The sequence below is a fragment of the Canis lupus genome, chromosome 4 (genome assembly GCF_048164855.1).
Source record: "Canis lupus baileyi chromosome 4, mCanLup2.hap1, whole genome shotgun sequence".
NCBI classification, from domain to species: Eukaryota; Metazoa; Chordata; class Mammalia; order Carnivora; family Canidae; genus Canis; species Canis lupus.
Window position 1 is genome coordinate 66,571,467 of NC_132841.1, and position 123,668 is coordinate 66,695,134.

General features: G+C 36.2%; 1 protein-coding gene across 1 annotated transcript; it reads left to right on the plus strand.

Moving 5' to 3' along the window:
• Positions 1–18,372: 18,372 nt before the first annotated feature.
• Positions 18,373–98,248, plus strand: FGF10 (fibroblast growth factor 10). The gene is made up of 3 exons (XM_072824668.1): positions 18,373–19,458; positions 91,401–91,504; positions 95,302–98,248. Exons 1-3 carry the CDS (start codon positions 19,092–19,094, stop codon positions 95,497–95,499), a joined length of 669 nt encoding a protein of 222 aa, XP_072680769.1. The 5' UTR covers positions 18,373–19,091; the 3' UTR covers positions 95,500–98,248.
• The last annotated feature ends 25,420 nt before the right edge of the window (positions 98,249–123,668 follow it).

A 123,668-nucleotide genomic window follows, 5' to 3' on the forward strand; every position in this document is an offset into this window, starting at 1 on the left:
CTTTACCCACTTTTAACTGAGTTGTTATTTGCTTATTCAATTACAGGATTTCCTTCTATATCCTAGATACCACTTCTTTGTCAGATGTATGCTTTGTGTATATTTTCTCCCCATCTGTGGTTTGCCTATTCATTTCCTTAATTGTATATTTTGACAAACATAAGTTTTAACTTTTGATAAAGTGTAATTTATCAATTTGTATAGTTACTGCTTTCTGTAACCTTAGAAACTTTTGCTTATACACACACGATGAGAAAATTCTCCTATGCTTTGCTTCTTTTCCCTGAAAGTTTGAAGATTTAAGCTTTTGCATTTTGGTTAATAATTCATCTTGAATTAATTTTTGTGTGTAATGAGGTAATGAGGTAGGAGTTAAGCTACTTATTTTTATTAATTGGTACACTTTATTTTTAGAGCGATTTGACATTCACGACAAAACTGAGCATAAAGTATAGAGAGCTCCTGTCAGTCAGAATATTGTTCATTACCAGTTACCAATCTCAGGGGAAGACTACACATATTTCTGTCCACTGAATCTTAGTGTCAGAGTCACCAAGGAAAACACAACACAGTCAAGCACTGGGATGGAATAAACTTTACTTACATAGAGAAGAGACAGAATAAGATCAACTCCAATATTGGGTGTGGCACATGGCCAACAAGTCTCTCCCCACAGCCAACGCAGGACAATTTGCATATTTACATCCTTCTCTAGCTATGGTAAAATGACTCTCTTGAGGAGTTTGAAATACTTGTAGCTGGAGGAATGCCTGAGAGCCAGTGACTTCCATGCTGAAGCAGAACAAAGGAACCCTCACTGCTCCTGAAACAGGAGAAGATATTCCAGACAAGGTGGTAAATCCTGTACAGGCTGTGTGGTTCTTTATCTGTTGGTAAGTTAATGTTGCTAGCCCAAGGCTCATTGTTTTACAGAAGCGTAGGGATCAAAAGATTGAATGCGTGAGACTGCATTGCTCAATAGTTCCCATATACTGCCTGTCTCCACACATGCTTAAACTACCCCCACTATCAACATCCTGCACCAGAGAAGTATTTTGGTCATAATTGACTCATTATTATCAGCCATAGTTCATTGTTTACATTAGGATTCACTCTCAGGGCTGTACATTCTACAGGGTCTAACAAATGTATGACGACATGTTTCTGTTACAGTATTGCACAGTAGTTTCACTATCACAAAAATCCTCTGTGCTCTATTCAACACTCCCTCCCACTCAAGACTGGTGACCACTATTTATTTTTACTGCTGCCATAGGATTGCCTTTTCTAGCATGTCATATAGTTGGAATCCTACATTACATATGAATCCATTTTGAATTGGCATCATTCAATTGGTAAAATACATTTAAGTTTTCTCCATGTCTTTTATGGGTTGATATAGCTCATTTCTTTTTAATACTGAGTAATATTCCATTTTCTGGATGTACTACAGTTTATTCACCCTCTCACTAGTGAAGTGTGTCTTGGTTGCCCCACAGTATTGGCAGTTATGAATAAAGCTGCTATAAACGTCTGTGTGCAGGTTTTTGTGTGAACATAGTTTTTAAATTCATTTGAGTAAATACCAGAAATATGATTGCTGGATCATATGGTAAGCATGTGTTTAGTTTCATAAGAAACTGCCTGTCTTCTGAAGTGGCTATACTATTTTGCACTTCCACCAGCAATGAATGAGAGTTCCTGTTGTTCCACATCCTAGACAGTATTTGGTGCTATCAGTATCTTGGATTTTGGCCATTCTAATAGGTGTGTAGAGGAATCTTTTTCATGGTTTTAATTTGGATTTCTCTAGTAACGTGATGTTGACCAACTCTTCATATACTTACTTGCCCTCTGTATATCTTCTTTAGTGAGGTGTCAAAGTCACTTGCCCATTTTTAAATTCGATTATTCATTTTCCTATTGTTGAGTTTTAAAAATTCTTTGTATATTTCGGATAACAGTTCTTAATCAGACGTGACTTTTGAAAATATTTTCTCACAGTTTGTACTTCCCACCTTTTCTCTTAAGACTGTCTTTGCAGAGCTCAAGTATGTAACTTTCATGAAACTCAGCTTATCTTTCTTTCTTACATGGATCATGCCTTTGGTGTTGTTTCCAAAAAGTCATTACCATATACAAAGTCATCTAAGTATTCTCCAGTGTTGTCTTCTAGGAGTTTTACAGTTTCATGTGTTGTATTTAGGTCTATGATACATTTTTTTTTGTTTTTTTTTATTTTTTTTCTATGATTCATTTTGAGTAAATTTTTGTGACAGTGTACATTCTGTGTCAGGATTAATATTTTGCATGTAGATGTCCAGTTGCTCCAGGGCCATTTGTTGAAAAGACTATCTCCATGTATTTTCTTTGCTCCTTTGTCGAAGATCAGTTGACAGTGTTTATGTGGGTCTAGCTTTGGGCTCTCTACTCAGTTCCATTGATCTATTTGTGTATCTTTTATCAATACCACATGTCTTCATTACTGGTAGCTTTGTTTGTAAATCTTGAAATCAGGTAGTGTCAATACTCCAACTGTTCTTCTCTTTCATTACTGTATTGGCTATTCTGGGACTTTTGCCTCTTTATATAAACTTTAGAACAAGCTTAATATCCACAAAATAATTGAGATTTTAATTGGCATTGCAGGGAATCTACAGATCGGCTAATATCATAGCAATATTTAGCCTTCTTATCCATGAACATGGATTATTTCTCCATTTATTAAGTTCTTTGATTTTATTTATCAGAATTTTGTAGATTACCTCATACAGATCTTGTGCTTAGTTTATTAGTTTTATAGCTAAATATTTCATTTGGGGCATGCTAATGTAAATGTGGTTTTTTGTTGTTTATTCTTTTAAAGATTTTATTTATTTATTTATTTATTTATTTATTTATTTATGAAAGAGAGAGATAGAAAGTAGGACTGGGGTGCAGAGGCAGAGGGAGAGGGAGAAGCAGACTCCTTCCTTAGCATGGGCTTGATCCCAGGACACTGAGATCATGACCTGAGCCGAAGGCAGACACTTAACTGACTGAGCCACCCAGGTGCTTCTGTAAATGTGTTTTTAATTTCAAATTCCTCTTGTTTATTACTGGCATATTGAATAGTTAACTTGTGTATGTTAATTTTGTATCCTGCAATCTTATTTGAAATGCTTATGCTCTATGAGGTATTTTTTGTTGTTTTTAAATTTTTTTTCTACCTAGACCATCATGTTATCTGCTAAGAGGTTTAATTCTTTCTTCTTATTCTGTATACATTTTCTTTTCCTATATTATTGTATTACTTAGGACTGATAGTACGATGTTGAAAAGCAGTGGGTAAGAGACATCATTGCCTTGTTCCTGGTCCTAATGGGAACGTTTTGAGTTTCTCACAAGTATGATGTTAACTAAAGGTGTTTTTGTAGATGTTCTTTGTCAAGTTTTAGAAGTTTCCTTTCTGTTCCTAGTTTGCTAAGACTTTTTACCATGAAAGGATGTTGAAGTTAGTAAAATGCTTTTTCTACATCTATCTTTATGACCATATGATTTTTCTTTTATAGCCTGTTGATGTGATGGATTATATGAATTGATTTCTGAATGTTCAACTAGCCTCGCATATTGGAGATAAATTTCACTTGCTCGTGGTATATAATTGTTTTTATATATTGCTGGATTTGATTTGCTAATATTTTGTTAAATGCATTTGTACAAATGTTCATGGCAAATATTCTTTTCTTGTGATGTCTTTGTCTAGTTTGGTATTAAGGTATGCTGGCCTCATAATATGTCTTAAGGAATATCCCCTCTGCTTCTAGCCTCTGAAACAGATTGTAGAATATGTATAATTTATTGTTTTGATGTTTGGTAGAATTCACCAGTGAATCCATTTGGGCCTGTTGCCTTTTGTTTTGGGAGGTTATTAATTATTGACTCAACTTATTTAATAGATATAGGCCTATTCAAATTGTCTGTTTATTCCAGTGTGGGTTCTGGAAGATTATGTCTTTCAAGAAATTGATCCATTTCATCTAGGTTACCAAATTTAGGGGCAGAGAGTTATAAATAGTATTCTTTTATTATTTCTTTATCATACATCAGATCTGTAGTAATGACTCCTCTTTTTTTTTCCTCTTTTATTTCTGATAAAATAATTCAGTACTTCGTGTTTGCTCTCATTTTTTTGTTAGTGTGGCTAGTGGCTTATCACTTTCATGGATCTTATCAAAGAACTAGCTCTGGTTTTATTCATTTTCTCCATTGATTTCCCATTTTCAATTTCATTGATTTTTGCAGTATATTTATTATTTTCCTTCTTTAAATTTAGTCTGATTTTTTTTTGGCTTCCTAGAGTGGAAACTTAGATTAATTTAAAGTTTTTCTTCTTTTCTAATATATGCATTCATGCTATAAATTTCCCTCTAAGCACTGCTTCCACTATATCCCACGAATTTTGATAAGTTGTATTTTCAATCAATTCAAAATATTTTTAAATTTCTCTTGATATTTCTTTTTTGAACCATGTTTTATGTAGAAGTGTGTTGCTTAATCTCCAAGTATTTGGGGATTTTTACACATATTTTTTACAACTATCTTATTTGTTAATATTTTCTAGTTTAATTTCACTTTAGCCTAAAAGCAGACATTTCATGATTTCTACTCTTTTAAATTTGTTAAAATGTGTTTTATTACCCAGAATGTAATTTATTTTGGTGAATGTTCCATATGAGCTTGAGATGAGTATTTAGTCTGCAAGTGTTGCATGAAATAGCTATAAAAAAATAGATGTCGATTATATCTAGTCAAATGATAGTGCTGTTGAGTTCACCTATGTCCTTACTGATTTGTCTAATGGATCTGCCATTTCTGATAGAGTGTTTTTAAAATCTTCCAAATATAATAGTGGATTCATCTATTTCTCCTTATAGTTCTTTCAGTTTTTCCCTCAAGTAGTTTGATGTTCTATTATTAGGTGCATATACATTCAGGATTATTATACCTTCTTGGAGTACTGACCCTTTTATCATTATGTAATGCCTCTCTTTATCCCTGATAACTTTCCTTGCTCTGAAGTCTGCTCTGTCAAAAATTAATATAGCTATTCCAGCTTTCTTTTGGTTAGTGTTACCATGGTAGAATTTCCTCCATTAATTTACTTTTAGTCTATATGTATTTTTATGTTTAAAGTGGGTGTCTTGGGATCCCTGGGGGCTCAGCAGTTTAGTGCCTGCCTTTGGCCCAGGGCGTGATCCTGGAGACCCAGGATGGAGTTCCACGTCAGGCTCCCTGCATGGAGCCTGCTTCTCCCTCTGCCTGTGTCTCTGCCTCTCTCTCTCTCTCTCTCTCTCTGTGTGTGTGTGTGTCTCATGAATAAATAAATAAAATCTTTAAAAAAAATTAAAAACAAATAAAGTGGGTGTCTTCTAGACAACATATTGTTCGGGTGATAGTTCTTAGGCAGCCAATAGTGTCTGCTACATAAACCTCTGCATTGCAAAATACCAGAGACATTTTACACATAGACTAACACAGGAACGATAGGCCCCAGAATAGTGCAATGTGGTACTGTCAAAATTAATTACTGGTAATTTTGTGAAAATAGTATTGGGGAATTTATAAAGTAAAAATTGATTTATTTTCATCCAATTGCATAGCCACTTAAATGAGAGTGAGATTAGTGTTGGTAAAGAATTCAAGGAATGAGCACTCTAAGCACAGACACACAATGAAAAGGGAGAACATTCTAGCTGGGGAAGTATATGGAGTGATATCTAATTATATTGAGAAAATATATGGATAAAGTGACATCATTAGATTAAGATTTTCTAAAAAGTCTCTGGTAAGTTTTCACATGCACACAAAAGTAGAGAAAGCATACTAAAAATAAGAAATGCTTGATAATAATAAAAGCAATCTTCTCTGTTTAAAGAAGTACCCTAGAGGAGACATGACCAAAATAGTTAGAGATGAAGTCTAGTTAGTTCAAGAGTAAGGATCCCTGGGTGGCGCAGCGGTTTGGCGCCTGCCTTTGGCCCAGGGCGCGATCCTGGAGACCCGGGATCGAATCCCACATCGGGCTCCCGGTGCTTGGAGCCTGCTTCTCCCTCTGCCTGTGTCTCTCTGCCTCTCTCTCTCTCTCCGTGTGACTATCATAAATAAATTTAAAAAAAAAAATAAAAATAAAAAAAAAATAAAAATTAAGCCATCTTTCCACACAGATGAAAGGGAAGGCCAAGGATTATTTCCTTGGGATAAATTCCTAGAAATTACCTGATGAAAGATTATATCATTGTTTGCTCATTCATGCAGTTTTTGACAATTTCTTTTCAAAATTTCCAACTGAACCAGAACTTTCAACTGCTGATCATTCCAGTGTCTTTGGGGACTCTAAAATATTAAAAATATAAATAATCAAACACAGCAGTCTCATCATGGATGCCTATGGTTACTCTTGACTTTTTTTTTTTTTATTGATTTATTTGAGACAGAGAGCACAAGCAGGGGGATGGGGTGGAAGGGGCAGAAGGAGAAGCAGACTCCCCACTGAGCAGAGAGCCCAACATGGGGCTCGATCCCAGGACCCTGATGATCATGATCAGAGCCAAGGTCAGATGCCTAACCAACTGAACCACCCAGGCACCCCTATTCTTGATTTCTTATCTTTAATCAAGTAACAGGGACTTGACTTCTAACCCCTTCCCATCCGAAGGGGAAAGACTGGAATTTTGCTAGTATTTTTACATAATTTACGTAAAAGCACCTGGATTTTTGCCAGTCTTTTTACATAATTTACATAAAAATCTAAATAGATTTAAAAAAAAAAAAAACTAAAGTTCCCTTTAATCCATGTTTGTATTTACTCACTAGATCTCTCACTCTATTACTCTTTCTTAAAAAAATATTTTATATTGTTTTTGCTGCCAAAGATGGATACAATGAGTATAATGGGAAGTAGGGGTGCACAGCTTCTAAACGTTCTGTCACTAATTAGCTGGATAGTGTTGGGCAAGTAATTTTTCCTTCATGGACCATAGCTGCCTCATGTGCAACTATAGGACAAAATGAAAAGACAGCTTGGTATTAGATGGGCATTTCTGTTCCATTATTCCATGATTCTAGAAAATAACTTGAGTGACAAGATCCTACTTTCAATGTTAAGTATCATCCATTTTTCTACTGCCCTAGTGTAGTACTGGTAAAATAACAATTTTCATTATACTGGGTCTCATATGTTAGAGAATTTTAAAGCCAAAGTTATTCATCCCTTTGCCTAAATATTAGTTGTAGGCCTCACAATTCTTTGTATTAGATTCAGAAATATAATCTAGACATCCTAACTTCCAGGTCTCATGCACTTCCCTCTTTTTTCACCTGAAAATGTAATAATTACACACTATGTGAGCCTGACAATTATGCTGAATTGTCCTTTCCTCCCCATATGAACACTGTGGATGATATTATCAGTGGACATAATTAAAACATTTGTCATTCCACATCTTAATTGTATCTGGACAGACTCAGCATCCAACAGTATGGAAGTCTCAAAAGTAAAAGCTGAGAAATTGTATATTTTCCTATAAGAAATAGCTCCAGGAAATACACCTTTGTCAGAAAATTAACCCAGAATAACATTCAGCAACACATAGCATACACACCTGCTGAGGAAAACATTGATTTGAGGTTCTAAATATTGCTCAATTTAAAACATATTACCTTCCCTTTCTATAAACTTTAAGGCCTTTTTAAATGAAAAAATATTAAAAATCTACTGGTTAAAGATTACCTCCCTCTCAAATAAAAACATGTTACTTTTTATTAGCTTTAATAGTATTCACACAGTAGTGCTGAAAAAAAATCATAAGAAAATAGTGATGATTTATGTAAGGGGCCTTAAAATGGTGTCTCTTTTACAAAATGTGCAGCAGGGGGGGCAAACGCTCGCATAAGTCATGCTCCTATCTAATCTTCCAGCCCTTCCACAGGAACCTCACACTCTTAGAATTGAGGACAGTGCCTCAGCCACTTCACTGCACCAAAGTCAAAAGTTTCCAAGCCCTTGCTCTCAGTCATACAGCTGCTTTGATGAAAGACAGGGATCCAGATGAAGCTCCTCCATATCTGCATGCCACCCTCCCTTCACTGGGCCCCTCTAAGGAACAGACTCTATGACAAAATATCTCACCTTAACCCTTCTCAACTGTAATTTATGTTCAGTTTCTGCTCTTTCCTGGTGGGAGTTAAGGGATACATAGCTTTCTCTTTATCCTCTACATAAGGAGACATATAATGCCAACCACAAATTTCCAATTTTCCCTAATAGTCACTTAGTAGGATGTCTTTGAAGAATTTACTTGGTAATAAAGACAAGTGATGTAGGAAGAAAAAATAAAAGATTCCCTCCAAATGACAGAAGCAAATATTTTTAAGACAAAAAAAAATATGTAAATGCAACTGGCTCCCAAAACTTTACACAATTAATTTCTTCCTAAAACATTTGTCTGCTGTCATGTGGATACAGCCTTGTGTATTTTTCAGTAGGCCTAAAAGGGTAATGTTTATCAATAAAATGTTCCTAAGTACCAAAACTAATTATACTTTATATTGCTAAATCTGGAAGTTGCTTTATTTAAAAAAAAAATCTGAGGTTTCTATCTTTACCAAATATGTGGCTTCCTTGCTGTCTGTATTTCATTTCCCTTGCTTATTTACCAAGAGATAAACTAGTCACATTTTCCCCCTGGCTTTGCTTAGTTATAATTTTTTTAACCTCACGGACAATTTTATTTTGGACTTTGAGAATGGGCTATCCTGTTCTTAGGTTTACTCTGTTTGTTCTAATTTAAATTTTATTCAATTTAAAAATGCATTAGCAGAAATTCAATTCACAAATTCAAAATACAAAAACAGAGTTGAAAACAGCAGCAGAGTTTGTTACCCGAATTCTAACTCTTAAACCAATAGGGATTTTTTTTTTTTCCGTCACAATGCCCTTTGTTCTCTAAAAACTGATTTGGCATCATCCCCCAGGTCTTTAGTGCTCAGATTGGGATCTGCCATTAAGAATCCTCACCTAAGGAAGTTCCAAATGCTCACTGAGAATGTCCTCAAGTAGCTCAAAAGGGTTTGTTCTCCACTCATTATGTAGGACCTATGTGCAGCCATCCAGCCTTAGGTTTCTATGCAAAATAACCAAATCATGTTTTATCTTTGCACAAAGCTAGCTCAGGAGTCAAGTCTCTGGCCCAAGTGAAATAAGAGGAAGAGTAACTTGACACATAGAGCGCAGGCCCCAAGTTAGGGGAAACAGCTCTCTTTACTGTTACTGTGGTCGTATCAATAGGAAAAGGCAGTTGTGCAGAAAAAGTGTCTGCAGTTAGGAAAGGAATAAAGAAGCAGAGGACATGCTTTTGAGCATGTATTCAGAACCCAGAACTTTCTGGAAGAATAAAATCAGGGACCTGAAAGAGAAAAAAACAACAAAAACATCTACGTAAAGAACCATTGTCTTTATACCTTAGATCCTTCTAACACAGATATTCCCAAACTGTGACACTGACATTTCTGAAGTGCAAAGTACTCCACTGGGTACCCAGCACTTTTGTATTCACAGGATAGTGTCTGAAGATGAGTCCTGGCTCTGCCATTTGAGCAGGTTACTTCCCCTTCCTGAACTTCAACATATATGTCTAAGGTCAATACTCCTCTCTGCTTCCCTTGCTTATTTGTCACTGACAACTCACATGTCTACTATTACGGCACTGAAGTTTCTTTGACAAATCAAATATTAAAAGTTGCCTTTAATTACAATGGCCTACTTTCCCTATATTACTAAGCAATTATTTTTCTGGGGTTATTTCTGTCAATCTAGAAGCTGGCCTCTAAAACAGATAGAATCCAGCACCAATTCATATAAATAACGTTAATCTGTTATAAGTAAATTCTGAACTAGAGCAAACGCTGTTTATATATTTGGAGAAAGCTAGTCAAAAGGTACAAATTTCCTGTTATAAATAGGCACTAGGGATATAATGAACAACATGATGACTAAAGTTAATGCTGCTATATGATAATATAGGAAAGTTGTTATGAGAACAGATTCTAAGAGTTCTCTCACAAGGAGAAATTTATTTTTTCTTTTCTCTTTTTGTATCTATATGAGATGATGGATGTTAACTAAATTAATTGTGGTGAGCATTCCACTGTATATGTAAGTCAAACCATCATACTACATACTTTAAACTTACACAGTGATGCATGTTAATTATTTTTCAATAAAACTGGAAAAAAGAAAAGAATGAAAATGGGCCACTTTAGCTCTTGATCATCTTCCTAATTCATGCTTTGGAATTAAAAATATTTTTCAGTCAATCCCAAATAATCTGACAGGCCTTGTTTTTCCAAATTCAGGTGTCTAACAAGAGGTATTAGAAGATGTGTGTGTGTGTGTGTTTAATAAATGGGAAAGATCACTTTCACAGTTACATTTCTAACTGCAGAAAATACAAAATTAAACCACTTCTCATAAACACCTCCCTATATTTAACCACAGCAAATATAGGTAAAATCATAAAAACACTGGCTACATAAATAAATCCAGAAAACATTACTATCTAGTGCTATTAAGTAGAAAGAATATACCCTCATCCACCCAGAAATGAGCATGACTTTGGTTAAAGGCAAAATTGTATTTCTTTCTCACAAGTTAGCCAAAAAAAATTTTCCAAGTCCTATCTCCTTCTGTCCATAAAACATAAATATATCAAACCAAAATATCCAAACTCACACTGACAACTGAAAGAAGAATGTGAAAGCCAGAATGGTATAGACAAGGAGGAGCCATTATAGATGCTGGAGCAGAAAATGAATTTTAAAATCACATATTTTTAGGGCTATTATTCTGAGGGCAGTCTCTTCGTCCCTTAGCTAGGATTCAAGCAACTTATCCAAATGCTCCCCTAATTTAGGGATAGTCTCATATGTTCTCAACCACAAGGACATGCTCTTTTGAAGGCACAAGTTCGAATAAACTGAGAATTTTCCAAACAACATGTTAAGTGCCCTAGAGACTATGAAATGTTCTCCCTCCCTGTCCCACAGCTTCAGCAGGGGCCACTGTTGTTCTTGCAAGTGTATTACATCTTCTAAGTATGTGAAGCTTTCCTGCAATTTGCTAGTTTAGTGAAGGCACAGTAACTCATCACTACTAGCCCTGTTATCCTGGGCAGCTTGCTTCCTCTTCCCAGGCCACCGCCTCTGCTTCTCCTCCTGCTCCTCTTGTTCCTATTGCTCCTCTTGTCCTCCTGCTCCTCCTCCTGTTCCTCCTATTCCTCTGGCTCTTGTTCCTGCTCTTCATCCTCTTCTTTCCCCCCACTACCCCTAGCCTGTGAAGTAAGGGCAGCAGGACTAAGGAAGTTAAAGTCTTTTCCAAGCATAAAGGTTCACTATTTTATCACCGTTCAGGCTGATAAGGGGACAGGATAAAAGACAAAGGTTTGATCTGCACTCCATAAATTCTGGGTAATATTGATTTCTGTAAGGAGTTATTTGTCTGTGAAATTCATGGAATTGTCTGGACAGTGACCAATCCACAAATTATCTGCATATATAGTTTGTCCTGGGAATCTTTGTACTGTACCCAGATTTTATGCCTAACTAACAATTCATGGTTAGTTCATCTCCAGTTTTAGAGAATTATCTTTAGATCAAAGTTAAGCAGGCTAAAAAATAATACTATTTATCTCCCTCCTTCCTAACTAAAGAATAAGTAAAGCTCAATGTAACAAATTCATTCACAAAAAATTAATGATTTTAAAGATTAGGAAACATTTAAATTTTTCATAGTAATTTAAAAAGAAGGTAATTTTAATATAGAGTTTTTACTACAGCTTTCTACAAGTGCATGTTATTTATAAACAAATTTCTACTTTACTGAATTCATTTTCGAAAGCTATTTGTGTGAAAATATTTTATTGAACACTTAGCAATCAAAATGTCTTATTTATTCTTTGGTTAGGGACCTCAAAGTCATTCCCTATAATCAATCAATAATAATCAAAATAATCAATAATCAATCAAAACTTAATATTAAATTATATATTTCTTGAGGACAAATGCCATGTGTCATTGTCTTTTGTATAGTTCAAAGAATATAGCATATCAAGCAAGCACTAGATATTCTACAATGCACTTTGTATTAAATTACACTCCTCTGCTTCCTTGTACACATACAAAACATATTATTAAACACTGGTTACTCACTGCAGATATGTGTTCTAGTTACTGTCCTGACGATGACATAGAATTTGTCTCAATTGATTTAGATGAAGAAACCTGAACAAAGTTACCAGTTATAGGGGTATGGGTCTGGTAAATAAACAAACAAGAAATGATGATGATAAACCAGCAATAGAGAAGAACTGTTAGCACTCCTTGAGCTTAAAGGGCAAGGGGAGGAATTCATATTGCAGGGATTCCAGTGAAAGTTGGAACCCTGGAGGAAAGGTTATCCAGTAGGAAATGGAATCTGGAAGGACATGGCCACTGCCAGAAAAGTTACAGTCAATCAAATAGAAAAAGAGGAAGAAATACCCAGAGCTCTCTCTCCTGGGCTCTGAACTTCCGCAGATTCCATTCTCCCACCAACAAAACTGATGGCAAGTCATTGTCCAAGGGGCACTGGTGATATACAGGTATCAGCACAGAGCTGAGGACAGAACGGCAGGAAATGGATCTGGGGACCAATCCAAGAAAAATCCAGCAGCATGAATATTGCATTCTCCCAACACAATAATATTTCTAATAGTAATTACTGGATAATTTATCTTCTTTGTTGAAGTCTAACAGAGGCAAAATTTGTCAAATAGGGAGAATGGGTTTCAGGTCAAATTATATTTGATAATATGTATGTTTTAATAGGAGGCGCAAAGGACAGCATATAGATTAGGAGACTCTTACTGGGAAGTAATTTAAATAATAAGCTGGAAAGCATAAAACATACATCCAGAAAGCCTGAGAACAGAAGGTAAGGAAAGCAAGTCAGGTGGAGTTCGCAGAAAGGATGCAGCTCAAATGCCTAGCCGGCAGGAGAAACTGTAAGGGATTATGTCAGGGACATGTAACAGGAAAATATCGAACCCTGATCCTTGTGAAACTAGAAGATAGAAGTCACAGTTCCTTCAGCTCTTTTTGTAGACAGTAGGACAAACAGAAAAAAATTTCAGGGCCTCTTTTTTCTCCTCCTAAATCTCTCCATTTACTTTCTGAGTCCTAAGATTATTTTGTTCGTCATTAGTAATAAGGTACCTAAAATCATTCAGTCATTCATGCTTTTTACAAGGGATGTAGTTCTGTCTTATTCATTTATAAAATCCTGCACCATGCACAATGCTACACTGGCACTTAACAGGTATCAATAAATATTAGTTAAATAAAAACTAGTTAAGTGAATAGACGAAGGAAGAAATTTACTATAAATGTCTGTTGTTGTAAGACATTGCTACTTTAAAGAAAACACGATGACCTGCCAATTGAATCACAAAGATGACATCACAAAAACGACTGATATTGGAGTGTTTAAACTTCTGATCAAGGATACAAGACTAGGAAACCTAGAGGGCTTGAAGTGGAAGGAGGCACAGCTCTACAAAGGGACAGCTGGAAACATAGAAAACAAACAGAACTCTTCATACTTCACAGCTTTGTCAAGGGAAGGTTCTGTTTACCATCAGCTGGGAGGAGACAAATAGCAGCTTTGTGGAAATATGTTTGGTGTGTTTGGTGCCAATAGGCAGAGTTGAGTTTCCAAGAATTTTTGTGATTTATTGTATAATTTAAACATTCTAATATAGTTTTTTTTTTTTTTCCTTCAAAACATCCGTGTCACTACCTTGGCCAATTTTCATTCTCAACAGTAGATCGTTACGTCTGTTTGAAAGCTTGGGAACAGAAACTTTAATTCCGTTTCAAGCTTTGAAAAAAAATTATTGAAGCCAATACCTATGCTTTGAAATATCACACTGCTTTATGGAAATTTAATCTTGATATGGAGAAAGCAGAATCAAACTATAAATCTACTCTTCTAAAAGATGCCATGAATTTCCTGAAGAAGAACTTAAAATTTTCAATTATATAGAAAAAAATGCTTGATTATTCTGACAATACGTGGCATGCATGGCTTTCTAATTGTGTTCATTTCACAAGTTTTGATAACATAGCCCCCTTTGCCAAATATAGACATCAATATTTAGTTGGCTAATCAACTGGTACCCAATAATTCAACACCAAGCTATTCTATTACTTTTCTTTGGCTATTGCAGCAAAGATATATTGGTTTTGCATAAGGAAAGCCTCCTAACCGCTTATCATTTCCACCCTGGCACCTGAGACATTAGAGTGATGAGTGGTCAGTGATAAGGAGAAGAGGAGCTGGCTGGGGGAAAAGAGAAAACAGACAAGGCAGGTGTTACCAAAAATATTAGGACAGCGGCCTATGGTTGTTAAAATTAGGACTCAGCACCTGAGTTCTAAACTCTGTTCTCCCACTGAGTGACTTGGGCATCAGTTCATTCAGCTACAAAGTGAATGAGTTGAGTTCAACTATTGCTAAGTTGGCTGTCAAGAACTGCACTGCTCTCTGTGGCTTAAGACCTTTTCCTTTTGAAACCCCCTCTTAGAAAAATAAGATACCACTATTTAATTTGTCCCAAATGTCGCAGACCATAAGCATCATCTCTAGCTACATCCTGCAAAGACCAGAAGCCCCAACAATGCCTTAAAACTGGCATCTTCCATATCCGAAAGGGAACAAGGGCTGGAACACACAGTCATGAGGACTACCACTGCAGACTTCAAAAAATGAGGCCTGCACATGTCTACTTTGTAGAACAGCCTGGCTGACTTTTGACCTGACTTCTTATTATTTGAAGCAGCTTACTGACACTGCCAATTACATCACACATAATAGAACACACATCTTGTAATTGAACCACAGATAGTGCCAAGCAACATAAAGAATCCAGGAAATACATACTTAAAATGTAAACTGTTCAAACAGAACAGCTACTGAAGGATCTGGAAGTACATATGTAAACTGCTTCTCTGAGGTTAAAGAGCCACATTTTAGGATTCTTCAGTGGCTGCTGCCATGGACCTGCTTTTAAAAGCCTCAGTAACTTCTCAAGACATCACGTTAAACAAAAGGCCACATCTATTTCCTCCAGTAAAGACTCAGCCTAATAATACTGGATATGTTTAGGACAGAGAAATAAAGCATGCCTTCCAGAAGTTGAAAAAAAAAAAAAAAAAGAAAGAAAGAAAAACAGCCTTTTAGAATTAGTAGGTACCACTCTAATCTGAAGCTTGTACTGTCCTTTTCAATCGTTGCAGAGAAACAATTAATAAAGGAACCCATTAAGACCTGATTATTGCTGCTAAAAAAAGGAAGGTAGAATTTCAGTCCTTTGAAGTAACTGAGAATGATTCAGGCCTCATTACAGAGATATAATCTACATTCATACATTTATGTTAGTGATTCAAATCTATTGGGAGAGATTGAATTCCGTTAAATAGTGCATCTTTCCTGTGGAACTTTTCTCAGGCTTTCTCAGGCTAACCTAAGAGGTGACCTAACAATGCAAAGCAGTGGAGTATTTAGGGATTCAACTGTGCTATAAAAGAAAGGCTGTGCAGAAAAGAAAAAGAAGAATGAGATATAATCTAAAAAGCTATGTCAGCTTTTCCTTTGGGCTGTTTTGTAAATGCCCTTCCTGTCATCACGCTGTACAGAAGAACGGCAAAAGGACTCTAGAAGTTTTAAACACTGCACCTGCTGCAACCACATTTTAATATGGAAGTTTGACGATGTGTTTTCTCCCCCTCCCCCCATTTCAAACAGAATAAAAACACAAAACTTCTCACAAAGATCTGAATAGCTTTCTCTGCTGGAGCAGAAAGTCCGTAGATGTGGGGGTTAGGGTGGGAGTGGAGGGACTGCCTTCAGTGTAGGAGGGGGTGTCTTTTGTGAGTTTTTTAAAAAATTAAAAGGATCTCAAGTTGGCCTCAATAGTGTTGATGCCCAGTGTAGAGAAACCTCAAAATTATAACTTCTCATATTTTGTAACTTTTCACAGAAGAATCTTTACTGTATGGTTTCATCAAACATAAAAAAAAATGTAGTTTTAATTAGCTGTCAATTCAAACATTTGGATTCTACTGAACAATTTGACTGAAACTCAAGTCCCTTAGAAACACTACACTTTCTTTCAGGCACTTGTTAGCTCAGGTATAAAACTGTGAACTAGAAAAATTAGCACATGATTTCATTTCTAAACAACCATGCTTTAATGAAAGAACAAAACTTTGAGCAGACAAATGACGTAGCTCTTTAAGTTTCCAATTAATGGCTACAGAAATCAGAACTAACTATATTAAATTTAAAAACCTACTGTGCTGCTCACCACATTGTCAAAATCTTTTCAGTAAGCATTGCAACTGGATATAAACAATGCAATTAAAACCCTAATTCTAGCATTACGTGGCTCTATTTCAAAGGCTCTGAATGTGTAGGAAAATATAAGCACATTCATGTAAAGTCATTTTTTCAGGTCACTAAACAACATAATTGGGCAATCATTCCTAATGCCCATCTCTAAAGCTAGATTTTTTTTTTTAATTTCTCTGTATTTTCTCCTGTTCACAATGAAGACTGAGGTCAAACGCGTATTATAGGGATCCTGGCTTGTGGCATATACACAAGTTCTTCTGATTAGCTCCCCTCGAATTAGTTACAGAGGTCAAACTCCCAAGTTCACCTTGAAGTGACTCTCCATCTTAGAACAGCAGTCTCTAAATATTAAGCTGAACCATATGAAATTGCCACTTTGGAAGGTCAAAAAAATATGAGATAGTGGCAATTTCACATGCTTCAACATAACACTAACATCCAACTGCCTTACAGGAGACCATAAATATTTTACACCTTTACATCTTCAGTTACCCCCCCCCCCCCAGTCAAGCCCTCCCGAGTTGAGAGTAATCCTCGTAGTGATTCTCTAGGAACTATCTCCTCCTCGGATCGGAACCGATGACCACAGTTACTTGCCTCTCGTGCCTCTTGGTTCTTGGCAAGTCTTCCTGGAGGGGGATTTGGTTCTGTCTACACCCGGGCTGCCAGCATCGCTAGCAAACGAGGGTGTTGGGACGTGGTGCGTGTGAGAAAGAGGGAGACCTGGTAGTGCAATTGCATTTGTAAAAGAGAGCTCTCTTCACATTAAATGTAAAGGTAGGAAAAAGACGCCCCTTTTTATGGCAAAGCGCAGAGGAAATCGCGTAGAAGACAGCAGAACGTGCGGGGCAAATGGTGCGGGTATATCTTCCCAATCTCAGTATTAAGTGCGTTCGCTTTGAAGTGCACGCGTGATTCGGTGGACGACTCACGCCAGCAATTAGAAATCGCTCTTTTCGGTCCCCCACTTCTTCTGCGCCAAGAGAGAGGCGACTTTTAAGGGTGACGATAAATCTCCCTGAGCTTAAAAGGCAGAGAGGGCCAAAGTGTGAACTTTTTACTTCGGCAACGGAAGCGAGAAATCAGTGATTCATTAAAGCGGAGACCTCCTTGGAAGCTGGCAAAAGAGGAGGAAAAGCAGCTAATTACGTCTCCCCTTTTCTGGGCTCGCTGCGACCAGTTTATAATGTGCTGCTTTAGAGGGTTTTGTCCACAGCATCCTCTGCTGTCCTCCCCAGCCTCTCTCCTTCTTCTGGGAGCCAGAGAGGGTGGGTGGGGGCCGGGCTGGGGGTGCGGTGGGGGTGGGTGGGGGGACAACCGGTCAGCCGAGCACCGAGCTCCAGGTGGCTCTCAAGTACTTCACTGCCAAAAGCCCGGGGGTGGGGGTGGGGGTGGGGGGGAATCCTGCGCTGGAAAACAAGTGAGAAAGGGGCTCCCCAGAGGGGACTGGCTCCGGCTGGAAGACAGCAAACCTCGGGAAGCCCGAGGACCCAGCTCGCGCCGCTGGCCAGCGCCGCCGGCGCACGGGCGCTCCCAGGCAGCTCGCGGGGGCTGCAGGCGCGGGGCGGGGGCGGCGGCCGCGGGGCCCCGGGGAGCGGACCCGGCCGCCCCCAGCTCCGCGCGCGCAGGCACCGCGCTCTCTGCCCCCGGCTCCCCTGCTCCCCCCCCGCCCCTCCCCCTCCCCCTCCCCGGAGTTCCCAGCAGCCGAGGGTTTCAGATGTCCCACCGCCGGTTGACCCCCTCCCCCCCGCTTCTCCACCCCTGCAAAGGAGGTTTGACCAGCAGAGGCTGAGCCCACCTCTGGCTTAGAATCACTGACATTTCGACTCCGGGCTTCAACCTGTTTACAAGCGGGCTTCCCAAAGGAAGGGGGTGGCGGGGAGGGGGGCGGGAGGGAAATAGGGCCAAACCAAACACCAACCGCCATCTCCCCCAAACAAGAAGTGACTTTCTGGAGGCTTCGCATCCGCAGGCACCACCAAAAAGAGAAAGCAAGAGGGGGAAGGAAACAACGGCGACGGGCAGCTGCCTCCAGTCCTGACAACCCCAAAGGGACGCGCTTTGCGAGCGGGCTCGCAGGCTGGGGCTCCGCGGAGAGGGGCCGGAGGGCGCCCACCCCGGGGCGGCGCAGCGGGCTCCCGGCCTCCCGCCGCGGCCAACGCGGGGTTTGTTCACCGTGCTGTCATCTGTTTTTCAGACCTTTTTTTTGTTTTGTTTTTTTGTTTTTGTTTTTGTTTTTTGCATCTAACATGGTGAAGAAAGGAGTGAAGAAGCGAACAAAGTAACTCCCGAGGGGAGTGGAGCTCGCTGGTGACCCAGAGCCCCGCCGCCGCCGCCGCCAGCTCCCGCTCCCGCGGCCACCCACGTCCACGTTCACCCGGAGACTCGCGCGGCCGCGGATCCCAGGACGGAGCGAGGAGAGGCGGCCGGCCCTTCCGAGGAGTTATGGATGTTGGTGCACTCACTTCTGGCCAGATCCGCGCCCCGGGGGAGCTAACCAGCGGCCGCCACCTCCAGCTGTCTCCTTGCCTCGCACCAGGTCTTACCCTTCCAGTATGTTCCTTCTGATGAGACAATTTCCAGTGCCGAGAGTTTCAGTACAATGTGGAAATGGATACTGACACATTGTGCCTCAGCCTCTCCCCACCTGCCTGGCTGCTGCTGCTGCTTCTTGTTGCTGTTCTTGGTGTCTTCCATCCCTGTCACCTGCCAAGCCCTTGGTCAGGACATGGTGTCACCAGAGGCCACCAACTCCTCTTCCTCCTCCTCCTCCTCGTCCTCCTCCTCCTCCTCCTCCTCGTCCTCTTCCTCCTTCTCCCCTCCTTCCAGTGCGGGGAGGCATGTGCGGAGCTACAATCACCTCCAGGGAGATGTCCGCTGGAGAAAGCTCTTCTCTTTTACCAAGTACTTTCTCAAGATTGAGAAGAACGGGAAGGTCAGCGGTACCAAGAAGGAGAACTGCCCGTACAGTAAGTAACAAATGCGCGCTCCCCTCCTTCCAATTATCCACCCCCCACCCCACAAGGGGGGAAAATCTGTTCCAGATGTGGCCAGCTAAATATTTACGTCCCCAACCCCTGTAAAATGATTAAGTGGAATACTTTCACACTAAATCACTCCCCCCCATACATTGAGCTGCCGCCCCCTCCCCTTGGCGCGGCTCCCTCCCCCCCCCCCACCCCCCCCGCCACCCCGTCCGCCCCGTCCGCCCCGTCTCCCCGGCTTGTCATCCGCGGGACCACGCCGGGCGCCCGAGAGTCGTTGCGGTGCCCGATGCCCCCTCTCCGTCTCCGTCAACCCCGCCGCACCTCATCCCCAGGTCCCCCTTTCCCTCCCTTCTGGAAATGGCTCCGGGTAAACACATTTTGTTTCTTTTCGCTGGCAATCTTATTAAGAGGTTTGGGACGGTTTCCTCAAGCTGAAAATAATTATCCGCTGTCAATTACAGGGGCTTTATGGGAGCTTTATTTAAGGAAGAAAAGTCAATTCCTCGGGCTCCCCACCCCCCACCTCTTTACCCTACTACCTATCTGGACAGGAGTGCAAACATTTTTCTGGTTTTGATTTTTTTTTTTTTTTCTTGACCCCTCATGTTGGTTTGAGTGATCGCAGCCCATGAAGTTAGCTTTTCAGGCACCAGCGCTGCTATTTGTCTTCTGCCTGCCTTCTCTCTTGGTAACATGATGCTCATGTCTGCATTGTCAATGGCATATGCGCTGCTTTGTGGTGTCCCGTTGTACTCCTCTCTTCTGAAACCTCTCATATTGCAGAGCCACACTACTACAGCATTGTAAACATCTGGGACTGGATTCACACAGACCTCACACAAATTTCATTGTCATTCTTTTATTTTCAAAGTAAGAGTCATAAGTCTGTTTCCATGGCTATAAGTTTGTCCCCATTGGATGAAGTTTTCTGCTCAGGATAAATTATGCTGCCTCCCCCCCTCCACCTCACCCCCCCCCCCCCAAGCCCCATCCCTAGATTTCTTTCCATTTTCCTTTCTCTCTTTCCTTCTTTAGCTCTTTCTCTTCTTTCTTTCTTGCAGGGGTGTGGGCTGGGTAGGGGGAGGGAGAACTAGAAGAGGAGGGGTGGATATTGTGTCTCTTGAATCAGTCCAGCAAAGCCAGATTACTCTGTTGGTTTCCTTTCCTAGTTACTTTTCAAGTGGTGAGACTTATTCACCCTCTATTGATGGCTTTTTGAAAGGATCCCGAGGCTATGTAATGGCACACTGAAGACAGTAGACAATGACATTTAAACATCTTTAATGACCATTTAGCATTATCTCAATGGTCTTTCCTAAGTTACCTTTTAAAGGGACCTTTATGTGTCAGTTGTTTGGGAATTTCTTGCCAACTAACTTAAATACGTGGGTCGGACATTCCCAGATACCTTGGCCCAGAAGAGTATTTGGTACGAATGGGAAAGACAGCTAATCAGAATTTAGGATTTTCTTTTTTAAATAAAGATTTATAAGAATTAAGACTTAGATTCCTTATTTGGGGATCCACATGTATTCAACATTAACTTCTGTTCCTCTTCAGCTACTGCTTCCATTTACTAAAATTAGCGATATGTTTATAAGTAATAAAAATATTGTGAAAGTATTTAAAAATATTCCACCTTGCGTTTAATATAGAGATGTTAAAAAACCCATTACCTCTTTTTTTCCATTCTGATTCATAGAAAATGCCTGAAATAATGTCATTGATGTGGGGGTTTTTTTGTTTGAAAGTCATTCATTCCCTGAATTCATTAGATACTATGTAGAGATGTTATAGTTGTTGATTAAAACTTAATACCTTTGTTCACTTCTAAAACAAAATTAGTTGTGGTGTCATCCAGGAAGGTCGATGTAGACAGGGAAGAAGTAAGCCAAACACTTGCTAAAGAGTGAGCTGGGAGTTAACAAAACCAAACAAAACAAACCCCATTGACTGAAACTCTTCTTTGTATTTTTAGTTTATTTTCAAAGTGTTAACCTTGAGCAAATTGTTTGTTTGTTGTTTTTCGACACTAATTTGATTTTGCTATATTTTAAGTGTCTTTACAATGTGACACAAAGACCAATCTATACTAGTTTGTTTATGCAACTGAAATTACTATTTTCTAAAATAATAATCATATGTGCTTATTTAATAAAATGATTGCCAGGGGTATAAATTGAATTACATTTTTACAGTAAGAATTATCTGCAAAAGAGAAAGGTATACAATTTTTATTGATAAAAACTATTGTGGAAAATTTCTATCCCAACCATCCAAAATATAATATCTCTTCCATAGGAAAAGTATACCAGTAGTCCCTGTTAAAATATCCTATCTTATATAGTAATGCAATTGTAATCAATGGTTGAAAATCAAAGGGGTGGGGGCTTACTCTGGCAAATAATGTCAAGCTATAAACAATTTAGGCTTTCCAAGAACATCTGTATCAAGACATGGCAAGTGAAAAGTAGAGGTTGAAAAAGCCTTAATTTCACATGTGGCTGGGTAATCAGAACACTGCTACAATTTCCAGCTGGACTGATTCAGCTGAACTACATGGTATCATTAAGATATTGTCTAAATGTTGCATAATTACATGTGAACAAACTTTTGCCATGCCTACAGGGTAACCAGCCAGCCAGCCCACCAAATGGTAGCCTGTTAAATATTAGGGTTTCTGAAGAGTGTCAGTTCCTTGTCCAAAAACCACTTTTCAGTAACATTTTCCTAAACAAGTTATTAATTATTCTCAATACACAAAGCTGTTCTTTTGAGGTTTGCTTATTTGAAGCTTAATTTTCTTTGTTACTTTGACCTTAGTATTATTGCTGCTAAAATACAGTAACAGCTTATCTAAGAGGTTACATGTTTGGGATGTCCTGGGTAATTAAACAACTGCTTTCCTGGCTTTTTGCCAGCAAAATACTAACAAAGGGGAAGTAAGGAAATCACCCATAAGCATTGCAAAATCATTTTTAACTTCTACCTCCAAAGCTGGTTCCCAGAAATTGAATGGTTCTAAAAATATTACATGTGTTAAAGAAACTCTTCTCAATTTGGGTGATTATAATTTTTTTTTTTTTTTTTTTTTAGTGGAGGGGGTGGTTTTTGGTTTGCTTCTATGCCATTATATGAAAATAGAATAAAAGGAGCAGAGATGAATTATGTTTCTTCTTCTACAAGTCTAAGAAAGCTTGAATAATTTAGAATAGCTGCAGTGTATCTGTCACTAGATATGCTTAGACTCATTTAAGTTTGTTTTATCATTCTTTACATCTAGAGCTTTGCCCTTGAAACATTACCACTCAGCTCCAGTTCTGGCCTCCTGGAAAGGCTGGATACAGCTGTTAGGTACCCTTGCAACTGGAAATGGTAGACTTATTTCTGGATGTGAGTGCACTGTGGGCTTCTCCCATGGTTGTCATTTGTAGAAAAAGGGAGTCTAGTGAAAAAATAAAATGTATCCCTAAACTTGAGAGAGCCAAGAATGGCTATTCTCAAAATGGAAAGCCACAGTGCCTAGGAGTCTCTGTGGGAAAGGAATTTGGGAAACAATGGAGAAATCGGTATGTACTGTGTAGCATGTGCTCTATTTCTTCAAATATATATATCATTGAACACATAGTGGTCCTATAATTTAGCTATAACTATCCACATTTTTTCAAAGATGAAGCTGAAAAAAGTAAATTACCCAAGGTCATTCAACTGGCAATTGACAGAGTTAGGTCAAGACTAAATCTATTTGGTTATATTATTTCTTTTACCTCTGCTACTGGCAACATTGATGCCAATATATTTGAATTGGACATCCCAAAACTCTAAAAAACAATTTATCCAAAATCTTAATCGCTTCTTGATATGAACACCAATAGTTCTTCAGGTTCAAACTGAGACGGTAGTAAATTGAGAGAGGAACAGAAATGAAACATGTTCAAGGTATCATCACTGCAGGTGGCTACATGGTATCAGACAATGGTAATGCATTATCTAAGTGAAATATCCCTTTTGATATTTTGTTTGAGAATATATATGCTTTTGGAAACACAAACTACATGTACATAGATCTCAACTTTTTAACAGAGGGCATTAGAAATACATGACCGTTTAAGAAAAATACATGAATGTTATTGTATATAGTAATTGTTTACAGCTGAGGGCAAAATGTTTAATTGTTCCCACATGTAATAAAAATAATTTGATTGTAAATACCAGTGTGAAATTGGGCTATTGCAGAAACTTCTGATATATGACTCTAAAAAGGGCAAAATCTTAGAGACCTAAAGCTCTATATTTGTTAAGAAAGCTTTAAAATGACTCTGCATATCAAAAAGGTACTTCACCACATACAAATGACAAATTACTGTCTAGGATTAAAGGCTTGCATTATTACTTTTACATCAGGACTAGGGCATATTGTAAGTAGTTAAATAACATGAGAAAGTAACTGTTGAGGAAAATAGGGACTTGAATATCATCTCCTAATAAATATACAATGTGTTTTGGAAAGAAAACCTATATACAGCTTAAAGCTTCCTCTAGTGTCTTACTTAAACTGTAGTCATTTCTAGAGTTTGGTTGTATAATTTATAACTGGCAGCATTTAATCATGCACACTGAGGATTTATGAAGGTGGAAGACACTGTTTTTAATGTTTACATGACACTGTCCTGTTACCTTTACTGCATTTCTACCATATGGACTCTCCACTCCGATGGCTTTATCATAAATCTATTAAAAATGCACAATTACAGAGTTTCCTCTTTACAAACCTGATTTATAAGCTACAAGATGAAACCCAAGAAAACAGTTGGCAGAAATCACATGCCAATACTAAAGTATGAGAACTCAGAAACCCCAATCTCTAGGTAGGTCTTAGGTATTTTAGGGTTCTATTAGGCGAAGGTATGGACCACTCTTTAAAAACAGGTGTTTTCAAAATGATGTTTAAGCACAGACTTTAAAAGAAAAATTGTGCCTTATTGAATGACCCATCGCATGCATATTTTCTTCTGCATTTTTACTGTCTGGTTCAGAGCAAAAAGGCATATTCCAGTTCATTTTTTTCAGTGTTCAATGAACTTATAGCAGAATATGAAGGAGCACTTTAAATTTCTGCACTGTTACCTTAATGTGCAGAGGCGAACGCCATTTATTGTTCAAACGTCCAACTTTCCACAAGCCAAAATGCTGGAAAAAAGTTGACAGCTCATTTGAAATGGAGCTAATGTTCCTCACATTTATGAGCTGCCTGTGAATATCTACATCTTTCCTAAGCCTTAAATGTCTGTATGCTTATCCAAAATTGTGGTACAAATGTTATGTCTTTATTATGCTTCAGAAGGAAGAATAATACATGCGTATTAGTTCAAAGTGATTTTAATCTATCTTAACGTTAATTCTGTGAACTTTGCAATGAAGAGTAATTCAGATGACATTTTTAGTATTACTGTTCCAACATTTGTTAGCATTAATAGTTGATACTTACTTAATATAAGTAAAATATTAGCATTTCCCTCCCAGAAATTAGAGTTCTCTTTTAATTTTCCAGTATGATGGACATAAGATTTATGTTTGTCATCTTAATACAGCTTTGTCACAGTCTAGAAAATAACAAACCTCGTTTTGTCTCAAGTCCTTTATGCAGAAATATCTTTATTTTTCATGGCATATTGAAATGATTTAAGATCATTTACATTTACCATTTGACTAGTGGTGTCTGTTATTTGGTTTTGCCAATTAAAAATACTTACTTTTCATCATTGGCACTCTTATTTTTCAGTGCCTGTTACCTTTACCTGTGCCAGTCAGTCAATATAACAAGTGACAACCTAGGAAGAGGCCTTTAAAGTTAGTGAAAGAAATTGTACCTGATCTTGGGAAACCATCAGTGACATTCTGATCAAGAATTAATGAATATACAATGTCATGCTTTATAGGATCATTTAAAAACCAAATACTTAATAAGTACAGCATTTACACAAATAGAAAGTTTCAAGATATCTAAAAGGGAGCCAGGTCATCTACCAAATAATGGCCTTAAAGGCCCCCTTGCCTTTAAATCAGGTCAGTTGTGTTCTTTCTTTGAACACTGTGTTCTAATTGGAACAATAAATCAAAGAAGACACTCAGAGTAGATTCCCATGTAAGGTGGACAACTGGACAGTGACTTTTTACTGCTGCTAACACGTGCATCCAATTACCATCTGAAAGATTCATAGTGCTGGCAGTAAAGCATTGCCTCATTGTATAGTTCACCTAATAATTCTTCAGCCTAAATCTGTCCACCTTTACCTATATCTAATCTGTCAGTATGTGTGTTATCATTAATGAGGAATTTTCAAATGTTTGGCATGCTTCCTACAGTGAATGATGACATTGAGAGATTAATGAACCATTTAATTAACCATAACAGAAGAGGCAAAGTATTGATTAAGTTGATGTATCCCCAACTTGAAGTAAATGTCAACAAAACATAACCTAATAATTGTACCACAACTATAACTTAATTATGAGTAATGTGGATTAGTGCAACTTAATTCTAAGTAGCAGTGGTTAATTGCAAAATTGAGAACTTTTTAAAAGGCATTTTTCTATAATCCTATTTTCTTTCAAGAACCTGGTGTTAACATGTTTTTTTACTAAACAAACTAAACTAAAACATGATTTACTGATAAACATGCGTGTTAGTTCATCCTTAACCTTTTTTTGACACATTGTCCCTGTTTGAGGATAACCTGGCATATTCATAGAGTCTAATTCAAGGCTCATCAACTTCCAATAGTTCTGTCTTGAGGCATTTATTCACCTGAAATATTAGACATTTGTGATAGCCCCAACTCTGAGGCAATGTGAATCCATGATACTTTTTCAGTCCTTTAACCCCTTCATTACTTTTTCCTCTTTTCCTTGTTTTCTCCCACCACCCCACCTTCTCTGGTTTCCAAACCCTTTAAATACCATGTAAGCCAGGGAAAGGTGTCCATTATCACTGCTCAGCATGCCAGACTATATAGTTAGAGCCAGCAGCCTCAACGTTTTTGGATGTGCAACATCCAAGACAGATAGCTTATATTCTATGCATAAAAATCTTTAGCAATGTAAATTCCACATACTCCACAGGGGTCTTTTCTCATTTTGAATCTTAAGTGCATTTTCTCTTATCCCAGCACTCGGGTCAATTTCTTAGAGATCTGCCTTTAATGAAGTAGGCAAACCACAGATAAGTACCTTCTGTGAATGAATGTTGATTGTCTGGTTACTAAATCACCATCTTGCTGCATTTTTCCTCCGGATTAAATATTCTGTTTCCAATAACTCTCTGTGCAGGTTCACTTTACCTTTCTTTTAAATTGTTTTAATACATGTAATACTTAACAGCTACTTTATCAATTTCCATACTTCTTTTGTCATTAAAGTGAAGATGATTTAGGAAATCAGATAACTATTTCTCTTCCATTTTAGTCATCATTTATTTCAAAGAAGATGAATGCCAATCATAAAGATCTTTACTATTTCCAACTTCCATGATTTCTCTTAAATTACAAAGCTTCTCTATACATCCCTGCCAAATGTAGCATTTTTTTAAGATTTTATTTATTTATTTATTCTTGAGAAACACAGAGAGAGGCAGAGACACAGGCAGAGGGAGAAGCAGGCTCCATGCAGGGAGCCCGACGTGGGACTTGATCCCTGGTCTCCAGGATCACTCCCTGTGAAGTGAGTGGACTGAAGGTGACGCTAAACCGTTGAGCCACCGGGCTGCCCCAAATGTAGCATTTAAAAACAAAACCCAGGGACCCCTGGGTGGTTCAGCGGTTGAGTGTCTACCTTTGGCTCAGGGCGTGATCCCGCGTCCTGGGATCAACTCTCACATTGGCTTCCCTTCATGGAGACTGTTTATCTCTCTGTCTCTGTCTCTGCCTCTCTCTGTGTGTCTCTCATGAATAAATAAATAAAATCTTAAAAAAAAATAAATAAAAACAAAACCCATTTACTCATTCATAATAGTTGTCAAAGGGGAAAAATGTAAAATACACATGAATATATACTCCAGAATGACCAAATATAGAAATGCACATATCTTTGTTAGAAAGATAGTAAGACACTAATGGGAGTTAGAATTTGAATTAATAGCATACATGTATATTCACTTGTTTCTTCCCCTTTTTGTACTGATTGCTGAATTAAATTTATTTTTATTATATACAGAATGTGACTATATAAGTTAGATTGCTCTGTTACCATAATAATTAAAAGTCAAGCTTCTTTTTACAATTGGTTTCAAATTATATAGATATATAAATGTAGATATATTTCCAAAGCCTGAGTTGCTTTGATTTATTGATAGAATTATTAAAAGAAAAATTAATATTTTATAACATGGGGAAAATGGTGACACATGATATTAATATGCAAACTATTTCTCATCTAAAGTGAGACATATTTATGATGATATTAATAATGCTAATTACCAATGTAGTAAGCCGGATTTCTAGGGCATATTTTGGAACATCTCTGTAGAAGGGTGTGATTCTACAAGTATGAAAAAAAGAGTATATTGATCATATTATGGTACAAAAGCATGATAAATGAAACTACAGAAGTGCTTTAAAGCTGAAACAAGAAAAAAAATAAAGCTGAAGCAAGGGAGATAGTAAAGAACATATAATTAGAATGTTAGAAACCAGAGGAAAAGCAGAAGACAGAGTATTTAGATACAGATTATGGAAAGAGGAAGACATGCTTTGCTAGAATGATGGAGACTAGGGTTTGGAACTCCCAGGAAAGAGATCAAGCTAATGAGTAGCACTGCAAAAGGGCTGACATGACAAGAAAGGTGTGAGGGAAATATAACCCAAGCCCTGGCATTTGAGTTAAATTAACTGAAATGAGAACCTGTGATCTAAAAGGAATCCTACAGAAGTAATCGCAGCCGCAATATCAAAGTAAGAAAGGCTAAGTCCAGAGTTCCTGCTAAAGAGGCAGTAGGATAGAGGGATTAAAAGTGTGGGCTTTGATTAAAAGTGATTACAAGCATGGCCCTGGATTGAAAATGAGTTTTGAAGACACAGAAGTAGCGTAGTTGAGGCTCTGAGCTGCCAGACAATAGTGTATGGCTTCAGCAAGTTGTTATCAGTAAAACAACAATATTAACAATACCTTCCTCTTTCCTATATGGTAAAGATTAAGTGAGATTATTCATTCAACAGAAATCAAGTGCCTGCTTTGTGTCAGATACTGTACGACACTACATATAGTGCTGAAAAAAGATGCTGGCTTTGCTCTGACAGAGATTCACTCTAAAGACAGTGACCAAAAAAAGAAAAACAAACCAAATAAACAAAGAGCTGTGTGATGAAAAATTAGGGTAAATGCTATGGAAGAAGCAAGTAGTATACTCTAAAAGAACACAATTAGTAACTATTCTAAACCTCCTAGTTAATTAGAGGCATTTGAAGGTGGTAAGAAGAGCATGAGGAGTGTTTGGTGCCTCCTCCAAGAAGTACAGAATTGGCATACTGAGCCTGGGGCTTGGTGAGAAGTTTGGAGAAGTCAGACTTAATACATGGACTAGCTTAATGGTGTTTGGTGCCAAATTAAGGCCTCATTAAATGGGTATTATGTAAAGAAAATGTACATATGATGCTTCCCTTTGTTTTAAGGGAAAAGATTAGGAAAGCAACTAGCAGATGATTCGCTGAAGTGGGAAGTAAAAATATTGGAGCTAAAGAAAGAGACAGGAATGAGGAATACACCTGGTATTTTTAGAAAAGGGACATATTAAAACACCTGAAATTATTTAGGATTTGCAAATTGTAGTGTTTGTAATGTTCTAAAGTTTGGAGGGGGAAAGAGTAAAGGTCTGATTTATTAAAAGACTAGTAGCAGATATTTGAAAATTGAAGATAATTTGAGGAGACAGCAAAGAGTTGAAAATAAAGACGATAACAAATATTTTCAAGGACATATTGTAAAAGAACAAAGGAAGACAAACAGGGATGAAACAGGTAACTGTAGAGAATGGAGGAAAGCAGATTATTGCAGAAAAGGCAAAAAGACAAAAGTGACTCTAGGCTAAATACTTTGAGACAAACTATGCTTCAAGTTATGATATAGTTTTGAACCAGGATTATCACAGATGCTCAGCTCTTAGTAAATTCTGTAAAGTTCTTATTTCTCATTCCATGACTGTGACCTCTTTGGCCCGTAGCCTAAAGTGCTCACAATCTAAAGATAGACAGAAGACTTTCACAAGGAGTTGGAAGATAATGTAAGACATTTATACTAACCACCAAAGAAGCAGGACAGAAATTAAGTGAACAGCCACCATGAATGACATGGACAGAGTCACACTAAGGATAAGAACTTCAACTAGACACACAGAGAAAGGAGTAAGAATGTCCTAAAAGAGGGCACAGAACCTTACATGAAGTGTCCAGGCAATAATGGACAGGTGAAGGGGGTGGAGCAGAGTATCTAGGCTAGCACTACCTTAAGAAAAACAAAGGAAAATACACTAGAATATGTTGTCATGTGAGAGTGGGGTATGTAAATACCATGGTATTTGAGGACTTTTCTGCTAAAATATTACATTAACATAGTTTTCTTTTTTTTAAGATTTTATTTATTTATTCATAAGAGACACAGAGAGAGAGGTCGAGACATACGCAGAGGGAGAAGCAGGCTCCCTGAGGGGAGCTGAATGCAGGACTCGATCCCAGGACCCTGGGATCACAATCTGAGCCAAAGGCAGATGAGGCCACCAAGGTGTCCCATTAACACGTTTTCATTTAAAATTGGCCTTTCTTATTTTTTTATTTTTTGAAGTAAAGGAAAAACAAGCAGAAACCAGAGAAATACTTTAAAAGAGTATATAAATTATAGTAGAATAGACATAACTGAAACATCGAAATTCTAGCTTGGTCAGCAAAGCAGAAAAAACCCAAAACTAATTTTATACTAGGGACATGAAAAAGTAGTTAGGATCTCCACCAAATGACACCATCTTTAGCACTCATCATTACTTAAAAATTTAAAATAGTTCCTAGTGCTGAAGTTCTTAAAATATACATAACATTTGGAAGGGTTTTGTCATTTCTCAGCAGATTCCCAAAGCAACTACTGAGGACTCAATATTACTTGCTCCTGTTGCATATTTTTCCTTGTCTTTCCTGTTCTAAAGTATCTCAGATTTACCTGGTTTAGGTTTTTAGGAAAAGAAACAAAGTAAATACAGCTCCTTTTCTTGCAAAAAAAAAAAAAAAATTTACATATTTTTAAAACAAACTAGGCATGGGACACACCAAATGCAACTGCACCCACAACGAAGACCATGAGCTTTGGAGATGAACTTCTTGATATAGAATCAGGGCTCTAAAACTTTGGAGCTTTGTGGCCTTGGACAAATTACTGGGTCATGATCTTTGCAACTCTAAGTGAAGATAATAACATCACCCACCTCGTCACTGTTGGATGAGTTTGTAAACTTAGAACTGGGACTATAAATGTGAAATCCTCGATTATAGGACTTGGCACCTTTGAAGAGCTCAAAGTGTTAGCTCTCGTTACTATTTTATGCAATGACTACTGTGTTGTTTTTAATTATCTCCTTTTCTGAAAAGATCCCTAAGTTATGGGCTAACATAAGATTAGACAGAAAATTGATTATCATACTACTTTACTTCATTTATAATGCATTTTTAGGTTTTCATGGGTTAATTCTCAGAAAAATTTTATAAAATGGGTAATTGTTACTCTCATACTATATTTAGATGAGAAAACTGAATCTAGAAGTTTTGGGTGCCATGCTCAAGTTAGCATGAGTGAGTCAGGATTCAAACCTAGGCCAGTCTAGGGTGACTTCTGCCTTGGTGTGCTCAGACAGTCTCAGTATGCGCCTCTTGCTCTGGCATATTATTAATAGCACCCTATTTACTCTCGAAGGCAAAATCACCCTAAGCTAGTTTGGTCTATGTATGGCACAAATCTACACAAGCCAGTTCCCCATTAAATACTTTAATTTCTTCACAATGTCCTCAGAACAAGATCTATATTCCTTAACATGTAAGGCCCTCATGATTTGTTTCCTACTAAGCCCCTACCCCATTTCTTACTATACCCCCCATTGTAGACATACTGAGTTGATGTTAGTTCCAGGACATGCCTTGTCCCCTCATGTCCAGACCTTGCAAACACTACTAGGTCTGGCTGGAGTGATGTTTCTGTCCTTGTCCCTAGCACTCTTCTTTTCAACATCCTGTTAGATGTCATCTCTAGAAAGCCTTCCCGAACATTCCCCAAACACTTTGTCTCTAGTGTTTTAACACATTATCATGCTTGATTAGTTTGCCCATCTAGTTTCCTCAAACACAGAAAACCTGTTGGGGGTAAGGACGGTACATATCACATTGACCTTCACATGCAAACCCTCAATACGGAGTCTGGTATATAATGGGTCCTTCCTATTTATTTACTAGGTAAAGATGGTTGTTTTTAACTGCGTGTCCTTGGTCCAAGTCACTTAGACTCTTGGGTTCGGTCACTTGGTCTGAAAAGTATGATTAATACACCTAACCCCAAAAATGTGGTTGAAGTAAATTTATCTTTTAAAATTACATCAGGTCTAAATTCTACAGTTCTGAGAAATTAGAAAATGTTAGACCCATCATTATTTAATTGAATGTTAAGTCATTAAATTCATACAAACTTCTAAATTGAAATATTATGTAACCCTTGAAATGGATCCTTTTTCATATTTTTCCCATTTTCCTTAAGTTACTATTGCCTATGATCAATGGATATAAATGATGACTTTATTCTGTTTTAAAATTGGTGCTGGCTGTGAGATACTTTTTGTTTCAGAGTTCTACTTGGATACTGGAGTAATTTGGTAACAATTAAGAAATGAACAACTCTTGGTAATTCACTTAGAGAAGGAGAATGTACTGCAAAGAATAGGAGTAAAAGCATGTGGTTCATAGTCTTGGTTGTGTTAGAACATCTGCTGCGCAATCTTAGGCATGCCATTTACTTTAACTTGACTTTAGATACCTAATCTATGAAATGCGTGCATTGAGCTAAATTATTATTAAAATATTTCTATATCAATACGCTCATTCCCTAGATTAAGGACCAGATTCTGCAAGCATACTGATATTAAGAGATAACAACTATGATACGCTGAATAATAGCCACCCAAAGATGGTAAGTTCTAATCCCTGGAAGGATCACCAGGATCACCAGGAGGAGCCTTAGGCACAGAAGGCTGAACCATACATATAGAGGTAGAGACCCTAAACATAGGCCCAGAGGCAAGACCCTCAAGCTATGGAGAACTATTCTAAGGTGCTGAATTCTAGAGGAATTTGCCCTACTAGATTTCAAAATGGTTGAGACTGGTGACACTTTTCTTCCTTCCACTTTTCCTTTTTTGTAATGAAAATGTCTATAACAGCTGTACTATGCCTGTGCCACCACTGTATTTTGGGAAGAGATGCTTTATTTTCTAGTTTTACAGATTCATAGATAAAGAGGAATTTTGCTTCAGGATGGATCATACCCAGAGTCTTACCCACATCTGATTTAGATTACGTAGGTGATAAGACTTGGGATTTCTTAACTATGATATTTAAATGAGATTTTTTTTTAAAGATTTTATTTATTCATGAGGGACACAGAGAGAGAGAGAGAGAGAGAGAGAGAGAGACAGGCAGAGGGAGAAGTAGGCCCCATGCAAGGAGCCCAACATGGGACTCAATCCCAGGTCTCCAGGATCACACCCTAGGCTGAAGGCAGCGCTAAACCGCTGAGCCACCCAGGCTGCCCCATTAAATGATAATTTAGAGGGGAGTTTATGCTGTGTGTAAACCCTGAGGGATGTCCAGATAGAGTTTACTTATGCAATGGATGTGAATTTTGCAGGTCCAGAGGTGGTATAGTATTCTGAATAATGGTCATTAACGGTCATCCAAAGATACTGGGACCTAACCCCTGGAACCTCTGGATGTTATTATAGTGTTTTTGCAGCTGTGATTAAGAATTTTGAGATGAGGACATTACCCTGAATTATCCAAGTAGGCTCTAACTACCATCAGAAATGTCTATAAAATAAAGGCAGAGGGAGATTGGACATACACACAGAAGGCAGAGGGTAATTTGATGATAGAAGCAGAGAGAAGATTTGAAGATGCTATACTATTGGCTTTGAAGATGAAGGAAGGGCCATGAGCCAAGGAATGTGGCTCAAGAATCTGGAAGAGGCAATGAATAATTTCTCCCCTAGAGAGCCTTCAGAAGGAATATGACCCCGCCAACATTTTTTTCAAAAGATGTTATTTATTTATTGATGAGAGACACACACAGAGAGAGGGGCACAGACACAGGCAGAGGGAGAAGCAGGCTCCATGCAGGGAGCCTGACATGAGACTCGATCCCAGGTCTCCAGGATCATGCCCTGGGCTGAAGGCAGCGCTAAACCGCTGAGCTACCAGGGCTGCCTCCTGCCAACATTTTAATTTCAACCCAGTGAAACTGATATTGGACTTCTGGTCCCCAAAACTGTTAGGAAATAAATTTCTATTGCTTTAAGCACCAACATTGTGGTAATTTGTTACAGCAACCCTAAGAAACTAATACAGTCAACCATGACCATTTTATGTGGCCCAAATTAAGGATAATTTGGCAAAAGCAGTATCTTTTTTTTTTAAAGATTTATTTATTTATTATTTTAGAGATTGAAGAAGGACAGAGGGAGAGAGAAAATCTTAAGCAGGCTCCAGGCCCAGTGCAGAGCTTGATGTGGGGCTTGATCTTAAGACCCTGAGATCATGACCTGAGCTGAAATCAAGAGTCAGACCCTTAACCGATTGAGCCAACCAGGTGCCCCCCCAAAACAGTATCTTATCATGAAAAGTACTAAGCATTAATTTAGATGTAAGTGCAAACACTTTATCCACCTGTTGAGTGTCTGAGATAGGTGACTAGATTCTTCATCTGATCAATGAAGATTAAAAGAACTTCTGTAAAAATATCCAACCATTAAGCTTATAATAGAAGCTCAAATTTTAGTTGAATCTAAATTGATGATGAGTTTAAATGACTCTGTATCTGTAAAACATTGTTTAAAAAATATAGTTTAGTTCTTTGATTGCTGGGCCCTGCAAGAGCAGAAGAAGGGCTTTGATTGATGCAGAACTGTGGTCTGATTTTTCACTTGGTTATATATTCAATAAAGAGTATCTGTTCTCTTCCTCATTGGCCCAAGAGCCGCACTCCTGAAGGTACATACTAAATCCAGGGGAACTGTTCCAACTTAAAAAGGCCCTCTTAGAGCTAAAGGTGATAGAAGAGCTATTTAATAAATGGATAATTAATATAATTAAGTAAGTGGTACTCTGCAAAATATTTCAATGTCTCAATATGTTGAAGCCATATTTGCTCTCTTTGAAACTATACTCTGCATCCTCTTTCCTCTGTTGCTGTGGATAAAATTCACATAACATCTTAGTTTCAGCTTTTCACATCACAAGATGTTTCCATAATGGGGCAACTCTCCTAAAATGTATTATCATGACTGTTTATATCACTTAAAGTTTTAAAGCCTGGAAAAAAGCATGATTCTAAAGCTGGCATTTCCTCTTATAGAAAATTAGTCCTGCATCAGGCTCCCTGCAGGAAGCCTGCTTTTCCCTCTACCTATGTCTCTGCCCCTCTCTGTGTGTCTCTCATGCGTAAGTAAATAAAACCTCAAAAAAAAAAAAAAAGAAAATTAGTTTCTCTCCCAGCAATAGGGGTATGAAATTGCAGACAGTAGATAAATGTTTTTGTTATTATGTCTTAAAGCAATGGGGCTTTTTTTCCAAGCTGAGGCTGACAGTGACATCTCCTAAGTTGGAGTGTGATAAAGCTCACTCCTTTTTCTCCTTCACACTCACTGTTAACTGAGTGCTGGGGCTAAAGTAATTTGAGGAGAGGTTATGGTGGTGATATTGGGAAATGTGGTTGCAAATATGAATAGGGCTCTCATGCAAGGGAACTGGGTAAAGGATCCGATCCACAATTATCTTGAGCAGAATGAGTTTGCTAGCGGTGAGGATCAATCTTACCATCCCTGGAAGCATTCAGAAATGTTTACTTGTAGTCTCTGAGACCAGGCAAATAGCAGAGGTCCATACAAATCTACAGAAGGCTCCTGAAACATTCTTAGCAATAGAATGGCTGATTGTGAGTTCCGGTTTGAGAGGTAGCACGTAATATAAATAAGATTCCTTCTAATAAGTACACAGAAAAGATATTTGGAGCAAAAAGAGTAAGAAAGGCCAAATTTGAAAGAGCTAGTAGTAATAGGCAATGTTAAGTATTTCTCAGAGTTGGACCTATGAACCACGTGATCAGAACGTACTAGGGTGCTTGCTTAAAATGCGAATGATAAGAGTCCTATTCTGGAAGGACTGGTCAGTGGTACACACACAGGAATCTGAACATCAATAAGCACCTCAAGTGATTAATGCCAACAAACCTCTAAGGAATAATCAAATTAAGGACACACTAAGTTTGGTGTGGAGGTGATAAGACAAAAGGCCAAAGGTGTTTGAGCTTGGAGTAATGGAAAAAACTTGGCAGAATGAATTTCATACACATACTGTGTGTTTGCATATTTTCCATTTTTTGCACATATTCTGGGAATGGGGAATGTGCCAGTATATTTTGTAAAGAGGAAGTAATTTTAAAAGTGAGTTAAAACATATGCTGAAGTGTAAATACTCTTTGGTTGGTGAAAGTTATTGATAAATCTGAGATTAGGTCAGTCTTTAGCTCATGGTTGTCAAGGCATGAGTCATGTGTGCCAAATCTGTGGTGACGGGAGAGAGGCTCGACACCTGTCTGAAGCTGGCTGTTTCGTCCCCAAGTCATAGTGCCCTGCCACTGCTATTTATGAGGAAGAGTTGGGCGGGTGCTATATCAAATGACAATTGTGTAAACAAACTTTTAGAGATTCAGGGCTCCTCCCCACTTGTTCTGTTATTGTTGTTGTTATTTTGAAGCCACAGGAATCTGTGTACAAGCACCCCTAATCCCAAGAGTGTTAGCAGGAACGGAAACCTCAAAGTGATCACTTGAGTTTGCTGCACAGCTTCCAAAGCTAGAATCACGAAAAAGGAATACTGATGAGATTCTAGAGTTTCCTGGAAATGATCTTCCAAACTCCAGCAGCTCTTTAATGGCTTAGGCATTGTTGAGGGGGATTCCTCTTTGTTGTAAGGCTTTCTTTCAGCTGTGGAAATTGTTTGAGCATCAGTTCCCTATATGACCCTTTTTTTCAGGTGATTCAGACTGTCAGGCACTACAGCAAAGACTGTGTGATATGGCCACCCTGGCTATTCCATGAGTATGCAAATGATAGACTCCTTTCTGGTTAAGTGACATTTATTTATACCTACAAAAGACGTCTCAGACAGATTTACAGCCCAAATAATTTACAGAATGTCTCCTGCAAAGTCACAGGAAATATGAATATGGAAATGTGAATACAAAATCAACAATTAGCACACCCTCTGATGCAACTTTTTTTCCCATGCTTATTTCTTCTTATACATTTTTCTTTGTACTGAAAGCTTCAAATTCACTTGATAAGATGAGCCAAAATCTATTCATCTGAGTTGAGCTGTACATAATCACTGACACTGGCCATAATTTATTAATCTGAGATAGTTATCGTACTGACCAGCCTTAAGGAGTATAGTTGGGTTTTTCACATTCCAAAAAGACTTCATGGGTTTTAAATTATTTGTTATATCCTGCTGTGCTCTATGAGGTACTTGGCCAAAGGTGTTTTTGCCCGATGTTTTGTGCTTCAAAGAAGGCCTCAACTTTTTTCAACTTTTAAAAAAATCTCAAATTGAACACTGCTGATTTTATTCACCAGAAAAATGCCATAAATTGTCATGCTATTATCCCTTTTGATCACAAGGATTATGGAATAAAAGCACCCTGTTCTGAAACTTCCTATCATCCCATGGCCTTATTCGGAGACTGACACTTTAATTGAATTAAAGTTTTCAACTAGTAATGGTGACATTTTGTCATATAGTAAAGCTAGAAAGATACTAGAAAAAGAAAAATAACTTAGAAAAAATGGTATTCTTAAATTCATTCTTATTTTACCTTAAACATAATAAACATTCAGTAATGCTTCTACAATCTCTTAGATTAACTGCACAGAAAAAAATTTTTTCCTCTATGTTGATCATTAGAAATGTTTGGAGGCATTTCTGTTTTAATCAACATATGGGTTCTTCATGTCCTATTGGTTATTTATCATTTTGGATATCAGTAGAATACATCAAATACACAGGAAAAGTGGCATTTAAAAACAATATAACAAAGATTTTATTAGGCAACATAGAATGATTGATGTAAATTGGGGGAATAGTCTTAACAGCTGATACCTAGCTCTATAGTTGTAAATATTGTTTCAGTTCTGTGTTTAGAATGGGATAAAAGAAAAACAGCTAGTGGCGTTAAATGCTTAGTGAGTCCTAAATACTTCACATATGTACTCATTTAATCTTCAAACAACCCTAGGGTATAGATACTAGTGTCATCCTAACTTGCAGATGGGGAAATGTAAAGATGATAGGAGACTGAGTAATTTCACTGCAGTCTTACAGTTAATAAGAGGTGACGCTGGGACTTGAATCAGGTAAAGCAACCCCACTGCACAGGCACTTAGTATGATATTGCACTTTTCCTTAGGATGCAACCTACAACTGGTCTGATTTGAAATCATTTAATCAAACAGAGGCAAGCTGACAGTACGGGACATTAGGAGATTAAATTTTATAGCTGGGGGAGCTTTATGCAGTGATCTATGCTTTCCTGACTCAACTTTGCCTACTAAAGACCAAAGAATCCTTCTTCTTGCTATCTACAAATTTGTACCCACAGCTTCAAAAGGTTGGCTCCTGAGCAATCTTTGATGCTGTCTTGATACTCACGATGACTAAAATAGAAACAGGACAATAAAATATATGTACTTTTCCAGTAGTAAACTTTTAAAAGAATGATAAACTGGAAATGTTTTAAAGTTTTATAGTATGAATTTATTTTTCTATCAGTTCTTTCAGCTCGAAATTCTTTATGTCATTTACTTAAAATCAAAGATGATACTTTTGACCTAATCGCATATGAGGAGAAAATACTTTATTTTCATGCAGTTTGGGAAATATTTGTCTGGAAGCCAAACTGCCCAAAGATATATTCTTTCACTAAGAAAGCAAAATTTTAAGAGTTTACTTTTCCCTTTTATTTAATGTCCCCATAGTTTCCAAGTTCAAGACTTGAAGTATTCTCTTTATTAAAGAAAGTCATTCATATTAAACCCCTACATCCACATGTAGCCATTTTTAAATCCAAAGGAGAACTTAAAAATGATCCAGATATTGAGTCAAATAAAAGATTTATTCCCCTATCTTAGCAAATGTCTTTTCTAATGAATTTCAACCAAAGTAACCTAGACTCAGCTTTTGGCATACTTCATGCTAATGGTAGATTTGCTTTCTGCTTTTGAAGGCGAATTGATATTCACAAATCATATGTCACAAGCCACTAAAAGTGTCAGAATCCCACAGCAGGCCCTTGGTGGCTTGTTAATCTCTCCTGTTTAAAGGAAACAGACTAATTCACTTAAATATAATGAAAGCCATGCCTGCTCCAGCCTGGTCCCTCAGAGTGTCAGCCCATGCAAGTCCTGCCTTCTTTCTTCACCTCCTTCTTTCCTGGCTCTGACAATTAAACATGAAACTAAGAAGCAGTGATTTCCTTAATGCTGCCACGTCTGAGTTATTTCAGATGTCACATATGTACAAAATACTGAATGCTTTTTTTTTTTTTTGCATTGAAAATACATAGAAGAAGGTATCCCTGCACACCTTTCACCATTGTTCTCAACAAAGCATAAAAGATAAGCCAGGATGGTAAATGGAAGGACCAGATGTATATATAACCTTTTGCCCTCATTATTCTAGTTGGCTTCCATTAGGGAGAGGGAGGAAAAAAATAAAATAGTACAAAATAGGAAATAATTGATACAGAGGTATGAGAATGAACTTTTACAGTGGATTGGCTAAAATCTGGAAATATGATCAGAAAGATGGAGGAGTGGGTTTTCCAAGGTACCAAACCATAGGTGATTGGTATAAAGTTGGTGGAAGGGAGAGAAAGAATTTCTCTTAATTCTGTGCATCCAGAAATTGTCCAACTGTAGTCAATCATGCCCAAGCTATGTTATTTTCAACATTTCTCAGTTTTTATCTTTTTTTACACTTTGAAAGAAAAGCCAAATGTTCTCTGACTCTTTTTGCCCAAATACACAAAACCCTCACTCTTTTGGCTAATTATACCTGTACTTAGCTTCCCCCTACCCAAACTTGGGTATTTTCCTCTTTTAATAGCATTGTCTATTTGTGGTTCTCCATGCTGAAACTAACTGCAACACATGGTGAGGTGAGATTTTTCTATCAAGTACCTTAGCGACAAAGGAAAGGACCTGGGGCTGGGATGAAAACAGATCTTTACTTTTAACATATGTCCCAATCAAGCTTAAAGTCATAAGAGTGAAAATCTGGAGTTAGGACACTTAAAGGGAAAAACAATTTTCATTGCAAGCATACTGTACATGTTAGTCATGGCTCAGTGGAGTAGAAATTTTATGGAGCAAGAAGGGGGAGGTGCAAGAAGAAGGTTTTGAGTTTCCTTCCAAATGTATTTTTAAAAAAGCATTACAGAATCAGTATTTATGAAAAAAGGAAGACAATGACAAAAAGGAAGTTTTTTCTTTGGCAAATTATCTACGAACTGAATTGACCACCAGTAAAGGGACACGAAGAGACCAAAAGAAGACAATTAATAGTAGAGCTCCCAAATGTGGCAATGTCTGGAATCCCACAAGACAACCTGCCAGAGCCTGTTGACGCTAATCTTGGGGTATAAAGTCTGAGTGAAGGTTGTAGGAAGGGAAGGAGCTTTCAGAGGTCACTTAGGTCACCCCCTCCCTCTCTTCACAAACCACATTCTTTGTCATTTTAGATATCTCACACCCACACTGATATTTAAGAATCATTATAATTGGAGAATCTACAGTTTTCATTAATTGCCACTTCTAGTTTTGAATATACTATCTGGATATGTATACTAAAATTTTTAATGTAAGCCTCTGATTCTCTCATCTTATTTTGTCTTAGTTTCTTCTGAGAAATAACTGAGTCTAAGTAACCTATTTAAAATCTTTACATTTTCCATTTATTTCTGTCTTCTTCAATTCTTTTGTTAAGCCTTAACAGTTTTCATTGTACAGGTCATTCATTTCCTTGGTTAAATGTATTCCTAAGTATTTTATTGGTTTTGATGTTATTGTTAATGGGATTGTTCTCTTTATTTCTTTTTCAAATAATTGGTTGTGAGTGTGTAGAAACATAACCACTTCTATATGTTGATTTTGTATCCTGCAACATTACATTGTCACATAAAAACCACCTGTAGAAAACCATCCACAGAGATTAAATTATTATATTTCTCCCTTGATTTCCTTAAATCAAAAGATGATCCTGGGATCTTGGGATGGAGTCCTGCATCAGGCTCCCCTCAGGGGCCTACTTCCCCCTTTGCCTATGTCTCTGTCTCTCTGTGTGTGTGTGTCTCTCATGAATAAATAAAATCTTAAAAAAATTAATTTTTAAAAGGAAAAAAAAGAAAAAGAACATTTCTTACTGTGATTCTTTCTAAAGGAAAGATGGAAAATTGCCTTATGATGGGAAACTAAAGGCCTTAGAAGGATGAAGGGAAGGTAGTAGATATTTGAATCACATTGTAAATAAATAATTATTTATTTTGTTTTATTTTTGAAGTTTTCTTTTTTTTCATAGTATTCTCTGAAGCTGAGAGCTTTTGAAATATGTGATTCAAATATAAAGAAATCATGTTTATTACTAGTCAAGTTGTTGCCTCATCATCATGGAACCCAGGGCTATCTTATTCATGTAGTCAGGGGTACATGAAAGAGCTAGAGAGACAAATTATGAAGGAAAAGTTTATGTGGGGAAACTAGGAAATAACTAATGAGAACAAAAGAATGAATAAGACCGAAAGTGTATGCAAAATTATGGGTGATTGCAAGTAGATGTAGATAGTGACATTCTACTTTCTAACGTAATAAATTACCTAATGACACAGAACATATACCAAGTTGCTAAAAATTACTTTCTTCATATTGTAAAGAGGGTCTCATTAATCAGCGAAGAAAGTCTCTGTGAAATATTTTGGGGATAAAAATTTAGTCATTGCTGTCTCCCACACGGAGCTCACAGTCTCAAACCAGAGACAGACATATGCACAATTATATGCATATTAACGGCAAAGAAACAGTGTAGTGGAGGCACAAGAAGAAAAGAGAGGTAAGCCTGCCTCAGTCTAAGTGTCTTGGGTAGGAACATGACAGATACATGTGATGGCAATTCATGTTTCTCCAGGAAAGAACCTCTTCAGCAAAGAAGATAGGATACATAGAATATCTCCAAGAGTTTAGGAGCATTGTAAATAGAGGGAGAGTAGTACATATAAGGCAAAGAGGAATATAATGCAGATTTATTCTCTAGCGCATAGTATCCATTTTTACTCTAGGACATCTCTAAATGGGATAGTGAATATGACAAAATGGATATAGGACCAGCTGCTGTGAGTGTTAAAGTTGTCAAACATGAAGAAATATTAGAATAGCTGCTATAGGAGCTTTACATATGTGTTGGTTGATTCTATCAAAAATAGTATGGAACAGATGGTTGGTTTTTTCAAATTCATTTTTCAGAAGCATTAAGGGATAATTGATCGAAGTTGATGAGGACAGTAAATAGCAAAGCCCTGATGCCAAGTTAGGTTTGCTTGGATTCAATCATGAAATACTGTCCTTCTATGTGTGTTATCTGGCTTAGTAAGATGTTATAGAGAGCATACTCTCTTCAGATGGCTTTCAGAAATGGAAGCAGAAAGCATAAAGGTACAGAAGTTGGACAAAATAAACATAGACCACCTTTCTGGTAAAGGGAGCAATTGAGAGAGCAAAAGGAGGTAGTTTTGTGTGTGTGTATTTGAGAGGAAGACTTTTTGCAAACGCATGTAAGTGAGTGAAAAGTGACATCTAGGTGCTCAGGAGATGGAAATTACAAAACTGCTGAGCAGACAAACTGAAATCAGTGAAAATTTTCAAGTAAACTTACAGAAAATATCAAATGCAGATTTATTAAGTGCAATATAAAAATGAGTTTGTAAGGCACAAAGAATCTGTAGAAGCCCAATATTTCTAAGTTTTGCCAGACTATGCAAGACAGACTTCTCTCTCCTCCCTGGCTCAGATCCTAAACAGAGCTATTATCTGGAGAGATAATTCCAGATGCTCTGACCTCTTCCAAATTCTTATTTGATGATCAGTCATCTGGAGTGGAACTCTTACTCTCCAATGGGTTTTCAGAGCGATGCACCAAGCTTTGCTCTCCTAATTAACACTATGGGTCATCTCCATGCACCCAGTAGTTCTTGGAGACTGTCAGAATTCTCAAATCTATGACACTGCCCCTGGGAAGGAGTAGGATGGGTGGACCCCTTGAGTGGCCTTCAAATGCCTCAGCATTAAAATAGAAGTCTCTCATGAGTGTCTGAAAAATCTCAGCTGTTATTCCTCCAACTTAAAAAATTTTTGAACTCAGAAAGCAATAAACTACAAACTAAGAAGGCCCAGAGAGCTTCTGTGGGACAGCAGAAGCCATTTTTAGCTGAACTAGCAAACTCTGATTGTCATCATTCCAGTCAAGATTTCAACACTGAAGAATAATCTTGACACAGTTGCCTCTGCAAGGCAACTCTTTCCATTTAAAAATTTGTATTATTGCTTATAAGTGTACTACTTTTTAATGTAGACATTTCAGGGCACTTTGGTTTGTATTCTATATTGGGTCAATGAGATTAGCTAGGACAACATTCATTCAAAAAAGAAGTTTTGGTTTGGAAAATTAGGAATTTGCCCATGTTTTCATCAGCATCAGACCTCCTTAGAAGATCCAAATTTTGAAATATCATTAAGACAGAATATTTTCTAGATAAAGTCATGCCCTTAATATTCTTTGACAATCAGTCAACTAGTGATGGGACTGCTAGAGGTATCTTGCTTAACTTTTAGTGGTAGTGATAATGACTGTCATCATGTGCTGCAAACATTAAGTACCTGCAGGCATAACACAAAGTAACATAAGATTCTAGGCCCCAAGCTTAAGAGTCTTACAATCTAATTTAGGAGACAAGGCTGGTAGTATAATTATAAGAATGTATAAAATTTCCTAATTATTAAATACAAATAGAATGAATGGTATGTAAAGTCAATACAGAGGCAGGCATAAAGAAGCCATAGGGCTAAACATTTGAGAGATGCTCTTTAAAGGAAGAATATAATCTAGAAAAGTGGCTGAGATGGCAAGGAATTCGAGGTGGTGGCCATGGCTTAAAATAGAACTGTGACTAGTATGTTCAGGGATCTAGGCCCAGATGCTTGTAGCAGAATGAATGGCTGCCATAGAGAAAAGAATATGAGATATTAGCAAGAAAAGCTATACTGACATATCAAAAGCCATCAGAATATCTTAAATGTCAGTCCCAGGAGGAAAGTCCAATTAATACATTAAATACCTTACCTTTCAAAACTACTTTTCTTGATGAAGTATATTTTAAACAATGAAATCTGTTTTAATTAAAGATGAGTCTTATGTGGTTAAGATAATGTCATTTTATAGTGGAATAATGAATTGTAACATTTGGACTTCAAAATCCTCCAAATGTGACTTGGCAAATGTCATCCCATGAAATCATGATATGTCATAGTGAGCCAAAATGTTGAATGAACACTGGTCAATAGAAAGCCTGTTTGTGGTTCCTAGGACTATGAGGATATGCGATGACTTCAAGGCCAACTCAAACGGTTCATAAAAGGATACAGGTATTCCAAAAAGATAATTTATCCCCGGGAAGTATCATTTTCTAAACAATCACAAGGCGAAATATAGATCCCATATTTTCAAGTTGGAATTAGGTTTTCCAGTCCAGTGGGATTAGACCCGTTAACCACCCAGCACAAGCTACCTTAACTAAGGAACAAAGTAATCAGCCATTAAAGAGTACCTACCATATGCAAATGATTTATATGTGCTCTTGTATAGGTTCCCTACTGAAATGTCCAATGAACAACTCCCTCCCTCTGATGCAGTCTGCACAATTGGCCCAAAGAAGGTGTATCTAATCCGTACTTCTCCTCTCCCCAGCAAGGTGGAAGGTTTTATGATTTCCCTGGGAAGCTGTATGACAAATGCCAGGTAGGATAATTAAGGATTATTTTCCCTAGGAGATCCAAAATGTCATGTCAGTGTCTTTGAATACGCATCTGATTTTTGGCATAAATACATCCAAGGTGTGTTAATATAATTTTCCTTACAAAATCCATGATGTAAAAATGTGCAAATTCAGAGCATACCTAATAGTAGGAAGAAAACCCTGAACATTTCACTAGTACAAAACTAAATATAAGCACTCTGCAATGCACTGTGCACAGTTCAAAAGAAGTACAAGATGGTACCCTGCATTTACAAGACTTCGAATCTTGCTAGAAACCTCTCTTTGGGGTATAAGACTACACATAATCAGCTGTTGAAAGGCTTGAGCTTTTGTGCATAATGAGATTTGGAGGCTTGGGCCCATGTACATTGCATCACACAAAAAGAAAAAAATGTACCACAGAGTCTTTTGCGGTGAATATCATTCTGAAATTTTCTATTTTGGGAAACTAATCCTATTAATTATATAATTTCCATTTTTTCTTGGCTTTTAAAATAGATATATCAATTTAAGATACAATGTACTAGCTTTCAGTGTTCTCAAGGGTAGAGCATGTACCATTAAAACTGATGTGTGGAGATAATATGCACCACATGGTTTCTTACTGTCTATATGTCTGGCTTTAATCATAGATTCTTCATGAAATGTTGCAATCCTGGGGTGAGCTAGATGTGAGATTCTTCTGGGGTACAGGCTGAGCTGTGGATTATAGGTGAAACTGCATTACGAGGCTACTGAGGTTAATTATGTCTGAAAGTTTCCTGTACAATCCACATCAGTTGACAGTCTCTGCACACTACATAAACAATCTGGAGGGAGTCCTTTATTAGCAGAGCAAGAAAGCAGCTAGCTGTCTGTGTTCTATAATGTCCTTTAGGTTTTTAGAGATTTTGACTCAAATGGCCCTCTGCTTGCTTAATGTATGTTTATTCAAATCTGTACTTATTAAGCCAAACAATGAAGAGCCAAGAGGATCAAAAAATTGGATATAAATTCTCAGTCTCAAATAATGTCCTGGGGATTATGTGCCCCAGGACAGTAGTCCAATGCACCACAGGGAAAAGCATCCTAGTGTTTACCCAGAACTCCGCATCTCTGCTGGAGCGCTGGGAGCCTTCCTAACCTGCAGAAGTTTTATTTAAAAAGTGAGCCAACAAGCAGAGGTTAAAGCTTTCATCCCCTGGGTATGTTGTGTCTTATCTATTGGAGCTTCTGCCATGTAGAAGTCTCCTAACTCTCAATGAGTCACAATCCTCTTATCTGTGACACTCTTTCAGTTGTTAAACAACAACAAAAGAACAGAAACACACTGGGGGCCCCATAGTCTAGTCTGGCCTGGAAACACTTTTGTCTTCCATCAAGTCTTCTGACTTTGAAGGCAATTAGCCTTTGGAGTACACCAGGTCCACATTTCCTCACATGGGCTCTGCTTCATCATCTTATCATTTGGTGGGTATAGCACATTCTGGAAGAGACAGAGGGGGATGTAGAATTCCCACAGGTCTTCTGAATTACTTCCATAGCAGAAAAGATTAGGAAGTTTGCGGATCCTGAAGACCCTGTAAGTACAAAGGTACTGTGCTCATAAAGAAAACCTGATATTCACCAAGATGTTGAGAAAGTAGGAGAATTTTGCCCCAAATTGGCATCTTTGTCATTACACTGCTTAAGCATCTTACAAAGAGGCACAAGAGCACAGTGGCTAGGATCAAGGACATGGAATCCATCCTGCTTGAATCCTGGCTTCGAAGACCACTTATCACGAGACCTCAGGCAAATTAACTAAATTTTAGTTATCTCTCAGCCAAATAGGATACTAATAGTCTATTAGATACTAATAGACTAATAGGACTATTAGATGGTTAAATAATTTGATACGTGTCACCTGGTAAGCATTCAAACTTCAACTGGAAATGATCAGTCCCATCCATTTCTCTGACACCAAGTTCATTGTTAGCAATTTGCATATAAATTTTTAGATCTGTAAACTGGGAAAAGAAATACACATGACTTACAAGATATCTAAGTTTTATATTCACGTACTTGTGAACCACATGACTGTGTGACTCCTTGATCTTTTTTTGGGCTCAGGTTTCCTCAGCTGTAACATGAGGAGGTTGAAGTAGATTACTTCTATGACCCCTTTCAGGTCTAATGACTAATTACTCCAACCCTAGAGTTTTGTTGTTGCCAAGCCAAAATAACTCATCATGTTTCCAAATTGCATTAGAGTGTTTGTTTTTCACCATATCTTAGGAAATTACAGGTAGTGTTAGTGATCTAAATGGCATCCCTCACCTACATGCACACACATATATTTTTTCCTTGTAACAATCCTTCTAAAAGTTTTGGCAGTTGAAACAGGAAGAAGTGAAACATTAGATTTTTGAAAGCAAAGTATATTGCAGGGAAAGGGTTATAAGGTCACCTGGTTAGTCTGAAGTGTGTAATTCTTTTCTCTCTCACCTCATTCTTGGTTCTTCAGAGTAGCAGTTGAGTAATATCGTATCAGTTTGATAAGGCTCCCTTGCCCTTCCTAACAACTAAAACCATCCTGGACACCTTTTCATGGACACTCCCTCCATTAAAACATCAGAGAACTTTAGAACTGCTTTTAAAAATAGATAAATTAATGATTTTCTTGAGAAATATTTTTCATGAGAAGAATCTGACGGAGAGTTGATAATGCTGCATAATATGATCCTTACACTGAGTAAAGACATGGAGCATTTTGGCCTCCAGAAACACGTTCAGGAAATATCCCTGGACATTGATATTAGAAAAGGAACAGACGCAAACTCTACTACATTTGGCTGCCAGTAAAGAGCTCGTTTTGTTTACATTATTACTCTCCAAAGAAGACAAGATGAGATTGTCATTATCCAAATGTTGTCCAGTGTTTTCCAGCTCAGTTCCTGAGCTAAAGTAAGAGATTGCCAAAAATCATGTTTACAACATTGAATGCATTGTGTAATAAAGTGTTAGGTAGATCAGCTAATAAAATTAGTTACTTTAGACTTAAATCTAAGTTGAATTTGGGTCTAATTCTCTTCCCCAAAGGGAACAGAGAGTTGATTTTCTTATAAACTGAAACATACCCAACTTTTTGTTGATAATAAGGGGTGAGATCTCTTATCTAGATATTGCCCATGGGAACCACTCTTTTTCAGTGGGAGAAGTTGGCCAATCTCAACTGAATTGCTAATGGTCATCTTTCTAATTGATTCTGATTCTCAAATTTGTTAAAACAAAGTTGGCAAAGAATATTTTTTATTGTCCCTCTTGGCTGACCTATGGACTCTGAGCTGGAATGGAGTTGGTAAAAGTTTAGGAATGGAACTGAAATTACATCCTTAGATTCCCATCATTAATTTCCTAGGGGAGATTGTAACAACTTCACCTCCCACCCTTTCCTGACACTGAGAGTTGTATGATCAGCATTCCCTTGTTAAGGCATTAGTGGATCAGGCCTCTTGGGAAAAGCACTGATGTGCTTTGAATATTTGACCCAAAGTACCACTCAGGATAATTCATCTCAATTTATTCTACTTATAAAATGCAGATCAGGAAAACTGAATCACGATGCTTTAAAATAAATGCACCCTGTTCTTAAAATAGGCATGAGGAGTCATACATAAGAAGTCTCCTCTTCTATGCTATGTTGTACTTACTGTTATTTTAGTGTTGCTGGAATATTGCAGAAAAACTTGGGCCATTGGAATCTCCTTGTTTTTATGATACCTTTGTAAACTAACAATTAGTCATCTTTTGTTTGAAACTCAGAAGCCTGAGACGTTGATTAGTTCTCTACTTTCTGAGGTAAAGGATACCATTTTAACATAGACTGTAAATATATAGCAGGATATGTTCACACTTATGAGTCCTCAGCAAGCTTCCTTGTGCTACTCATAACTATTCACATCAAAGCCTTATAAGCTGTTTTCTCTTTCTGTTCATTCGTTTAACATGTCCACAACAAAAACATTATTCCATGTAGAAAGGGAATATACTTTGACTTTTCTATAAATACTCCCTTAAGAAGATCATTTGTAATATTAGGTTGGGGCTACATACATTAGACTATTTTGGTAGATGCTGAAGAATCCAGGAGACAATGATTACACTTCTTGAATCAGTTGTCTTCTTCCCTACCCCATTTTCCCAATGCTAAATTCAAGTGAACTAAATGTTCTTGTAAACCCTACTTTCCTTTTCATGCCATTCAGACTGTAGTTCTGCAGCATATGGACATATGTTAGAGACTGGGCAGATGCAAAAAGGATAAAGTCACAGCCTTTTCAGGATCTGAGTTTACATCAACACTGCCTAGCCAGAGAGAAAGCCTAATGAAGGAAAAGGGAACTGGTATTACAACGGTAGTGAATCATAAAACCTAATAAAACTAAGATCCAACCAAAGCCGCATCTGGGAGTGAGGTTTTAAGGAGCAGGCAGGAATGTGCACTAATTATCGGATTGTTAATATGTTACATGTGTTTTGGAGAAGAGATAGTGTGACTCAGGGCAGGCAGTAGCTGAACCAGTAGCCCTGGGTTTTATCCATCACAGATTTAGTACTAAAACGCCAGCTGCATTATAACTTTTCTAATGGAACAAATTCCCATATGTCACCTGGTGCAACAAGCAAACATCCTACCACTCTCAGAGACTTTTAACATTTATATGAAGACTAGGATCTGTTTGGACACCTTCTCAACAGGATAGAAAGTTTAGATATATATGCTAGGGGATGTTTAAGTTTTGCCATGACAAGGAACAAAACTCAAGTTCTTCATGACCAAGTAGATATGAGTCAGGTGGTTATTTGACTTAAAGCCAGTGTAATCGCTCTTTAGTATGAGGTAGCTAGAGAGTCAAGGAAGACATCTTAAATACAATATACTACATATTACATATTTAATAAGCCCTTCTCATTACTATACCTTACTCTAAATCAATATGAGAAATGACATCAATTACAATACCAAGGCAACATATATGCTAGGCAAAAACATTTTAATAAGAACTGGGAACATCAACATTTAACATGTTGCCCACTCTCTATTTTCCATTTAAGGGTTTAACTTGACAAAGAGATTTAAATGTTACGAAAGCTGCAATATAGGAATCTTCTATATTCTTTGCTAAGCAATATGTTTGTATTCTCCTAAAAAGTGGGGAGGGGACTTTCTAACATTCAAAAGGTAAGGTGGATCTAACAAACCCTAATTCACCTAAACTAAGAAAAGAATCCCTGCAAGTTGTAGCTTCTTATTCACCACCTTACTCTGTGCTTTGCTTTATTACTTAGTTGTATTACTACCAGCATAAGAGACAAAAACAGAGAAAATCTTCAAATAACTTAGGAAATAAGTGCATTCGTTACAAATTCATTTCAAAAATGGAAATATATGAGCTAGCTGGTTAGATTAGAAGTACTCTTACAAGCATAGCTGCTTCCTAGCAATGAAAATAAGAGCTGTTTTTTCATGATAAATGACTGAGTTTTCTCTCCCTAATGATGGCTTAGTAGACAGTTCACTTACTCTTAAAGCTAATAGGAAGAGACTGTAAAGCCTCCACATATTTCCTTATTTCCCAGCTTCTTTTGCTGAAGAAAAATTTTCCAGATACATCCAACTTTACTAACAGAATCTTCCTATTTAGAAATTATCTAAGAAGCTCTTGTGACATTGGAAAGCACCCTCAGAATTTCTTTTCTGTTTATTTCTACGTAATTGCCAAAGGATTTGAGGCAATTAAAAAAAGACAAATGCACCACACCACCTCTAAAATAAGGAAATAAGAATAGGAATTATGTAATAAGGGTTTTTGTTGGAATAGTTTTATTAGAAACTATGCTAGAGGTGGCTATTAAGCATAATGTTTGGTTCTAAGCTTATTGAATGTAAAGAGAAAAATAGAACAATGAAAGAGTTCTCAACAATAACCACAATAAAGTAAAATAAACAACAAAGTGAGATCATCTGGACAGTCAAAAATATATCTTGGCATTGGACTCTTTTGTGGATACTAAAGAAAGAATGACTTACAGAAATGGAAACTAATATTAACTAAGAAGAGAGCATTGAGCAGACACTGTTTTAGGTATCTATATGATTTAATTCACAAACATTTCAAGATTTCTGTGAAATGAACAGTATTAGCTTTGCAGGGAAGATGAGCATGCTGAAGCTATGTGATTTAATTCTACCTGCATATGGTACTATGTCACATTAAGGGAATTTTTTAAAATTCCAAAATGTGTTTTCTAAGTATCTCACCCATTCTTGCAACCAACCTAGGATATAATAATAAGAAGCCTGAAAGTTTATTTTTAATAATAACAAAACAACTTCTGTTAGTGTTTATTGAGCACACACTACATCAACTCATTTAAACCTCAGAAAATCCCTTGTGTTAGGTACTCTTAATATCTTTATTTTACTGATGAGGAAAAAGAGCCATAGAGAGATCAACTTTCCCAGGTCCCCATAATTACAGAACCTAGAATTTTCCCAGGGTAATGTCTAAATCATGTACTCTTGGTAACCTAAATTAACACAGTTTGTGCATCTTAGAATATTTTGACATTCTCGGTCTTTCAACTGCCAATCTCAAAACTTGGTTATCTCAAAGTTCTGACAAGAGCTGGGAAGGAGTCAGGCAAAGCTTATGAAATGCACAGTTGATATTTTGTTCCCAAAGGTAAGATCCTGGCTCATACCCTGGCCCAGGTAAGGGTCATGCCAATTCTGCATCAATGTTGCCTTTTGGATGCACGGAAGGTCAGGCATGAGTTCCCTCTGCAGCAGCTTTTGCACTGTGTACAAGCAGCTTTTTTACTGAACCCATGAGTTCTGACAATGGATTTCAATACACCCTGGACTTGTGCATCGAAAGTTTCAGTCCCTCAGAGCCAAAGCCCTCACCCCGTTAACTAGCTCAGTGGTGTGGCATTGTAGTTGTGCATCAGCCCCAATGCTGTGACCAGTACTGAATGACACCTACTCACATGTCACTGTATCTCCGAATGTGCTCCTTTTTCAAGGGATATGATTCTGATTATTTTTGGCCCTTTTTAGCCTGAGATAGAATCACTAAGAATGATTGACTGACTCTACAAATATCCACTAGCTTTTAAAACTTTTACCATTAAAGTCAAATTAAAACACAGTTCTCAGTTGTCAGAAAATTTTACAACTTAGGAGTACAAAATAATAAGCTAAACATAAATCAATAAATATTTAACTCTAGACTGTGTATCTTTATGTGTGCGTGTATTTAATTTGAAGAAAGGAACATGTTGATTGTACATCTTTTAGCACAAATTACTAGGTTGAAACATGTACTTTTAACTACGCTCCTCCAAATCTTATCTCTAAGTTTAAATTTACATGGTTCAATCCAGTACCTCCAAATAACAAATTATTAGTAATAGCAAAGTAGCAATAGAAATGTTAGCATAGAAAATAGACAGTGGTAATCTGGCTATCTTCCTTCCTTAAAAAGGATTCCAGGAGTGCCTGGGTGGCACAGTGTGGGTGAAGTAACTGACTGTTGGTTTTGGCTCAGGTCATGATCTCAGGGTCATAAGATAGGGCCCTATGCTCAGTGGGGAGTCTGTTTGAGATTCTCTCTCCCTCTCCCATTCTCCCTCTGCCCCTCCAGCTCATGTGCTCACTCTCTCTCTCTCTCTCTCAAAGAAAGAAAGAAAAAGGGCAATTCTAATAATGAGCTATATGGGAAAATACCTACTTGTGGTTTTCAGAAGGAAAGAACACATTGTAGCATGTTTCTCTGTTTAATTAATCAAACACAGTGTTTGTGATCATCTGACTCAAGTTTTACTTATAGTTCTCAAATCTTCAGATATTTTCTGTTGTTAAATATTTGGAAAACCACATAACTTCAAAAACAACGTAGATTATATTCAATAAGATAAATCAGAGAGCATGACCTGTCTTTAATCATGCATAGTCCTGAAGCATAAATAATATGAGAATGAATCACTGACTCATTTTATCTATTATCTATCTGTTCAATTATCTGTTATTGAATGATGAAGTACTTTTTTTGGGTAAGAAAATTGGAAAACAATGTCATGTCTTTAAAGCATGCCTCATATAGATGATTAGCATATTTTTAAAAAGATAAATAAGAAACTCATATTATGGATATTATCTTCTCTCAAAAGAGAAAAAATAAGAGTATTTAAAACCCAAGAGAAGTTAAATTTTAACATGGGCTAAACTGGATTAGCTTATGTTTATCATTTTAACAATGCCAGAAAAAGCAATCTACCTGACCTTAGAAGATTAATTTTAACCAATGGATATCTACCTATTTTAAATATTTTCTAAATTCTTAGCTGCAATATAATACATGTAGGTTTTCATTGGTCATTACTTTCTAAGCTATCTAATGACACAAATATAAATAATTTTCTCAACATAGAAGTTACTAAAAATCAACATTCCTCTGAAAAAATAACTGCACTGCCATCTAAAGCATGAATCAAAACCAAGAATGACCATAGTGATTTTATAAGCTCTTTGCGAAACACAGATACTCATTTTTAAAAAATTTTTTTTAATTTTTATTTATTTATGATAGTCACAGAGAGAGAGAGAGAGAGAGAGGGGCAGAGACACAGGCAGAGGGAGAAGCAGGCTCCATGCACCGGGAGCCCGACGTGGGATTTGATCCCGGGTCTCCAGGACCGCGCCCTGGGCCAAAGGCAGGCGCTAAACCGCTGCGCCACCCAGGGATCCCCAGATACTCATTTTTTTCCCACAGAATGAACCATGAATATAATAAAAGTATTCTTCATTTTAAAAACTCTTACTGATCATTTTAAACAATATATTTCTTAAATTACATTATATATATTTTAAGAGCACATATATATGTCCACTTATGCATTACATATATGTATATGTTATCCATCTATGTTTATGTACATATAATTTTCTCATTGCTAATATATGTTCATTGTTAGAAAGAAAAAGAGATATTAAAATAATAATTATTCAAAATTTCACTACCCAGAGGTGACTGCTGTTCTATGGTCAATTTTCTTTCATTCTTCTCTCTGTATCTATGATTACATAATTCTATATTATGTTGATATTCCTAGTGGATATCATGCTGCATATAGTACATTTTATCTTGGTTATAGTTTTATTTTTCCCATGGATATTTTTTCATATTGTTAAAAATATTTATAGATAGTAGTTTAAGACTCCTGTAAGATACTGACTTGTAGCTATATCATAATTTACTTAACCACTTACCTATAATATATATTTATTATACATAATTAGGAAATACATATATGTCTCTACTTAAACTAATCATATTATTTTAATATTCTTATTCCAATCTTTCAGATAAATAAATGAGACTTAGGTTTCCCACAGCTGATAAAACTAGGGTTGCTTGTATGATTCCAAACACTATGCTCTTAGCCACTCAACTTGACTATCTTCAAATGATCTAGAAGCCAACTTTTTAGGTCAAAGAGTACTCAATTTTTTAAAGTTACTGACACATAATTCCCAAATAGCCTTTCAATGTTTTCTAAAGATATTTAATCAGAGCAAACTTAGAATACCAAACTACTTTCAAAACCAAGTGTGAATCAAAATGGTATGACATATACACCTAGACCAAGTCTAACTTGATTTCAAAATAGAGGCTCCATTCCAGCAAGGGAAATAACAGGACTTCATCAAAGCTAGTGAGATACAGATACATATAAGCATGCGCATGCACACACACACACACACACACACACACGTATGATTTTTCTTAGGGAAGAATTGCCATTGTTACAAAATTAAGGCCGTGAAGACACGGTCTGTAAAACAATGTTATGTTGGCAAATTGAAAACCAATAAAAAATAAATTTATTATTAATAAATAAATAAATAAATAAATAAATAAATAAATAAATAAAAGCTACAGGGGAATAAAAAAAAGATGAGATAGCTAAACTGCTTTGCATGTGAACTTAATAGAAATCTGGCTGCTGGGGCAAATAGATAAGCAAGAAGCTTGAAGAAATGAAGAAGAGGTGAAACAAAACAGGAGACAAAAGATTACAGAGATAAGTGGATAGTGAGAAATTTGCTCATAGTGTAAAGTGGGAGGAGGACAGCGTCAGATCGAAGTACCCTGGAAAATAAGCACATCTTTATTTCATCTTAAATTATTTACACTATATCCCCTCCCTAGTGGCAAATGCTAAGGGAAGCCCACTACATACAAGACACCTTGAATGAGTTTAGGGGACAACATTATAGAAAAGGAGCCCAACTTCACAAAGCAATCAGTGTAGAACATAAGGAAGAGAACGTTCATGGAATGTTGAGATTGAAACTGGCACATAAGATTGAGGGTTGAGTAAAAGCAAGAATTTAGAGCCAGAGGTGATGAAGAGAAGCAAAACTCACCACTTTCCAGAACCCTCCACAAGCAGAGTTGACAGATAAATACAGGTCTTCCAGTTAAATATGAATTTTTTTTATACCTCAAAGGACAGGGCAAACACTAATATGTACAGTGTCAGAATGATTATAAAATCCAAATCCTATGTTAAGTACGTGTTATAGTCTGAATTTTTGTGTCCTGTCAAGATTCAGATGTTGAAATCTTAAATTCCAAAGTTGATGGTATTAGCAGGTGGGACCTTTTAGGAGGTGATTAGCTCATGGAGGTGGAGCCCTCAGGAATATTATTAATGCTCTAGAGATTCACAGAGCTCCCTTCCACCATGTGAGAACACAAGAAGTCTGTAACCGAGAAAAGGGCTCTCACCCTCATTCCAGCACACTAATCTTAGACTTCCAGTCTCCAGAACCACAAGCAACAAATTTCTGTTTATAAGCCACCTGGTCTGGTATTTGGTTATAGCAGCTGAGCAGGTCAAGACAGGACCCCATTTCTGTCCTCTAGTTCTGCTTCCAGTATGACAGGACTCTTCCATTAGCAAGTTTTCTTAATATCAGCTTTAATATCGATATTTCATCCTACTATTGCCATCATACTATTGGTTTCATAAAAAAAATAGCTTTTAATAACTCACTGCTTGCTCACCTCTAAATGAACAAACAACTCTTTAGAATAGCTAAGACATTACCTTAAAGAAATTCTGTGATCCTAACAGTGCCTTGGTAGCTATCTCACCTGTGGTTCAGCCAGAAGGTAAGTAGAATCCTTGGGATCTTCTGTTAACTATCCTTATATTTGTGAAATATTTCTACTCAGACACATTCTCTTTACATTTTATACCCAATTATGACAGCCCTAAAAAATCCCCAACATACTGCAGAATCGTTATATGGAAGATTCCTATATTTATGTTCTAAATTTAATAAAAATATGGCCCCAATGTAAATAAAACCAGAAATTAAACGTTAATTGTTCTTTGGAAGAAAAATGGAAGAAAAGAATTGTTCTTCCAGGAAAACAATAAAAGTCTTGAACCAGAGGTACTAGGTTCTATCCATCAGTACAATGGGATTCTGCTATAAGGTCATGAGTGGAGTTTAATTAACAATTATTGATGGAGCATTTACTATGTGCTAAAGCTAGAACTCTTGCTCTGGCATAAGGTTACAAAGTAAGTCACAGTCCTTAAAACCAAGTACCCGATATTCATATAGTAACCAAGGTATGGATAAGATCTAAAAGGTACACAAAAAAAGGAGTGATTCTCAGCAAAAGAAGGAAGATTTCCCATGAGTGAATCATCATATAGAGCATACCTTCAGGTTTTTGAAGGATACGTAAGAGTTAACCAAACATGAAAGGAAGTATTATTCAAACCAACATGAGATGTGTGAAAACTTCAAGCACTTTAGTATTGCTTGAGTGTAAGATAGAAGGTAAGGAAGGCCAGTGAGGCAGAAGTCACCATATCATTAAGAGATTCTCATGACATACACCAATGTGTTTTAAGCAGTAGTGTGTGACATATGTAACTCAAACTGATCTCTGAGTAACATGAATGAGAGACTTAATTGAGGCAGAAGTAGTCCAAGGGTGTCTAGGGAGATAAATCAGACACATTATGATGCAGACCTAACCTCCAGCAAGAAGCAGAGGGGATGGATTCATCTACTTACCCATTTTTTTCGTCAAACGCTTATCGTATCTGTGTTTGACTCCAAAGTCAACACAATATCTCTTTATTGAGTAGATCAAAAGGAGAAATTACAAGAATGATTATGCATATTACAAAGAGTGCCCCCCAAAATAGGAGCAAAAGCCACAGAGTGTGGTATCTCAGAAGACAAGTGAGAAAACTGAAGTATGAAAGAATAGTTACTTCAAATGCCACTGACAAAAGACTTAAACAAGAAGAGACCCTTGGAATTTGGCAAGGTGGGAATGTTGGTGTCTAATGAAAAGGTGCCAAGTGGAAGCCCAGTCTTATTGAGCTGAGGAAGAGAATAAAAAGTGAGAAAATGGAATTATATAGACAATGTATGACTTGGTGAGACAGGGAAGAAAAAAATAGAGAGAAGCTTGGGAAAAACCTGAGGTCAGATGTAGGTTGTTTTTCTCACACCTGTCAGAGTGACTAAAATAAAAAAGATAAGAAATAAAAAGTGTTGGTAAGGATGTGGAGAAAAAGGAACTCTTGTGCACGATTGGTAGGAATGCAAACTGGTACAGCCACTCTGGAAAACAGTATGGAGATTCCCCAAAAAGTTAAAAATAGAACTACCCCATGATCCAGTAATCACACTACAGGGTATTTACCCAAAGAATACAAAAACACTATTTTGAAAGGATATATGCACCCTTATGTTTATTGCAGCATTATTTACAACAGCCAAATTATGGAAGCGGCCCAAGTGTCCATTAATAGATGAATGAATAAAGAAGTGGTATATATATATATATCATACATATGAGAGATATATATATACACACATATGAGATACATATATATAATGGATTTTTTTTTTTATGATAGTCACACAGAGAGAGAGAGAGGCAGAGACACAAGCAGAGGGAGAAGCAGGCTCCATGCACCGGGAGCCTGACGTGGGATTCGATCCCGGGTCTCCAGGATCGCGCCCTGAGCCAAAGACAGGCACCAAACCGCTGCGCCACCCAGGGATCCCTATATAATGGATATTATTCAGACATAAAAAGGAATGAAATCTTGCCATTTGCAACAACATAGATGGAGCTAGAGAGTGTAATGCTAAGAGAAATAACTCAGAGAAGGACAAACAACATATGATTGCACTCATAGGTGGAATTTAAGAAACAAAAAACAACCAAAGGAAACTATCTTAACTATAGAGGACAAACTGATGGTTATCAGAGGGGAGGTGGATGGGCAAATGGGGTAAAGAGGTGATGAGATTAAAGAATATACTTACCACATGAGCACTGAGCAATGTATAGAATTGTTCAATCACTATGTTGTACATCTGAAACGAATATAATATTGGAATTAAAATTAAAAACTTAATAAAAGTTAAAAAAATATTTGAAGTTCAGAAAACAAAAGGTAGATTGTTTTTAAGATGAGAGCTACCCAAACATATTGCAGAGAATGATCCTGTATTTGGGTTGAAATTGATGATGGTAATGGTCAATTTGCTTGAGAGCTAATATGAACAGAATTCCAATAATAATGGGAGTTTTAATGTATTAATATTCTTACAAACAGAAGAATAAAAAATATGGTTGAAATCTGTCTTGGGAAATACAATCTTAGTTCAGTTTTATTTTACTTAAATTTTTCCCAATATATCTTCAAATCGAATCTTCTCATTTTCTCATTCTGTCATTCATTATTTACCAATAAAATAATATACTCTCAGTAATTCCCAATCTTTTGGCACTTGAAGACCATTTTTCAGACTCTACATGGAATCATCATAATTATATAATGGTAAAAAGCTAGTATGAATGCTTTAAAATAAATTTGATCATTTTATCACTACAAAATATTCACATACTTGGGAAATGACACTTATTCAGGTTATAGGCAATGTGTAATGTGACCATTGATCCAATAACTGAAATCCTTAAAGCACCCAAGGCCACAGATTGAAGATCCACATATAATATGAAAAGAAGGGAACCAGCAAGTAATTGTAATTACTACTCTAGCCTGAATCAGGGATGTTGCTAGGAGTATACAATTGCTTTTATCCAAATTCAAAAAGTTATTTTTCAAATGAAATCCTTTGAAAGTCCGAACACTTCCTTCCCTTTACTGACCCCTAGAAACCACTGACCCAGTACATACCAAAATCAGAACAATGCTGAAACTGTTATTATTAGCAAATGTTTCACAGAAAATCATCTTGAAGGAAAACTTGTACTCTCTCAATACTGTATTGAAAATACAAAATATTTTTATTCCTGGAAGCAGAAGTGGGTCAGGGTGTTGGTTAAATTTTTTTTTTTTTAGGAAAACCCTATTTTGGTAAAAAGAAAAATTATTGCCCAATTATAACTCTGCTTTAATCTGGCATTTTTACTGTGTTTGATTTAAATGTAGGGAGCAAAAACATTCACTGAATGTTTTTAAATTTTTCAAATGATGTATCTTGTGGTTTTATAGTAACTTCATGAAAAGTACAATTGCTCCAAATGCTCTTTTGTTAACAGTTTGTCTTAAATTGAACACGGTACTGTCATCTGCCTGAATGTATCCCCACACAGGAACAAAGGTTGTGTAAATCTCAAAACTGGATTGTGATGATGGACTGCACTGACATACTTGGGCTAGGAAAGGAGCTTGCCTCTGCTTTGGAGCAGATACCCTTACTGTGTTGTCATGCATATCCTCATTGTTCCCGACAGATGTCCTTCTATTCACTTTCTGCCCAGATTTTTTTAAATAAATTTATTTTTTATTGGTGTTCAATTTGTCAACATACAGAATAACACCCAGTGCTCATCCTGTCAAGTGCCCACCTCAGTGCCCGCCACCCAGTCACCCCCACCCCCCGCCCACCTCCCCTTCCACCACCCCTAGTTCGTTTCCCAGAGTTAGGAGTCTTTCATGTTCTGTCTCCCTTTCTGATATTTCCCACTTATTTTTTCTCCTTTCCCCTTTATTCCCTTTCACTATTATTTATATTCCCCAAATGAATGAGAACATATAATGTTTGTCCTTCTCCGACTGACTTACTTCACTCAGCATAATACCCTCCAGTTCCATCCACGTCGAAGCAAATGGTGGGTATTTGTCATTTCTAATGGCTGAGGAATATTCCATTGTATACATAGACCACAGCTTCTTTATCCATTCATCTTTCGATGGACACTGAGGCTCCTTCCACAGTTTGGCTATTGTGGACATTGCTGCTATAAACATCGGGGTGCAGGTGTCCCGTCTGCCCAGATTTCTAAGAGAAATCTTGTCCTATTGGTTTGTCCACTCCATTCCTATGCCTGGATTTACATCTGTCCATGTTAACTATATTGGCATTAAAATTAAAAACTTAATAAAAGTTAAAAAAATATTTAAAATCCAGAAAAAAAAAGGTAGATTGTTTTTAAGATGAGAGCTACCCAAACATATTGCAGAGAATGATCCTGTATTTGGGTTGATATTGATGATGGTAATGGTCAATTTGCTTGAGAGCTAATATGAACAGAATTCCAATAATAATGGGAGTTTTAATGTATTAATATTCTTACAAATAGAAGAATAAAAAATATGGTTGAAATGTTCCTTAATCATAGCTTTTCCCTAAACTGTCTGCATGCAGGATTTTTTACTCTTCCAGAGTAAAAAGTGACACCTTTAAGTTTGCAGACAACACTGAAGTCTAAGGAGAAACTCCTCAGCCTAAATTACTGAAATATCTCAAAGTGTGCAACTGATTTTTTTCTAAATGGAGATGAACTCTAATGTGGGCGGCGTTACAAAGAATTTTCATTTTCTTTATTCTAAGGGTCCCTTGGCTCCCTCCTCCTACCTGTGTTTTACTAGACTGCTTGACCTAGAGCTGGCAATCTGTAAATATTCTGAATAATGGATTCTGCTTTCTTCATAAAGCCTCCCACAATTTTCCTAATCCCAAATCCTTGTTCCTTTGAACTTCTGTTGAAGTTATTGTTTGTACTATTCATTTGGCAACATACATATTCAGAGATGGATTTGTGACATCTATATATCGAACATTTATTAACTCTTCACAAATTGTTTTGTCCCTTGACAGTATGTGCCTAATACAGCATTCAGGGAACTTAATGGCTGAATTAGGAGCAAGGTCTAGATGCTGGAGTGTGACTGCAACTTCCTGCAGTAAAAAATACATATGGTACTTGACAAGTGGTCATTGACATGTTCGTGATGCTTGTGAAGATCAAATTTAAAACTAAAAGAATATAATTTTATACAAGAGACAACTAAGGAATAGATAGCAATAGATGGTATAGACTGAAAATACTTCTACTAGTATCTACTTGCTTCCATATAGGATTAAATTCACACATATCAAAGGAACAATGGAGTTATTAAGAGATACATAGTTTTTAAAGCTTATGTTAGAAAAGACAGGGCTGCTTTCCCAGCTCTGCCTCTGTCATCACTAAATGGTATTTCTGCAAAGTCTACTGGGTTAGAGTAAATAAATTAAAATGACCATTATTCTTTAAACATTTTCCATGCATTAAATTTATTTATTTATTTATTCCTTATATGAACCTTATGAAAAGTAGGGCTGTTCAGTATCACCTAAAATAATAAAAGGTAGAACTGGGTTGAGGTCTGTCTGATTTTAAATTCTATGATCAATCCACTGTCTGATGATTTCTTCCCCATCACTTTGGATCATATGCCGTCACATTTCTGTTGTTACAACTGCACCCTATAATAGCAGTGCTTAGCAACACTGATAGTTCTCTGGTTTAGGTCTTCAAATGATGGTGTGAAATATCTTTTAAGACAATCCCCTAATCATGGGAGTGGTCTCTAATGCGGGCATTAAAGAGCTTTTTTTTTTTTTTTTTTTTTTATTGGTGTTCAATTTACTAACATACAGAATAACCCCCAGTGCCCGTCACCCATTCACTCCCACCCCCCGCCCTCCTCCCCTTCCAACACCCCTAGTTCGTTTCCCAGAGTTAGCAGTCTTTACGTTCTGTCTCCCTTTCTGATATTTCCCACACATTTCTTCTCCCTTCCCTTATATTCCCTTTCACTATTATTTATATTCCCCAAATGAAAGAGAACATATAATGTTTGTCCTTCTCCGACTGGCTTACTTCACTCAGCATAATACCCTCCAGTTCCATCCACGTTGAAGCAAATGGTGGGTATTTGTCATTTCTAATAGCTGAGTAATATTCCATTGTATACATAAACCACATCTTCTTTATCCATTCATCTTTATTGTTTTCCCCTAAGTCTTGAGTTGCAAAATACCTTACCTACTTAAAAACTCATTTTGTGTCCTTGTTTTCTTTCTCTTTCCTTCTATTCTTCTCTCCCTCCCTTTCCCTCTCACTCTTTCTCATCTATCTACATAAATATGTAAAATAATGAACCATATTATGTTGGTCTTTCACTATAATCAGTAAATCAGATCTATGACTTAACGAGGTAGAACCAAGTGATAGTATTTTTTGTTCCTTTTTAAAGAATTCCTTAAAAAGCGAAATCTAATCAATTTTTATTTAGCTCAGTATTTATCATATACATCAAATTCCAAGAAGACATGTTCAATGATTCTGCATTATATAAATAAGCAAGAAGCAAATTCCATTATAAAACATTACACTATATTTATTAGACTAATAAACATTTATTGTCATTTATTTTACCAAGAACTCATGTGCAAGCTTTCATTCTAGAACCTAGACATCAAACAGCCCCCAGAGATGGTGAAAAATAGGAACAGAGAATTGATTAGAAGAATTTTTTCTCTTATTAGATAGTGATATAAATCAGATCATCACATAAATCCATCCTAATTTAGTCTGCTTCTCATGTTAATTTCTAGGATATTTTTAGGAAAGTGAATTTTTTTTCTTCCTGGCTGATTCTACCTTTGACTTCATCTTTCTTTTTCTTTGGGGTAAAGGAAAATACATAAAATCCTAATTTTCTTTTCTACTGTTTTTAAATTTACCCAAAGTGGTAGATTTTAAATCTTAGAAAGAGGACTAGCTGTGTATCAAAAACAGCTAGTCCATTGGAATCTAAATTTTCAAAAGGCATTCTCTTTCAGAATTTAATGTTTGCTAACACTTTTCAGGTACAAAGTGAAAAATATGGGCTAGCAATCATTTATGTTAATATCTTTAGAATAATGAAAAGTAAAACTATCACATTGGCAAAAGATAATACCTAATGCCATCATTATACAGAAATAATTAACTCTGTCCTGATATTAACTGTGTCTTAAAGCCTGCACAAGCCATGTTCTTAAACTTTCAAACTTTTATTATGTCTCATAATATTTTTGTTATTAGGTCAGTGCTGGATGTTTTTTAAAGAGTTAAAGGAAAGTATCAAGAAGCTGAAAAGAGAGGCACTTTATGGGCATAAGGGTAGATTTCAAAGGTTTATGACTCTCACTCAAGTTTATAGCTCTTGGGCAATTCTTGAAGGGATTGGGAAAGAAGCAAGCCCAAGGAATGGTATTCCTGTTCTTAGGGCCACTTTCATGTCACCTCCCAAATTCTGTGTTGATGCATACTCTTGCTTTTTCCCATTCATCCACTATTTCAGCTGCATCTGCTTTCATTATTTTTATACATTCCTCTCCGCTTTATTGCTACTCTTGCTTAACTATCTATAATAGTAAATGCATGTGAAGTAGAAAAAAAACATGGTCACTTTGGCAGTATGGGCAATTGGTAAGCGGGAAAAGATCATGACTATATTCTAAAATTCTTCATTCCTAGTCTTTAATAAATTCAAATTTCTTACCATTTTCTATCCTATTAACCTAATCGTGATGAAACAAATTTAAAGTTATGGGAAATGAACAAGGTTGCACATACTTCAAAGAGGTATGTAATAATGGAGACCTAAGTCTTCAGAGGCAAGAGATGGGTGTTGATAGCGTAAAAAGATTGGGGGCAGATGGCATGAAGTGGTTGGCAGTCTTTTGTTCAAGATAATAAAAAAACCCAAAGAAGGGGAGAGAATTCAGTCAAAAGTGAGAAGGTGAGAAGCTGAAGAGCAAAGAGCAGAAAGCAAGATGTTAAAGACAGGAGTCAAATGGCAAGAGGAAAACTTTAAGATAAGAGGACACTGTTCAAAGAACCTCAAAGTGGAAAAAGAGGATATAAGTGGAAATTTCTCAGAATGGGCCTAACAGGTCTGTTACACATTTAGTGTGTTGATGGGAGGTTATCATGGCGTTACAGGTAATTAGCAAATACACAATATGAAAAATTCTCTTGCTAGCCCATTCATATAAAGAAGGATAATTTCTCTTACAGGATGCCTTATACTAAGCTTGTGTGTGTGTGTGTGTGTGTGTGTGTGTGTGTGTGTGTATAGTGTGTGTTGTTTTTTATTTTCCTAAATCTCACATTTCTTTAACATACTGGAAGAACAGAAATATCATTTCTACATTTAAAAGCTAAACACCAATTAGATTATAGTATGTGTAATATTTTTGAGGTGGGGGTTAATTTACACTTGCTTGCATTACTGAATTCTAAAATGATCTAACTATTCTGATCCTCACGTTGCAGCATTTAGAACCTAAGATGTACAGACTTCAGATAAAAAAATAAGTAATACAATTTTTATATGTTCTTTGTGCTTGGATTTTAATCTCTGTTTTGAGTCAGATTCAATATTTTAGAAATTTTCAAAAACTACCCTACCCTACTAGTTTTTTTTCAAAAACTATCATATTCATTGTTATGATCTCTTTTAGAAAGGAAAATGGTAAAAGGAAAAGGACTTTTTAAAATTAAATATACTTGGTGCTAAATGACAAAAAATTAGATTCATTGATCTGGCTGTACATGAACACACCCTTTAAATTCATTATTAAGTAGCTGGTTAGATCATCTCAATCTAAGTATGGTTTGCCATTCTAAATTAATTTTCTACCTTATTTTATAATCTTCCTCACGGAAAGACAATAAAATGTCTATTATTTGCCCTTGATACTTGAAATCACAAAAGGCTAATAAAATTAATAGAGTAAATAGAGTACTTTAACTCAGCTGTTAGGGTATTTCTGATAAAGTTACAGATAAACTTTACATTGTAATTCAAAGCTAGGAGAGGGTTTTGTTACAATTTAGCCTCTTCAGAATAAATGTTTCTTTGAACTTGTGCTTCAATGAGGGAGGGCAAGGGGAAAGCTCTGCTGATCTTTTAAACACATCAAAGCTTAGGAAGCTAACATGCTGGACAGGTGCTTTTGTCAATCTGAATGGTATCTGCACCCCATCTTCCTAGGGAGACATGGCATTTGTCTCCTCTCAATGGCAAACAGGAGCTCCCATCACTTCAGGAACTCTAGGAGGTCTACCCGGAGCTTCATAATTTCTACGTCTTTCAGTATCTCTCCAGTTTGATTATCATCAAATCATTTTTTCTGACAATTTTGTACTCAGAAAAAAAAATGTTCAAAGTACTGGCTGTGGAAAATATAGGAGATTAAAAAGAAAAAGGAAAATCATCAATAAAGCTATCACTCAGAAGTAATCACAGTTATTTTAGATAATCTGCCTCTTTTCTGATAATTATATGTAATATATAAGATACATGCTAAATAGACTTTCAGAGAATAGCAATCATACAGTATCCTATTTAGAGCTTACATTATTAGCAAATCCTATCACTAAATGATGTTATTTCTAACATTTTTCTAACATATTTTCTATGATTGCCAATGGAAATATAACAATTATATGATAGAATAATTTAACACTTATGTTTAATTGAACATTTAAATCATTTTCTGTTGTTATTACACATAATGGTTTCAGTGTACTTTTTAATACATCATCTGTTTTTGCCATTCCTTTTTTTCCCAGAGATTTCTAAACTCTTTGGTTAAAAGGTTTAACACTTTTAAGGTTATTCCAGCAAGTTGCTTAATTGCTTTAAAATGTTCTAATTTACACATCTCTCACCAATTCACCAAACCCCTACCAACACTGGCTATCGTTGATTCTTTTTATCTTAGCTACTTTGATATGCAAAATATTTTTTTTATTTGAATTTCTTTTACTAAGGGGCTAAATATTTTGTATGCCTAAAAACCTGTATTTTCCTTTTGAGTTGTATTTTTACGTCACTTGCCCAATTTTCTGCTGAATTTTAGTTCTTTTTCATTGATTTATGTGAGCTTTTAATGGACTGGGTTTAGTTTCCTTGTCAAATTTGTAGTTGAAATGTTCTCTTTTTAAATATTTTTGTTTATTATATATGATGTATAAAATCATAAGTTTTTAATATTCAAATCTATCATTTTCACTTTGAGAGTTTGTCCTTGCATTTGTTTTCTGATGCCCCAAGATAAGATTATTTCTCTATATTTTTATATCTGAGTACATGATGGTACTGTTTTTCAAAGTTAATGCTTTCATTAATTCAGAGTGTAACATCAATTTGAGGACAGGATCCAATCACTCCCTATTACCTAAGTATTTAAATAATTGCCCAGCATCCTATAATTAATCTTCTGATTTTTCATGAATCATAAACTATATTTGACATACTATTTATTTTTTTTACACTATGTCTAATTCCAATTTATTTAAGAAAACATGTAAAGACAAAAGATAAAATAGGGACACCTGGGTGGCTCAGCAGTTAAGCATCTGCCTTTGGCTCAGGGCGTGATCCTGGAGTCCCCTAATCGAGTCCTGCATTGGGCTCCCTGCATGGAGTTTCCTTCTCCCTCTGCCTGTGTCTCTGCCTCTCTATCTCTGTGTCTCTCATGAATAAATAAATAAGATCTTAAAAAAAAAAAGATAAAATAAAGGTAAAATGAAGCAAAAAAAAAATAAGAGTTAAAATTGTAGATGGAGTTAAGAAGAAGTTAAGACAAATTTTTACCTTCAAACATAATTATGCGAGGAATGGACTGTAAATAATGTCCCTAGTGAGTATAAACAAGTTTAGTATGTTACAGGATTCAGGACTCACAAGTATAAGAAACTAATGCTCCTAAAAATTACAAATTATCTGTTTGATGAAACCATAATGAAAGACACTGTTATATGGTAAAATATATTCTTTATGATATTTTTGTAACAGATGGAGCAATACTAAAAAAGAAATGTTTTTTTTTACTAACACGTTCTTTTCAAGCCCATAGCTTTAGTTTTCTGATGAATTTAACTATAGTTTAAAGCTTATAAGAATGGATCCCATGTCCCTCAAAATTTTTGGTACTGCTACAATTTTTTAAAGATATTGAATAGCCATAAATTCAAAAATATTTAACCTGAAAAGTCCTTGCACTGCCTCTAATGGATGCAAACAGTTGAGGGCAGAGAAAGGATTAACAATCTGAAGACTTAGGATAAAAATGACATTTTCATGAGTACATTGAGAAGTGATAAAAGGTCATGTCATATTTCTAATAGAAGTCCATACTCCCTCGGCTTGATGGAAATGTTAATATGTAGGATAACTAGTGTCCCAGCTGTCACTCCATTCATGAATCTTTAGGTGCCACTGTCACATTGTTGAAATTATTGTATCTATATATAATGTATTTTATTATCTAATAGAAAATGCTTTCCTCAAAGTCACATATTTTTAAAGGTGAAATTTTGCTATTCTCAACTATTTATTCTTCTCAAAGAAATATAAGACCCCCTTACCAAGTTGTAACATTGAAATTGTATCAAGTACATAATAAATGAAAAACTGAACATTTCTAACATTCATAACTCTTTATACTCATCTTTTATCTTTCAACATTTTGTAAGTTTCTTCCTATAAGTCCTGCATATTTTGCTCATGATTGTTTCTTATTTTATATCTTAGGATTTACAAAGGTATTATTTTCAAATAGTGGATGGCATAGAGAAAAACTACTAATTTTAAATATCTTGTATGGAATCAACTTAAAGAATTAAAGTTTTCAGTAGATTATTTTGGTGTTGTAATTAGGTAATCCTATTACCCAAAGGTAATGATAGTCTGTCTTCCTCTTTTCAATACTTTTCCTTCTAATTTCTTTTAATATTCATTGACCTGAACTTCTTGGTTCAGTTTTTAAAATTTTTTTCATTTATTTTTTTCTGTTTTTAACTACTCTCCACACCCAGTGTGGAGCTCGAATGCATTACCCCAAGATCAAGAGTCACACATTCCATGGACTGAGCCAGCAAGGCATCCCTTTGGTTAATATTAAATACTAGTTGTATCAGAGGGCATAGTTACCTAATATTAAACTATGTTTGAATTTCTGGAAAAAATCTCATTTAATCATAATGGCATCTTCCTATAGTGTATTATTGAATTTGATTTACTAGTATTTTTTATGATGCAATAGTAGCTTTTTCTCTTTGTGTTATCTTTATCACAAGATAAAGGGCCAGGGCCAGTGATAATGCTTTTTTTTCCCCAAAATAAAATAGGATCATTAATATAGCATGAGTTTATCTGGTTTAGAAAATTAAATAACATTCACAATTACAATCATTAGATCTTAGACCCATTGTTAGGACTGGAGAGATTGTTTACAATAGTAGTGGTAGTAAAGGTGGCATTCTATCTTATCTAAAGTAGATTCTTTTCTCTCTTTGACTCAGGTGATGAAGAACATAGGTTCTAATGATATTTGAGCCTCTGGTGTTGAAGTCATTATCATTACTAAAATTCACTAATTTTATCCTGATATGTTTAATATTCAAGAATATAAATAAGTTATATGATTTATTAAAGTGGGTATGCATATATAATATAGTATATTCTATAGTTTACTTACAGAATTATTCTTTTCCATTTCCTCAATCTATACTTTTACATCATACAGTCAATAGGGAGGAAAACTGAATTAAAGCTTGACATGTAGGCAATGTCTAAGCATATAGCTTAACTACTACATGAATTTGTACAAAGGACTTGTTTTCCATGGTTAACTTCCATGTATTAAACAATAAATTAATACCAAATATAGAACTACATCATTGTCTGTTAATGATGCTCAAGTTGTAAATTAACAAATAAATTTACATGCCAAGTTATATTTGGCTTGTCACTTTGGGATCATAAAATCTGAATGTTTCCTCCCAGGAGAATTCCCAAGAAGAGTTTATTTAAAATTTCTTATGATAAGGTATATTTAATATGAAAGATTTTTTATTTATATACCAAGATATATACTAAGTAGAATACTAGCTGTGAACAAGACTAAAGGTACAGCCAAAATTGAAGATTTTCAATCATCAAAATTACCAAAGTTCTTGATACAAAAAAGAAATTAGGAGACCTTTCCAATCTAACAGTGCTTGCTGCAGAAAAGGTGGAGTAGGTCATTTCTTCTTTTTTTTTTTTTTTTACATTTTTTAAAATTTATTTTTTATTGGTGTTCAATTTACTAACATACAGAATAACCCCCAGTGCCCGTCACCCATTCACTCCCACCCCCCGCCCTCCTCCCCTTCTACCACCCCTAGTTCGTTTCCCAGAGTTAGCAGTCTTTACGTTCTGTCTCCCTTTCTGATATTTCCCACACATTTCTTCTCCCTTCCCTTATATTCCCTTTCACTATTATTTATATTCCCCAAATGAATGAGAACATATAATGTTTGTCCTTCTCCGACTGACTTACTTCACTCAGCAGGTCATTTCTTCTCATGAGGATGCAGTAGTGTCTCTTGGTGAGTGACCATTGTGGATGATCATTGTTTTGTTGTGACCCAACTATTCCCACCTGTTAAGCAGTTAGAAAAAGACAAGCTGTTCTGATCTTTAACTTCTTCTTTTGTTATTCACCCTTTCATATCTTGAAGTTAAATTCTGAGTCTGGCACTATGTGAAAGAGATTTGACTATACACAATATTAGATCTTTAAAAATCCTATAACATTAGTAGGGGAAAGCATTCAAGTAAGAATGAGTAGGAAGAGAGAGAAAAGTTCTGTGATATAGAAATTTTCTTATGCTCAGGTATTTCCTCTCAGTATTTATGATTAATTTCCACTGAGCCTTCCTGAGGTTTGTTTACAACCAGAATATTTATTTGCCAGCTGATTGAACATCATCAGGCGTCAGCTTTCTTGTTCTCCTGTCATTACTAACTCAGGTAGAAGCTACTTTGCATAGCATCATTTTTCTAGAGCTAGGAAAAAGAACATTAGGCTGGGGTTGGAAAAACTTGGCTAACCACTGCCACATAAAGTGAGGTGATTCATTTAACTATTGTATACATCCAGTCTGTCCAATCCAAAATACTGACATTCTTTAATATAACCTATAAAGACACTTCTATTGATAAGCATGTAAGGCATTTCCGAATATAGTTTTTGTGTGAAGTGACTATATATTTCCCTTCGTAGTTGGAATGATAATGTGGCATGCATTTCTTTTCAGTGAATTGGGAGAAAACTTGCTTTTGTATTTGGATTTCAAGAAATCTTTGTAGATGATGCCTAGGAATATTCAAAATGTGCTTGAGGAAAGGGCCAGAAGCAGTATTTTTTCAAAGGGATTCTCACTCTCGAGTGCGGGGATAATATGGCAAAATGAGAAGATGGGAGCCTAAAGTTATAGACATAACAAGAGGACACTTATATCCTCAATCAGAAATGTGATATGGGGCATCTCAAGGTTTTCAGACAGCTGAGGCTTACTGGAAGCAGAATGCGAGGAAGATAAATGTAGAGTAACACTTATCATTTGTATAGGGAAGTAGTGCCCTTCCTAGCTGTAGGGGCAAAAGAAATGATAATCACCTTTTTTTGTACCATATGACCATTTGCTTCTGAAAAATAAGTGAGGCCCAGAAGGCTTAGTGTAAGAGAATGAAAGCTCTGATGAAGAAATAGGAAGTCAGATCTAAAAACAGACAAGAGGGTCAGGTTCTGCCTTCTTTCCTCCTGCCAGCTCCTCCCTCTTCCTACAGTCAACTCCCCACACATAAAATACAAATGTAGAGATAGTAGGATCCAGACACACATCATTTATCATTCAAACTGGCAGCCTCAGTTCCAATGCACTATGGAGGTGCCTGTTGAGAATATGGAAATCAAATCATACAGAGGGAAAGGACTCACTTCATCTGTTAGTCAACTGGAGTTAACATTTTGAAATCCAATAAAATGCAACATAATCTAGCGGGTATAGCGGGTAAGACCCTACACATTTGATGTCTCATTAGAGTTTGTACCTTGACTCTGTCCTTTTCAATTTCAGCATATATACACACACACACACACACACACACACACACACACATATATATATATATATATATAATGGGGCCATCAAGGTAAGGACCACAGTGTGCTTAGCACAGGGTCAAGTACAAGTGCTTGAAATATAATTTTTTGCTGCTAAACTTAGACTACTCTTTTGTCTGGAAAGAAGTCCCACTCTGCAAGAGTTCAGTGCATCTGGACATATGTACTCATTGTTCCATCAACACAGCTTCCTTCTGTAATAAATTACACCAATATGGTGAATATTTTCTGTCTAGACTGCTTTTAATGTGTTTTTACATAATTGTAGAATTGTCTCTCAAATTAGGTTCAGTTACTTCTACTTTTTGGTAGGCCTGTTAATTAAAATTTACTAAAATATAGTAAAATACTAGAGGGACCTTAAGTGTTCATGTATATACTGTCATATTAACCCTGGATGTCCAGTGATCAAGAACAATGTGGCTTTGCCAAATGAGTCCCTTCAATCTGGTGGACTTCTTTCCTTCTCCTCCTTTTTCTTATCCTTCTGTCCCTCTCCCCCTCTCTTTTTTTCCTTCATTTTCATCTTTAACTAACTAGAAACTTCTCAGCACATGCCGAATGTGTTTCCTTCCTTGCTTGAACCAATTATGTGCCAAAGAGTACTAATCATTTAAACTCTTGTCCAAGTGTTCTAGGACAAGCAGCAATGAAATCACCTGGCACTTTGTAATGCAGAAACTGAGGACCCGCCCCCCCTCCCCCCATGTGATTAGTTTGAGGAGCGCTATTTTAATCTATTCTGCGGGTGATGTAGGGAAGATATGGTTTCACCCACTAGAGGGCAGTAGGACACGTACACCACTAAACCCTACCTTTCCCAAGTAGGATTAAAAGTTCTTTTAAGGATCACCTATAGTTGCCAAAGGGATAGTATACTTAGTTCCTTTAAAGGAAAAACCACAAAGTCAAACCAGGTTACACAGAGAAACTCAACATGTGAGATTAATGAAAGAAGCAGTTCCATGGCACTAGCATAGTATAAAATCAGGTGCCAGATCCTAAATTGTATTTTTGGCTCTTGTTTGTAGATTATAGAATTATAAAGCTGGAAAAGACTTTGATGATCACCTCTGGGGCAACCTCCTTATTTTACAGATGAGGAAGGAAACTCTGAGGGGTTAACGGGCTCTTCCAAATTCATATAGCTCGCAATCTGCCAAGCCAAACCTGGAACTACTATCAACAGACTCCCTACCAAGAGTAAAAAGTTTTTAACAAAATGCTAAACATATCTCTGCAGTATTCCATGGTAAAATGGAGCTCACACTTGTGCTTTACACTTATGGTGGGTTAACACTGTTAGTCGTTGTCTGTTAAGAGGGAAGACAGAAAGGGAAGCATTTGTATATTTTTCCCTTCAGTTATTTATATTCAACAGCACTACCATCAGAAACAAAACCTAGATGTCTTCAGCTCTAGCCCCAAAGTGTCCACATGTAAATATCAACCAATCACCAAGTATTGAGTAACCATAATATTCATGGCAGTGTTTTACATTCCTTTTAGCATGATGCTAACATGATTTCTGTTCTTGGTGGTCTTTGGTTATGTGTGTTACAATAGCTTGGCCGGTAACTGTTTTTTAATTCTCAGTCCCATATGGTTTTTTGCATGCAAAACAGGATCAACAACATTGTGTCAGACCCAAAGATACAGAAGGTGATGAAAACTGAGCTGATAGATCTTCATTCATCTAAGAAGCTGGCAAGGCTTTACAGAGAAAGGAACCCTAATTGCACATACAACACCCTCAGTACAACTTGCTCACATGTCTTCAAAATGACCTTTTAAAGAATGTTTTAAATGTCAGTGCTTTTTTGGAAAACATTGAACCAAACATGGAAACCGCATGAGAACAATTTCTGAGTCTGTAATTAAAGGCTCAAAGCTACATTTTCAATTTCCTCTCCCTTTTTCTCTTATCAATGCAATTATTTAATAAAAACTAAAATCACGTAAAGTTAGTACACATAAGCATTTGGATGTTGATGGATATAATGCAAGCAGTTTCTTCGAGTCTCAGTTACTGGGCAAAGCTCCAAGATAAAAAAAAATGTGGTGAAACAAAGTCCTAGTGGGGAGATCCCAGCAACAAAGAAGCTCCAAAATAACTGCATACATTTTTAAAAAGAAATATCTTATCTTGCTTAATTTTTACTTTGACAAAAAAATGTAAATCTAGTTCCCAAATAAATTTTTCAGTCACTTCCCACTTACCCATTTCTCTACCTTTAGCTATCCTGTATAAATGTCATAACTGATGTTAAAATTTTCCCAGTCATAACTATTTATAGTGTTATCCACATGATCATTTTTAATTATTAGACTATAAATGCAAAATATAACTTCAGGGATCAAATCAGTCTGAATAAAAGATACAAGTAGGATTTTTTTTTCTATTTTTAACCAAACAGACAATAATCTTAGCAAAAAATGGCAATGTCTAATCAACTGAGCTAATAATCCCTAACCTATAAGCAATTTAAATCATAATTTTGATATTTTCCTGAGGCATAGACAGAATATATACTATTTATACAGAGTATGTGTTTTCCCTACCATAACAACAGTATAACAACTGTAAAGAAAAACAGTAGCATTTAATAAACCTGATTTTTAGTATTCATTATGTGAATGTATATACAGTTATTTTACCATTTGGACTTATGCTACCTATTTCATCTGAGAATAGTCTTTCTTTTTTCTCATTATAATAAAAGAACAGCTCTCAATTATTACCGGTAATATTAGTGGCATACTCATGTTTATATATCAAATATGCTTTTAATTTTCTGAAGCAGAGGCAAATTGCTGGTGATATCTTAATGTTTAGAGGTAGTTAATGCCAAAAGGCTTGGACCTGATCTTAAACTGAATATTTCCCAGATGTGTAGTAGGGTGAAAGGTGGAATAACTAACAGAAACCAACTTCCTATTCATGTTAGACTTACTTAGGTGAATTTTAACTAAGGATTAATTAGACAATGAGACTTTATAAGCAGTCAACCTCAGCTCCCAGAGATAAAAGCTGAGGACCTGTTCAGTTGTAACATAACCCATATGTTGAGAAAAAGAAGTTATCAACTACCACTGTCTCCTTGCACCTTGTTTATAATGCCTTTTTAGTCAACTCTCTTTTGAAAATCCAATACTTTTGGAAATGTTGAAAAGCTATTTACTAAAGGATTAAAGAACCTGTAGTTTTTTAGTAAGTATCAGCTATTGAAGTAGCAAAAATATATGCAAAATATTTAACTCATGCGGATGAACTCATAAATATAAAAGGACAGCTTAAGAATGACAAGAGGAAACTGCTATTAATGTGGCTTATCCTAGACCAGCTTTGTACTAGCAGATACCCTGGGGACACTAAGGCTTTAAAAATTCTATGTCACCGTGGGAAGCCAGGCTGCCTATTTCAGGAAGAGGAATTTGGCACAAATTCACAGTTGTTTGTCCAGATTCAGTAGAGACTAAAGATGAATTGGAACAAAATCTTGCCAGTTACCCATTCTGAAGGGTTGGGTTCTTTAGCTTGACAAGATTTTGCCACCTAAAACAGCTGTTTTGTGTTGAAGACTAGATGGTGATTTTGCCAGGACTACTTAGAAGATCTCAGCCATAGATGCCAAAACAAATGTTTCTGATATTGAGTGTATGCTCATTTTGTGGTGTTTTTCATTTAAGTTATCATGTGAATATGGAGGCTGGTTGAGGCTGGAGGTGTTGATGAAGAAGACAGTGATGTCAGGTTAAAATATGCCAAACAATTAGGAAGAGATCTGTTTCAACAAACATAATAAAATCTAGACTTGGTAAAGTCAAAAGAAATCAATGAGATGTACCTCTTTGCTAAAAGTAAGAGCAAAATCTTCATCTGCAATATCAATTCTTCAAATATTTCAACAAGTTATTCTGGATAGGAATCTACTTGAAATGATTTTCCTTATATGGTTTTCGTCTCCTTAAACCTTTTTTTAAAAAAGATTTTATTTGACAGAGAGAGAGCACAAGCAGGGGGAACAGCACGGGGAGAGGGAGAAGCAGACACCCTGCTAAGCAAGGAGCCCAATGTGGGGCTCTATCCCAGGACCCTGAGAATAGGACCTGAGCCAAAGGCAGACACTTAACTGACTGAGCCACCCAGGCGCCCCTCTTTAAACTTTTTGAAAGTATTTATTAACATAGGTAAGATAGTCAGGCTATAGTTAGAATTAAAGTAAATATACAGAATCTGCCTGTGAAAGTATCTTGCAAAAAAGAATAACTATATAATTTTCCTGTCCCTAATAAATGTGTCAAAAAAACCCCACCATGTCTATTTAAAGACTCAGTGTGTCAATACTTTGCTTCAATTTAAAAGTCAAAAATAACTCTGACTTTCCAAGGTGATTACCTTACATAGTAGCTAGCTAGCAAGGGCAACTGAAAAAAAACTATCAGATTCCGATAAGTAGTACACTCCTCTCTACAGGGATGCCAGTATTTTTGGAAGAGTTGAATGAAGGTGAAAGAAAATACAACATTAAAATGAGAGTCAGGTACAGGCATTTAACAGGATCGTGTGCACATCCCTTGAAGTTTGTGAGTGGGAAGACAGCTAAGCAATTGTCTCTGAAGCTCTCTTTTTGGAAATCAAGTTTGTTTAACTGGACAAGACATGTGGCACAAGTCTGTGCAATTAGATCACATAGCCTCGTACCACAAACATAATTATTAGCGGCTGTTTTTGTTGAATGGCAGGTTAGAGAAACAATAAAAAGAGGAGTTGATGATGATGAAAGAGGAAGGGCGTGAAATTGTTGTACTCTTCTAGCAGCTTTTAAGTCTCAACATAAAGAAAAGACTCTGTCATCTTCTCTGGACTTAAAGTGTTGACTGAGAAAGCAAAGAGGGATGAGAAGGCTGTTTGTAGGTAGGAAGAATAAAGATAGGATCTCCCACCATGTCAGAAAGCTGTTAAGCACTCAAGGTGAAAACACCCAGCAGGGGTTTAGAGTCAACAAGTAACTGTATATATTTGGACATTTGCAGCAGACCTCATTACCTTAACATCCTCGACCAAGTTTCCAAGGCAAAGGACATCCAGGGTGGTGACTGAGAAAACTAGACTTTATGCTTTGGCAACTTTTTTTTAAGCTTTTCAAATAGTTTCTTATGACTCCACACCTATGTAAGGAGAGGGAGGAAAGTGGTCCTTTTGTTGTGGTTGAAAAAGTGGAATTTAGTAGGAAATGACTGAGCAGAATAATTCTGTACTTAGGCTTGGGACTTCATTTCATCCTTCCTCTTCCTATACCACGCAAGTCAAAGTGACTCTTTTTATGCTCAGTAGGTGGCTTTACACAGTAAACGTTGAATATTTTTTGATATTTTCATATGGTTATATTTGGTAATCAGTCCCTTGAGGCAATAATGCATTACTTAGAGTTGAATATATATACACAAGACTAATGAGAGGGATCAGACTCTGGGTCAATCAGAGACTGTGCTGAGAATGGAAGATAAACTGGGGCAGTATTGGGGGGACAATGTCATCCTCCTCTATATTCCTGTCTGCTCTGAAAGATGAAACAATTTTGAATTGGCTTCTGATTTCACCTGAATTTCCAGGCTTGCATTGGCACCCTCAAATTAAGAAGGATTACCTGCCAATAACATTTGCTCTTTTCCTCTTTCCAGAGAAAAGTGCCACCATTGAAACAGGTACTTTGCACATGGATTTATTAATTTGTTCCATGATTATATATTGGGCATCTGCTGTGGGCAAGGTCCTGCTAGCACAGATGTGGCCCATATGGAGAAGCAGAAGAGCTGTGCTTCCAACAAACTAAGGGCAAACTGAGACTCTTCCTATCTCTAGCTATATTCACTCTTCTAGTTTCTCACCATGGTTCTCACTTCTGCCAAATGATCCAAGATCAGAGTTTTGAAAGAATCTGAAATCTGCATACTGAACATTTCTCCTTGATAAGAAAATAGGTCTAGTTTTTTTTATCAATGCATCAAGAATTAAGTTCAGTGACAGAGTAGCTGTAATCTATCCATAAATAAAAATTGCTTAATAGAGTTCCATTCCTGAGCGCCATTTCCATGGTCTGCCATAGTTTAATTGAGCTTTGTGAGCTTTCTCAGGGCATGTCTATTTTTATTTATTTGATTTTTTAAAAAATTTTACAATTACATTGTAACCAGTTTGTATAAGACAGATGTGCATATTTCTACTCATCTATCTATTTAATAACACTGACCAAGAAATGTATAGCGTATTATGGGTCCTGAATTTCTGGGCCTGTTTTGATAAAGTATGGAGACTTTAAATATATCTCCTTCTAAAATTAAATTATGACACTAGATTTGACATCTCTCTGGACATCATTTTTTAAGATTCTTATATGAAAACAAACGGGGTTTACTTTGAATCTTACCCAAGAATAATCTACACTGAAATATTTCAATGTTTGTACTAAATTAAATTATATTACAATCAGAGTTTTCTTTCGGTCATCTAGAATTACTAGGAGAAGAGGAAATATTTGCAATAGAAATCGAATAAAACTACTGAATGTTACTTGTTTTTTTATATATGTTTCAATTAATTACTAAATTGACTTGCTAAAAAGCCAACCACTTTACCTAGAATTATATTTTGCCTTTAATGGCAATTTGACAAATTATTTTCAAATTTCTTCCATTTTTCCCTATACCATATTATGCACCAACATTTTAATCATTGTAAATTATCTTATTTCAGTTGAATTTAAGAATTATTTGGCAATACTGTAAACTAGTCTGAATTGAGTAAGTCAATTAAAATTCCTTCTTGCAATTGATTATGTGAATTAAATAATATTAACTGAGTCTTCTGGAGGGAATGTTTTCAGATTTTGATAAATAAACAAATGGAAACATTTCTTCAAAACATAATTTTGTGAAGTTTTGTCCAGCATAACTAAAGTATGCTACAAAGAAGTTTAAGATAACTTTTCTTTGAATGTTATTCTTTTCCCAAAAATTTTAAAGGTGTTAACAATTTGGAATAAAATTTGAATTAAGTAAAGTGAAACATTTGCAGTTTGCAAGGTTTGGATCAAGTCAGTCTAATCATTTCATATCAGTGTTTCTCCTGTTTTAGGTTTTAATTTTCACTTTATTTTTTTCTATAATCTGGATCCCAGAAATAATATGTATTTAAGGACTCAAGTACATAGTAATTATAATCTATCCTCTAGTCTTTTTTAAAGATTTATTTATTTATTCATGAAAGACAAAGAGAGAGAGAGGCAGAGTCACAGGTAGAGGGAGAATCAGGCTCCCTGCAGGGAGGCCGATGTAGGTCCCCATCCCGGGACCCTGGGATCATACCCTGAGCTGAAGGCAGACACTCAACCACTGAGCCACCCAGGCGTCCCTATCCTCTAGACTTAAATGCTAAACTTTCAGCATGTTTTATTTCGAAAAGTTTACTAAGACTTGCACGAAGCTGAGTACAAAATAGTACTTGACAAAGAGCAATAGAGGATATGTGTTGGATTCTAATGTCAATCCTTAGTTGCATCTCACTAAAGAAGGAATAATGTCACTCCCACTCCCAATCTCCCACCCCACATGTAATTAAGGTAACAGTATCTCTTCTTAAAACATCTCCTCCTCTCCCAGGTTGTTCTTCTGGTGTTGTCTATGCTAGAATGTCAGGCTCTTACAAGGAGTTTTAATCTTTGTTTTTATGCTCTCTCCAAATACCAATGTTACGTACCAGGAAAACCCTTTACATTAATTTCTGTGAAAGTATCCTTTACAGCGTGCTCTGCAAAATACTGGCTATGTGCTTTACTTTGTGATCCAAAATGAATGTATGATGCTGTCTTCTATTTCCAGGCTAAGAGATCTGTTTTCTTTGCCAGTTGTGTGATGTGGCAAGGGCAGGGCAGTTCCATGAATCTTGGGGATAAAGAATCACTTCAACCTTGGTGTATGGCCAAAAAGGGGCAATCTTCAATCGAGAGGGCCATGAGCTTTCTATCTTGATTAAACCTTTTCAGCAGAAGCCAGAATTCCTCATTGCCAATATCATGAGTTACAGAAGTATAGATTTTCACATATGGTAAATGTTTTGGTTTGGCCAGTATATATAAACAGGTGAGTTGTCTTTCCACACAATTAAAAAAAAACATATAAACCAATAGTAGTATTTATATTTCTTAGCAAGTGTTATAATTACCCACTGTCTAAGTAACGATGGAAAGAATCTATGAAAGAGTTAAGAAGCTAATTATAAATTATTTTACACCATGTTGAAAGCTTGGCAAATTTACAATATATGTGTTCAAAGTGAGCCTGGGTTTGAATCCTAAAACTTGTTCTACATTAAGTATTTTAAACTACTTAGGGCTGTTCATGTTTGCTAATTTGTGAACACTTCAATGCATCAAGTAAGATTTTTTTCTTGCCAGAAACCCAATATCAAGATGTGTTCCACTGACCCACTTTATTCTTTTCATCAAATTGAGGAGTGAAGATAGTGTATATTATATTTAATTGTATCAAATAATTTCTTAAAAACTTTAGCAAATGCGGTTAGACATTTTATATGAATGTCTTTAGGGTAAGCATCTAAACTGACATGGTGCTCAATTAGTGAAATATGCCATGAAGTAATTTCTCCAACTCTTTCTGTTGGCTTTTAAATTTTTCTTCCTTTATAAATAAAATGCAGTGGTCAAGCTCAACAAGAATGAATTATTATTTCTGGGTAATGAACAAGATAAATTAATCTATAAAACATTAAATAGATAAAACATTTTTGCCTTGTTGCCAACAGTTTGTAAATGTTTATAGGAGCCTCATGGTGTAGTAGAAAGAACATGGACTATTTCAGTCCTGAGTAATCTAGAAGTGCTTGATAAGTCTCTTGTTGTCCCTGGGTCTTCTAGTGTCATCTACTACAAAAGAGAATCAGAGATGAACCAGACACTTGTTAGATTTTGTCAAGCTCTTCTCTGACTCTACAATTTGCTAAAAACTAGTTTTTTCTTAAGCCTTAAATAATCTAAATTTTACCACTAAAGAGAGAGCCCAAGAGGAGAGAGAGAGAGAGAGAGAGAGAGAGAGAGAGAGAGACTGGTTTTCTTATTTAGTAATTTTAATTGATTTTGAGGCTTTGAAATCTGTGCTTTAAATTAGATTGATCAGAAGCTTTGATTAACAGAACATTTCTCGAAATAATCTCCAATGATTTAGTGTTTTTTTTTGGTGGGGGGTGAGGAAGTATAACTGACAATCCTGCTGACACCTCCTTATATTAGATCTAATTTAGAAAGTTAGTGGATTTTTACTAGAACACAACACATTTCTAGTATATTTTGCATTCTCTATAGATTTTTCCAACAGCAAAAACATTGCAGTGATTTCCCTTACTTTTGCCAGGTTAATATTTAAAACCCTTCCTATAACAGAATGGCAGATTTTCCTTCTCCCCAAGGCTCAAGGGACGAGACATAAGACACAGGAGGATGCTGTCAGGTTCTTTCCCGAAACGTGAAGTGTAGGAGGCATATTAAGTTTGAGCCAAAGTTGGGTGTGGCTAGATGCCCTGGCAAGAAACTAGGATTTCTGATTTTCTAAAATTATTCCTGAAGAATTGGTTTTACAAAAATAAAGGATGAAAAAAGGCAAAACTATAAATAGCTGTATGACTTTATGTACAAATATATTTGCTGGTACAGAAATAAGTTTACTTTTCAGGAAGAAATATTTTCAGTAACTACTCTTAGCCTTACCCATGGCTTTATTACCATTCAAATGAATTGTACTGGGCTTTTCTGAGGGTATCTCAAGACTCCTTTTCTAAACTCTTCTGTTTTATATCTTATGTCATACTTCCTACCATTTCTCCCACTGTACATAGGATCCACTGTCAGTTATCCTGGGTCACAGCAAATGACTCAAACATGTAAGCATTCTAGTTTGTTTGTTTTCAGATTGCTGGTGTTTGGAAGTAGGGGGTTTGATTCCCATTATTAGGGGCACATAAGCTTTTCTAAGTTTTTATTTCATGCAAAGTTAGCCAGACAATCTTTTCTCACTTTGCAAGTTAATTAATTTTATATCAACATTTACTGTGGACAATTCTCAAAAATTCCAAATAAAGTATCATCCTCACAAACATTTAATGTTTCTCATTATGAATATATCTCAAGAACACAAAAGGTAATATTTGAAAATATGGCACTATTACAATGTTGATAACTATTTCCTGAAATAATTCAATAAAGTCAAGTGGACAAAAGACAATCTCTGGAGAGGGAAAAAAAATAGAAATTGTCACATTTACTAAATCTATTGATCTAGCACAGTGCCATGAAGAAACACATTAAATAACTATCTGCAAATATTTGTTGACTAATGATCAACATGGAAGACTCCAGAGTCACATCTCATTTGCAATTAAAAATGCAGTAGAAAATTAATCTTTAACATATTTTAAATAATTAATTTACATCAGACACTATTGTCCCTAAAACTGTGTTTTTAGTTTCTGATACTTTTCATGGTAGGTCACTGACAATGGTTCGATTGCAATACTGATCAATTAAATATAGCCTTAAATTGAGAAATGTTTTAGAATTTGCCACTATATTCCTCAAAAAGGCCACACTAATGACTGCATTTAAAGCATCAGTTGAAAATGTAAAAGGTCACTCTGGCCTTTAGCAAATTGAGAAAAATACATATCTTCTTATATAGAGAGGGTAAGAATTTTCTGCTAACGTAGGTCCTGTTTCTGTCTGCAATTCTAAATGAATGTCAAGGGTATCTGAAAGAACTGTGGATGATAGAGAAACTAAATCGCTGTGTTGCATTCTGCTGAAAGGGCATCCAGAGTCTAAAATAGTACAAGGTAGACCAGAACTAGATTAATGATTAGCACACTCTGGTATCCTCTTTTAAAGGTGGTGAGATCATTCTAGAACAAGTATATGCCTTTAACTCTGGGTAGAGGATAAGGGGTCAAGTGAATCGCCACTGATCTGTAGCAATTTCTTGGCTATCAGTATAATTTTAAAGGGGCCACATGGCCCCTTAGAGTGTTGACACAATTAGCCCAAGAGAATGAATGTAAAATACTCAGGGAGTAACTGAAGGCATTTAAGTTTCAACCAACATTTCCACATTCTTAGTGAGGGGAAGAAAATAAAGGCTATGATAATCTTATTGCAAATCTTTAAAAAAAAAAAAACTGCCTATAGACAGAAATGAGGTATATTTGTAGACAAGTTCCAAATCCACATAATTATAGTTAGGCAGATGCTGAGTTCCACACCTATCAAAAATACACAAAAGAAAAACCTTGCACTTCCTTCCACATTCTTTAAAGTGTTTTCATTGATGTTAAGCTGCTACCATTATTTGTGTCTATTCCTGTTTGTGGTTCTACTTTCCTGCACGTTTCTGTTGATGCCTTTTCATATCAAAGGCCTGCTCTGACTCTGAATCATAGAGTATAGAACATGTGTGGTCCTTGGACCAGCAGAATTGCCATTTCCTAAGAAATGGCTAGAAATTCAAATTCTCTGGCCCCACCCCAGATCTTTTAAATAAAAAATCCCAGCAATTTGTGTTTAAATAAATCCTCCAGATGATTGTGATGCATGCTCAAGTTTGAGAACCACTGGTATGAAAACCTGGCTAACTCCCCACATCCTGATTCAGTGGACAGTAAATACCTATTGAATACCAACTGCTGCAGAGTCAACACAGTCCTGTGAGCTGTAGGCAATTAGCCCCAATTTGCAAATGGAAAGAGGAGGAAACCAAGACTCAGGAATTATAAATGACCTACTCAAGGTCATATAGCTGGTTAAGTAACAGAACTGAGATGTTAAGCCAAGTTCTTCTGCTCTTTTGGAGCTAGTTCCTTCTCATTTACACTTAAACTCCTCTATTAATTTCATCATATAAAATATAACTTTGATGTTCCCTTTAAAAATCTGTGTGTGTGTGCCTGTGAAGTTATTAGCTTCTGTGTGTGTGTGTGTATGTGTGTGTGTGCACAATTGAGAGACAGACAGATGGTGGGAGGGCAGGATGGAGAGAAATGAAATGGGAAAATAAGTAGGTAACCAAAAAATAAAATTAGTATCACAAATGTTGCTGTCCAGTCACTCACAATATAAACAGTTAGATATATTTGGACATTCTTCCAAGACAGTTAACTTGAAGTCTAGATGCACTTCTTGAAATTGTTGAGTCAAGCACATAGGCAATCCTAAAACAAGTCTGCTTAAGCTAAGAGATATGAACACAGTTCTGTTAGACCCTCAACTGTGTGCTCTCCTTTCCCAGTCAGGCTTCAAAAACCCATTCTCTTCCTGCATTCTTTGCATCCACCACTCATGGACTCTTTTTTGGGACATGCACTACTTATGAATTTGGTGACAGTTTTCTACTTCATTACCTCTGTGAAATTTTTTGAGCTCATGTAATTTGTCAAGCAGACAAATACCACCAGAAGCTTGTTAAAGGTGATAAGGGAGGGAGACTACTAGACGAATCAAGCTCAACTCCAACTCAGACAAAGGTGATTGAGGTTTTTAAGGGAGAACAAAGAAGGATTACAGGAAAGCAGAAAAGGTGAGAAAAAAAGAGATGAGAGTCTATGTGGAAGTGGAAAATTACAGAAGGAAGGAAGTAGGGGAATTACTGAAAATAGCATGGGAAGGTGGGTTGGGACAATGTATAATTTGCAATTGGGCAACATTGTATTTTCCTAAGTAAAGACTCAGCGTGGGACCTGGGGTCACCTTTAGGGACACAACCTAGTGCAGGTGGAAGTCAGGCTTACCTTTGGTCAGGGCTCTTAGCAGACTGTTCAGGAAGATCCTTTGTGCTGTGTGAGAGTTCAGCAGTTCACATAATATGATGAGGATTCAATCAACTCTGTTTCACATTAAAGAGAAATGAAAACATTATTTGAAATATTTTTAATTACTGTGATGGAAATTTAGATATTGAAAACTTCTATGTTTTTTCTGGACATGATCTTATAAACCTGCAATCTATTCGACTTCCTAGTTGCAAAGTAGCATTTCACTGTCAAAAATCATGAGTGGAATCACGTTTTCAACAAATTCAAGGGTATCAATGAACTACTAGCTGAAATAATAATTGCTGTGTAATTTTTTCCACACCAGTGTCTATGAAGCAAAATTATACCCCATTAGATTGTTTGCAAATTATCACAATTTTTACAACATAGGAAATTTATTACATGTTTTATCATAGATAAAAAAGATAAAACTAATGTAGTTTGTTCTAGACATAAACCTAAATATTTTTGTTGCCTCATTTGTGTAGAATTTTGCACCTCATTTGTGTAGAACATCACTCTCTGAAATGTAATGGAGAACCTATCAAAAAGAGATACTAGGATTTCTACACAAAACCTGTACTCAGAAAAAAACACCACCAAGCCTTGCCCATAATTTTGACTCAATTCTAACCAGATTTCATATTAATTCATCAGCTTATTTTAATGGAGGTATTCAGAAGTTCTTTAGGGCATTCTACTTTCATAGCAGAGAAAGTCATTAGTGATAATATTGATGTCCCCGAGTCATCAAGAAAAACATTACTTTTTTATTAGTAATCTCCATATATGAACAAGGAAGTAAATGAACCTGGAGATGAAGGTGCCAAATTACTTTTTAGATAAATAACATCCAAGAAGCTGTAAAACTTTCATTACCTAGAAAATTAATCTATATGGAAATTAATCGCTTTGAGTTGACTAATCAGTATGCTTCTCTAAAATACTTTTGAAATCTAAAACTCAAGTGTTTGCTATAGTATGGAGTATTCAAAATAGGTAAAATGGTCTTTATCATTGCCTTTTTTATTTTGCTATATTCAACTTTAGTCAACAAAGCCTTATTTAATGGAAAGAGAATGGGCCTTGGATCCAAATACCAAATCTGCCATACTCCAGGTGAATGTATGTTCTCCAATTTATTTAATTTCTCCAAGGCCCAATTTCAACATGTACAGAATATAATGCTTACTTGATATATTTTGTGAGACTCAGATATGAATATTAAATATATGATACATGATAGTCACTCTGTACCATTCTTGATTTTTGTGCTATTACTGTCTTTCAATTCAACTTACCCCAATTGGTGCTTTCTTAACCAAGAATGTTGTCTTGAGAACTCACACTCTAGATAGCCTTTCTGATCCAGGTTTTATTTTATTTATTTTTTATTTTTTATTTTTTTGATCCAGGTTTTAGATCCCTTTTCTCACAATTTTAATAATGAATAGTTGAAGATATATACACATATTATTTAGAAAATTTAAAACAGCTTCAGATTTCTATTGATTACTTATAAATAACAAATATTTATATTTTGTAATTCACTGACTTTTCCTTTGAAGTATATTCATTTGGGCATTTCTTTCTCTTTTTTTATCTTTAAAATCTTTTTAAAAAGATTTTATTTATTTATTCATGAGAGGCACAGAGAGAGAGAGGCAGAGACATAGGCAGAGGGAGAAGCAGGCTCTCCCCGGGAACCCTGATGTGGGACTCGATCCTGGGACCCTGGGACCATGACCTGAGCCAAAGGCAAATGCTCAATGACTGAGCCACCCAGGTGCCCCCTCATTTGGGCATTTAGTTTTACTTTCATTTTCATTTTATTTGGACATAGAGTTATTATCTCAAGGTTTTACTAATTTGACCTTACTATCAAAAGAAAAAAGATTCTGTATTTAATGAGTCCTGAGTTTCTTTTTCTCAGCCATTTGCTGGACTGATCATTCAGTAATTCATTCAATATAATAATTCATTCAGTAAAAATATATTGAGCACATATCATGAAATATGTATGTATACCCTGTTCTAATAAAAAAAGAAAAAGACCACTGCAATTACTATGGTTCTTTTAGAAAGATACATGCTTAAGGGAGTATGACCTATGTGATTCTCAAGACTACATTTGGAGCCATGTAGGCCCACACTTTAGAGTATGGCCACATAATCTCTGAGGTGTATAGTGTAGATGTGATAAAAACTCTGGGGGGTTTCATAGGCTTCTTTATATTAGGATATAATATAATATAATATAATTTATTTGAGACACTTGACAATTCATGAGAAAGAGATTTAGCTTAGAGAAGTTAGGATTTGTGTATTACATTATACTAATCATATGTATATGTTTCAGGACATTAACTAAAACTATCAAACTATATAGCATAATTTTGAGGTAAATGTTTAGAGCAAAATAACAGATATGACTAATTCTGAATTCATGAGGCTCTGACACCTATTGAACTGCTTCCAAATTTCACAACAAAGTTTTTGGAAAGTACATTCCTCACCGAGGAGAGCACCACTGCTACTCAATGAAGTATGATCTATACTTTTACTGAATAGTCCCCACAAAGTACAATTGGTGGGGAAAGCCAACCATAGCTCAAATACACACTAAATCTTTTTGCTTCCCCCAGGCCTTTCTTTCCTCACTCATTTTTCTCTGAATAGACTATTCCTCTCAACTTCCCAAATTCTCACCTACTAAAATCCTACCCCTAAAAGGTTCACTTCCAACATCAATCATCTTCATCAAGACAACTTTACTATTTAAAATGAAGACAATGTATTTTCTCTCTCATGTACCTCTAAAATATTTTTTTAAAGATTTTATTTATTTATTCATAAGAGACATAGAGAGAGAGAGAGAGAGGCAGAGACACAAGCAGAGGGAGAAGCAGGCTCCATGCAGGGAGCCAGATGTGGGACTTGATCCCAGGTGTCCAGGATCACACCCTGGGCTGAAGGCAGCACTAAACTGCTGAGCCACCCGGGCTGCCCCTAGAATATTTTCTTTGTATTGTAATTACTTTCATTATATGTGTCCTTATTTTACCCAGTCTTAAAACTCCTTGAAGGTAACGACTGTGTTTTGTTTGTCTTTGCATCCTCCATAGTAAGAGCTAATACAAATCCTACACCATGGCACTTACTACATATTAGTCAAATGAATTTACTCAGAGAATCTCTAGTGTGTGCGTGTATATAGAGAGAATATACATATATACAAATACAGAGAAAAAAAATACAGAGAATACATATGTACATATATATACGTATACAGAGAACCTCTAGTGTGTCTGTATATCGATAGATAGATAGATAGATAGATAGATAGATAGATAGATAGATAATAGATTCTGTTTATTTAGGAGAGGAGGATGGGATTTTGCATTTGTTTTTTACATCTAGCTTTCCCCACCTATATCCTTTGTATTAAGGTTTTACTTGCCTTTTACTTTCTCCTGTTATGTCCATAAAAATATATTTAAGGAGAAAGTTACCATGCTGGCCAACAGTTTGTTTATTCTAATAAGCCCAAAAGAGAAGTATTCTTGGTGCAGAGTGATTGCTGGGGAGAAAATGGGTCAGATGCTTTTCTTCTGGAGAAGGATAAGAAGTATAAACTGAGAAAGAAACTTGTGAATGGCCCTCCTCAGATTAACTACTCAGTGATTCATCAAAACATAACTCATGCCTTGGCAAGTTAAAAGAAAAGATGATTTACATGAAAAATGTGATTTCTAGGTTATTAACATTTGAAGTTTATCAGTTTGCAAAATCCTCCCCACTACTATGGTGATGATGCATTTGTAGGTAGAATGTACCCATTAATATGAGCTGATTTATGTCACAATCACTTGTAATTTTGATAATCAATCTTTATTATTTAGGATGTCAAATATAATTCAAAATAAACTTTATAGATTGCTATTATATACTTAAATGAATTCACAAAATATTGGCTTTTTCTAATGTTTTTTAAAGTTATATGTTTTTAGGTAAAATACCTCCTTTCTCCAAAATTGTCCATACAAGATGGTTGATACCTTGAGTGTTTCTTAACTTCCTAACCTCCCATCTCATGAATTCCTTCCTTGTTCCTTGTTCTCTAGTTGGTAAATCAAACATGATTTTTCTAAAAATATCATGCTATTTCACCTTAATGCTTTTGTTCATGTCTTCTCACCTTTCCCCTGGATGCTTCTTATTCAACCTTCAAAACTCAAGTTAAGTCTCCTCTCCAAATCATAAGTCTGCCTTAGAGTCCCAGCCAATATTAACTACTTTTATTTTCTCTTCTTTTGCGTTTCATCTTAGCTCTTACTATCACTTAATTTGTTTTATTGCAATTCTCTGTGTATTTGTCTTTTACTCTCAATACAGCATAGATTTTGCTTAAGGAAAGCCATAACTTACTTGACTTTATGTTCCCATTCCCCAAAAGAATGATCTTCTCCTCAGAGGTCTTCCTATGTGTTTGAATTAAACTGTTCAAAAGCTCCTAAATAGATTTAGAATACCACCTGGCATATTCATCTTTTAAGAGACATCAAAACTGATGTGGTTAAAACTTAATGTAAGTAATAGAATTTCACTACAAGAGTATGTGTTTAAAGTTAGAAAATATCTGACTTATATGAATGGGAAATATAACTTATGTTCCTTTCATTAATGACACAATTTTCAGGTGTTAGTTTCTTTGAGCAACAAAACCTTATAACTTTTGAGATAATTGTAGATTCACATAGGTTGTAAAAAAATATAGAGAAATCTGTATGTCTTTCACTTACTTTCCGATAGGATGTCAATCCTTTAATTGGCACTTAAATTTGGATCAAAGTATACAATACTAAGTTATTAGCCCAACAACATTGAGTAAAATTCTGGTTCTCCTTTTCAAAAATACTTTTATAGGCAAACTTGATCATCCTTACCAAAGAACAGAGAATACTGGATAGATTACTTATGAAAAATGTGCAAACCCACTACACTTAAGCCCCTCAGAAAGAGTTACTTTCACATTAATAGATGCTTATAATAAAGACAGTCATTGTTCATTAGGGAAAAGTTATCAGATTATAATTTACTGACATACCCAAAAATTCTTTGCAGAATTTGAAAAAACCTTAAGTCGTCTAGGTCTTCCCACTTTCTATTTCAAAGCATAGTGAACCTTTTCACACTAGTCTTAACTGGTTGCAGAGTGGGAAAATGGTTGATCAATTGATGAATTCTTTGAATATTGAGTTCCTATTTGTGCAAAGCAGAAAAAACGAGAGGTTTCTAAGCTAAATATGATAGATCATGTGCAGTGCACTCTCAGGAATAACTGGTCAAGGATTTAGTAACATTTGTATCACGTTTTTCCTTTTGTCAGCTCAGTCTCTTATCATCTAGCTTAATCCCATTACTTTTTATTCATCTTCAAAAATCCTGCTTTTATTCTTTGCTAAAATCATCCTTCAATCTTTTCATTCTAACAATTTCCAGTTACAAAAGCATACATAGGGAACACCTTGCAATTTACTGACAGTGTTTGTTTCTTAGGGAAAGTAAACACCAACCTAAATATTTTGCCCCAGGATTCAACCTCCTGCTTTGCTCTACTATATCTTCTGTTTGTCACATAAAGTATATGAGACTCCTTTCCCTGATACTTAGACATTTTACTTTGTAGCATGCCTATTAAAGGCTCTTCTCTTTGATGAGTCATTTTGTCAGATAGTTTTCCAACAGGATTCCACGTTGGAGAATGGGAAAGGGTGGGGAGATGATGGAGAGGCAAATAGACACAGAGAGCAAAACAGTCTAAAAGCCAGAAGCTTTGGTGTTGAATCCATCACTTTATCATCTTGTATATATGAGCTATATGATCTCATATCCTCCACTTTTTTCATCTGTAATTAAGAATAGCAATACCATCTTAGAGGACTGTTGTTAGAATTAAGGAAATAAACTACAAGAAAGTGTTTTAAAATATGCATATAAGGGATCCCTGGGTGGATGCTCAGTGGTTGAGTGCCTGCCTTCAGCCCAGGGCATAATCCTGGAGTCCCGGGGTCGAGTCCCACATCAGGCTCCCTGTATGGATCCAACTTCTCCCTCTGCTTGTGTCTCTGCCTCTCTCTCTCTGTGTCTCTCATGAAGAAATAAATAAAATATTGAACAACAAATAAATATGCATATAAATGGGTCTATTTGTTTGTGCCTTGAGGGCAAGGGAGATATTGAATGCTCTCCCTAGAGTTACCTACAGTTTTCAGAGAAAAATACCTTTGGATGCACCAACCAAAATGTGTGTATTGGGGGAAAAGGGCTCCTGTCTATCAGTTACAATTTCCCTCAGTTTTCCATTCTTTCTAGGGGAAAAAAAAAGCCTTTAAAAATGCTGATGCATACTGGATATTCTCCCAAACCAGAGTTACGATTTTGCTATTTTAAAGACAATGTGGATGTTGGGATTAGTCTTTCTGTATCACAGAATGTCAACACATTTTCCAAAACTGAATTTATCAGTTAAATGTAGCCAAGAGATTTAGTTTATCTAAGTGCCCTACAAAGGAGAAATAGTTTACCACTGTTTTTACAGATTGAGGCAAATCTGACATATTATTGACATATGCTATGGATTTAATTTAATACCATAGTACAGATGTGTGCTCTGATAAGTTTTTGTGAAATCTAGGCTAAGATAGAGTTGTTTCAATATTTATGGGGTTGAAAATGCAGAGTTAGCAAAGGAAGCATTTTAATTAAAACAATATTTTGCCTTATATGCTCACAGTAAAATATAGGCCAATTCTTTTAAAGACCAACTACTTGTTTAAATATAGTTGTTGGGTTTTTAAGGCACATTGAAATAGATTTGGGTTTTTTTCCAATTTTAAAATTTTTTAGTTATTGTTTTTCAAAGATTTATTTATTTATTTGAGAAAGAGAGGGGAGGGGAGAGGCAGAGGAAGAGGATAAAAGAGAATCTCAAGCAGACTCCCTGCTGAGTGCAGAGCCTGACACCAGGCTCCATCTCACAACCCTGAGATCATGACCTGAGCTGAAACTAAGAGTTGTTTGCTTACCTGACAAGCCACCCAGCTACCCCCAGTTTTTTAAATCTACTGATTTTAGAACTATCAGAAATTCAAACTCAATAGTTCTGAATTTTCTTTCTTTCACTTAAATGTATATAACTCTTCAAGTTTAGCTTTTTTTTATTGTATGTTTTAGGCATCCTGGAGATAACTTCAGTGGAAATCGGAGTCGTTGCCGTCAAAGCCATTAACAGCAACTATTATTTAGCCATGAACAAGAAGGGGAAACTCTATGGCTCAGTAAGTATTCTGCTTTAATTTTCCAAGTCCACTGCAGTAAATCATTACCACAGTTTTGGAATGTTTCCCCCAGACACTGAAGAGCTTTGTTATCATTCTATTGCTAGTAAATAGAGCCACAGTAGGCTGGTCACCAGAATTTCAAGGGCTGGCAAAGCAGCTCTCGCAATTCTGTAATTTCCTCTGTTGTTCACCCATCAGTCTACCACACACGCTGTTGCTGGCTTTCGTCCGTCAATGCTCTGAACTGTTAACGGGTCATACTCTCACGGAAGCATCTGGTCAAATTGGCACGGGTGCTGCAGACAACTTGTAGAAGAATCATTGAAAACAAAGATCTTAAATTGAGTAGGAAACCATACACTGTGTGTATTTTAGAGATTAAGATAAAACAGGAGCTTCAAATTTTGTATTCTATTAAAATATGAGATGGGGAGACAGAGTAAGAAATTCACCATTTGTGTGCCTTCAATCAACTCCATAATTTTATTTATGTAGACAATAGTCACTAATTCATTGATGTAGTTGGTATCCAGCTGACTCTTTTGAGTACATACATCTCTGTGTTTTATAGCAAATATTAAGGAATATCACTTCAAAATGTGTAAAAAACCTTATTTTGTTGATTAGCATAAGAACAATTGCACTGCCTGCCTAGAGCCAGCAGCTCCCAAACTTGATCACAATCACTGAAAAGATTAATACACACTTCTAGATTTTCTGATACATTAAAGCTGTGATAAGACCTAAGAATGTGCATTTCTAACGAGGTCCCAGGAATTCCTGATGCAACACTTGGATAACCCAAACTGAGAACCACTGGTCTGATTATAGAATAGTCATGTATTTCTTTTGTATCAGGTCCACTTATAAGTGGGGAGCTAGGCACCCACACTGTGGGCCTGTCCCTCTGTCTAGCATAACTGCATTTTGCATGGCAGGGGAGGAAGGTGGTTAAAGGAATTTCAGTTAAATTTTTCCATTATATGCAGCTCTGCTCATGAGCCCAGAAATGTAATGGGCCATTTTAAAAAGTGGTGTCAGTCAGGGTTCACATTATAATCACTTCTGAAGTATTTTTAATTTATTTTCTTGAATGTACATGCTTGAATCCCTCCTTAATCTACTATTATCAGAATTACTGGGCAAGAGAACTCAGTTTATATTCTTTGCAGAGATACTAATATACTTAGTCAAAACCAAAGCTTTAAAGTAAAGCCAGATCACACCATCTAGATCAAGAGAAAAAGGGTAAATAACTTTAATTGCGATAAAAGATTGAAATAACTTTTAATTGATAAAGTGTATGTTTTTTAAAAGGTGACATCAAAGAGAAATGGAGAATTCTTAAATGAACTGTGTCAGAAAAATATTTAATACTTCTCTTACTTCCCCACCTTTTTCTTCTATCCCAGCATAGCTCGCATACTGTGCCTATGCTTCTTACTGAACTCTAAGATGTGTGAATTCTTTCATCCTATTTCTATATCTAAATAGATACCTACTGCTTTCTATCATAGCATTCCCTTTTAGTTATCTGCAATGGGTTTTATCAGAAATTCTCTCATTAATGTGTCTGTTGTTAACTCTCTTCCCCTAATATATTGTGAACTTAAATTGGGCAGAGGCTTCCTTGTCCCACACTATACCCTCAGCACTCAGATCCATCCAGAGCACAGGGCCCCAAGACTTTTTTTTAACTTTAATACTTATGATTCACCTAAATGCTATAAAACACATAGATTTCTAGATCCCTCCTCCAGAGATTCTGATACATTTGAGGTAAGGTATAAATATTTTTAAAAAACACCTGAGAATCGGAATCTGCTACAGGTGTACCTCACCTTAAGAGACAGTATTTTAGGGCCACCAGGGTGCTTCAGTCAGCTGATCAAACCACTCTTGGTTTCAGCTCAGGTCATGATCTCAAGGTCATGAGATGGAGCCTGGTGTCAGGCTGCACACTCAGCTGGGAGTCTGCTAAAGATTCTCCTTCTCCTTCTGCCCCTCATCTACCCACTCACTCTCTCTCTCCTTTTCTCTCTAAAATAAATAAACCTAGAGACATTGCTCTAAAAATTTATTTGGGGGAGGAAAAATGAGTATTTACTGCTACTTTTCAATACACAGCTTGTTGCAAATATAAAATCATCTCAAATAACCTTAATCCTTCTAGTTTCTAAACTGCACCACCCCCTTTATTAGAATGAATGTAATTATTCATGCAAAAAGCTATCTCTGCTTTGAAGCCATTTAGTTTTATTTATTTATTCTTTTTGAAGCCATATAGTTTTAGACAAACTAAGATGAATAAATGGAAAAAAATAGTAAGGATTTAAATTCCTTTCTAATGCAGAATTCTTTGTTGCATTATAATCCCTTTTTTTTTACATTATAATCCTTATTTAAGTAACTTACCTTTTCATCTTATTTTCAACCAAATAAATCATTTGACTTTTTTTTTAATCATTTTACTGTTACACTTAAATGTTAATTTGCAGAAGATAGGCACATTGGATAAATAAATTCCAGGAAACAAAGCTTAAACCCGTAACATTAACATAAATATACCCGTTTGTGATGGTTCTGATAATGTTCAAAATGATGATCTAGCTCATAGAAACACAGATATTTAAATATATACATATTCAGGAACTGAGAATTTAGTAAAAAAAAAAAAATTTAAATACCAAGTTGAGAAAAGCTGTCCTAACTGCCCAGTAGAGGCCAGCTAAAATATGTCTACAATGACCTTTGTTTGGATTGGAAAAGGTGGAACCAGAAGAGCAAAGACCCCAATTCCTTAGCTGCCAATTTGCTTTAGTGTGGATATGAGGGAAGAGGTACATTTCTAAAGCTAGAGTTTTGAGATTAGTGATTACTCTTCATCAATAACTCCAGGGTGAAATACTAGATTTGTGGAATGAAGGAAACATCAATTCTTGTCCCAAAGATCCCCTTAAAAACACATGGCTACTTGAAACAATGCCAAAGGACTATGGCTATAGAGTGGAATTTCCCAGGATCAAAGTCTCAGGTTTATACAATAAAGGCAGTGATAGTCACCATGCTTGTAATTTCTTTGATATGGTAATTCACAAAGCAAGGCATTCTGTGTCATAGTTTTCAATTATTTCTAGACCTCAGAGTAAACCTATTAAAATTCCAACTTATGGAAAACTGTAAATAATCTACAAAATGGGGAAATCTAGTATTTGTAAGAAACAATGACAGCTCCCCACCCTTCCCTGGCCTCTTGTTTAGTTATCTAGAACTATCATGATCTTGCTATAAGATCTGCTTTCTTACCAGTGTGGGCATATTTATTATGGACTTATACCTAGATAAAGTTTGAAAACTTGATAAGCTTAAGTTTTTTTCTGTCATTCTATTTTCCTCATGAGACCCCTGGTCATTACTTTGAAAAAAAGGATTATACATAATGCTATTCTTTATCATTGGCATATCACAAATACTGTTCATGGAATGTTTGCTTCTTGACAGTCATTCTAGTCACTTAAACCATGTCATCTTCAAAACACACCAGCTTTTTTAAAGGGCCCTAACATGTGGTTATGATGATCAATTAAAATGAATCATGAGACTTCAGACACAGATTCTGTTTATGATTATGAGTTGTACTCTTCTGTTGCTGACAGTGCACATTAAGTGCACAACTTACGTACAAATGGCAACAGCAAACAAAACTCTTGAACTGGCATTCTCTGGATGGTTTGTGTCAAATGGAATTCAGTGTCATCATCACAGGAATAAAAGATTTTATTTTTCCCTTGCAGAAAGAATTTAACAATGACTGTAAGCTGAAGGAGAGGATAGAGGAAAATGGATACAATACGTATGCATCCTTTAACTGGCAGCACAATGGGAGGCAAATGTACGTGGCATTGAATGGGAAAGGAGCTCCCAGGAGAGGGCAGAAAACACGAAGGAAAAACACCTCGGCTCATTTTCTTCCAATGGTGGTCCACTCCTAGAGGAAGGTGATGCTTGTGGATACAGTGAAACCAAAGGTTCTTTTGCCTCTGGTATTCTTCATAAAGACAGGAGCTCAGAAGGCAAAGACACATTGCAGATGTCTGCTTGCTTGAAAAAAAGGAAGTCTTTAAAGGTGTTGTACTCACTGCTGACATACGATGTTCTTTTGATTAGTTCTGTGTCATGCCTTATAATCGAGATATAAGCAGATTAAATGGGATGGAAGTTATTCCTAAGCGAACAACATTGTGGCTGGGTTTTTTTTTGGTGAAGTTTTTGTTTCTGTGCTTGTTTTTTAACCTCTAAGATAGAACTCAAAGGACATGGGACAATCTGTTGAATGATCTTCGGGAAAGTTATTTATGGAATACGAACTCATATCAAAGACTTTCATTGCTCATTCATTCAAGCCTAATGATTTAATGAGCAGTAAGACACGCAAGCATTTCCTGGAAAGCACTTGGGTCACATCGTATGCACAACCAAAGGAGCTTTGGGCGTGGCATCATGGAAGAGTCAGATAAGATTTTAAAAAATGTAAACATGTTAGTGTAAAACTGTTCTAACAAAACAAATAGTATGGTATGCTTGTGCATTCTGCCTTCATCCCTTTCTATTTCGTTCTAAGTTATTTATTTAATAGGATGTTAAATATCTTTTGGGGTTTTAAAGAGTATCCTCAGCAGCTGCCCTCTGATTTACCTTTTCTTTTTCTTCAGCACACCACATGCATGTTCATGACAAAGTGTTCTTAAAACTTGGCAAACACTTCAAGGATTGGAGAGGAGATAGGGAAGCAGGGTGAGAGCCCCATGTGCTATCTGTTAACTTAATATCACTTCTGCAATAAGAACCATCAACAATAAATATGACACTGCTGTGGCATGGCTTGATGAGAGATATCTGCCATCATTTAAAAACATCTATCACTCCTAAGGCTTCCTTTCAGAAGAAATAGACCCAAAGGCCAAATTCTTCTCTTTTAATACACCAATGGGGCTCCAAGAATATGCTAAAAGAAGGAAAATTGTTAAATAAATTTTAGTACCTAGCCTCATTATTTACTGATTTTCTGCCATGCGTCTCAATGGTAAGTGATGAAGAGGCTGTCTGCATATATAAGAGCCTTTTATGAGTCCCACAATAGTGCATCTCCTCCAAAGGAATTATTGAGGAATCTGAAGTATAACACTCCCAGGGGCTTAAACTGAGCAAATATATCCTGGTATATGTGTAGCCATATACTGAAATCTGTTCAAGCTGTATCATCTAGTCTTTACAAAACCGAATAAAAGTTATTTTCTATAAATTTAAAGAGCTTTGGAAGATTCCATCATGTAACCATATCAAAATTCATTTTGTTAGAGCAGGTATAGGAAACAATACATAAGAGTATACCAGTCATCATCACATTGTATTCCACTAAATAAATACATAAGCCTTATTTGCAGTGTCTGTAGTGATTTTTTTTAAAGTGTAGAAAAATACTATTTGTTTTAAATACTTTGATAACTATAAGATTATATTGATGCTGCAGTTTTATCTTCATATTTCTTGTTTTGAAAAGGTCTGTTTATTTTTACTGTTTGGATACAGTATATTGGTACAAGGGAAAGACTCACTAAATGTGTCTTTTTACTAAAGTTTAACTTCTAGAAAGGCTGGTGTTTTGTGATCCTCTCTTATAACTTAATTGTGTCAATGCTTAACCAGTGCTTCCAGTTAATCTGTTATTTAAGAATTAGTTTTATTAGGAAACTTTCCCATAAGGTAATCCCATAAAAGTTCTTATTTTTTCATTCCTTAAAAAAGTTGGGATTTCAAAAGATATGCATTTGAGGCAGAGAGTTTTGGCTTATGGCTAAAGTTGCGTTTTGTGGCATTTGGCTTCCAACTTGCTTCTTAACAAATCAGATTCTAAAAATGTTTAATTTTTGTGGTTGGAATCTGTATGTGAAAATATAATTGGTAACTGAATCTGAAAGCCATATGTAATGTATTGCTATCAGAACTAGATTACCTTTGTTCTTTCATTTTAAAATAATAATTGCACCTGACACATGAATACAGACCACCCAAAACCAAAATTAAATGCTTGGTGAGACAAATATAGGATTAGATGACTGCACGAACAGCAAACAGGGCACAAACTGGATTCGTATTTCATGTAGCCATTTAGATTGCTAAGGAGACTATGTGTAAACAGGCATCAATATCAGACTCCAAACACTAAAACAGCTTCTAGCAAAATGTATCAAAGCTTGCAGAAGCCAAAAATAGAAAACATCTCCCTCACCTCCCCCTCCCAACACACACACATGTGTGCAAGTGTGCTCGCACTTGGGTGTGCACATACACACACACACACACAGAGATAGAGACAGAAACAGAAAGGAGATTCTCCTGAATTTAAAAACGGCATCTTTGCTTGATATTGAGATAGAATTCTGGTCACCTTTGTAGTTGGATTGTGCTACTGAAGAAAAGGCAGTTCCAGCCCTGAATATTGTATATTAAAAAAAAATCATCATGATTTTGGGAGCTCAGTCTCTGCGGGAAGTGCGGCCCCTAGCCATGATGTCAGGGTGAGTTGGCCATAAATGTATGTCCATCTAAGTGCTGGTACTAAGGAGACTCCTCATAAAGATATAAAATCCCTCCCTCTTCCTACCTCCCAAAAGGCTGAACAGTGTATAGTATGTTACATTTCAATAAATCAATAAAAATGCTGGGAAAAGAAAATACAAATATTGTCCTTGTTTGTTTTATTAGCCTATACCTAACTATACCTGGTAATACAAAGAGAAGCTCAAGTGTTCTACGCATGGCAGGAGGTGGTTAAATGCCCCACAGTCCCAAACAACAACAAAAAGAAAAAGAAATCACTGAAACATTTGTAAGTTTTCTTTAATGTTTCACATGTGTGAGTCAGCTATCCTTCCTCTAATAACAACCAAATGCTTTAGATTTTTCCTAAGGATTCAGGTCCACCTAGTTTACACAGTGGATAAAGAAGGATGAATTGAAAACAAGGATGGCTTGTGAAACAATGAAAGACGTTTGGAGGAAAGCCAGTAGGCTGCAAACTCTGATTTCAAGAGAGTGTAGGCCAGTGGATTTGATTTCAAAAGTAGAGAGAGAAAAGGATAAAGTTGGGTCCAGGGCTCAAGCAAGGTTATAGACACCATCTAAATTCATCAGCATTAATGCTGCACAGTTCCAATAATTTGGATGTCATTAATTCAGGATTTATGATTATTCAGCCAAAATGAAATTTTACCTTTTCCTTATCAGTGAAAGCCTTAGCTGTTCCAAACTTTGTTTAAGCAAAGATATCTATAGGAAACTCAAATACTTATGATGCTTAGTGCATTAGAAGTAACCCAGTTAATACAAACAAATGCCAGGCTGATGAAGAATTCTTGTCTATTCACTCCATAGGACTTTGGCAACTTAAACAAAACAGTAAGAAAAAAAAAAAACAAAAAAACAAAAAAAAAAACAAGAGTAGTTTTGAAGGATACTGGAAAGAAATGGGCAGGTCTGAATTCCACCGGAAATGGGACATGAAACAACTAAACTCTGCCTCCCTCAGCACTTTTTTCCTCTTACCCCTGACTGGCTTTATTTGCTCGCCTACTGCTTGCCACCAATTTATGTCTTTCCAACTCTACAACCCAAAACCTCTTTTTCTCAAGATCCCCAGGTGGAAACATCCTAGGTGTGAATGTTATTGGTCAGTTTGGGATAGCATCCCAACCTCTAGAGAGAACAATATAACAAAGCACAGGAGCATTGGGATTGGCAAGTTTCGATCACATGACCACAGAGCTACAGGGTGCAGGTTTTGGCAGCCCACACAATTGGAAGGAATGAAGAGTGTACCAAGCGAAGAGCAGTGCTGGGCTGATCTAAAAACAAATATGGTTCTTCATTATATCTATTTAAATGAGACCACTGACTTAAACATACACCTTTTTTCAAAACATGTTTTAATCTTATATTTTTCACTAATTCTGATTAGCCTTCCCCTAATTTGTTCAAATCAGAGACATTTCAAGATGTTTTTCTTTTATGCATTTTTTATAAGGGAAAGATTGTATTTGTTTTGTTTTAGAGCCAAGAGAAGGGCCCTGAATGTAGCCAGGATCAGTAAAATTCTGCAAACTTCATGGAATAATAATTGAGAGGAATACAAGTTTTCACTAAATCAAAAGGTAATCCTCCTATTAAGTATCAACCTATGCCATAACATTAAAATTATTTCTTTAAAGTTAACTCAAAATTATGTACCAGTATTTTCGAGTGTATCAACATGTAGAAAATATCTGCAAGTCAAATGCCATTCATTTTTTTAAAATGTAGAATAAAAAAGAAAAAAAACGGCTTTATGTCTTTTACTATGTCTTGTATACATTCACTATGAGGCAAAAGAAAACTTTATAACACATTTCTGTGTTTTGCTGAGTACAATAAAGCACAGAATGCTCCTGCAAGTTTACTGAAAACAACCTTTAACAAACACCATGTATTAGTAAAATGGAATAAACATGATCAAACTAATGAGATCAAAGGAATTGGTCTCATTCCTAGGTGGCTAATAGTGAATATTTCCATGTGGCTGCTCCATGATATCAGCTAAGGGCAACAATTCCATATTCAAAGAGAAAAGCCATATGTCAGCCATATATGCATGTGGCATGTATTAACTTACACATTTTTATTATCCTCCACAAAAGAGCCTATGTTCATTTTTTAATATAGGCAATTGCATCCTCTAGAGATGAGCACAGCAAATGAAGAATCAAAACATCCCATGTTCCTCATTACAACTGTAAATTGAACATATGCCTTCATACAACTTAGGCAGTGACCCCAACTGTAGAATAACCAACTACAGTAAGGTCTTAACCCTCCTAAAGTTTGTTTTTAATTACCGTATACACATCTTAAATGACTAAATAATCTTACAATTTTCTAAATTAGTTATCATTTCTGTGCTCAATTTAAGCTGCTGACAATGCAAATATTCCCAGATCTTTCAAGGAGCAATAAATTAGAATCAGTGTTTCACCAGTATTATAGATCAAAAAAAGACTGCTTTTTTTATGATTATGAGAGGCATTCAGGGTAAAGGTTGTTTATCAATTCAACATTGAAAATATTTTAATATCGGGTATTTAAACACGAGACTTTTCAATATCCATTTTTTTCAGTGACATGATCCATACATTCGGATATTAATAGTATTTAAGCCAATGTCTGTAAAACTGATAAGAAAAAAATCTGTTTTCAGAGAGCTAACTCTAACAAAAGAAAACTAAAAGAAAAGCACTGAGAAATGACATTGCAAATAAGATACAAAGAGTATCTTGTTTTCCTGATAAATTGATGTTAAATGTAAAATGCATTTTATAATGCAAGCTTACTCTCATGCAGGAAACAAATGAAATTTAATAATATTTTTAATAGTATTTTTTAAGTCAGATCGCACGATTTTCTTTCTTATCTTACCCCAGGAAAGTTCTGCTTTTGGCCTCTAAAATCTCCCAAGAAAGAGTCAACTCACCACATTTCAACTACAACATTTTCTCTTTTTCTTCATTCTTAAGTCCAGGTGATACTAAATAGCTACATGAAATCTATTTCCTTACTAGACTCACAAGAAAAGATAAACTTTATTTAGACTCCTTTCTACCCTCAGCTGCTTCAAACGAGTGAAACTCCACAGTAATGTACTTAAAAGAGATTGTTGAATGCCTAGAATTGTTACTTTCACCTCTCTGGTTTTATTTTTTTTTATTTCTATTTCTCTCTCTGGTTATATTTCCTAGTGATAAAATTAGTGTTTCCTAATCATTGAAATTATTCACTCCTGCTTTTGAGAAGAAAAGAAAAACAAAGTTTAAACATAGGACCTTGTCAGGGACTGTAGTCCTAACACCCAGTATCTTAGAAGGTAGTCTTCTTAGGAAATATGGTCCATGGAGATATAATTAGTTAAGATGAACTCAAACTAGAGTGGACCCCTAATCCTAGTATTACTTGTGATCTGATAAAAATAGGAAACCTGGGGACGCCTCGGTGGCTCAGCGGTTGAGCGTCTGCCTTTGACTCAGGGTATGGTCCTGGTCCCAGGATCGGGTCCCCCGTTGGGCTCCCTGCGAGGAGCCTGCTTCTCTCTGCCTGTGTCTTTACCTCTCTCTGTGTGTCTCTCATGAATAAATAAATAAAATCTTTAAAATAAATAAATAGATAGATAGATAGATAGATAGATAGATAGATAGATAGATAGATAGATAGATGATAGATAGGAAACTTGGAGATAGACATGCACAGAGGGAGAACACTGTATACACAAAGACAGAGATTAGGATGAGTCTACAAGCTAAGCAACTCCAATGATCACCAGCAAGCCACCAGAAAGCTCTTCACTCTCACAGCCCTCAACCTGCCAATACCTTAATTTTAGACTTCTGGACTTCAGTACAGTGAGACAATGAAATTCTGTTGTTTAATCCACTCAGTTTATGGTACTTTGTTATGGTAGCCCTAGGAAACTCATATAGTCTATAACCCAAGATCCACAGAACTCAGGAGAATGTCTGACATATCTGGAGTCATAATGCTTTCATGTAAATACATAGAATTGTTTAACACTAACCTTCATATCAAACCACCTTAACCAACTCCTAAGCTATGTCGCTGCAAAGTCTAATGTATCATTTTGCTCAATAAATCTTTACTTAACCCATAGATTTTTGTAGTATCCCTATAATCATGTCATATTTTCCCCTCAAATTTTGTAGTTTGGTCAATGACCCCAAATATGATAGATTCAAAAAACTACACTTGACCAAAGTATCAAAATGCTAGTTAGATGAATTTGATGTAAGCCAGAACATTTAGTGAGGAACAGACATACTTTCGAGAGTTCTGATATTTCTAAATTTTGACCTTTCTTGTTTACTAGAGGAACAACAAAAAACAATCACATTAGTACATACAAATATAAATCTACATATGGTATGCCCATTAATTCCTGATAATTTATGACAATTTTATAAATTAACATCTCAATTATTTTATGTGAAATATTTACAATTAGACTATGAAAGAGATATGACTGTAAAGTCATGACTATAAAGTAATGGAATTGGCTAATACACTAAAATTTATACATCTAATGGGTATTGGCCATTTCAGAGAGCATTAGGAGACCATATTTATATTAATAATATTCTTCATCTCAGAAATCAAATGCTCCTACCTCCTTTCAAGGACATGATTTGATGCAAGTGACTTTCTGTTCCATCCCATCCATAGCAGTTTACATCAGAGATAGGTACCTGTGCTCACACTCATTTACAATCCTAGCTTCCATCTTTTTAGTCTTAATTTTCCCAGAATTACAAAATTAGCTTTTGACTCCAAATATGTTACTGAATCAGTTCCTATTATCCTACTGTTGTGCAACCATAAAATGGGTAGCTAATAAGGGTCTCCTTCCCCAAAAACTTTAGTAAATCTATCTAGAACCGACAGTGTATAAAACAAGGAAATGTTTGTGCTTTGCACCCAAAAACTACATAGATCTTCTGTAAATACAGTCACATTTGTCAAACCATTTCTCCTAATTTGTTTACTCCTCCTCTTTTGATCATCTACCATCTGAACCTCCATCTTCTTATGTGCAACTAGTAATCAAATAAGCAAGAAGCTAGCAGGCCTTCAACAAAATAGACGTCTGCTACAGAAATAAAATGACCCCAGGATAACCCAATCCTAAGTCAGTGGCTGCATATAACCACAGGAGCATTCAACAGTCAAACTGTCACAGTTTGGTTCTGGGACACAACATAGCCCTATCACTGAAAAACTTGTTCAAGATTTGTCTCCTAAATCAAATGTAGAAAATGAATCGAAAGGTTGAGCTCTATCATTCTGCTTTTATACCCTAATTTTATAAATGATAAGACTGAGGTTCAGTTTCTTTACCAGAGCTCAGCTAGGTAATGAATGCAGGTCTCCGGATTCTAAAATCGCTCTTCCTTCCATTATATGGACACTTTGCCAATAAATAAATAAATAAATGAGAACCACAACATTTACAGTCCAATGTTTTGTTTTGTTTCAATGTACTTCTAAGGATAATGAAGGTGTTTCCTTTAGTGACACATAAGAGGAGAGGAATGCTTTTTTAGGAGGAATAGCATATACTTTTAAATCAGAGAGAGAGAGATCATTTTTAACCCTAGCTCTTCCATTCTCTGACAGTGAAAACTTAAAAAAGTTATCCCTTTTAGGATAAAAATGAATGGACAAAATAATTGAATAATGATTCCTAACATTTGGGACAGTAGTAAGGATTGGGCATTTCATATTACTTCACTGTTTTGACTGGCAACCAATAAGTACCTCAATACATGTTAACATACTGCCCCCTCATTGGTCGATTGTTAATATTTACAAAACATTTCCTAATGTGCTAAAATAATGACTGGGTCACTTTCAAAGTCTCCACATTTGCTCAAGAAGATTACTTCATTACACATATTTTAGGTTTGAGTCATGTATTATTTTTTCTTCTCCAGAAAATCTTCTTTTGACCATTGCCTAGATCATCCCTATATGTTAAAATCATGCTTCTTCAGCACGGTGGATTACTGAGCTCTGGACCAGCTCATGGGGAGGTACTTTGGTTTTGAAGTACAATTTTCTCCCCTTAAGAAAAAATGAATGGGCTTTCTGAGGCATCAGAATGAAGGAGGCACAGATAATATAAACATGGACATAGCTTTCTTATTCTAGATATGGAGGTGACATCATCTATGGAAAGTTTGGTTTGATAACCAAGAGCAATTGATGCTCTAAAATATTCACTTGGAAGAAGGAACACCAGGAGCACAAGAGTTTCTAGTAAACTTATAGATGTTTTAGCAATATTTCAGCTTTTCTTTTACCTCACTTTCCTAGAAAATGAAAGTGATAACTATCTAACCCATAGTGAATAGGGGGGTACAAAAAACAACATAAAAATATTTTTTTCATATTCTCCACTGTATAGCCACCTACTTTCTGTTACATTTTTAATCCTTTTGCAAATAAATTGGGAAATGAGGGAAACCATCCCTATCCATCCTCTTTGTTTCCAAGCAAACAGCTTAACTTTTAGAATCCTGCATACTTAATGGCTGTCCAAATCCCCTTTTCAGGACCCAGGCACTCATTCCCTAGGTGGTAAAGGCAAGTTGCATGCTTTCCCTTCTTGCCTGCCTTGGCAGTCACATCCAAAGACAGCTGTCAGGTATAAAAGCCTTGACCCCTTGCTCTGTTGAGAATAAGAGTCATCCCTTATTTGATGGGTCATCCCTGCGGGATCAGCTGAGACATCTGTTGTGACTTCATTCAGATCAACCTCTTTCCCTCTGCCTAGAGCTGTTTACTTCACCTCTCACAGGTGTTTGTTCTAAGAGCACGCCCCCATCAACTTCCTACATGCAAATCTCCACCACAGAGTCTGTTTCCTTTGGAACTAGTTCTAAGGCTTCATGTTAGGTGTAGTTTGTTTGTTTTTAAGGTAGGGACTAATTGATAAAACTGTCGCAAAACAACTACTCCTTCTTCTGAATGATGGTTGCCTCAGTTTTTACTTAAATGACATGTGAGTTTAATAAGTCCACTAGAGAAACCTAGGGACACACACACCAATTCCTAGAAACAAATTGATGAGGAAAGCAGCAATTTTTCGGACTAGCTTGGAGACAGCCAACAGCATAAGCGACTAAGAATGGATTTACCAATCTAGCTCCAGGATATGAACTAGAGGCCCTGGGCACTAAGCTAAGTGCCAAAATCATGCAGAGGCAAAATGGCAATTGTCTAAAAATCTTTCCCTTTTCTTCATCTTATGAAAGAATCAGCAGAGAACCTATGATAGATGCAATTCTATTGTGGAAAACCTAAAGGTTAGAAAAGCATACTCAGACATTTTAAAAGAAATATTGCTGAATGTTTCTTTACAGGAAAGAAAAAAGTCAGTATGAGAGATATGTAGTATATGAACTTCACTGTAAAAGAGTTCATTTCAGTTTACCATGAATCCAGACAGCAAAGGATACTATTTTCAAAACTAAGAAAAGTTCCAGGGCAGCCCCTCCAAACAGTTTCTAAGTATTTGTATTTTTGTAAAGAAAATCACTGATAACAATTTGCTATTATTTTTTCCCCAATGTGCTATGTTGAAATTCCATTACTGAGAGCCTCAAACATCATTATCCAGGACAATTCCCTATTATTATGTTGGAAATGGAACTTAATTTTAGGTTTTCAATTCCAAGTCCTAAGTGGGAACTAAATGTCACAGAACAAAATGTCACGCAATGAGATCGGATGCTAAAATATGTGACAGTAACCAGATGTTTCCCTAACAATTACCACACAGCAAAAGCCAGTCAAAGAAATGAGGTACAGTGCTTCTCACAAGCCAGAGAACTTCCACATTGTTATGTGGTGTGCTCGTATTTGCCAGTTTATATTCTGATGAGCACACTCTGGATGCCTCTGAAGAAATACAGAATATAAAATATGGTTATTTCTATGAAAGACTTCTTAAAAGAAAGTACTCAAAGAAGTCTCAAATAGGACAACTCATAGTATCAACAATAAATCCAGGTTCTCATCAAAATATGAAGTAGACAGAAATAGGTCTCTAATCATTCCACTAAAATCCTTATCACCATCATCCCTGCTCTAATGCTCTCTCATTAATTACTTTGCCATTTGTGAGGCATGCAAACAGGCAAAAAGAAATGGGATTTAGGAGATGTATTCAGCTCAGAGACGAAGGAGCAAAATCAGAGCCCCCACCTTGGATACTATCTATGACTAGCTCCTGAGTCTCGGTTCTTGGACTGGCCTCAACATCGACATAAAATTGCAAGTTTCAGGGAAGTGATTTGTTTTAGGACTGATATTCCTTTAGCCTCTTGATACACAGTTTTAACAGTTTTCATCAACCAAAGATGAAAAGCAGAAATTCTTCAAGTCCAATGGAGATGAGTACCCAAACCTCCATGAGATAAGGGTAAATATTAGCTTAAGGGATTTATTAGCTTAGAGGATTCAAGAAAATACGTCAATAACCTAAGTCAGAAATAGGATATAGGAAATACACAGCCTTTTGATGTAAAAACAAACTTAGATTAAGACAAATCTTAGAGATGGTCTTATGGTATAACAATTTGACCCAAGAAAACATAAAATACATTTAATTCACCTTATCTGTATAGTATTTCTTTTGGGGAGGCTCTAAAGTATTATATAAACTGGTATATTTGTATTAATATATGTGAGTTTAACATAGGATAGGATAACAATTTTGGAAGTGTTCAAGTTCTAAAATGTATCCTTAAACAACTTCATTATATTAAGATATCCCTTGGCAGCTAAAACACTATATACTATATGTTGGGTGTTTTTTTTTTTTAATTCGGAGTTTGCTAATAAGCCTTAAAATATAAAAGTATATAGTGGCCCTCTTTTTCCACACTCACAAAAATAATCTTTGATGAATTTTGCATTTCTCTTCAGCAGCCTTGGTATGCAAAATGCAAGAAACAGGTGACTCTATAAATTTTGAGAGAAAAAGGTCAAAATTTTTCTATTTAGTGCAAATTTTAACTTCATACATTCAGTTTAATTGCTGCATGGCATTCCATTTTATGAAAATAACATTATTCACTTATTCACCAATCCTCAAACTGATGCACATGTAGGTTTTTATAATCACTGATGTAGTGAGATATCTCATACAAGCCCCTTGGTGTACAAGGTCAAAAGGCCTCTTCAGTGTGTAATTAGAGATGGACTCTAGGGTTTTATCACCTTTGAACTTTCCCACATATTGTCAAGTTGCTCTCCAAAAGAAAAACTTTTCATTTTAATACCGTTTGTGTTTTCATGTCAAAGAGATTCTTCACCATCTTAATGTTGTAAGCTTTTCTTATAATTTTTTCCAAAAGTTGTGAAAGTTTCTTTCATATTTAGGTTTTCAACTGATGTGAAATCTATTTTTGCTGTAGTGTAGAATATGGATAAAACCTTATCCTTTTTAATATGGGCAGCAATTGGGATCCCTATTTACTATCAGGTCCACACTTATGATATACATATATGTAGGGTGACCATATATATTTTGCATCCAAACCAAAAAGCTTTCAGAATTAAAGGCAAATTGTTACTAATTATGCTCAGACAACAAGCAGAAGCAAAAATGTCCCAGGCAAACTGAGACATAGAGTCATTTTACTCATAAACCAAATTCAAATATGTGTCTGAGTCTATTTTTACTACTGGGTCTCCTCTGTTAAAGCTTGTCTATTCCTACAGCTGCAACACACAATTTTAGTGATGAGTTTATAATGTCAGATAATTTCAGGCTATTTTTAGCAAAAGGTTAAGAAAGACATGATATTACAGTATAAAATTAGTTCATAAAAAGTACAGATTGGGGGGGGCGCGCCTGGGTGGCTCAGTTGGTTAAGTGTCTGCCATCAGCTCAGGTCGTGATCCTGGGGTCCTGGGATCGAGTCCCGCATCGGGCTCTCTGCTCAGTAGAGAGTCTGCTTCTCCCTGTTCCTCTGCCCCTCTGCCCTGCTTGTGCATGCATGCTCTCTCTATCTCAAATAAATAAATAAAATTTTTTAAAAAATCAGATTAGGAACTGATATTTGCAGCAAATAACACTGGAAAGATTAATGGGAAGAATATACCAAGAATTCCTACAAATTTCTAAAAAAAAAAACACTCATATCCATCAAATTAGGGAAAATTGGAAATTTTGGTAACACTAAGTGTTGGAGAAGATTTGTTGAAATGGATAATCTTACGTACTGCTGGTGTCTTGTCAAGCAGAGAGGGAAAAAAGGAGAACAATCTACTTACCTTCTTCACGACAAATGTTCCAAAATGCTTCATGGCCCTTTTTATTTTACATGAGCTTTCAAATCAAGTTATCTTGTTCCTCTAAAAACTGTTTTTGCTTCATCTGAGTAGTTTTTCTGCTCTCAGCTGGCCACATCACAGCTGGCTTGCCTAGGAGAGTACCAGTGAATTTAAATTATTCATAATATTGCTTTATTGCACTAAGGGATACATGTGCTTTAACTACACTAAGGGATAAACATGCTGGAGAATATATGGTGCATGACAGCTGTAGTAGAAAGATGCCGGGGCAACTGTGATACGAGTGAGGGAGTTCAATTCTCTTGAGTTATCCTCTAGCATCATGGTGGTCACTATTTTTTAAACTCTTAAACTTATAATTTTGAGATATTTATTTCACATGTAGTTGTTAAAAAATAATAGAACAAGAGCCTGTGAACCCTTGAGCTAATTTCCCTCAATGGTAACATGGTGCAAAACTGTAATACAATATCACAACCAGGATCCTGGGATGAAGAGAGGCACCATATAGGACATTCTCATTACTACAAGCATCCCTTATATTGCTGTTTATAGCCACACCCACTTCCTTCTCACCCCCTGCCCTTAACATCTGGCAACCATTTATCTGTTTTCTATTTCTATGGTTTTGTCATTTCAAGAATGTGATATAATGAAATCATATCGCATGTAACCTTTTGGAAGCAAGTAAAAGCAAGGGGGTGGAGATAGGGAAGGAGAAGAGAAATAGGAAGCATCATTTTGGGATTTTGACTGAATTGTTAAAAATGCATAGCCTAATTAGGGGAAATTTTTTCTCCATTGTCTCATTCTCTCGTTTCAACAGGCTTTCTACCTCTTCTTGTACATTTAGGTTTCCTCCTTTGTGATTGCATCCCTGCCAACTATTCTGACCAATTTGGTGAAGGGAACAGTCTGACATTCTAAACTTATGTAGCAGAGCCCTTTCAGGTATATTCCTAAGTCATGGTGGAATAACAACTATTTCAATGAATGTGCTGGTTACTATTTCTTTCACATATAAGCCTGTGATCTAGATTCAGTAATTGAGAATTTCTTTCTTACTAATACTCTGAACATGCCTTTTACCATGTCCTCCCTGCTCACTCATCTCCACCACATTGTTCTCACCGCTTCTCAAATACACAGGCATCAGGGCACTTCAGGACTTTTGTGCTTGCTGGTTCTCCTTTGTGGGACTCTTCCCCCAGGGTAACTATATGGCTTATTCGTTCATTTCAATCAGGTCTCTGCAGAAAGGCCATTCTTAACTGTTCCACATAAAATATGTTTGTAAATGGGTTTATTCTGATGCATGGCACTTAATAAAATCTGACATACTGTATATTTGTTTGTTTATTCTCCACTGGCATTTAAGGCCCCAAAGAACAGATTCCTTTTGTTCACCATTATATCCCCCAAATTGGACTGGCTCCTGGCATGGAGTTGGCAAATATTTGTTGGGCAAATGAACAAATAAATGATAAAAGGAACTTTCACCCCCTTTGAATGCTTGTATATTCCTAGTGATTGGGCACAGGGAGATCTTACTGCTGCATATCCTTAAGGTAGGAATACAGAGGGAAAGTTTGGAGAAAATCATAGAATTAATGGCAAAATGAGAAAGAGAACCCAAGCTTCAGGATCAAAAGTTTAAACTCACACTCTCCCATGAACTTTGACAATTCTCTACTTTTACATTATTGTCTAAATTTTATTATCTGAAATTATTTCATCTGTTCAGCCCACTAGAAATTTCACAGACAGAACTTTTTCAACATAAAATTTATAGCAGGATTGGCTTCCTCAAATCAGATCTAAATTACCCCAAGAACAAGCCTTTCCCCATAGTATTTTGGCATTTCCCCTCCTGGCTCCAGTCAGATCCCAGAAGCCAAAAGGTGTTCCAAAGTGAAAAGTAACAGGAAAGAAAAATTAACCAAACTCTTGAAGCTCCAAAACTATTGGTTTCAAGTTGCATTTGCATTTTGGTGTGGATCCGTCATGAGAGATGAAGGGGAAGGGTTATTATTCAGTCTGAGCATTTATGTTTGAGATAATTTTTTTTAGTTGTTAAGTTTTACTTGGAGTTTCTTTGTTTAATTATCTCCTATTTCTTGCTGACAATTCATTTTTAACAAAGTTCTCCTTCATGTATATTTAGATAATTTTCTTATCGGGAGCTAGAACACATTTAACATAATCAGGATGGATCTAATTAAACAGAGGACAGATGTCGATCTTTCCATAATATATAGAAAAGTTGTAAGATTTCTTTTTAATTGAGCATTAAATATGCAACAGATTTTTGCCACCTCTGTAAAATTACAGCTTCAATAAATATATATATGATAGTGTATATGTACATATACAATAGTTTTCAAAGATACAGGAAAATAAAAGATAAATACGTGTAGAAAATATTTTACACATAGTTATTATGCAGGTTAGCCTAAAACCGAACTTGCCAAGTTTGAGAAGAAACTACCTTCCATTCCGTCCAGTAATATAAAAGTATATTCAGTGTACAGTGATGAAAATCGTTATCCTTTCTTGCCTCTTCTCGTTACTGACCCCCTCCACGCCCAAGGTAAAGTAACAACACATTTTTTTCATAAACTATTTCATAGGTTTTTTAAAGAAATGGCCTGAACAATCTCAGTGTAGTCGAGACAATATGAATATTGGAGACTGACATAACCTGCACTCAAACTTTGGCTTAGTCATTTAGCTGAATTTAAAGGAAGTTTACTTATGGTAAAATAGAGATTATATTTCTCCCCTCAAAGGTTATTATAGAGATCTGAAACAATGCACACAAAGATCCTAGCACAGTTTCTGGATTACAGAAAATGCTCAATAAGTGCAAAACCAAGTGAATTCTGAGAAGAAAATCTTACAGGTCCTTACTGATATTTGTTTCAAATAAAAAACTGACTTGCCCCCTAAATTTTTCAGATACCTGATATAACATTAATATTGGAAGGGACCTTAGATTAAGGAGTTAAACCCATTTGTTTCAGAGATGATGAAACAGAGGCCCTGAGTAATTAAGTGATGGAAGAAACAAGACTTCAGGTAGTCTGGGTTCAAAGTAATGACAAAAATTCATTTAAAAAAATGAGATTCACAATTCTACAACTAATCACTTTAATTTTTCTAGGGTTTTCCTCCCACCTCTTTTCATATGGATATTTCTTCTCATGTGTTAGAATTACAGCCTAAATATAATTTTATAGTTTTTTTAAAGCCTGTGATTTAAGAAGTTGGAGAAGAAAAAAATGAAGAAACATAGGAAAACAATATCCCATTTGGGGAATTATGGTCGTTTGATGGCCTCAAATTCTGGTTGGCCAATTATTGTCCACATTTCTACTGACTCAGTTGGAATTTTCTTTTTCTAAGTAAATGACCCCTGTGATCTAATACCATAGTCCCCAACCAGGGACAGTAGAGAGGAAAATCATATGTCTGTACCAACTGTGAAAAAATTTCTTTCTTAATCTTTCAACCCTTCTTGCTGCATTTAAATCACTAGATTTATAGGATCTCAAAAGTGGAATGCATAAAATTATCCATATGATGCGTGAAAAACTGTTACATATTTTCAGTTAAAAGGAAAACAGAAACTAAACTTTCTTAAAATCCAACAAACACAGGGACACTGTTCACCTCTGTAGTCCTTTTATCTGATAGCCATGATCACTCACTAGGTGAGACACCCTAAGGGAAGAGCAAGGTAAACAGTTGAGACTCTCAAGACTTGTCTGCTTTCAGCATGTTAGCATTTAGTGGACTTTACATGTGTCCAATTATGCAGATTTATTAGGTTATATTAGCCAGTTTTAATTCAACTAGCCCTGACAAGATGAGATGGATAACTGACTTTAAAAGATTTCCATAAATATTCAGAATGAAGATAACATGAATAGAAGCACAAGCAAACAATAACAGAAGTACTTCTATTCCTAGACCAAGCTTTAGCTTCATTACAAGGTTCAAAATGGTAACTTTGCAACCCAATTTGACATGGTAAGATTGCATGCAGTTGTTGAAAATATAAAAGGTCCATTTCTCAAAAGTAAAATTTTATCAATGAGTTTAAAAACAAAGCTTTGTTTAAAACATACACTCATTGTGTGGTAAGAGGAATTTGAAAACAGAAGCTTGGAAATGTTTCTACTGTCACATGATTTTATATTGAAAATTATATACATTAACTATTTCAAAAACCTCAAGTATCTGTGCTGTGCACACACAATGTGCAAACATGTGAGCACATGCACACACACACATATCATGAATCTTTTTTCCTAATTCCATTTTCATAGCTTTGCCCCAAAACAATCCTCCTCTTTATACTTTGTTTAAAATTTGAAAATACAAAGTGTTCTTCCTTCCTATAACCTCATTATAAGGCTTTAAAGAGTTTTTATAATAAAAGTGAATTTTAGTCAAAATATACAATTCCATAAAAATGTACATATTCTAGGTGCTTTACTAAAGGCTGTGTGGTTGTAAAAAATTAAAGACTTATAATCTCTGAGATGGTAGCAATATAAAAGGATTTGTGGACCAGTAGATAAATAATCTTGCACAAAATATAATATGATAACAGTAATATATTACAGAAAAAACTGGGTAAATTCTGAATTATGGAGAAAAGGTATTCGAATTTGGCTATTCAAAGCAGGGTACAATTTGAACAGGTGATATTAGGTAACGAGAAAGAGGAGAAGCAGAAAGCCAAATAAATCCAAATAAATGATACCATCAAAGGGAGGAGAAGGATACTACGGGAAGAGAATGTTGGGATAATCAATGCCTGGTTTTTCAGTAATAGTTTTAACACATATGGATGTACTTCTACGCAACTTAGTGTTTAGTTTAACTTACTTTTGAGCTTTATATGAAAGAAATGAAACTGTATGTATTTTGTAACTTTTTTTTCCCCAAATGTGGGTTTGAGACTCATCCATGTTGAGAAATTGGCTGCAAAGTAATTCATATTTAACTTGTAGTTTTATAAAGATATCACTAATTAATTATTCTAGTATTAAAGAATCTAGGTTTTGCTTGCTTTCTTTTGTTTTTTAGTTTTTGCTGTTAAAACATATCTTCCAGTATACACACACACCTACCTAGGAGCAGAATAGATGGTATGTGTGCATTTATTACCTTATCAGCTAATATGAAATGGTTTTTCACGGTAATGGTAATCATTACACTTCCACAATGTTCCCATTCCAACAAATCCTCACCAATACACTGTATTTTTAGAACTTAAAAAAAATATTTTAGCGACCTTGTTGTGTGAAATGGTAACTGTTACCCTTAATACTCATGAAAGTAAAAGTTACTTAATAAAGATGAGTATTTCGGGACCCCTGGGTGGCGCAGCGGTTTGGCGCCTGCCTTTGGCCCAGGGCGTGATCCTGGAGACCCGGGATCGAGTCCCACATCGGGCTCCCGGTGCATGGAGCCTGCTTCTCCCTCTGCCTGTGTCTCTGCCTCTCTCTCTCTCTGTGTGACTATCATAAATAAATAAAAATTTAAAAAAAAATAAATAAATAAAGATGAGTATTTCATATTTTTGTGGGTCATTCTTGGTATAAGGTATGTCCTCAGTAACTATTTCTTAAATTGGTGAGTAAAGAATAATCAAATAGCATTATGTGCATTCTATCAAATCATGAATAGTTTTACAGTAAGATTCTACTATTTTTCTGAAGGTATCAAGAATTTGAAAAACCAGGATGCCAGGGGGGCTAGTGGTTGAGTGTCTGCCTTCAGCTCCTGGTGTGATCCCAGGGTCCTGGGATTGATCCCGCAACAGGCTCCCCACAGGGAGCCTTTTTCTCCCTCTGCCTGTGTCTCTGCCTCTCTCTGTGTGTCTCATGAATAAATAAAATCTTTAAAAAAAGGAATTTTGAAAACCAAACCCATGTTATTTGGAAAGTGTTGCTATATATCTTTCAGGGTTGTAGCTATTCTGTAAAAACAAAGTAGAATGGTATGTTTCTTATTTAACTCCAATTTTTCTTATCATTTGAGCTCGATCTGTAAGAATATTTGCTTCTAATTAGAGTAATGCTCAGATAACATTAGCTTGCCCTTAAATTTCTCAAATTGTTTGATAGGCAATTTAAAACTAGATTTGCTAATCATTATTTAACAGATCTGTAGTAACAGATCACAGGAATATTTAAAAATCATGACCACAGATCAGTTGTAATTGCCTGCTCTACATCCACTATTGAAGCATCCCTAATGTTTTGTTACATTAAACATTGGTTCCAGCCATGGTGACCTTATTTCAGGTTTCTGAATGTGCCATGACCTTTGTGCCTCTAGGTCTTTAAATATGCAGTCCTACTATTAATTCCCCCACCAGTTTCTGGGTCCAAGGTTTCATTAGACTCCACATATCAAAAAAATCATCTTTATTATGCTTACAATCATTTCCTCCTTCCCTTTTTCACACAGTCATATTCTACTTTTTCACTCCTCATTATTCTTTGAACTGATAAAAGTCATGTAGAAAGCTATTATTTAACAGTAATATTTTTCAAATAATCTTTATATGTTTAACAATATCTACGGAGTTCAAGAAGCCAATGGATATTTTTCTTAGAGACATGTTAAAATAAAATTAATGGTGCAGTCAGCAGAGCCTTTTGTTTGTTCTTTACACCTTTAACATTTGTGAGCAGTTATACTTTTGCCATTATAAATTTTATATATATTTTAAGGATATTTTCATAAATATATATTAACTATTTGAGATAATCCCAGTTGGGTTTTTCTACTATACTTAATACAATAGTTTAAATAAAGAAGAAAATATATTTAATTCACCATTCCAATAAAGGTACTAAAAATAAAAATTTCCTGAAAAGAATCAATTCAATAGAATTATGTAGACACCAAATTAAGTATTTTTACTTATCTAAGTATGATCCTATCTTTCTGTATAAGAAAATGAATCTTCTATCCTGAAGCCAAAGCAACATTTTTGGAGAGCCCTTCCCCTCCATAAAATGCAGAGTGTAAGATTATTTCTTAGAACTTCTCATTTTGTTTTGGTTTTCTATTTGCTTCCCCTTGAAACAGTGTGCCATTTCCCAGGTTTCAGACATGCTTATTCATCTATGCATACAGAGTTTAATATTAGAAACATACTATTTTTGGAAGTGTATCTATAGAGTATTTTCTTTTTTTTTTTGGAAAAGTATTTGACTTTATTTGACTTACCTCACTTAGCATAATGTCCCTATGTTCTTTCCATGTTGTTACAAATGGCAGGATTTCTTTCTTTTATTTTTTTATTTATTTATATTTATTTATTTATTTATTTATTTATTTATTTATTTATTTATTTTTATTGGAGTTCAATTTGCCAACATATAACACCCAGTGCCCATCCCGTCAAGTGCCCCGCTCAGTGCCCGTCAGCCAGTCATCCCAACTCCCCACCCACCTCCCTTTCCACCACCCCTTGTTAGTTTCCCAGAGTTAGGAGCCTCTCATGTTCTGGATATTTTCCACTCATTTTCTCTCCTTTCCCCTTTATTCCCTTTCACTATTATTTATATTCACCGAATGAATGAGACCATATAATGTTTGTCCTTCTCTGATTGACTTGCTTCACTCAGCATAATACCCTCCAGTTCCATCCACATTGAAGCAAATGGTAGGTATTCAACATTTCTAATGGCTGAGTAATATTCCATTGTGTATATAGACCACATCTTCTTTATCCATTCATCTTTCGATGGACACCAAGGCTCCTTCCACAGTTTGGCTCTTGTGGACGTTATTGCTATAAACATTGGGGTGCAGGTGTCTCAGTCTTTCACTGCATCTGTATCTTTGGGGTAAATCCCCAGCAGTGCAATTGCTGGGTCGTAGGGAGGACCCTCCACACAGTTTTCCAGAGGGGCTGCACCAGTTCCCATTCCCACCAACAGTGCAAGAGGGTTCCCCTTTCTCCATATCTCCCCCAACATTTGTTGTTTCCTGTCTTGTTAATTTTCACCATTCTCACTGGTGTGAGATGGTTTTGATTTGCATTTCCCTGATGGCAAATGAGCATTTTCTCATGGCTTGTTGGCATGTCTTCTTGGGTGATATTTCTGTTCATGTCTTTTGCCCACATCATGATTGGATTATTTGTTTCTTGGTGTTGAGTTTAATAAGTTCTTTATAGATCTTGGGTACTAGCCCTTTATCTGATATGTCATTTGCAAATATATTCTCCCATTCTGTAGGTTGTCTTTTAGTTTTGTTGACTATTTCTTTTGCTGTGCAGAAGCTTTTTTATCTTGATTAAGTCCTAATAATTCAATTTGCTTTTGTTTCCCTTGCCTTCATAGATGTATCTTCCAAGAAGTTGCTACGGCCAAGTTCAAAAAGGTATTGCCTGTGTTCTCCTCTAGGATTTTGATGGATTCTTGTCTCACATTTAGATCTTTCATCTATTTTGACTTTATCTTTGTGTATAGTGTAAGAGAAACGTCTAGTTTCATTCTTCTGCACGTGGCTGTCAATTTTCCCAGCACCATTTATTGAAGGGCCTGTCCTTTTTCCAGGAGATGGTCTTCCAGCTTTGTCGAATATTAGTTGACCGTAGAGTTGAGGGCCCATTTCTGGATTCTCTACTCTGTTCCATTGATCTATGTGTCTGTTTTTGTGCCAGTACCACAGTCCTAATGATCACAGCTTTGTAGTACAACCTGAAATCCGGCATTGTGATGGCCCTGGCTCTGGTTTTCTTTTTCAACATTCCCCTGGCTATTCGGGGTCTTTTATGATTCCACACATTCTTAAGATTACCTGTTCCAACTCTCTGAAGAAAGTCCAAGGTATTTATTTTATTTTATTTTATTTTATTTTTATTTTTTTAAAGATTTTATTTATGTATATCAGAGAGAGAAAGAGAGGCAGAGACACAGGCAGAGGGAGAAGCAAGCTCCATGCTGGGAGCCTGATGTGGAACTCGATCCTGGGACTCCAGGATCACATCCTGGGCCAAAGGCAGGTGCCAGACCACTAAGCCACCCAAGGATCCCCAAGTCCAAGGTATTTTGATAGGGATTACATTAAATGTGTAAATTGCCCGGGGTAGCATTGACATTTTCACAATATTAATTCTTCTAATCCAGGAGCATGGAATATTTTTACATCTCTTTGTGTCTTCTTCAATTTCTTTCAGAAGTGTTCTGTAGTTTTTAGGGTATAGGTCCTTTACCTCTTTGGTTAGTTTTATTCCTAGGTATCTTATGCTTTTGGGTGCAATTGTAAATGGGATTGACTCCTTAATTTCTCTTTCTTCAGTTTCATTGTTAGTGTATAGAAATGCCACTGATTTCTGGGCATTGATTTTGTATCCTGCCACACTGCCGAATTGCTGTATGAGTTCTAGCAATCTTGGGATGGAGTCTTTTGGGTTTTCTAAGTACAATATCATGTCATCTGCAAAGAGGGAGAGTTTGACTTCTTCTTTGCCAATTTGAATGCCTTTTATTTCTTTTTGTTGCCTTGATTGCTGAGGCTGGGACTTCTAGTACCATGTTGAATAGCAGTGGTGAGAGTGGACATCCCTGTCTTGTTCCTGATCTTAGGGGAAAGGCTCCCAGTGTTTCCCCATTGAGAATGATATTTGCTGTGGGCTTTTTGTAGATGGCTTTTAAGATGCTGAGGAATGTTCCCTCTATCCCTACACTCTGAAGAGTTTTGATCAGGAATGGATGCTGTATATTGTCAAATGCTTTCTCTGCATCTGTTGAGAGGATCATATGGTTCTTGTTTTTTCTCTTGTTGATATGACCTATCATGTTGATTGCTTTATGAGTGTTGAACCAGCCTTGCATCCCGGGTATAAATCCCACTTGGTCATGGTAAATAATCTTCTTAATGTATTGTTGGATCCTATTGGCTAGTATCTTGTTGAGAATTTTTGCATCTGTGTTCATCAGGGATATTGGTCTATAATTCTCCTTTTTTTGGTGGGGTCTTTGTCCAGTTTTGGGATTAAGGTGATGCTGGCCTCATAGAACGAGTTTGGAAGTATTCCATCCCTTTCTATCTTTCAGAACAGCTTTAGTAGAATAGTTATTGTTTCTTCTTTAAACGTTTGATAGAATTGCCCTGGGAAGCCATCTGGCCCTGGACTTTTGTGTCTTGGGAGGCTTTCGATGACTGCTTGAATTTTTTCCCTGGTTATTGGCCTGTTCATGTTTTCTATTTCTTCCTGTTCTAGTTCTGGTAGTTTGTGGTTTCCCAGAAATGCATCCATTTCTTTTAGATTGCCTAATTTATTGGCGTATAGCTGCTCATAACATGTTTTTAAAATAATTTGTATTTCCTTGGTATTGGTGGTGATCTCTCCTTTTTCATACGTGATTTTATTAATTTGACTCTTTTCTCTTTTGTTTTTAATAAGGCTGGCTAATAGTTTATCTATCTTATTAATTCTTTCAAAGAACTAACTCCTGGTTTTGTTGATCTGTTCTCCAGTTCTTCTGGTCTCTATTTCATTGAGTTCTGCTCAAATCTTTATCAACTCTCTTCTTCTGCTGGGTGTAGGTTTTTATTGCTGTTCTTTCTCCAGTTCTTTTAGGTGCAAGGTTAGCTTGTGTATTTGAGTTTTTTTCCAATTTTTTGAGGGATGCTTGTATTGCAATGTATTTCCCTCTCGGATTACTTTTGCTGTATCCCAAAGATTTTGAACAGTTGTGTCTTCATTCTCATTAGTTTCCATGAATCTTTTTAATTCTTCTCTAATTTTCTGGTTGACCCTTTCATCTTTTTAGCAGGATGGTCTTTAACCTCCACGTGTTTAAATTTCTTCTTGTGATTGAGTTCAAGTTTCAGAGCATTATAGTCTGAAAATATGCAGGGGACAATCCCAATCTTTTGGTATTGGTTAAGACCTGATTTGTGACCTAGTATGTGGTCTATTCTGGAGAAAGTTCCATGTGCACTTGAGAAGAATGTGTATTCAGTTGTGTTTGGATGTAAAGTTCTGTAAATATCTGTAAAATCCATCTGGTCCAGTGTATCATTTAAAGGTCTTGTTTCTTTGGAAATGTTGTGCATGGAAAATATGTCTTTTGCAGAAAGTGTCATATTGAAGTCTCCCAGTATTAATGTATTATTATTTAAGTATGTCTTAACTTTGGTTATTAATTGATTGATATACTTGGCAGCTCCCACATTAGGGGCATAAATATTCATGATTGTTAGGTCCTCTTGTTGGGTAGATCCTTTAAATATGATATAGTGTCCCTCTTCATCTCCTACTACTGTCTTTGGGGTTAAGTTTAATTTATTTGATATGAACATTGCTACCCCTTCTTTCTTTCAAGGACCATTTGCATGGTAAATGGTTCTCCAACCTTTCATTTTCAGGCTGTAAGTGTCCTTATATCTAAAATGAGTCTCTTGTAGACAGCAAATAGATGGGCCTTGCTTTTTTTCTAGTCTGAAACCCTGCATCTTTTGATGGGATCATTAAGCGCATTCACATTTAGAGTTAACTCTTAAAAGATATGAATTTAGTGTCATCATAATACCTATTCAGTCCCTGTCTTTGTGGATTGTTTCTTTGGGCTTCCTTTTTCTTTTAGAGTTCCCCTTAATATTTCTTGCAGAGCTGGTTTGATGGTCACATAGTCTTTCAGTTTCTGCCTATCTTGGAAGCTCTTTATCTCTCCTATTCTGAATGACAGCCTTGCTGGATAGAGTATTCTTGGTTGTATGTTCTTCTCATTCAGGACCCTGAATATATCATGCCATTCCTTTCTGCCCTGCCAGGTCTCTGTGGAGAGGTCTGCTGTTAATCTTATATTTCTCCGCATATAAGTTAAGGATCTCTTGTCTCTTGCTGCTTTAAGGGTTTTCTCTTTATCTTTGGAATTTGCAAGTTTCACTATTAAATGTCAGGGTGTTGAATGGTTTTTATTGATTTTAGTGGGGGATCTATCTCCTGGATCTGAATGCCTGTTTCCCTCACCAGATTAGGGAAGTTCTCAACTATGATCTGTTCAAATATGCTTTCTGGTCCTCTGTCCCTCTCGGTGCCCTCTGGAACCCCAATTAAATGTAGATTTTTCCTTCTGAGGCTGTCATTTATTTCCCTTAACCTTTCCTCATGGTCTTTTAATTATTTTTATCTTTTTTCTTCCACTTCCTTCCTTGCCATCAACGTGTCTTCTACGTCACTCACTCTTTCTTCTACTTCATTAACCCTCGTCGTTAGGACCTCCAGTTTGAATTGCATCTCATTTAATTGATTTTTTATTTCAGCCTGATTAGATCTAAATTCTGCTGTCATTAAGTCTCTTGAATCCTTTATGCTTTTTTCCAGAGCCACCAGTAGCTTTATAATTGTGTTTCTGAACTGGCTTTCTGACATAAAATTTAATCCAAATTCTGTAACTCTGTGGCAGAGAGTACTGTTTCTTATTCTTTCTTTTGTGATGAATTCTTCTTTCTAGTCATTTTGCTCAGTGCAGAGTGGCTTGTTAGAAGCGCAAACTCTTCTCTCTGTAGCATTCCAGCTGTTCTCTCTTTAAATCTCAGGTCGAATTCATAGGTTTTCAGGTTGATTTGAAAGTTATCTAGGTAAGTTGGTGAGGACAGGTGACTTGGGGACCCCACTCCTCCGCCATCTTGCTCCGGTCTCTGTATATATTATTTTCAACTTCATGCTCTACACATCTTTCTAGACATGAAAGATCAGTTCTGAACACCAGAAGCAGAAATGTTTCAACTTCCATCCTCCTACTCTCAACATTCACATTTTTCCCCTAGGCTAAGGAAGGCCAGAAAACCTCCAGGTACTTCATCACCTGCTTCATTTTGCAGAGAATGTTTTCCGTTATTTTGAGGAATCAATTATTGGGATTGCTTTCTCTAAGACACTAGTCATTCTATACAAGGAGTTGAAGTAGCATTTCAATTCTGTTTCAAGAACAAAAGGCTTTGCCCTTATCCTCCAGAGTTCCTTCCATGGTAAATAACTTGGGTGTTTTTAAAACACAGTATGTTATCCCATGAGTAAAGGGACATTATAAGGAAACAGAGACTAGAGATACAGCTCTCCCTTGCCTGAAGCACCTAATTGGTGATGCTGCTGATGTGTTGCATTGGAGGTTTTTCAAATTAGCCATCCTTATATCCTCCTCTCAAAATACTAACCCATTTAATATCTTCCTTATGTTTACCTTAGTGAAACAATCTTTTTAAGTCTGATTCTAGTCATTTTTCTCACATTTTTTAACATTTTGTATTTCACTCCAAATTATTAAATACTATCAATTAAAGCTAGATATGGAATTAGTTGATTTTAATATTTGATAATGTGAGTATAAAAGAAAAAAACAATATTCTTTGTGCTTTCTCATATTAATTATGTCAATACATCTTGTTAAAGAAAGTGTTTTGTCACTTCATCATGTGATCTTCGTCAATTAAAGCAATTAATACACAATTTACACACACACACACGCATAAGGAAGCAAATCCTATGAGTTGGACAAAATCTAATGTTCTGCATGTTCTATAATAATTCCCCCAAAGTAATTTAATTAATTTTAAATATTTCTTGGATTTTTAAGATTTTATTTCATAATGCTGGTGTTTTTCCAATTTTGTAAGGAATTTTATGTTTTCAAGTTACCAAATAACTTTAATGGTTAGCAAGTAACTTTGTGTTTTGTGTTTGTATTGGACAATACTCATCCAGAGGTGAGTAGTCTGTAAAATGAATTCAGGAATCTAACTATAAGCCATCCCATCATAACTTGGGCCTGTGAATCCCAGGGCAAAAAATAATTCAGCTGCATCTCAACAGCTTGTAGAATAATTAGGACCCTTAGGTTTGGAATTTCACCAAATCAATTTCACCCACTACTTAGATTTCAAAAATATTATTTTTCTTGTAACCTTTCTCACACTGTGATATGAGGTGGACAATACAGTCCACCTCTGACCAAAATCAAGACACCTCACTATTTGGGGGTGAGTGTCAGTTGAGCACCTACTGTAGATTTGACAGTAAGTATTTTTGTCTGATGATTAATCACTTATCTTTTAAGAATTTCTCCAATCATTTACATTTAGGAATGTGCCTAAGTAAACCATTTCTATTTCCTGAAATTGACCTAAGTGGCACAAAGAGTGGTAGGACTGAAAACAGGCAATTGACAACCTACCGTCTCAACCCAGCCACTAGTTTTGGTTTTGTTTTACTTTTCAGACATTTGTGCCTAACAAGGGGAATGCTGTGAAAGAAGTACATGACAATTTCCTACTTCAATGGGACTTCTGGTCTTGCTGAGAACAAAAGAAATGGAGACAAGATTTATACACGTGAAACAGAAAATCAAAAGTGAATCAGGTCTCTGCCTAATATTGGTACCCCAACTACAATCCAAGTGGCATGGCAACAGACACTTTGGCTGTGGTACTCAACTCTACCCTCAGAACCTAAGACAGTGCCTGGTACACAGTAACAACCAACACTGCAGTCTGGACTGTCACTGACCATCACCTTGATTGTGAATGTGGCATCTGTAGTGACTGGCAAAGGACTCTCCTCAACCATACTCCACTGACTTCCAAATCCTACACCAAATCCTACACCACAAGAAAGAAAACCATTTCTTTTTCTATCAGCACTACTACTACTGTAGTGCTACCAGTAATGTTGAGGTAACTTTTGACATGCTTTTTTTGAAATAGTTCCCCTCATGGGCTTCTTGCACACAAAAATTCTTTTATTTCCATTTAATATTTTTGAACTCCATCATCATCAGGCATGTGATAAGGTGCTGAGAGTATAACTATGAATGAGACATGGTTCATTCCTCAAAGACCTCAAAATCCAGGATTCTTAAAATATATTTCCCACACTGAATAATAAATGCTATAGTAGGAAGCAGAGAAGCCAGATACTATTAGGATCCAACTGTGTTCCAAGCTTAGGATCAAGCAATATTCTATGGCTTTCCATGATCTTGTAAGTTAGGGTCTATAATATCTAAAGTTAGATCTGAGCATTCTGTGTTCACAGAGACAGAATATCTTCCCAAAACAAGAACTTGTACTCATGGGATCCATACTTCATTGTGCTAACTACCCTGTACTACAAATTGTACCTCACTCCCCAGTTCTTATACTCCATCATACTGATTTC

What these genes read in the sequence shown, in the direction of transcription:
- FGF10 (XM_072824668.1), top strand. Translation starts at nt 19,092, where the DNA reads ATGTGGAAATGGATACTGACACATTGTGCCTCAGCCTCTCCCCACCTG. An exon ending in GAAGGAGAACTGCCCGTACA is followed by an intron (nt 19,459 to 91,400) that starts GTAAGTAACAAA and finishes TGTATGTTTTAG; the next exon opens with GCATCCTGGAGATAACTTCA. An exon ending in AGGGGAAACTCTATGGCTCA is followed by an intron (nt 91,505 to 95,301) that starts GTAAGTATTCTG and finishes TTTCCCTTGCAG; the next exon opens with AAAGAATTTAACAATGACTG.